Below are 144179 nucleotides of genomic sequence, written 5' to 3' on the forward strand. Positions count from 1 at the left end.
TTTAATTGAGTTGTTGGAACAGTACAACTGTAAAAAGTTTATTTAAAAGCAAGAAATGAGTGAAATTAACAATTGATTTTAAGGGATTTTAAGATTATGAAAAAAGTAGAGAAAAATCCATAAATACTTTATTCTCAGTATGTATAGGAAAGACAAAATATTATATTGCAGAGCTAAATGTTTCATGAACTGGGATATATAATCAAACAATGATAGTCACTCTTACTGTTTCTTTTTCCCCACACATGACTTTAACGGTAATTCCATTGGAGAGTTTGGTATTTCGATGGTGCATAATCACTGAAATCAAAGTGAATATTTGGTTTCAGTGGTGTGTTGATGAACACAGCAGTGGTTTTCATTTTTATCTCTGTTCCAGAAAGAATTTTTTATCTATGTTCTTTATCAAATCTTTGCTTATAGAACGCTTTCCTGTGAATCAAATATTTTTGAGGGAAAGAAAAAAAGATTTGTTTACTAACTGTAACCTAAGTATAGAACACAAAATTCCCGAACACAATGTATACATGATTACATTTATTCATTTCTACCGTTTAATAAAAGTGAAAATAGGTTTATGCACTGTAAGTCATTTTAGAGTCAGTGTACTTTATATTGTCCATCATAAATATAATTTTTTTCATTAAATTTTCTAGAGAATTTGTTGTTTAAGTTATTAATTCGAACAAACCTTGTTTTTTTATTTTGTATTATATTAGTTGACTCTGTATACCATGTCTGCACAGTATATTGGATTTATATAGCCATTTTATGAAATCTGATAATTTACAGTAGTTTCACACTATTTGCAAAAACAATGATGCCAAAGAGGAATTTCAGTGATGTGATTTCATACCTTATTTTTAAAATCTTATAAAGATACACATTAATAAAAATCCATTAAATGATAAAACAAAAGACAACCATGTTTAATATTCCCTTTAGAATGAAAAAAGGGTGTCTCTATAATCGTATCGATTTAATAGACTTTTCACTTTTGGTTCAGTGTAAACAACTATTGAAGTGACATTAGTTAATGTGCACATAAATAGCTAACAAAATACTTGGGTAAAAGTAACAGGTACAAAAAAGCAACTGCTTTACTTAGAAGATTGTGTGATCATTAAAAGTGTATTAAAAATTATCTAAATGTAAAGCATAAATTTAATTATTGCAGAACAATCACAATGCTAATGAATAGAGTAACAGTTTGAAATTTAGTGTTACTGGTTTATTACATATATATATATAATGCTATGTGATATATATATATATGTGTATATATATATATATATCTGTCTATCTGTATATACTGGAGAACTTATTAAATTTATTATTAAATTATTAACAAGAACAAAACTTTACATCTCGTTTTTACTCTGTAAGCACCTAATAAAGATATCTCATTTATAGATATCATTACTATGATAAATTAGAACTGAAATTAAAGTCAAGATTGAAAACTGAAATTCCAACCAATATTAAACTTTTAATAAAGTGTTATCAATTTAATCACTAGATTAGTATTTGAATAGCAGGATAGTAAATATACTAAATGATGTCCATCAGATTGCCTAATCATTGATACAGTCAAGAAAGACTACCGTTGTCTTAAGATACCTAGTATACTAGAAGTATGCTCTCACCTGGTTTTGAGTGAGTAGTCTATTATGTAGGTGAAGGAAACACAAGTATGGAAGTAGAGCACTGAATGATGGCACGAGACAGTCGATAAAAAATGTGGAATCAAGCCAGGTTCCGTTCTGAGTCTCTGGGCTCAATACTGCAAGAGAGACTCCAGGAGTCCCGCCTGGCAAGTTGAGTTCAGGCCGCTGGTCCTCCAGGACGCTCTGGAGTTCAGTGAGGGTCACAGCAGCAGAGCAGGTCACACACCGAGGCCAGTGACTGAGCCTGGGTCTCCACGTGCCAAGATGCTCTCAGGAGGAATGGCAGCGGAGGACAGCCTGCTTGGCCTGCTGTGACAGCGTGTGGTGATGGGGCTGCCCTGCGGGCTGCCTCGTGGAGGACTGACAGCCGCTGAGCCAGCCTGAGCGCGTGCCTGGCGGGCCTACACCTGCTTCTGGTCAAGCAGGACTGGCTCTACTATCCACATTTGCTACCTGGAACCGCTGGAGCCGAGACATGCTCGCAATATTCGTGGACCTGGACGTCCTGTCCCCAGATGAGAGTCGGTGCGGTTCCAAAACCGGAAGGCCCAACTCAGAGGGTTGTGAAGGAGAAAGAACTCAGCTTTATCCACTTCTTCAGGTAATTTTATGCACTTCTGGTAATGAAGAATTCTACATTAACCAAGATGTATGCCTAGGAACTGTATTTTGGGAAACCATTTAAAAGAAATATTTTTCAGTGTACAGATATTTATGTAAAACCTCATTAGTTAACACTGTGCTTTACATTGGATTATCCCTATAAATATTAAATACTCAGTTATTAGGCCATTTTTATCTTAATAATATCATACCTGTGTACTTAATACAATGGAATTATATTCAATTGAAATATATACATGGAACTTTTAATGCCATCAGAACATTCTGATTATATAGTGTTCATTAGGAAACTTAGAATTTGTAATTACATGATGCCAAAAATATGGCACATATTTATAGACGTGAATATATGATCAAATATATTACATATTCTCCATTTAATATTAAATGATCATAAAGTTAATAAATTCTTATTTATCTAATTATATTGCAATGTAATGAGGCCATTTTATTTTTCAAATGACTCCAAAGTGTGCATTGGAACTTTCATAAGAAATGTTAATATTTAAATTGACGTTTTTTTCCCCTTCTTCTGCCTTCCCCACTCCTGTTCAAGCCCTTGTTTCTTAGTCTAGTTGTGTAGGACGCAGCTCCCTGGCCCAGGTAGCCAGCTCACAGCAGCTCAAGATGACCTCCCGCTGCTCACGGGACAGCTGTTGTTCACAATCTTAGCTGTAGAGGGCGCAGCTCACTGGCCCATGTGGAAATGGAACCTGCGACCTTGCCGTTAGAAGCTCCGCACTCCAACCACCTGAGCCACTGAGCTGGCTCTAAATTGACTTCTTTATAAATAAAATCAATACATTTTTAACAAACACACACATAAAAATGTAAAATATGTTAAGGTAATTTAGAGTGAGAGAAAGCTCAAAAATATTGTTTCAATCATTTATTCCAATTAAAATGTCAGTGCCTTCATTTTACAAATTCATTTTAAATATTAAACATCTAAACTGTATAATTTATCATCTTACATGCATTATCATCTTACAACACATCTTACATGTGTTGTAACTTCAACATTTCAGTGATGAGTTACTTAAAGGTGTGTATGTATATTATATGTATGTGTATGTACAGATATGTACAAACACATACACATATAAATAATACACACATAATTTTAGAGATAAACATTAAATCATTTTTTCAATTATTGCATGACAATTCCTTCTTGGAAACAAATAAAGCACAATTTCCATTTCTTTCTGATCTAAATAGGTGAAAATGATAGGAAAATCAATAAAGAGAATTGTAAGGTCAGGATGAAAAACATTCCCAGTTCAGATCTTAATTTCAGGAACAATTTGCTGTGACATCTGTGTAGTCTCTTCATGGAAGTTTAGCAGATCTGACAGCTAATTAATTATAAAGCAAGATTAGAGACTGGACAGAAGTGCTGGCAGAGGAGAATTCATCTTTTGTGTCATCATGTTTCAGTATATTCGTTTTCTTAGGCCTGAAACACATACCCCTAGTAAATCACTGTTTATCTTTAAGCTCAAAAAGGAAATTGAACATGACATGAACAATTACCAAGATATTTCAGAGAAATGCAATCTCAAAAAAGAAAGATAAAAACAAATTAGAACTATGTGACATCGAGATTTCCCTGTGTTTTTGGTCTAAATTATATTCAGTGTCTCAAATGATTTTATTTTAAAATCATAAGACAGAAATATAAAAATCATCACTATAAACAAAGTTCATATAAAGCAATCATGAATTAAATATAGATACAAAAATCATAGATTATAATTTAAAAATGCAAAGTTCAAGGTAACATTATTATAAATTACATAAGAAAACTTTGCTGATAAAAAATGATCAAGAAGCTCAAGAATACTAACATTATAAATGCAAAAAAACTACGCCTGCACATACTATTTTCAAACTGTAGAATATCAAAGATAGAGAAAAAATCCTGCAAGAAGCTGTGTGTGTGTATGTGTGAGTGTGTGTAATCTTGCATCAAAAATTTATACAGAGAAGCAATAGTCCCAAAACAGACAACACAGTGTTAGAAGAATAAAGTTGGAGTGACATTATCAACTTAAAGACCTATAAAGCTCCAATAGTTAAGACACTGTGTGGTTTGTCAAAAGGATAGACACATAGAGTGATGAAACATAATAGCTCAGGAATAGACCCACACAAATATAGTCAACTCATCTTTAACAAAGGAACAAAGGGAATACAATGAAGAAAATATAATCTTTTTAACAAATTGTTCTGGAACAACTGGACATTCATGTGTAAAAAAAAATTTAATCTAGACATAGACTTTATATCCTTCAGAAAAATTAACTGAAAGTATATCATTGACTTACATGTAAAATGCAAAACTATAAAACTCTTAGATAACATAGAAAATCTAGATGACTTTGGGTTTGGCAATGTTTTAGATACAACATCAAAAGGCACAGTGTATGAAAGAATGAATTTAAAATCTGGAATTTATCTTAAAAATTTCCGATCTGTGAAACTTACTATAAAGTTAATGAAAAAACAAGCCACAGACTGGCAGAAGTATTTGCAAAAGACATATCTGATTAAAGACAGTTACCCAAACATACAAAGAATTCTTAAAACTCAACAGTAAGAAAACAAACAACCTGATTAAAATGTGTGCAAAATATCTTTACAGATACCTCCCAAAAGACGACTTACGGTTGGCTAAATAAGTATATGAGAAAATGCTCACCATTATGTGTCATTAGGGAATTGTTAATTAAAACAATGAGATGCCGATACACATTTATTAGAATGGCCAAAATTTGGAACACTGACAACACCAAATGCTTATGAGAATGTGGAGAGACAAAAACACTCAGTCATTAGGGAGAGAATGTAAAATGGTACAGCCCGTTTGAAAAACAGTTTGGCAGCTTCTAACAAAACTATACTCATCATACAATCCATCAGTTTCATTCCTTGGTCTTTTCCAAAGGAGTTTAAAACTTAATTTCACACACTAGCCTGCACACGGATGTTAATAGCAGCCTTATTTATAATCACTGAAACTTGGAAGCAACCAAGATATCCTTTAGAAGGTCAATGGATAAATAAACTGCAGTACATCCAGACAATGGAATATTATTCAGCACTAAAAAGAAATGAATTATCAAGCCAAGAACGTACATGGAGGAATCTTAAATGCTTATCACTAAGTGAAAGAAAAACCAACCTGAAAGTGTTCCATGCTATATGATTCCAATTATAATATACGACATTCTGGAAAGGGCTATAAAGACAATATCAGTGGTTTCCAGGGGTTAGGAAGAAGAGAGGGATGAATAGGTAAAGCACAGATTTTAAGGGCTGTGAAACTATGCTGTATATTATTATAACATTAAATACATGTCATAATAAATTTTTCCAAATGCATAGAATGTACAATACAAAAGGAAACAGTAATGTGACCTGTGGACTTTGGGTGGTGTATCACTCTGATGGGAAATGTTTATAGTGAGAGAGTCAATACATGTGTGGGTCATAGTTGTATGAAAACTCTCAGTGCTGTCCACTCAATATTGTTGTGAAACAAAAATTGCTGTTGAAAAAAGTCAAGTTTAAGTAAATAAATAAATGAATAAATGAATGAATGTTGATTTTTATCTCCATTTAGCTGAAAGAAAAGTGAATGGTTAAAATAACACCACATCTAACGAAATTGGTTCTACTTTGGAATGGCTATTTCCAGTAAAATAGCAGAGTTTCATGTTTAGAATAACATGTTCCCTGAAATCAGAAAGACTTGGGATATAATTCTGACCTTGTAACTTAAGGTGTATCTCCTTCTTTAAGCACCTGCTTCCTCAAAATAATTAAAAATATATCTAACCAGTCTTTCTTTGCAACGGGTTTGCTGCCAGAACACATGTGTAGTGAAAACCACCACTAAATCTAACCCAAAATGGGAAAGGAAAAGATGCGCATCAATATCGTCGTCATTGGACACGTAAATTCCAGCCATGTGTTCGGTCATCTGATTTAGTAATGGGAGGAGATCAACAAAAGAACCATCAAAAAATCTGAGAAGGAGGCTGCTGAGATGGAAAAGGGTTCCTTCCAGCATGCTTGGGGCTTGGATAAACTGAAAGCTGAATGTGAGCATGGCGTCACCACTGACATCTCCCTGTGGAAATCCGAGACCATCAAGGATTATGTGACCATCACTGGTGCCCCAAGACACAGAGACTTTTTCAAAAACATGATTAGAGGCACATCCCAGGCTGGCTGTGCTGTCCTGATTGTTGCTGCTGCGGTGGGTGAATGTGAAGCTGGTCTCTCCGAGAACTGGCAGACCCGTGAGCATGCCCTTCTGGCTTTCACACTGGGTGTGCAACAACTAGCTGTGGGTGTTAACAAAATGGATTCCACTGAGCCACCCTACAGCCAGACACACAAGGATATCATTAAGGAAGTCAGCACCTACGTTAACTACATTGGCTACAACCCTGACACATTAACATTTGTGCCAGTTTCTGGTTGGGATGCTAACATGCTGGAGCCAAGTGCTAACATGCCTTGGTTCAAGGGATGGAAAGTCACCCATAAAGATGGCAGTGCTAGTGGAACCACGCTGCTTGAAGCTCTGGATTTCTTCTGCCACCAACTCGTCCAACTGACAAGAGTTTGTGTCTGTCTCTCCAGATGTCTACAAAATTGGTGGCACTGGTAATGTCCCTGTAAGCAGAGTGGAGACTGGTGTTCTCAAACCCGGCATGGTGGTCACCTTTGCTCCAATCAATGTTACAACTGAAGTAAAGCCTGTGGCAATGCACCGTGACGCTTTGAGTGAAGCTCTTCCTGGGGACATCGTGGGCTTCAATGTCAAGAATGTGTGTGTCAGAGATGTTTGCCGTGGCAATGTGTCTGGTGACAGCAAACATGACCTACCAATGGAGGCAGCTGGCTTCACTGCTCAGGTAGTTCTCCTGAACCATCCAGGCCAAAACAGTGCAGGATACGCACCTGTGCTCGATTGTCACACAGCTCAAATTGCTTGCAAATTTGCTGAGCTGATTTAATCATCGTTCAGGGAAAAAGCTGGAAGATGGCCCCAAGTTTTTGAAATCTGGTGATGCTGTCATCATTGACATGGTTCCGGCAAGCCAATGTGTGTTGAGAGCTTTTCTGCCAACCCTCCTCTGGGCCGTTTTGCTGTTCGTGACATGAGACAGACAGTTGCTGTGGGTGTCATCAAAGCAGCTGGAGCTTGCAAAGTCACCAAGTCTGCCCAGAAAGCTCAGAAGGCTAAATGAATATTATCCCCAATACCTGCCACCCTGGTCTTAACCAGTGGTGGAAGAATGATCTCAGAACTGTTTGTCTCAATTGGCCATTTAAGTTTAATAATAAAAGACCGGTTAATGATTACAATGCACCATAAAATCTTCAGAAGGAAAGGAGAATGTTTTGTGGACCATTTTTTTGTGTGGCAGTTTTGAACTTATTACTTTTTAAAAGCAGTACTTTTTAATGGAAACAACTTGACCAAAAATCTATCACAGAATTGTGAGACCCATTAAAACAAAGTTTAATGAGAAAAAATTATCTAATCAGATTACAAGAATATAAAATACTTTGTACAATGTAGCAAACTGTGCTACTTCCACGAAGCAACCTATCAAAAGCATTAGGAAGAAGGAAGGAATGAATAGGCAGAGCATAGATTTTAAGGGCAGTGAAACATTGCATCAATTTTGAATCAGCAGATAATTTTTCTCAAGTACTGGGAATCTTAGCCAGCAGATTGCAAACATGTGAGTATCTTCTGACTAACTCTAGTTATTATAATTTGGGTTATCGTATAGTTGCAACTATTAATTCCATAGCATTGAGAAAGGATGTCTTTTTCATGGTTTTCAAATCTAAAAGTTTTTAAAGTTGGATTTTTAGGAAGTATGGGATTTTGTGGCCAAGGGGTTATTTTCTCTCAAAGTTTAAAAACAAAAATAGCCCTGATGACATGAAGTCTTAGTTTTCTTTATGGAATTATGTCTGCATATTTGTTGTTTTGAGATAATGTCTACAGATTCTCCCCTCTGTTCCTTTTGTTTAAGTTCAGTGTCAATATGTGTTGCTGATTTTAATGACACAAGCCACTTACATCTGAACTATATATGTAATTTGGACCAGTCCCATGACCTCTCTGGGCTTGATTAATATTACATATTAAAATTAACAATGAAAGTCTAGATTCTGAGTTACATTGTGTACAATAAATTAATTATTCTATGTGTATTGTTGTTTTGTTTGTCAGCTTTGTTACCTAACTGAAAGCTTTATAGAATATTGTATCTCAGTGTAATCAATTGTGAACACCTTTTCCTAGAATACAGTGATGGAAGGAAATGTAAAACTTATCTAAATCAAGGATTCGGGAGCAGCAAGTTTACTTGGAAGATGACTCCAAGAAGCAAAAAAAAAAGAGAATGGTGCAAGTAAGACAGAGAAAGCATAAAAGTAAAATAGTTTGTTAAGCTGGTCATCACTGTGAAAAGATAGGCTATCCTTGCTGCAGACCATCTGGTTAACTGTGTAGAATGTACATTAGACTTGTTTTATGAGAGAACAAGTAGCCTGGAGAATTTATCTACCACCCGTATGCTCCATTGCTAATGGTTCCTTCTGGAGTTGTCAATTCTCCCGTACTTTTGAAGTGCACCTGTGTTTCAGCAGAGAAGCTTTTCACAGCTTTGGAAAAAGCAGCGAGACACCAGGGTCCAGGCTTGATGTGGAACTCTGGGGCAAATGTAGGGGACTGTTACCTCAGCGCTAACAATGTGGCAGGCATTATTCAAGTGCCTTAGAGTCAATTTTACCTTATTCACTCAATGAGAAACATACAAACATCATCCCCATTATACAGATGAAGAAACTGAAGTACACATTGACTGACACATAGCCAGTATCACATCGCTACTAAGTGACTAAATCAGAGTTTCACCACTAGCAGTCAGACTCTGGACCTTGCATTATCAGAAACCAGACAAACATTTAGGACTGTTTAAAAATACATATTTAATATCACTGCTTAGAAGCTGTTTTTTCCCCAAAATCAACACCACTGAAAAATTGTTGAACCTCAGGTAATCTGATATGCATAGTCCATGATGTCTCACATTGTCAACTTCAGGTCCTTATGAGAATCACAAAATTGTGTAGGTCAACGCACAAGAGAACAATTTACTATAGCAGTTTGCCAATAAGGAAAAATAAAATTTAAATTAAAACTCGGTAGCAGAAAACCATTATCCCAAACTATTTTGCTTAGTTGTTTTCTTACTGCTATTCTTTGTTTCTTTATTTTAGCCTGCTTAGTTAAAATGTCCCTAGTATGTTCTTGTCATCACAATGCTCTCTTATTTATTTTGATACTCTACTGTAAGTTTTATTTCACTGGTGGTTACTGTCTTATCCCTATCAAACATAAAAAAAATATGTTTTTTATGTTTTATAACCTTTATTTTTCAAATTTTATTGAGGTATAATTGACATAAAACATACCAGTTTAAGATGCACAACATATTGATTTATGTATATTGTGAAATGATCAGCACAATAAATTTAGTTAACATTTATCCCCTCACATACTTAATTTTTTCTATTAATATATAAAATTATGATTCACACAAAATTAAACATATTCTTACACAAAATGTTATGTGCGTACATCATCATCAGAGCAAAATTTAGAATGCTTATCCTGAAAACAATCTCCCACGGAGTCCTGACTTTTCATGAGTTAGTCGAGAGTATCAAAATCATTGTTCTAATTGTATCACTTTTATTTTAATGATTCTTATACAAAAATTTCACATAAATTTCAAGGCACATCATAACCTATTTCAACTTTGAATAAACATGGCAGCAGATCCATTTCTTTTTTTTTTCTATACTTTTCTGAATTCCTTGTTCTGATTAAATTTCCATTTGATCAGATACATCGCTATAAGTTTTTTTTCTCCTTCAGTTATCATTCATAGTTATCCTCTAGTGACTTTTACAAAATAGTAAAACAAAAAACAAGTTTTGTTTTGGTTGTTGTTTTGGGTTTTTTGTTTGGTTTTGCTCTAAAAGAAGACAGCACAACTGTTATGTGGTTGGGCAGAGGGTTCTTAACGGTAGATATTTTTCTCCATAGAGCTGCACTTCTGCTGGCTTCCTGTTGCACATGGGAGACCCAACATCATACTATAATTGTCTTTGCCCCATAAGTAAACTATGCTTTCTCTCTGTAAGCTTGTATTATTTTTTCTTTATCCTTTAAATTGAGGGATTTTTTCACCAAAAAATATATATTAAGCTTTATTGAGGTATAATTGATATATAAACAAATATACATATTTATTCTATACATTTTGATGAGTTTGTACATGTGCATACATCTGTATACTATCACCAAAATCAAGGTAGTAATCATATCCATAACTGCCAACATTTTCCCTATTTCTTTTGTGTGTATGTGTGTGTATGTGTGTTTGTTTTTGTTTGTCTCATTGTGGTAAGAACACAATACAAAATCTATCCTCTTTACATATTTTAACATACACAGCACCATATTATAACTACAGGTACTGTGTTATACAGCAGAAGAAATTTCTAGAATTTATTCATTTTACACAAGTGAAACTTTATACCCATTGAACAACACTCCCTTATCTCCCCTCTTCCTCTGTCCTTCGGAACCACCATTCTATTCCCTGCCTCTATAAGTTTGACTATTTTAGATACCGCATAGAAGTGGAATCACGCAGTATTTGTCTTACTGTGACTGGCTTGTATCACTAAATAAAAAGTTCTTTAGGTTGATCTATGTCAAAAATGATAGATGTCCTTTTTAGGGTCTGAATGTTTCATTGTATGTGTATACTACATTTTCTTTATCTGTTTATTTGTCAATGCGCACTTGGGTTGTTTCTATATCTTGGTTATTGTGAATAATACTGCAATGAACATGAGCATGCAGATATCTCTTCATGATTTCATTCTTCAGGATAAATACACAAACATGGGATTGCTGGATCACATGGTAGTTCTATTTATTGAATTTTTTTGAAGAACCTCCATACTGTATTTCACAATGGGTACACCAATTTAATATCCACCAACAATGAGTAAGTGTTCCAGCATCTCCATGTTCTTGTTAATATTTGTTATCTTTTGTTTTTTGATAATAGAAATACTATTAGGTATAACATGTTATCTCTTTGTGATTTTGATTTTCATTTGCATTTCTCTGATGATTGGTGATGTTGAGCACTATTTCGTATACCTGGTAGTCATTTGTATGTCTTCTTTGGTGCAATGTCTATTTAAGTCATTTGCCTTTTTTTTTTAATTTATTGGGGTGACAATTGTTAGTAAAATTACATAGATTTCAGGTGTAGAATTCTGCATTACATCATCTATAAATCCCATTGTGTGTTCACCACCCGGAGTCAGTTCTCCTTCCATCACCATATATTTGATCCCCATTTGCCCATTTTTTAATTGGTTTATTTGTATGTTTTTTGATACTGAGTTGCAGGAGATTCTTATCTATTTTGGATATTAACTTCTTATCAAACAGATGATTTACAGATATTTTCTCCCATCCCATAAGATGCCTTTCCACTATGTTATTGTGTTTTGTAAAGAATCACACCAGTTAATATCCAAAATATATAAAGAACTCATATAACTCATTAATAAAAAACTGAGCAATCCAATTAAAAAATGGGCAGAACCAAATTGATTTTTTTTCAGAAAATATTTACAAATAGTCAATAACTACATAAAAGTATGCCCAAGTCACTAACCATTAGGGAGATGAAAATAAAATCCACAATGAAATATTACCACACAACTTTTAGAATGGCTATCATCAAAGACAAGAGATAACAAATGTTGGCGAGGATGTGGAAAAAAGGGAACCTTTGTGCACTGTTGGTGGGAATATAAATTCCCACCAGTGTGGAGGTTCCTCAAAAAAATTAAAAATGCCTGCACTCCCATGTTTATAACAGCCTTATTTACAATAGCCAAGATAAGGAAACAATCTAAGTGTCTGTCAACGGATGACTGGATAAAGAAGATGTGATACATACACACATACACACACACACACACACACACAAGAATATTATTCAGCCATGAGAAAGATGGAAATCCTGCCATTTGTGACAACATGGATGGATTTTGAAGGCATTATGTTAGGTGAAATAAGTCAGACAGAGAATCACAAATACTGTATTGTATCACTTATATGTGAAATCTAAAACACTCAATCTTGTAGAAATAGAGAATAGAATTATAGTCACCAGGGGCTTGGGGATGGGGGATATGGGGATATATTTCAAAGAGTACAAACTTCCAGTTAGAAGATGAGTAAATTCTGGGGTACTACTGTACAGAGTGGTTATTATAGTTAATTATGCTGTATTATATACTTGAAAGTTGCTAAGATTGATTAAATGTTCTCACCACAAAGAGAAACGGTAATTATGTGACATGGTGGAGGTTTATGGCAGTATGTAAGTGTATCAAATCAACATATATTTCTTAAACTTACACAATGTTATATGTCATTATATCTCAAAAACTGGAAAAATATTTCTGGAAAGATAACTAAGACTAGTCAACAAGTTTGCTTCTGGAAATTATCATGAAAATCTAGGGTGAAAAGTGATTAGTTTTTATTTATTATTTATATGCATAAATTAACTGTTAAAATAATAGTAACAGCAAAACATATCCAATGTAAAACTTTAAAATAATTCTTACAAAGTGAAATATCATTTTAATCAAATTAAAATATTCACTTTGAAAAAACAAGTTTCTCTATTCCTCTTTGTGATATTAATTTTATTTGTTTTCATTTACTAAGTTTGGTGTCTTTTCCAAGATATTTTTTTCTAGCATTTTGAAATGGTCCATTTTTTCATATTGTAGGTGACAGAGACTCTTTGACCTCTGAATCGTCTGAGCTTGGTCTAGACCTTAGTTTAGATCCCTTCCTTGCTAGGTTTGCATTGCCTGTTGTAGCAAGAATCCTGTTAAGTCAGTTCAGTGAGAATCTCCCCATCCTTGATAACTGATTATTCTGGCCTGTCTTCAGCAAGAATCCATTTAAGCATAGTTGACAAGACGCCCCCTACCCTTGATGTCACTTGGTAATTTCCCATCCCCTAACCCCCCCGCCCCCATTCTGTTTTGGCTATAAATCTCCACTTGTCCTTGCTGTAGTCAGAGTTGAATCTGATTTCTCTCCTTTAAGGTGAGTCTTGACACCTGTCTCAATAGTCCTCAATAGTTCTTTACCATTTTAACAAGTGCAAGGCTTTTATTTCTTTAACATAGGCCACCTTAATGTGCCTTCCAAGTCTCTTACACTGACACTCACATTTACCATCAATTTTCTTATAAACTTACTGTATGAAACATTCCACTTGGTCTTGTACAACTTCAGTGTTGATCACTCTGTCAGCTTCAAATATACAGATTATGGTTTTAAGATAGTCTATTTATCGTTTGGAAAGGTTTTTTTATTTTGGGTAACAGGAAAATAGAAACCGGTTGAGAGTCCTTCATTTCTGTATTTTGTAAGTCAGGAGCCAAACACTTGGCAAACAATTACAATCTACTCAATTGATGAAATATCTGGAGCGAGGCAGTGAGGTGTGTGAACGGAGAGGAGCTTCCACTCCCTGATCGCTCCAGCTACAAGCAGCGATTTCCTACATTTTGTAAAGACCAGGTAACATTCACCCTGCGATTGCAAACACGTTGACATTTTCAAACTTGAAAAATGTGGGTGCTCTACAAAGGCTCACTGCCAATTAGCAATGGGTGCATCGTTGCTCATTTTAAATGAGAAAATATATGTAAATCTGTTAGAACTATGCCTGGCACTCAACAAATGTTAGCTATTATTTCTGTTATTAAGTAAGTCTACACACTCCTGTCAATCAGGCTTCATCTGGGAGTTGAATAATCATCAGTCTTCAACACAGCTGATTAGAAGTGCATTTCATCTAGATTTCAGAATTTACATTTTAAAGACATCCTCCAGGCAGAACCAGTGTCTTCTTTATTGGTGTATTATTCTAGACAAGGAGGTATGAAGGAAAGGGCAGGTAAAAATCTATGCCACCTTCTTCCTACAATTTTCCTTCTTTTTTTCTCTTAAGAATTTTTAAATTGAATATTGCATGCAGACAGAAAGATGTACATGTCACAAACTTATATGTTGATGAATTTTTAGAAATCTCTACTGAAAATAAGAAATATAACATTACCATCACCACAGAAGTCTCCCTCAACCTTCCTAGGCATTATAGCTCACCAACGATTACCATTATTCTCACCTCTATCCCCAAATATTTGTATGGTTTTTATTTTGTTTTTAACTTTATATAAATGAATCCAGTATTTTTTGGTCTGGATTTGTTGTTGTTGTTAATATATTAGTGATGCTATTCTTTATCCACATACATCATTTATTTACATTTCTATACAATGTTAGTTTTTTAAGAATATGTCCCAATCTATTTGTCTATTTTCCTGTCAAATTTCTTTCAATATCAGCTACTGCAGATTATATTGCTATGAATACACTGCTCTTCTCTTTGGTGCAAGTATATACTTACTTCTGTTGGTTACATCTCTAGAAGGGGTTTGCTTGGTAATAGAGAAGGCATATATTTAACCCTAATAAATGTCATCGGTCTTGCAAAGTACCAGTTTCATGTTACCTGCCCTACAGCAATACACAAGGACTACCATTGTTCCACATCCTTGCCAAACCTCATTAAGTTCAATTCTTTTTCGTTAGGTATATTCCAGCAGATGTGTAGTTACCTCCCTTTGCTGTTGAAGGAGTTCAGAACATGCTATCCCAAAATATGCTTGCATATTGACTATTTTGAGTTAAAGGCACTTGAAAAACAGCAGATGCATGAAGAACACTCTGACCTTCCTTCTTTGTCTTCAAAGCAAGAGATGAAATTCCCATGTGGAAGATGTCCTCCCTATACCAGAAGAAAGGTGACATTCTTATCACCAGCTGGAAATGGAGAAAATTCTGTACAAACAGTCCTTGTTAAAATACTTCATATTTTCCTTTATACTTCTCACAGAGTTTAGCGACTTTTTTCACTATTTCCCCTCTTTATTAAATCTGGTATAAGGGCATTTGGATTTTGCCACTACTTTGGGTCTTCATTCATTATGGGGTTCCTGTGTCACATAAAACTTGCATTAAGTAAATTTTATGCATTATCTCCTGTTGATCTGTTTTATGTCAATTTAATAATTAAACCCAGGCCAAAAAAAAAAATAAAAAATCCTAAGAGGGTAGAGGTGAAAATTTGCCTCCCTATCTTGTTTTAATATTTTCATTTTTTACTGGTCAATTGCAAATGCTTTTTTGGCCATTTTGAGTTGACTTTTTTCTGATTTATTTTAAGAGTTCCTTTTATTGTTAATATGTAAGAAAAATGATGCTCCAATAAGATTCTAAAATTAAGTTGAAGTTATCACTGTCTGTCAAGGGCTTACTGTACTATTCATGTGCAGGTTCGGGGACTTGTCCAAGCAAAAACATTGAAAGGGCTAGAGCAAAAAGAACACATATCCCAAATGAGGCAAGATTCTAAATGCAAGTCTCTGTTCACAAGGTGGACTGTCAATTCTTTGTGATTGATTGGACATGTTCCATTTTCATATCACAGATGTTTGGAAATCTGGTTTCAAACAAGTCTGATACGAGTTGCGTAAGAGCCAGCAGGCCTGAAATTCCTTAGGGAGCTTCATGTTGCTGAAGCTTAGCAGAGTTCTTGTTATCATTATATTCTGGATACAAAAACTTTGCCAGTTATTGTTTTGTTACTATTATCACCATTCTGAATTGCTTTTTCACACTGCTAAAGATTTTTATTTGTTTGTTTTAACAAAACACTTTAATTTTCATGTAGCCCAAATTCACAAATTCACAGCTTTTTTCTTACTGATTAAGACATTCTCAGGCATTTTTATTTAGTGCTGATTAAAAAATTCTTCCAAACTCATAGTCAAGAGAATTTTCTATATTTTATTTTCTCATTTGGATTGGCAGTCCCCCTAGAGTTGATTTTTTAAGGGGTGAGATAGGACAATGTGTCCATTTGGAAATCTGCTGGACCCGGCACCCATTACTGAAAAGAATGAAATCCCTCAGTGTTCTGCAATGCCACAGTTGTCAAGAATTAATTATCCTTCCATTTGTCAGTCTTTTTCTGAAGTGTTCAGTCCATATTTTTTCTCTTTGTCTATTATGGTCTCAAAATCAAACTCTTCCAAATTGTAGCTTTATAATTCCTTAAAATATGATGATGCAAATCCTAATGTATTAGCAGACTTTGTATAGAGCTATAAGATGTGTTAAAGAGTGTGAAAATCTCTAAATTGGCACAATGTGTTCAAATTCCATTGCACTTTAACAGGCATAATTTTATTTTATTTGTCACAGTAGCACCCTGGTGGATGCCTGCCTTCCTACCCATTTTTCACAGCAATTATGAAGCTCTGATATAGTTAACCAGCAGGATTTTCCCCTGATCCTGTCTGATTTCATCAATTGTAATTCAGGAACATGATCTCCTATAAGAAGGAACTAATTGTTTGACTGAAAAATAAAACCCAATTTTAAACTATGTAAAGAGCTTTTGAGAAATTTCTATTAGAGTATGACCTTAAATCTTCCCAGTAAGCCAGAGAACTTATATTTTGTGCATCATTTATCTCATTGTGATTTTTTCATTTTATTTATTTGGTTTTACGTATATTTCTTCATTATTATACAATTGCTCCCACATCCCACATGATGTTAAGCTTCTTTAATTGGGGATTATGCTGGGAAGTGAAAGTATATAAGCACATGGCTTTCTGAAATCAGAAATACCTATATTCAAATCTCAGTACTATCAGTAGATATGTAACCTTGTGGAAATTGAAACTGCATTTATATAATGGAACCAAAATACCATAGTTATCTCTGAATTCCCAAAAACCAAAATGCATTTTTCTTATGGTGAAAACTCAACCGATGTTTATTAAAGATTGAGTTGTTATGGAATTGTCATTAAGAGCTGTGAGACAGTTTCTATTAAATCCCTCAAGGGGGTATTTAAGGTGTTACCTTTATAAGAGGAGACTACAGCAAAGCTTAGAGAATATTTAGAGAGTGCCATTAAATCTCAGAGATGCACTCTCAAGCACAACCTGAAATGAACTGTAATGTCATGGATTCATTCCCAGTTAACAAATAAAACTGAGGCATGGAAATCCTTAGCTATTTGGAATGATTTATTTTTGTTAACTTCATTAACTTATAGGCAGAGCTTTGCAATCCTCCAGTGAGATAAATAGGTTAACACCATTTAACACAAGGCACTTGGAAAAGAAGTAAAGGTCCTGATCCCCTTCCACGGCAACATTTACACCATTCTGCTATGTGGATAGAAGATTTTCACTGTGTACACCTTGGAAATGAAAGGCTTATGGTACTTAGGTTTAAGTCTTCCTCTGGACCATGTGTGCATATGGCTTCATCTCTCCAATCCCAGGAGAGCTGTAGGAATAAGGTAAGTAGGACCCAGAATATCAGGTTAACAGAGCAGATTTCATGCCAGTGCAGCAAATCTTATTCTGAGATTTGGCATATACACTTGCAGTCACTGTCCGTATTGCTCAAACTCCATTATCTCTGTCTTTCTAAGTTGTACACATTTTTCTAATGTTCATTGTTCATCCTTGAGAAGATGGGTCAAAGGAAGTTTCTCACCTTGCTTCATTTACTGTTAAGAATTAGAGGAAAAGAGATCATCTAAGTATGTTTAGCACAACTATTGTATAGCAGTTGGAGAGATCTGTTTAATGAATTAAAACTATACTTCTGTCTAGGTCATCTTGACCAACATAACATTATTTTTGATTCAGGACCCATAATGAGTCAAAATATATACTTGCTGTAAGAATGCTAAACAATAAAAAAAACTTTGGTTCTTCTCTTACTAAAAAACTAAACAAATAAACTTTAAACAAAAATATTTTACACTCTCAAAGTTCCTTAAAACCATCCTTTATTTGAGGCATCTTTGAGTTACTTACATGAGGTGTGATCAAACAATACAGTGAATGCTGCTTCTGAGTGTCATCCAATGGAAAGGCAGGGATCTTCAATATGGAAAGCGGCTCATCAAACCTTAGTAACAGTGTGTGACAAGTTTCAACTTGTTCAGTGCACTCAGTCAGGTGTGAGCCCCGGCTGAGAGAAGTGTGCTGTGAATCAACCTCCATTATGACAAAACTCTGTGTTACACATCTCTTCTGGTATGGCAATTTCTGTCAAATAATAACATTGTGGTGTGTCACCATCCACCTCATTTACTGGATTTGGCATCATGAGACTTTTGGCTCTTCCCCAAAGTCAAAATGACCATGAAAGGTAAACGTTTTGAATCAATTCAGGACATGGAGGCAGCCATGACAACACAACTAAAGATACTCTCAAAAGAGGACTTCCAGAACTGCTTCAGAAAGTGGCAAGAATGATGGGATAAGTGTGTTGAAAGTGAGGATGAGTATTTTGAGGGGTATTAATGTCAGTGTGTCTTTTACTGTGATGATTTTCTTTAAACATTCATTTTTATATCACACCTGTGTCAGCCTAAATGTTTCCTACGCAGCATTCAGCCATTGTGTTTTATTTAAAATTTTGTACATCATATTTTATTGAGAATAAAGAACCAAAAATATGCACAAATAACAGAATAGATACAGTCTATTCTCATACTAGCCAAATTAACTTTGCCTAAGATTATCCTCCCACTTGGAAAAGTATAATACTTAAATAAACATGACAAGGTTGAGTTTAACATAACCAAGAAATTGTTGCTCCCAAATTCTACAGCCCTTCCTTATTTCTTCATAATTCCTTTGATCTTTCTTGTGAGATTTTCCTTGTGTAAAATTCTGGCAAATGGCTCAGAGACCGTCAAACAGATGTCAAGTTTTTACAGTTTTCTGTTGACTGCTGTTAAGAGGAATAGTGTAGTTTGCAATGTAGAACCATGTCTATAGTTGTGAACACTTGGATACATCTTTTATTTATATTTAAGCAAAGGTGGAAACATACCTTCTAGTGTTAAGTAAAATTTAAAAAATCATTTATACTTTAACATATACCTCTTGTGAAGATATTGAAAATGTAAAGATGTGGAAACTAAAAATTCAGTTACTTGCTAAAAATAATTTCTTTGATTCAATTAATTTCAATAATTTCCAATGTTGCTTTGAGCCACTTAGAGTCAGTAGAGCTTATATAACTTAAAAGAAAATGCAAACTTTAAAGAATGAGCTTTAAAATTAAACAAAAATTTGTGCCATCGGCTTTACCTGATACTATCATATGACCTGAACATTCTAGCCATGTAAAGTATATTATGAGATTAAATGCCTATGATAAACATACCCTTATTCTGAAATAAATTAAGCATTATTTTTCTTAGTTTTTTAGTGTAACACATATCTTTAATATGAAAGCAAATACTCCTTGTGCTTGCTTTTAGATTATTAATCTTTTTTATTCTCTGTTGAATTGTTTTATTTTAATGTATATTTAATGTATATTATATATATATATATATATATATATATATATATATATATATATATATATATATAACCTGCACATTTAGATTTCCAATATCTTTCTTTTCTTACAGATATAAGCCAAATATGTTAAATATGCCCCTCAGAAATGTAAAGATAATTTTGCTTCTATTTCTTTGCAATGACCTCTGCTCATAGGTAGATAAATAATTGCTGACTTCACTGTTTGAGTTCTGACAGTCAAAGTATAAATCCTTGTGAGAATATTTGCTTTAAGAGGGAACAAAATCTTCTTTTCTTGGAATATTCTCTGTTGGTAAGATTCATGTTGTTTTTCTCTTTTTGTGAACTTTTTATAGTTCATCACATCTTTCAAGTTACTTCTTTTTTGAAGATTTGTTTTTCTGAAAATATTCCCTGAACCATAATTCATTACTTGACACCACCTCAGGTGTAATTGAAATTATGTTAACTCTAACCATATTAGAAAACTTCTGTTTTTCTGCTACCTTTCACCAGCAACTGCATGGTTACTTTTTCTGTGGCTTTACTTTATATACAATTTCCATAGGAAAATTGAAATTTGTGTTCTACTATCCATGTTTTAAAAACACGAGTTTTCTTTTGTTCTTAGGCATCTCAATTTTACTGAAAATAGCATGTGGAAATCCATCATCCTATAACTCTCCTTCCACCTTAACTACTATATGAGCAGATCTATTTTGGCATTTTTGGAATCTATTCTATATTGATCACACTATAATGTGAATTTTATTTGAAAATGTTGTGCTAATTCAGTTTGGTAATGTTTTATTATTACCCTGATTTACTCAATCATGTTTCCTTATAGTTTGTAATGTTAAGTTCATTATCATTGATATTGTGGTGTGTCTAACTTTGGTCTCTACTCTCACAATCCCTTACTTTTTGCACAGATATGTCATTGTAATAATAATCTTTATTTTTATAAGTCTTTTTAATGGATATGATATTCTTCGTTATAAACTTCTTAAATGTATTCACATTACTCTGTTATGTTTGAAACAGTGATCAGAGTGATCTCTTTATTTCTATATTCAGTGTATATTTGTTAAAGACTGATTACTTAGTGGAGCTACCTGGGAAGTTACATTGACTTATTTATGTTTTTTTTCACATTCTTGTTAGGATACTAATTAATGAAATTATTTCTTCATTTCAAATGCATATGTTGAGAACTATGATTAGCACTAGGAAAACATAATCATTGCCTTAATATACCTGACAGTTTTGCTTTGAAGACACCTGATCTCTCTGAAGCTATCAACTTCAGAGCCATGGGATAATACTTATATTTCTTTGAAATATACAAAAATTGGTTTCCTTTTTATATAGCACATTTTCTATAGTTATTGAAAACTCTAACATGATGTAACTTTTCGTAAAGTTTTTGCTTTCATCTTAACTTCAGTTGGCAATTTCTTCCTGAAGAGAATTGCATCTAGGCAATTATTCAATTATATTTTGCCTCCAACCTGAGACAATTGTCTCCAACCTGAAACAATTATGATAAGAGCAATTGTATATTCCAGGCAATTTTTATTTAACAGAAGCTTATAGATTATGTCTGCATAGTTGAAGACAAATTTATCATATTATTCTTTCTCCTCATCTGTGCAAACTATGGAACAATTTTGTGGCTTTCTCTTTCTTTCTTATTTTCTTTCTTTCTTCCTTCCTTTCTTTCTATTTTCTTTCTTTCTTTTTTTCTTTCTTTCTCTCTTACATTTATTGGGGTGACATTGATTAATAAAGTTATATAGGCTTCAAGTTTACAACTCTATAATACATCATCTATATATCGCATTGTGTGTTCACCTCCCAAAGTCAAATCTCCTTCCAACCTCCTTACGCTCTTCTCCACATATACCTTTTTAAATAATATAATAATAACCAAAACACACAGTTTTAATGTCATTTGGATAAAATTCAACTCATATAAAAGTGTAAAACTTCAAGAACAACAAAGGCAGTGTTTTATACAGAAGAATAAGGAGGGAGAATTGCTAAAGCAACACTAGTGGCAAAGCATAGCAAACAAACCATTGTGTATTTATGCATGGGTAAAAGCAATATTTATGATCAGAACAGAAAACCCAGAAATTGATGCATGGTGATCAGGATAATTATTATATTATAGAGGTGACATTACAAATCACTATGCAAAGCTCTGCTATCTAAAAACAAACCAAAAAAAAAAAAACCCACATTTTTTAAAAAATGAAGAATAACTCAACTTCCATATTAAAGATAACATATTCAAGATATTAATCTAGTATCATACACAACATGAAATTTTCCTGACTTAAAAGTCTAAATGTGAAAACTGCATTTTGATGCATTTCTATTCCAATACCTCATCAGATTTGTTACTGGTTGCTGGATATCTAAACATAGTGCTCACCCACTCAGGAAAAGTCCATAAGAAAACTTTAATCAGCTACTACCTATTGTCACTCATGTCCTAGTTGGAGACGGGGAGCTAATATACATTAAAAAAACAGTTTTTCTTATGCATAATTAGGCATTTGAAATTAGCAAATGCAAAAAAAAAATTACATTTTAAATTTACTTCTATAAACAATGCACGTACATGATAAAAATGTTCAAACTCTACAGAAAGTAGAAAAATTTAAGTTATTAAAAAAAATCCTCCCCTAAAGCATCCACTAATGATACCTTCTGACTTAATTTAGTACTAACAAGACCTTAGTAGACAAAATAATGCCCCCGCTCAAAGACTTCCATGCTTTAATTTCCAGAATCCGTGATCTTGTTAATTTACAGGAAAAGAGGAATTGGGTTGCAGATGCAATTAAGGGTGTGAATCAGTTTACCTGAGATGATGAGATTATTCTTGATTATTTGGGTGGTCTCGATATAATCCCAGGAGTCCTTGCAAGTGGAAAAGGAAGGAGAGAGAGAGAGAGATGCAGAGGAATGGCAGCATGAGAAATTGATCTACTTTTGCTGGTTTTGAATATGGAGGAAGAAGACTTCAAGCCAAAAAATACAGGTGGATTCTTAAAGCTAAAAAAAGGCAATGGAACTGAATCTCTCCTAGAGCCTCCAGAAAAATACAGCACTGCTGACACCTTGATTTTAGTCCAGTGAGACCCATTTGGAATTCTCACCTCCTGAATTATGAGGTAATAACATACTTGTGTGGCTTTAAGCCATTTTTTATATAATTTTTGGTAATTTGTTACAGCAAGAATAGGAGAGTAATCCAGTATGTTAATAAAAAGTTTGTTTTATTTACACGATCAGAACTCCATGGGGAATAAGCAATTCACCTTACCTGGAGTTCCCTGAAGTTGTGCAGTACAACTTGGGAAATGACATGTCATGGTGGCGAATGTCCTGCATGCCACTATTTTTGCTAACATGGTAGAGGTATTCCTATATCAGCATGTATAGAGCTTTCTTCCTCACAGATGATGCACAGTATTCTGTTTTATGATTGTACCACAATGTCACTGTACTTTAACCATAAATTAAAGCCACAGAACTAGAAAGCCTTTCTGTTATCTTTATCTATAAACAAGAGAACATTCATTTAACATATATTGAGGCATATTTCAGCTGTTCCCAGTATTCATTACTGCAAATAACACAATTACATCCTTTATGCAATATGTTGACTTACTTTGAAAAGTCTACGTGTAGGCTAAATTGCTAGGTTACAGGATACAGCCTTCATTTCAAAGATATAGCCAAATGACCCTGTGCCAGACATTGTAAAAATCATCCTACTTTTTTTTTTTAATTTAGTCCCAACAGTATCCCATGAAATATAGGTACTTTGGTTTTCATTACACACCAAAGGAAACTAAACCTAAAATATATTAAGTAATTTTAATATGTCCTAAGAGTTTCAACAAAGTTAACAGCTCTTAAACATAGTGCCCTTTAAGGATGTGGCACTTTTGCATCTAACATTTTCAATTTTAAAAACTCAGTTAAATGTCAAAGCAACTTGAACATATAATTTAATCAATAACTGGTATTGACTTAGTGTGTTTAAATTATTTTCAGGTAATTATGGGCAAATTTTAAAACATAACAAAGGCCATTGAACACAGTGGTACAATACTTTTAATGTTATTTTTGTCAGTGCAAAGAAAATTAGTAACGAAGTGGTTTTTGATAGAGATTGTTATAACTAGATGTATATTGTATATAGAATATTTATATGTTACATTTTAGTCAAGGAATATTACATAGAATAACATAAATATCTATGTGTATAAAAACATTTTTTCACAGTCTAAAATGTCTGTCCATTGGGCTCTGATAATACCACAAACTCTTTAAATAATTTCATTTTTACTTTTATTTATGTTAGTGCAATTAAGGTGACTTTTGCCTTTTTAAAATTCTCTTACATTAGAACAAAACAGTTTAACCCATTCACTACTAAATATTGAGATTCATTTGTAATGAGTATTTTATAACACGAATAGAGAAATGAATAACATATAGGTAATGTTATTGAGTGTTTTATAATGGACCAAATTACAGTGGCACCGTTATAGTCTCTAGAAGTCACTTATTCACGTCAAAACTAGTTTTACAGATTTATCTTTAAATTTTAGTTGAAAATATGGCTCATAAACATTTACATCTAAATGAATCATGAACCATAAACATAAATGTCTACCTTCTTTTTATGTAAAGTTATCACATATATTGGAAACTCCTAATGGTGCAGTTCATTAAACAATGGTGGGAGATGATGGAAAGCAGAGGCCATAATTCTTTTTTCTTTCAATATGTACACAAAGCTTTTTGAGTTTTATTTTCCTTACATTGGAGATTCATCTTAACATGCACATATGTTAAAACAATACCAGGGACTCTAACTGTTCCGAGCACACATTAGACATGCACAGGTGCTGAAAATTCCTATTTAAAAAATGGAAATTGCAGTGGGAAATGGAGAAATCACACACACACGTATAGTGGGGTGGTCATTTAGCCTGCTTCCCCCAAATTTGAATCTAAACTTAATTCACACTTTGATTACAATGTGCTGCTCTGACACCTGGGTGTGCTGAGCAGCCTCAGGCCTTCCCTGAAAGGTCGTCAGTTCCTACTGCCTGACAACGTGACTCTGAGCAAAGGGAAGGTGCTCCCCTGAAAGATTCCAGCCTCGAAGAATGTGAGCAAAATCCGCTGGGGACAGCTGAGTCTCCTCTTCCTTTTGAGGCTTTGCTCATAAGTGGCACATCTCAGAGGCAGGCTAGGGCCATGTCACTGACCTCTGCAGATGGCTGGTCAATTTGGGAGCAGTTGTTTGAATGTGTTTTCCCTTTGATTCCTGTGTTCAGAGATGACCCCTCTCCCCACAAGTCTTCAAGAAAGAGGTGAAGTCCCTAGACTTAGGGGGAGTCACTGGTCTAAGGCCAGAGATCTAAGAGTTATTTAAATACACTCCCTTCCAGCTCTAATGTTTGAGTAGCTCCAATTCTGGGGAGTGCTGAAGGTTCTTCTCTCTCCCAATTGGAACTGGTAAAAAGACAATTGAGGGGTGGGGGATTAGCTACTGAGAAAGGTCCTGGGTCATTTGTCCACCTCCCCAGGGCAGGCCCTGGCAGACTGTGAAGACAAAAATGTCACTAGGGCAGGAGTCTGTAGTCCCAAGCCCTGAGTACTGCCAGGGACCTGCTTGAGGCCTAAAGCACAGGAAAGGGAAACAAGTGAAGTAGGAAGAGGGAGAGAGGAGGAAGCGCTGCCTGTGGTGGGAATTTAGGAAGAGCCACTGAGAACAGCCACAGGAGCGACTCGTGGCATCTGCCACAGACCAGTAACCCCTGAGCTAGGTAAGGGGAGATGGAGCACTGCTTAGGTCTGTGCTCCTGGAACTGCTGGCATCCCAGCCCTGTTCCTAGCCCCCCGCTGCAGGGCACAGGGAAGGAGCTTGCACTGGGGGACAAGACTCAGTGGCTCATTAATACGAGAAAAAACCAGGGGCCTTCATCTACTCGTCTCAGTGGACTTTTCAGATAGCACTGTACTTTGGCTGGGAGACCTGAGAGCCTATAATTCCTCAGCTGTAGACTTTCAGAAGAGGGGTGTTATAGGAGGAGCTGTGACTGGTTAGGGGGTAGATGGAGGGAATGGGAAAGGAATCCTGCCTTTGTCCCCTACAGATATCACCCAGTCTGCCATGTCCTCTTCTTATACTTTTGTTCTTGGAAGACCTCAAATTATTCTGGGATGCCACAAAGCTGTTGACCTTCATAGCTCAAAAGAGTGACATTAAGGATATTCACTTCCTCTTAAATACCTTCTACTGCCCAGAGAGGGAATGGTGGGATTCTAAAAAAAGAGTGGGGGCAGATCAAAGTTTGTGGGTCAGTTCACTTTTTCTACATTTGGACTGCAAACCAGATGTAATATCTTCGTCATTACTAAAGGAAGAGAAAGAAAACTTGTGTAAACTAAGATAAAAAGCTTTTAATCGTTTGAACGTCTAAAGAATTAGATGGTGAAACCTAAGGTTTGGAAGATAGTGCAGACAATCACCTTTTAAAAAATCTAAAATCCACCAAACCACAGCTCAAATGTTCTGCCCCAATCAGCAAAACTGTCAGAAACACAAAAAGAGCATTTGGAACCAGTTCTACCTCTCAAAAGGTAAACAATATACAAAACAAAACAAAACAAAAATCCCAACAACTTACTATTGAAGAAGTTATCAGTAGATACCTGGTAGCTCATCTTTCACTGATAAGCTTATGTTACTTACAGGGTTCATACGTATTATGGCGACATGGTCAGCACACCTAGTGCAGGAAGCCAACCCGAGGCTGTGGAAGCCGGCAGAGGACAGCCTGCCAAGCTTCCGAGCGAGTGACTGGGCCTTTCTAGGAACAGATCCAAGTTTTCATTCTCGATTAGGAGGTGGGGAAATCAATTCCAAAGATTATTCCTATATAATTCTTTCCTAAGTCAGATTTGATTGTTCCATGAGCCACTTGGTTCCACATTCTTCCCCAAGTTACTTCGTGGTCTTACTGCTGCTGCTCAGAGCTACGTATGGCCCTTTCGTGGGGCCAGGGCATCTGTTTTATCTTCCCAATGTTTAAGAAAATTAGCCCTCATATCCTTGAATTAGATAAGCAGCCTCGCATAACAGTTGAGAACAAGGACTCGGGAACTAGACAACCTAGTTCTGCACTCTGGTTATGTTGTGTGACCTTGGACAAATTACTGAAACTTTTTGTGCTTTGGTTTCCTTGTATGTAAAATGGAGATGATAATAGGACCCACCCTCTAAAGCTATTCTTAGGATTCAATGTTAATATTTGTTTAACACACAATAGTGCCTGACACCTAGTAAGCACAACACATCTGCTTACTTAATAAATTACTTCCAACTTATTTAAGAGACATTATGGACTGAATTGTGTCTTTCCCAAAATTCACATGTTGACACCTGTTGGGCAGAAACAATATGCACCCATTGTCAATGTCAGAGTTGGACTCCAACTCCATGGAGGATAGCAATGATTATCACAATGCCAGCCACCAGAAATAGAAGTCCAAACACTTGTCCACTGCATCTTGGCATCGGAGTTGCCAAGGAAAACACAACAGTCAAACACTTGGTGGAACAATGTTATACTCACATAAAGAGGGGACAGGGCAAAATCAATTCCTATCAATTCATTCCGTTGGTCCCCGAGACTAGCAGATTTCCCCAGCAGGTGACACAGGGCAATTGGCCTACTAGCATCCCTCTTATGCTGCAGCCGAAGGACCCTCTTTTGTCTCCCATGGAGTTAGAAATACTAAATGCTGGAGGTGAGCCAGAACAAACCAGAACAAAGGAGCACACAGAGTCTGAAATAGAGAAAGATATTCCCACACAAGATGATAGGCCCGAAACAGGTTGTGTGTGCTCTTTAGCTCTAAGGAAGTATTCTAGGTCCAAGGCCCCTTCTTATGCGGCTGCGTGCATGCTCGTGATCTGCCTTTCCCAGCAAAGCCCCAATCTCTGATGTGACTGAAGGAGACAGGGCCTTAAGGGAGGTAATTAAGAGATCATAAAATTAAGGGATCAGGCTCTAATCCAGCAGGCCTGACATCCTTATAAGAAGAGGAAGAGACACCAGGGGTGTGAGTGCACAATAAAAATGACACAGGTAGGAGGCAGCCATCAGCAAGCCAAGGAGAGAGGTTTCAGGAGAAACCAAATCTATAAACAAATTGATCTTGGACTTCCAGCTTCCACAACTGCCAGAAAATAAATTTCTGTTGTTTAAGCCTTCCACTGTGTAGTATTTTGCTATGGTAGCACTAGCAAACTAGTATACTAGCCATCTTAAGAATCATAAAAAGATAGTCCCCTACTCCCCTCTCCCTTCATATATAACATTTTAGTGGTGCTTCTTTACACCAACTCACACATTGAGGACACTTTTCTTTCTTTTAAGGAATATGTGACATTTTCATTGCCTTTTCATTTGGAAATAAATTTTCAACAAGAAATATAGAAATATATTAGATAATATTTGCTATACTATATTAAGTTTGTTATCAAGGTTTGGATTATGATATCTTTTAACTCAGAAACCACAATTTTCTAATTTTGTCATTTCACAAATTAGCACAATTACTAACAAATAATAACTGCATAAATATATATGTGGTGAAACCCTAAAAAAGCTAATTGGTATGGAAAAAAGATGGCTCATGTTTTATAAGATGTGATTTCATACCCAAGGTATTTTGAATGGCCTACCTTCAAATATAAATCTTGGAATAAAGTGTATGATTCGAATTAATGTAAATAAAAACTATTTAATGGTATTCCTTAAAAAGACATCTAAATGATTCCACAAAAGGAAAATAATAAAATATCAATTTCAGGTTCAAAGTTATGACTGAATTTTAAATAAATAAATTGGTGTACCACTGATATATTTAACATCGAACAAATCTGTTTTCTAAATGTGATGACAAAGTAGTCAAATTTTATGTATGTAATAAAATAAATTTTAAGAAGAACTAAAATTTAAAAGATAAATTGTTACAGAGTTACTAAAGAAAGTAACTAAGTCAATAACTGAATTATTCTGAAAATGTTGCTACTTATATTTAGAATGCAAGGAATTTCTTAAGTCCTAAACTGCACTTAAAATGGAAATGTTTAATATATTTTGATTGTAATTATTTCCTTAATATACATACTGTCAGGTCTAAATGAATTTTTTTTTTTTAGTAGAAGTTTTGTTGTTTTTAAATAAATACGTTCAATTTATAGCTATCTCATCACTATCATGCTCTCAATCAATATTGTACAAAAATTTGCAGCAGGGGTGAAGTGGTATATATTTTATAGTTTTAAAATTTTGAAAATAAATAGAACATTATTTGTTTATTTAATAGGTTTATTAATGTGGTTGCATGTTTTCAGTACTTAATAAAAAGGTCTGAGGATACAGAAGAAAGTCAGAATTCCTTGTTTTTGTTACTCTCTATCTAGAATTTCTAAAGTATTAATACATGAAAATATTAAAATGCCTGGAGTTTTGCTATAATTATTTTAGGTATATTCTGCAGAAATTCTAATCCTGACATTGACTTACCTAGGACACAAAAAGTGTCATATTTTCTTTTTACTTTGTGTACTGAAGATTTATAGTTGGCTTAGTTTCTTACAGCTCCACAGAGACTGAAAAATGTGATAAAAGAGATACGCTGTGTCAGCTCAGGAAAAAAGAATAAAATATGGAAATGAAGATTTAAAGTGTCTCATAAGACAGGAGAGAATAGAAAAGGAAGATAACTGTATTCATGAAAGAAGCAAAAGAAGGGAATCAAGAAAAAAAAAAAAGGCAAATTTTTTGACCAGTAAGGAGAGAATAAAAAGGGAAAAGTAAAAAAAAAAGTAAAAGTAATTTCATGTTCTAAACTTTTGCAATCACATTTTAGTTTAAAAAACTTTAACTGACATATTTCTTATAGAATTCTTATCCTAAAAGCATAGAGTATATCAGTCTTTTTGAAGTACTGTGGTACTTATCAGCATTTAACCTAGACTCTAATTTTTGGTGAAAATATTAAAAGTACACTTAAGGTGATGTGGACATTTATACAAAATATTCTCAGTAATGATTATTCATCTCTTGATATCCATTGATAGTAAAATTTTGAGTGATTTCAATTTCTTTCTTTGTACATGTATTTTTTCGTGTCAAATCCTTCAAAATGAGCACATTTAACATTTCAGTCATGGTTCAAAGCAGAAAATCAAAAATTTTAAGCAGGAAACATGTCTTTATTCCCTAAGCATATAACATCTTTCCAAGGTCAGAAGGAATAGGTTTAGGTTGGGGTTTCAAATATGTCCCTCTAAGCAACAGAAAATGGACTCATCAGACACATACTACTTCTGAGGCAACTGATATAATTGTGTGGCCCAACCTCAGAGTTATGGGCAAAGGATCAGAAAATGAGAATGAAGAAGGCTTTGCTGTTACCAAAACGGATTCTCACCAAAAGAGGTCAGAGAATTTCAGCAATAGGTTTTAGTAGTACTCATTTGTCCTCAATAACTGTCACAATCTAGTAAAACCTTGATACACTGTAACCTAGGAAGTGTAATAGATGTTCACATTTACTACCACCAGTACATATAAAATAAGAGGTGAAAAGATATATTATATATATATATATATATATATATATATATATATAATATATATATATATATATATTATATATACATATAGCATTTTGCTTGATATATGTGTATGTGTATATATATATACATATATATACATATATATATATATATATATATGTATATATATATATCAAGCAAGAAAGACAATATGGATAGTGTCTTAAGTCTCCTTGGCTGCCATAACAAAATGCCATTGATCAGGTGGCTTAAACATCAGCAATTTATTTTCTCACAGTCCTGAAGGCAGGAAGTATGCAATCAGGGGTGCCAACATGGTTGGTTTCCAATGAGAGCTCCCTTCTTCACTTGTAGATAGTCACCATCTTGCTGCGTATTCACATGGCAGAGTAAGAGAGAAAGCAAGTCTGGTATCTCTTCTTATAAGGGCATTAACTCCATCATGAGGGCCCCAGACTCATAAACTTCTCCAAAGTCTAATTCCCTCCTAAAAGCTCAATACCCAAATAGCATTGGGGATCTGGGCTTCAACGTATGAATTTTGGGGAGACACGATTCAGTTCATAGCATCTAGAAACTAAGACTCCTAAACTCTCTATTTTTAATATTTTGAGGGACCGCATACTGTTTTCCATAACTGCTGTACCATTTTACATTCCACCAGTAGTGTTCAAGAGTTCCAATTACTCCACATCCTCAACATTTGGGTATAAGTATATATTATAATAGCCATCTTAACAGGTGTGAGGTGCTATCTCATTGCCATTTTGACTTACATTTTTCTGATAATTAATAATGTTCAGTATGTTTTCCTATACCTGTTTTAATCCAGCAATCCCACTTCTGGGTATATATCAAACCAGGATCTGGAAGAGACATCTGCTCTCCCATGTTCATTGTGGTATTATTCATAGTAGCCAAGATATGGAAACAACTCAAGTGCTCATCAACAGATGAATAAAGAAAAAGAGTTATATACTTACTGAACCTTAAGAAAGAATGAAATCCTGCTATTTATCGCAATATGGATTAACTTGAAGGATATTATGCTAAGCAAAATTAGCCAGTCACGGAAGGAAAAATGCATTCTTCCACTTAAATGAAGTCAAAATAGTTAAAATAGTCAAACTCATAGAAGACAATACAATGGTGGTTGCCATGAGTTGGAACGGTGGGGAAAATGGGGAATAGCTGTTCAGTGGGTACAAAGCTTAAGTTACACTAGATGAGTAAGTTGTAGAGATCTGCTTATACAACACATCGTGCGTATAGTTTTAAAAAAATGGTATTTTACATTTCAAAATTTCTTAAGAAGGTAGACCTCATGTTAAGTGATTTTACCACACACAAAAAGAGACACAAGGAAACCAGGCAATGTTAGATATGTCTATTGCTTTGATTGTGGTGATGGGATTATAGGTGTTTGTCTATGTCCAAACTCATCAAATTGTATACACTAAATATGTGCAATTCTTTGTTTATCATCATATTTCAATAAAGCTGTTATAAAACAAAACAAAAAAGAAAACTTAAACTGTCAATGTCCAGTGTTTTATGAAAAGGAATAAAATGGTTTATGAGTGGGTTACTAGTTGTGAAAAAATGCCATGCCTATCTCCATTCCTTTGCTACATGGACTCTACATTTTTTGGAAGGCCATTCTAGTATTCTAGATGCTACTGGAAGCTGGGACACTGAGCAAAAGCAATATAATACAATCCATGCTCATCAGCCCATTGCTTCTCTCTTACTGAAATTCAGTCACTTGTTCTCATAAACCAGAGTTTTAATTCTGCAGTGCTCCACTTTTAGCTGGTGTCAGCTTATCATGCAGAACCTCTGTTACACAAACTAAAATGTTGTTTTCCTCCGTTAACGGATCATAGAAAACCCCTCATGAGACTATGGTGATAGGACGAGGGTGAGAAGCAATGTAGCAGGAGTAGGGAGTAGGTTTCGTAACCAACTACTGAATCTACTCTGAAAATGACTCATGCCAAAACTCTTAGCATCTGACTATAAGCCCTATCTCTGGTAGTACACAGTGGCATTATATTTCACAAAGACAAGCATGATTTTGGAGTCAGTGACCAGGTACACGTGTACATTTTACCATTAAATGTCTGGTGTTCCATATTCATTTAGTGTCATCTACATATAAGACTGGGTTTTAGTTAAACAACTAAACAAACTGAACTACTCTTGGCTGTTCTCAGTAGTATATTGCAAGCCATATTGATTAAGTTGCCCTGATCTAACCTATTATTTTCTTCCTTATCCTTCACTTAGAATACATTTCCAAATAAATTGCTCAGATTTCTTTGCCATTATGAATGGTGAAAATAATGTAATATTTGTCATCTAGTGTATTTAACTTGATCTTACTTTTACTTGTCCCCTGGGGTGAACTGCTATCAGAATCTACTTATCTGCCTAGAGGCTGTGAGGTAGTAGGAGTGTTGTTGTAATGGGAGTTGGTATTTTATTCCAAGGCAATAGTCTCAGGTGAGTGATTAAAATGTTTCCCCCAAAGCATGAACAGCAATCAGGAGAGGCTCAGGGGTTAGGAATACACAGAAGTAATATCTAGATAAATCCACCTAAATGACCCACTCCAATCCTGAAGCTCCACTCCTTCCCAATCAATGTTCCAGCCTTCAGGTAAGAGAACAGCAAACGTATTAATTCAATAATAGGATAAATCTCTGCATCTGATTTTTGCTTTTATTGGTGCTAGCACTACTAAGTATATAAAATTTGTACGTGGATCTGTGAATTAAAAGGATGGAGCTTGTACCTATCTTTCTTTAACCGTTTGAATATTGTCGGAAGTAGCTGGCCCATCTCCGAGTTCTTACATTCCTTCTCTTCACCATGATACTTTCTTGTAGCCGTTACTCTATTCACAGAAGCCATGTCTTCCTTAGTACTTTTTTCCCACTGATTTCCATGGACTATACAACTGTCATCGTCCAAATGTAGCTGCCAGGTAAATGCATATCCAAGCAGGTCAGATAAACAAAACAAAACAAAACAAAATACAGATTTCCATCCTTGAGCAGCTGTTTTTATATCCATTTCTGTCATCAGCCAAATCAAGTACAGGAAACAGGAAACAGAAACGACTCTACAGAGATGGTTTTAAATAGGTACTGTCACAAACCATAATGGATACCAGTGAGGAATAACTCCCAGATACCACAGCACTTTCCTACTACTTCTGAGAATTAGAGCCAGGCTTCAAGAATACACCCCTGAAAATGAAATTAAAGAAATAAAAATTCAGAATCAAAAAGCTGCCACTACTGATGCCACAGCTCTCTTAACACAATGCAAACTGGATGAAGAGACCTGAATGATGGCTACAGAAAGTCTTGAAATGGTTACGACCCTCTTTGCCACCAAAAAGTACAAAAATAACCAGTATATTGGTCTCTGCTTAGTTTTTATCTTCCAAACCTTATGCACACGTTCCTAATTTGTGGATTCATTTTTTTTTTTAATCCAGAATCAAAGCTGCAAAGGAATAGGAAAAGTAAAAGGTAGATTTCCAACTTCTCTAAGAAAGGAAAGAGGAATGGAAATTGAGAAAGACAATCCACCATATCTACCTCACAGTTCAAGAATAACATTTCATATTAAATGCAAACAAGTAAACAATCAAAAATGCAGACAACCACATTTTCCAAAAACTCATTAAAATTAAACTATTTTAATAATTGCAGTTTTCAAAAATGATTAAATAAATAATAATAACAATGATTTAGAGATTTAGTTTCATATGTATTTACTTTGCACTGCAAGAAACTAGTCCAATGAATAAAGTCCTTGAACTTTGAATTTAGAATCATATTTTAACAATTAGGCTTCTGACATACATTCCCATGTCTTCTCTTCTGCATTATCTGTTTACATTTTATTCTTCATCACTGTTCTTCAGCTCTGAGCATCGTTTGTTGTTTGTTTATTTATATTTAAGATACAAGGCTATTTCTTCTGCAGTCACAAAGAGAAAAGATATTGGGTTAAATCCAACATATAGTCAAGTCCACTTTCAGAAGAATGATAGGTTTTTATATTCAATCACAAATGACTTTTATGCCATCAAGTTTACCTGTAAATTCACTTAAAAAGTACAAAAAACAATAGTATTACATATTTCACACTTGGGCCTTAAAATTTTTCCCATGAATTTCATTTCTAGTTATTTATCCAAGAGAAATAAAAACTGTACCACAAAAAAATCTTTAAATAAGAATTTTCATAGCAGCTGTTTTTCTAATAGGCAAAACCTATAAGTAACCAAAAATAGGTGTCCATCTATTCAACGCAATTCCTATCAAACTACCAATGACGTTTTTCACAGAAATAGAACATATAATCCTAAAATTTATATGGGACCATAAAAGACCCTGGATAGACTCAGCAATCTTGAGAAATAAGAACAAAGTGGGAGGTATAACAATAGCTGACATCAAATTATACTACAAGGCTACAGTAATCAAAACAGCATGGTACTGGCATGAAAACAGACACATATTCAATGGAACAGAATAGAGAGTCCAGAAATAAATCCATGCCTATATGGCCATTTAATCTACAACAATGGAACCAAAAATGTACGGTGGGGTAAAGACAGTCTATTCAATAAATGGTGCTGGGAAACCTGGACAGACACATGCAAAAAAATAAAGCTGGACCACCTTCTTACACCATATACAAAAATAAATTCAAAATGGCTTAAAGACTTAACTGTAAGATCTGAAACCACAAAATACCTAGAAGAAAATATAGGAAGAAACTTCACAGACATTACCCGGAGTAAGATTTTTACTGGTATATCCCCTCGCGTGAGGGAAGTAAGAGAAAAAATAAACATGTGGGATTACATCAAACTAAAAAGTTTTTTCACAGCAAAGAAAACCATCAATAAAATAAAAAGGGATCCTACTGAATGGGAAAAGATAGTTGCCAATGATATATCTGATAAGGGGTTAATATCACAAATCTATAAAAAACTCACTCAACTCAACTCCAAAAAAACAAACAACCCAGTTAAAAAAATGGGCAGAGGACATGAAGAGACATTTTTCTAAAAAGGACATTCAGATGGCAAACAGACATATAAAGAAATGCTCAACCTCACTAACCATCAGAGAAATGCAAATAAAAACCACAATGAGATACCACCTCACCCCAGTCAAAATGGCTATCATCAACAAATCAACAAACAACAAGTCCTGCCGCGGATGTGGAGAAAAGGGAACCCTTGTGCACTGTTGGTGGGATTGCAGATTGGTGCAGCCACTATGGAAAACAGTATGGAGGTATCTCAAAAATCTGAAAATGGAACTACCTTATGATCCAGCAATTCCACTCCTAGGTATCTATCCGGAGAAATCCAAAACTCCAATTCAAAAATCTTTATGCACTCCTATGTTTATTGCAGCACTATACACAATAGCCAAGACATGGAAACAACCAAAATGCCCATAGGTAGATGACTGGATTAAGAAACTGTGGTGCATTTATACAATGGAGTATTACACAGCCATAAAGAAGAAAGAAATCTTACCATTTGCAACAACATGGATGGACCTAGAGAACATTATGCTAAGTGAAATAAGTCAGACAGAGAAAGACAAATACCATATGATCTCACTTATATGTGGAATCTAGAAAAAAGAATCAGTGAATGAACTAATCAGAAACAGTTTTGGAGACAAAGAGGAAAAACTGAGGGTTGCTAGATGGGTGGGGGTGGGGAAAAGGGGAAGGTGAGGGGATTAGAAAACAATCAGTAACCACAAGATGGCCACGGGGTTTTGAAAATTAATCTGAGGAACGTAATCAATAATGTTGTAAAGATTTTGTAGGGTCTCCAATGGACACGTGTCCCATTTGGGAGACCACCTCATGGGTGACGTAGATGTCTGATCACTGCACTGTACACCTGAAGCTGAACGATAATGAATGTCAACTATAATTTTATATATACATATATATGTGTATATATATATGTATGTATATACTCACAAGAAGTGGAGTACAGCATTAGGAATAGAGACAGTGGAAATGTAATGGCTCTGTGCGATGTCAGAGGGATAGTGGATGGGGGAGGGGGGTTCACACAGTGTGAGGGATATAAATGATAAACGTCTAAGTATTACTTTGTCTTGTGCACCTGAAACTAATTAAAAAAAAAAAAGTTCTATGGGCTATCATAAAAAAAAAAAAAAAAAACATAGGTGTCCATCAACAGAGGAATTTATAACCTGTGGCACATTATTAACATAGAATACTACTCAGCAATAAAAAGGAACAAAACATTGCTAGATGCAACAATATGGATGCAGAGATATTGCTGAAAGCTATTTTTGTGAGAAATAGTAGTGGCATACAAGAAAGCAGAGACTATCTAATTCCATTACTATGAAGTCGAGAGCAGACAATACAAATCTATGAAGACAGAAATCATACCTGGGAGTCGGTGGTACAGAGAATCGACTTAAAGGGACATAAACGATCAATCAAAATTCTACTCCTTGCTAAGGATGTATGTTACGTGGCTGTATGCATTTTTTTTCAAAACTCACTGGCTTATCTATGCATTTTATCATATCTATTTTATACCTCATTTAAATAAATTATTGAAAAAAAGACAACAGCATAGAAGTTATGAAAATAAATAGTACCTACCGATATTAGATTAGATTTTGGTACTAACCTGAAATTAATCCTTGGAGATTTCATTGGCCATTGTCAAAGGGACTAGCAAGATTGCAAATTGAATTGTGATTTATTGCTTCTTCATTCCTGTCAGGTGATATCACTTCTTAGATGGAAGTCCTTGTCTAAGGATAAGAGAGTAGACACTCTCCATGTATACAAATAAATCCACACAGATGCTATTTCATTAGCATTATGCTTTTCTATATTCAGAATGTTCAGGAAATTAAATACTGAAAAGATTTATAAATGATGATTTATTTGAACCATTAAAATGACAGAATTACCTAGAAAAGCTATGAGGTGACCTTTCTGTTTAAAACCTGTCTTATATAATAAGATTATATACTCATCAGTTTCTTCACATAGTCTGTCCACTCAGTTGGTGTAATCTGAAAATAATTTATAACAGCACTCTTGTAATTTATCTTATCATTGTGTTTCATTGGTTTTCAATTTTATATTATAATTATAGCATCCCATTAAATATTAAATTTCTAAGTAACTCCTAGCACTAATCAAATGTTATCGCTATCAAGATACTAATTATTGAATGTATTAGTTTAAATGTAATTGGTTGATTCATAAACATAGATGTGTGCCAGTCTGACTACTGAGAGATGCAATTTGTGTTATTTTATAAACGTTGTTTGAAATGTTGAAATAAACCAGTTGTGTTTTGCTTACGATACCTAGAAGCCAACAACAAGTTTTTTAGACTTCGTTATAAGGCAGATAAACTTATAGATGGAAATCTGCTGTATTTTAAGTGGTTTATTAAGCCCACCACTAGACTGAAAATTGAAAATAGCATCAGTGAGCAACCCCTGAAGTAAAATGATCTGAAATCCATGATACCAAAAGTTAACAGGTTTCTGTTGTCAATAAATGCATAACAAAGACATGGGAGGATAAACTGATAGCAGTAGAGGTAAACTATAGGACAATTTGTTCTCATGAGCACTTGGTTTAACATTTTACCATCTTACAAAGAAAGTGATCATATGTCAATTTCTAGGAGAATTCATAAGACATTACTTTGGTCTCTTAAAACATACAATTATATAAGTTGTTTCTTTGTCATTCTTATTTTTATTTTTGCCTATAAATAGTGTTTTATCTAGAGTGAGATCAATACACAATAGAGAGATTAAAACTCTTACTTTTATCTGCTTTTTCAAGTTATCCCTGTTGGCAGTTGTATTGTAATTTGTTTCCAGTTTGTACCTAGAATTTTTATTGAAGAATGAAGTTAAAAAAAAAAAAACAAACTACACACACACACACACACACACACACACACACAAACATTGAGGCACTGATGAAAGTACACATCCATATGCATGTTTTCAGATATGTATCAGTTTGTATGCTGAGGAGGGACTTATTTTTCTATGCATGAAAAATACATTCGGATACTTATTATTGCTGAGGAGTAGTGGAGTCCATTATTTATAAAGAGCCACAATGCTTTCTTAACGAGCAAGAACAAAGCCCTCATTACCTTTCTCCTGAAATCTGTATTTCTTTAACCATGTGAAAGTGAACCACACTGTTCAGTAGAGCAATGAGTCCCCTGATGTGAAATCATGATATAACAACAAATGAAACTTGTGGACTAGATCCTGCAGAAACACAGTAACACTTGTGAACATGAATCTCCACCTGTGATATGGTTGACACTGGAGTCTAACATAGCCCAAACTTCCTCTGGGAGTTTTTAAGCTTAAATAGCAACTAGGTTGAAATGTCAGGCCAGGTTTTATAGGAAACATGATCATTCCACTATATGGCTGGTGGGAACAATGTTTTTCTTTCCCTTACACTTTGAAAGACTATAGACCTGGTGGTTATTTACAGTAGTTGTTTGTGACTTGAAGAGACCGCTGCAGCCTCATTGCCTGAATGAGAAACAGTGTGTGCTAGAGGTGACAGAAGTGGCAGTGCCACCAGAGAAGGATTTCTTGAGATGTCAGGTCAGCTGTCTCCAAGTCAGGTGACACATCACAAGATTAAATGTCTGAGCAATCATGACTCATTTTTAAAACAGCAGTCAGAATTCAGGTGTCTTTTTGCGTAGTCATAGGAAGGGGAAAGCCAGGTAGGAGAGGAGAATATGACAGGAAAATTGAGACTGAAAACCGTCTGTAAACATACTTTGGAGCTCAAACTGGTGTAGAATACATCCATTACTGATAAATTAATGGGAGCTCCCTAAGTTCCTACAGTATGTATTCAATGCTCGTAACCTATCTTCTCCAACACATGGCTAGGTGGGTTCTGATGTTTTTCATAATTCAAAACACCTATTGATTACAGAGCATTGTACACTTTTACATACTTGACAATCAAGTTTGCTGAGTTTAACAAAGAGCAAACAAAAACTAAATGAAGGTAAGCTGTCTTTCTAGATCAGAACCATTACTAGAATATAAAGTGATAATAATACTCACCACTGGTTACAGAAGAAATCACAGAAGTCTCTGTCCTACAACGAAGAAAAATAAAGGTGTTAAACATGATTTTTAAAAGTTAACCTCAAAGTCACTGGAAATGAATAAGCCGTTACACTTAATTAGGAAAAAAACCCTTGCCATAAAATGCCTATCTTCTTTTAGCTACAAGATATGTGTGCTAATTAACCATCAAAGTACAGCCTGAAGGAAATTTGGTACAGTGATTTGTTAAAGTAAAAGTGGAATTTGAAATGACCTGTCAGTTCTAATTGAGTTACGACACAATCCCCAGGATGAAGGTTTCTTGAAAATAGCAGCTCAAATTTAAAAGAAATCTTTAAACAAGATAATAAAATTGACTGCTGAGTAGCTTTATGTATTATATAAACAGAATATGCAAAATATTTTCAAGAATTTTATTTTTCTAAGTTATTGTGATCAAGAGGATTTTTTTTTTTTTTCAGGAAAGTCATCATGAATTAACGGTAGATAATGGAATAATGTAGGCTAAAGAGAGAGTCATCTGAAGACTCTCTCTTTCCATCAAGGAGCAAATAAGTTGGAGTCCTTCTGATACAAAGCATCACTGATGGGTTTCTGACCTCAATACATATGTACCTCAATATATACCTTTGTATATATAATTCAACGCATAAATATTATTTTGTGCTCAGGCTTATCCTGAGTGATATATTGAGGAATTAAAAGAAAAGAATATAAGGTGTTGTCCATTCAAGAAAATTGTATTCTTCTTAGGAAAAAGCACCTTACACATATAAATCATTTGCTAATGATGAAAAAATACGTAATGGATTTGCATTGATGATTAGAATTGTTAGAGAAGGGTAGAGTTTTCGGTGATTTTGTAGTCAATTTTAGACAAAGCATGAATGAGACCCAGAAAGATGAAAATTATTCAAATACCAGAAGAGTGTGCCATATGTGAAATAGTGGATAAAAACATTCACCATAAAGGAGAAAATGAGTCAAACTTCTGAAATAACTCTCTTGCCTTCAATGAACACTTTTAATTAAGAAAAATAAGAAATAACTTTTAAAAGCCTATTTTGAAAGTTTTTAAAACCAATCTCGCAACTTCTACTGGGGAAAGTTTCTTAAAATGTGCATGTATATAAAATAGCAATAATTTCATTTGCAACCTTCCTTGATTATAGTTTAACCCTTTTGCCACAACAGTCAGATATATCTGAATGAATAATCTTGACATTTTCTACATAAAATCATGTTGTTTATACACAAAGCAGCTCAAATTGCTATTTTTAAATGCATAAAATAGTCAAAATATCAACTTTTTGTTTTTTTGTGTATTTTTGACACATTTTGAAAGAAAACACACCTTGAAATCAGTTAACACAGTGGAAGAGTTAAAGCTAAATACTGAACAGAGTCTCCAATATGGACCTTAATTAACCTCATCTCCTAGTACTTATATTCCTCTATAGTCCTCTCCTATGTCCAAAAGGATAGATCGGTGTAATCAAGAGCATTGCAAAAATGTCCACGTGTGCTAAGACCATGTAGTCAAAGGCTTTAATGGCCACCTGTGCTCTAAGGAATTACTCTGGGGATATCAGGAGGACACTCAAGCAGCCTTATGGCGAGGTCCACGTGATGTGGAATTATGATCATGTGCCCACAGCCACTGAGGAACAGGGGCTTCCTCTTAACAGCCATATATGAAAATCTTATTGGAAGTGGATTCTCTAGACTAGTCAAGCCCTCAGTTGAGTGCAGGCCCAGCGATATCTAGACTGTAATCTCCTAAGATACCCTGAACTAGTACCACCCAGCTAAGTCACTCCCAAATAACTCAAAAATGGTGATATAGTAAATGTTGTTTAAACTGCTAAACTCTGGAGTAGTTTGTCATGCAGCTGTAGGTAATAAATAAATTAAAAAAGCATTAATTTTAAACATTAGTGGCAAATAAATGCAAAAAGGAAATAAGAAAGTACCAACTCTCTATGTCTAGTCTACTAAATATTACAAATACTTTCTGGTAATCGATGACTTTTTTCCTCTTTAAAATATTTATTCTAAGGGCTAATGAATTTAGACAAGTACATATTTACATATGTACATAAGAATATATACCTTAAATTATCTGTCTTTTCCCATTAACACAAATGATTCCCTTGTTTAGATTCAGTGAAGAAATTAAATAAGGAGTTATTAAGAAAAGTTATCTAATATCAAATTCAGAGACAACCATGATCCGTTATTAATACGGTCAGCATATTCCTAGAGCTCCTGAGTCACTCCTTTATGCCATCTTGTCTATTTTGGCTAAGTTAAGGTTTGATGATCTTAGGTAAATGCTAACTGATGCTTTAAACAACTCCAATACTGAACTAGCTTAATTGTCACCTTTAGAAAAATATGAATATTCTTTATTCTGAGACAGAAAAATGTGCAGCTTGAGCAGGTGGTGAAATTCTGGAGGATATGAAAATATGCTTAACTCAGAAACTATTTTACTTATTAAAATCCTTCTTCACTGACATTTATTGTAATTTCATCAGAATATCTGCAGTGCTGACAAGTTTTAAATAGGCATGGAATCTGCTATTAGAGGGTTAGAAATTCTGAATAGAAAATTAAAACACTGCAAGTTTTACAAGGAGTTTTCATGTTTTACTTCAAAGTCTTACTCATTTCATCCACCTGATTCTTAGCTGTGAGGGAGGAGAGCTGCATTCAATTATACATTAGTTTTGATTATGTGCTTTTACATAGAAAGATAATAATAATAGAAATAAAATAATCTGTGCCCCTCCCCCCCAATATGGAGAGGACAGAGATTCTTCCTGGTCTGCAGAGATAAATAAATATATTGTTTTCCCTAAGAAAGATTAAGATAGTATCGACATCCCTTTTTCTACTTCACAGCTTCTCACATTCCATATCAAAGTAGGCTTAGTTATTATTTTTTTGAGTGGGCTAAGTTACATTCCTCTAAGTTACTTCATTCATATCCTTTCTATATGTAATACTAGAGGTATCTAATATTTTAGAATCTACAATATTCCATCTTGCAAGTGTAAGAATGAAAATTAATGGCAGGAAATTACTCCTAATCCATCCTTTTCTAACCTTAAATACTTAGCTCCAAGAGGTTCTGGGTTATGTGCCCGGTTACATAAAAGTACATAAATTTAACAATTAATGCTCAAGTATAATGGATACACTTATGCCTCTAGCCACTTACAGGCATGAAAAATAATTGGTGTATGTATGTTTAATATACCTTTAAATGAGATATATTTGTGAGTAGATGAGTTATTATATATACATCTCATTTGGAATTTGGTACACATTTCAAACTTTCAGTTTATGTGGGTATTGTCGATAAATGCACATAAAATAAAGTAGAAGACATAATACCAGGGGTGCCAAAAAATGTATACACATTTTAAGAGATGTTATCTTTGCTCAAGCAGTAGTTGCTGCTTGAAGTGTCTGGACGCTGATTGTAACCACTTTGAGCACCTCTTGTAATTGCAGGAGTCAAATGTGACTTCTATTCATCTTTTGTTATCAATGTACATTGAGTATTACAATTAATACATTTTTTCCTTTCTTAAAATGTGTATACATTTTGGGGGCACCCTTTTAATATGTGGCTGTAATAGTTTTTATAGAGGATTAAAGAATATAAGCAATATTAAGTTAATTATCAAGTACATTCAAATTTTCTCTTAACAAATATCTTGGATTAAGTTAGCATCAATGGATTGGACTAAGAGAAAAATGCAGACCTCATGTTCATGCAATAATCATAGAAAAACAGCTGATCGAATCAAGCCATTGGCCTCCTGACACATAAGGTAAGTAGACCTTGAAAAGAAAATGTAAATTACACTGAAAAACAATAGAATTTAATCAGAGATGAAAATATTATGAAAATCAAATCATAAATTTTAAAGTACTACATACTATTTACATTCTTGCTTAGTATATCATTTTTGGTTAAGCTGTCATGTAGTTGTAATTTAATGTAATTGTATTCCTAAAATAATTAGAAAAGGTATGCAAGTTTCTTAAAGTTTTAGTGTATATTCAGTATATGTATTTGTATTGTTCAACAAGAAATCCAGAAACTGGCATCAATAGAAATGAAATATAGACTCATCTAAGCTCTCAAAATGAATATGAGTACCATCTATTTGATTATAGTTTAAAAAGAAAAAGAAATGCATGAGGGATCAATATGCATGATATACTTTAAATACAAATGATCACAGGGGCTAATGAATTGCTTTACTGGTTACATTTATACTAAATAATGGGATGAAATGCCACCTCACTTAAACTGATCAGTTCACAGAATATTTAGAAAGCAAATGTTCATACGTTATAATGTTTTCACATAGTTAAGAAGGTAGAAAATGAGAATACTAAACTTTTAACAATTGAAAAAATATCAGGCATTATTGAAGGGCAATTTCATCCCATAAAGCTAGTTAGAATTATAAGGGGAGACAGAGGAGAAAAAATGCTATCAGTAAATAAATAATACTATAATAGGTTCCAAACTCAAAGATGTCTTAAATATTCTAAACCATCATTCAATTACATGATATATTAGCAATATGAAAAAGTAACCTAATTACTTTTGCATTTTGTCTCAGTACCAATTTTATTTCAGAAAAAGAATGTTGAAAACTAGAATTTGGGACTGAGATTTCAGGATAATTGGTATTTATTACAATGCAATTGATATAAAATGATAAAGCGTTAGACAATTTTACATCTGCATTACTTTTAGAAATTAAAAGGGAAAGGTTACCACTTACAATGCTATTGAAGTTTTAGTATTTGTCATAATTAGAAAGTAAATATAAATTTAAAGATTATTTTAATTCTAACGAGTTGAAATACTGCTGATGTATTCCATAAGGCACGATTTTTTGTAATTTTTACTTAAGTATTTTTTAGTTTCCAGTTTATTTTTACAGAAAAGGAAATAAAGCAAAGAACAATAAAATTTATAACTTTACTGATACATAATATTGCACATTTTTCAGAAGAACAAAGCACATTCTATCTATGATGATGTAAATGATCCTTCTATCGTATTCAAGATTGGCAATTTTATTTGAAGAAAACTATTTTTAGGTCATGTTGTTTCTCAAGAACACAGGAATATCTTCTCTATGATCTAAACTAATCTCTGGGCATTACATCTGGAAAATAATGATGTGAATGATACACCCTTGTTGTATGATACACTAAGATATTTATCAAGGAAAAGTATAAAATGGTAGAATACTTCATTTAGAAAGCATCATAACACAAATTAGAATATATTTCTATTCTAATTCATGGCTGAGTTTAGAGAGACTAATTGTCCCATAATTGGAAGAGGGCTATCTATCCACTGTTAGAAAAATCTCTGGTAATCAAGAGGATATTATAATACAAATCCAGTGTCCAAAAAGTTAGGTTCATCATTTAAATTGAACTAAAATCAGCCTCTAGATAACTTCAAAATTTAGTCTTAATAATTCTTTCTAGAAGAATACTATGTCTACTACCTCTGCACATCTTTTCTTTTAATAGTTGAGTGTCCTCATCTTTCTTCATTAAATGTACTATCTTATGAATTCTTTTAAAAGGACAAGATTTCTGAGCTCCTTCACCTTGTTTTCATGTTTAACATTATTCTAGTTTGTAAATATTTTTAAAATGAGCTATGTAAAAATGTTTATTTTACCTAAGAAGATTTTAATATATGCCTATATGCTTTGTAGGTGGACTTTATACATCAGATATGGCAACCCAAAATTGTCTTAAATTTTGTTCATTCACAGTCATTTGGAAGTTAATATATTGATATACTAAGTCACTCAATAACCCATACCACAATCTTGGCTGTGGAACCTGAAACAATCCTAAGGTTGTTTCCAGCCCCTGTCACCATGGTCCATCCGGGGACCCATCCAGTAACAATGCAGCAGCCTTCCCCAGGGCCTGGTGGAAGTCACACCTATTACACAACAGGTAATAGGACTGCTGTCTGAAGACCCAAATGTGGACCCTGAAGTGAACACTTGTCCCAATGCTACCCTCCAGAACAAAGTACTGGAGGGAGTCCCATTCACCCAGGAGCCAGACAGGATCCACACTCAACCAAGACCCTGGAAACAAGCCTGCCAACTGCAGATCCAACTGCAGACTCAGCAACAGCCTAGTAACCAACTCTAACTCAGCAAGACTGCAATTCTAAAGGTAATTCCACCAACCTGGGGAACAGATAGAAGAAGGTCTTCATCTGCTAAAAGCAGCTTGTAAGGACTGAAAGAAGTGTTCACTACTTCAAATGGGCAGGCACCACACAGGCTACGTGGCTTATAGAGAGCCAGGAAAATATGATACCATGAAAGGAAACAAATAAAATTCCACTAACTGAACCCAAATATCTGGAGATCTACAATTTGTCTGACAAACAATTCCAAATAATCATCTTAAAGAACTGAATGAAATGCAAGAGAACACAGACAACTAAATGGAATCAGGAAAACAATACATGAACAAAATGAGAAGTTTAATAAACAGAAACCATAAAAAAGCAAAGAAATACATATTAACTTCCAGTAAAGATGGCAGAATACATATCTTGCTGTACTTGCCTCCTCTCATGACCACATCAAAATTACAACTAATCTACAGAACAACCATCATTGAGAATTGCCTGAAGTCTAATTAAACAGAAGTCCTATCATTAAGGACATACAGAAAAGGCCATGTCGGACTGGTAGGAGGGGTGGAGATGTGGAATAAGCTGGCCCCACATCCATGTATGGGGGTTAAAAATTGGAAAGGATATCTTGACTTCAGAGGTGCCCTGACCAGCAAGGGGTCCCAGCCCCACACCAGGCTCTCTACTCCAGGGTTCCAGTGCCAGGGGAAGAAGTCCCCATAAATTCTGACTGTGAAAACCAGCAAAGATTGTAGCTGGGGCACATGTCTCCTCTTAAAGGGCCTGCATACAGACTTACTTTGTGACAGACTCACTCGCTCCGCACTCCAGTACTAGGGCAGCAGCTTGAAAGGTGCTAGAGACATAGCGGGAGGAGCTGAATTGTCTGGCTTCAGGGTAAGGGCTGGAGGAGCAGCTTTCTCCCAGACAGAAGTGCTAGCAAAATCCATTGCTCCTTGGTTGAGCCTTCCCTACATCCAGCCTGGATACACAGGCAAGTACCATTCCTGAGTCTCCATCAATGTGGCTAACACTGTTCACCTCATCCTGGTAATTCCCTGAGACCCCACTGCATCCAACTTGTAGTCACACCCAAGTGCTTCTTGTGACTTTTCCATACAAATTGTCTACCTTGGCTCATGCTCTGGACTTTACAACAATCTCTCAAAGGCTCACAAACCTCAAAAAAAAAAGCATCTGGCCTTGGCATGCCCCACATGACTTACTAAGCAGCCCGAGCCTGGCACTAGTGGCTGCCAGACTTGGTTCACAGCTTAGCCTCTTCCAGGTACCTGTAATCCCAGGACAAGTGACAACCATCTGCAGATCACTTTGTAGTTCATACTAAATGGGCCCAGGCAGGGCACAAGCAGCAGGTGACCTTGCAGCAGAGCCTTTCCCACGAGGCCTCAGAAACAACAAACCCAGTGGCCAGCTTCAGACTACACAAGAGCATCACTCAACCACCTCCACAAACGGCACACACAAAGGGCAGACTGTGCAGGCACCAGAGACACACTGAAGGTGAGTGAGTCTCTGCACAATAACTACTCCACTTAAGTCATGGACAATTCTCACTGTCCTGAGGGTCAATCCCTCCTATTGATGTGCCCACAGCAATCAAGGCTCAACTGCAACAAGAGGGCACACGCAACACATACAAGGGACACACCTACCAAACAGGGCTCAGGTGACTGGGGAGACTATGCCACTGGGTCCCTTAAGACACTTACAACATTAGGCCACTCGACCAATCAGCAGACATAGCAGTTCTACTTAATACATACAAACACAGGGAGGTATCCAAAATAAGGGAGACAAAGAAACCTATCCCAAATGAAAGAAAACAGAACTCCAAATAAAGAACTAAACAAAATGCAGACAAGCAAACTACCAGCTAAAGTGTTCCAAACACTGGTTATAACTATGCTCAATGATTTCAGGAAGAACTCCACAAAGAAACAAGAAACATAAAAATGGAGACAGAAAACATAAAAAAAGAACCAGTAAGCAATGAAGAATATAATAACTGAAATGAAGAATACATTAGAGGAAATCAACAGATCAGATGCAGCAGAGGATCAAATCAGCAATTTAAAAGATAAAGTAGCAGAAAATACCCAACAAAACAGAAAAAAAAAATCCAAAAAAGTGAAGATAATTTAAGGGACATTTGAGACAACATCAAGCATAGTAATATTTATATCATATGTCTACCAGAAGGAGAAGCAAGAGAGCAAGTTGTTAAAAACCTATTTGAGAAAGTTATGACTGAAAACTTCCCTAACTTGGTGAAGGAAATAGACACCCAAACCCAGGAAGAACTGAGTCCTAAACAAGATGAACCCAAAGAGGCCAATACTAAGACACAGCATAATTAAAATGCCAAATTTTAAAAACAAAGAGAGCATCTTAAAAGCAGCAAGAGAAAAGCAGTTAGTTACCTATCAGGGAGCTCCCATAAGACTGTCAGCTGATTTCTCAACAGACACTTTGCAGGCCAGAAAGGAGTAGCACAAAATATTAAAAGTGATGGAAAACAAGGACCTATGACCAAGATTATTCTACCTAGTAAAGCTAACATTTAGAATTAAAGGACAGCTAAAGAGCTTCCCAGACAAGAAAATGTAAAGGAGTTCATTACCACCAAATCAGTATCACAAGAAATGTAAAAGGACTTCTTTAAGAAAAAGAAGATGAAAATATATGTCAAAAATCTGAATAATAAAATGGCAATAACTATATACCTATCAACAATTACTTTAAATGCTCCAATCAAAAGACATAGAGTGTAGATGGGATGGGTTCTGGGGGATGGGTGAGAGAGGTAAACGGATTAGGAAGTACAAATTGGTAGTCACAAAATAGTCATTGGGATGTGAAATACAGTAGGAGTATATAATCAGTAATGTTGCAAAGACTATGTAGGGTGTCAGATAGGTACTGCACTTATCAGTGGGATCACTTCATAGATTACTATATTTTGCAGTGTATAATGTGTCCCCATGTATAATGCACACCAACATTTTTATTTGTTTACATTTAGGTACTTGCTTTTTGTATTATAAAGGAATTTCAGCATATGCTTTCTAACATATTATGGTACAAGAAATTTTATGTAACAAATAATTACAAAACTCAAGAACAGATACAAGGTACAAGATATTTTATGTACTGGTAACAAATTTATGATATTCATTCATCATAGAAGGCCAAAAACTCTTCGTTGTTGCAAGTTTGTGGTAAGTTCAACAAAACTGATTATCATATTCCAGGGTATTATTTTATATGCAGATATCATTACTGATTTCTAGAATTATGCTTTTAAGTCATCAGCATAAATAAAAGAATTAAAAATTTTATATGGATATGGAATTCGTACTACCAATGTATAAGGCACCTCCTTATTTTTGCCTCACAAATTTGGGCAAAAAAGTGTGCATTATACACAGCAAAATATGATACATAAATGCCTTATCACCAGGCACTATACACCTGAAAATAATATAAAATAATATTTAATATCAACTATAATTATGTGTGTGCATGCGTGTGTGTGTGTGTAGTCACAGAATGTAAAGTACAGCAAAGGGAATATGGTCAATAGTATTGTAATAACTAGGTACAATGTCAAACAGGTAGACTTGATGGGGTTTTCACTTTGTGAGGACTCCAAATGTCTAATCCTTATGTTGTTTTATACAACTAAAACTAATATAGAAAAAGACATACATAAGTAGGCTGAATGAATAAGAAGACCCTTACATATGCTGCCTACAAGAGACACAATTCAGATAAAAACACACAGAGACTGAAAGTAAAGGAATGGAAAAAGATATTTCATGAAAATGGAAACAAAAAATAAATAGATCAAAAAGCTGGCATAGCAATACTTACATCAGACAAAATAGACTGTAAAACAGGCTACAATAGGATCAAAGAAGGACCCAGTAATTCCATTTCCGGGTATTTATTTAAAGAAACCCAAAACACTAATTCTAAAAGACACATGAATCCATTTGTTCACTGCAGCATTATTTACAATAGCCAAGATATGGACAAAACCTAAGTATCCATCAATAGATGAATGGATAAAGAAAAAGTGATACATATACACAATGGAACATAACTCAGCCATAAAAAAATAACGACATCTTGCCATCTGCAATATTATAGATGGATCTAGAGGGTAATGTGCTGAGTGAAATAAGTCAGACAAAGACAAATACCATATGATTTCACTTATACTTGTAATCTAAAAAACAAAATAAACATACAAATAAAACAGAAATAAATTCATAGATACAGAGAACATTTGATGGTTGCCAGATAGGAGGGGGATTGAAACGATGGACGAAAAGAGGGCAGAGATTAAGAAGTACAGATTGGTAATTACAAAATAGTCATGGAGATGTAAAGTATAGCTAGTATAGGGAATATAATCAGTAATATTTAATAATTATGCACTGTGTCAGATGGGTACTAAATTTATTGGGGTCATCACTTTGTAAGTTATATAAAATGTTTAATCACTATGTTGTACACATAAAACTAATATAATAGTGTACATCAACTGTAATTGTAAAATAAAAAATTCTTTAAAAAAAGACAATCTGGAGCTAAACAATACAGTGACAGAACTGTAAAATTTAATAGAGAACTTCAAGGACAGACCTTATTATGCAGAAAAACGAACCAACAAACAAAGATAATTTGAGATTAGCCATTACAGGGAAAAAAACAAAAATAATAAAAAGTAGTGAAGAAAGACTATGTGAATTATTCGATAGCAAAAAGCAATAAATAATTCAGTTTGATTCTTTTATCACATTCCACATTCTATCGTGATGTCCCCAACATCCTACATATTTTTTTTAATTTGCATACATTAGGGCTGTAAAGTTCTATGCATTCTTGACAAATGCTTCATACCTTCTTTTCACCATGATACTATCATACAGAATCGTTTTGCTGTCCTAAAAATGCCCTGTGCTTCTGGTATTCATTTTCCCTCCAATAACACTCCCACCAAAATCCTTGGCAAATATTACTTTTTTTTTTTTTTTTTTTTTTTGCCTTTTACAGATTGCCAAATAATTGGAAACATACAGCATGTAGCCTTTTAAGACTGGCTTTATTCACTTACCAATGTGCATCTATTTAAGTTCATCTTTGTGTGTGTGTGTGTGTGTGTGTGTGTGTGTGGTTTGCAGCTATTTTTGTTTTTAATCAATTCCATTCAACAGATGTGCCAGTTTTTGTATACATTTACCTGTTGAAGGTTGATTCCAGTTTTGGTAATTGTGAATTATGAATAAAGCTACTATATACATTTTCATGCATGTTTTATGTGGTTATAAGTTTTAAAACCAGTTGAGTAAATATTTAAGAGTATGATTACAGGTCATATGGTTAGACTTGTATATAAGTTCCCTATGGTTGATATAACAATTTGCACAAAGTTGGAATCTAAAAACATCAAAAACTTATACACTCACAGTACTGGAGACCAGAATTCTAAAGCTATGAACATATTTGGTTTCTTCTGGAAGTTCTGAGATCTGTTTCATTCCACTCTGCTAACTTCTGGTGGTTGCTGGCAAATCTTGCCACGTTTTGGTTTGCCAAACTATATATGGATGTTAATTAGACTTACTGTGATCAACTGGAATGTGATACATCACCCCAATTTCTGCCTCCATCTTCACATACATAAAGGGGTGGGGTCTTCCCCTTTAGGTATCTCTATGTCTTTTTCTTGTGTGTTTCTTATAAAAGCACTCATAGTTGGATGTAGGATCCACCCTAAATCCAGGATAGGCTCATCTCCAGATCTTTAACTTAATATATCTGCAAAGGACCTTTTTCTAATGAGGTCAGATTCTCAGGAACAAAGGGTTAAGACTTGGAGATATGCCTTCTCCTCCTGTACCATATATTAAATATGCTATTTTAAAATTATTAAATTTATTGAGGTGACATTGGTTAGTAAAATTATATAGGTTTCAATAGTACAATTCTATAATAAATCATATATATATATATATATATATATATATATATATATATATATATATATATATCACATTGTATGTTCACCACCCATAGTCAGTTCTCTTCCCATCACTGTATGTCATCCCATTTGCAAAATGCATTCACCTCCTCCAAAAGTTCCAAAAATTCTCAAAAAATTACAGCATTAACTCTTAAGTCCAAAATCTTATATAAATAGTATCAGTTGAAAAATCCTGAGTCTCATTTGCTACACTACCTTAAATCATATAAATCAGGTATGGGTGATACTCTGGGTATAATCTGTCCTGAGACAAAATTTCTCTTCATCAATGGATCTCAGAAACTAATTAAAAAATTACCTGCTTTTACAAAAGTGGGGCTGTACCACAATAAACCTTTCTATTCCTATTCCAAGAGGGAGAATGTGGATATTTTGTTCCTAGTGTATGAGGAGGCATAAAGCAAAGTAGTTGAGGGAAAGGACAAAGGAGTAAGAGGGCAGACGAGAAAGTCAAACAACAACAAACCAAAACAGACAACTAGTTGAAATTGGGACATGACTGAGCTCATTGTGGCGAATAATTGCACCTTACTATTAAATAAAGCTCAAAGCAATCTAGTCAGAACTGTAATGAAACTAAATATGCCTGGCTATATTTTCTACAGTAATACGTTTTTAAGAATGATTATATCAATGAAAACCTAAGTTCAATATATATAGTAGCACAAGCAGATCTGGAGGCATGCAATTTCATTGAAGCTTGTATGTAACCTTCAATGTCTACTTACTTAAAGATGTCGAATGGAATCATTTAATGCTAAATCCACCCACAAAGAACTGGTCAACAGCTTCCTGAGTGTTGTACATTTTTAGGTGAACATCTTTTTTTCAAGATTAGAAAAGTTTTAAATGATCTCATTTTTAATGGATTAAATATGTATGGATGTTAACTAGACTTAGCGGGATAATTTTGTAATATGTACAAATATCAAATCATTATGTTGTACACGTGAAACTAACATGTTCAATTACACCTCGATAGAGAAAAAGAGTAGGATTGAAGTAGAAGTTGGCTGGTTAAAATGGAGGAAAATCTCGAAATAAATTAAGGTTATCCTTTATATATATATATATATGAAGAACGGAAAAAAAAACAGGTGTCCATTTAATAAGAATAACACCTTGCCCATCAAACAAGAACAGTTGTCTTCTGTAATTAGTAGAGTACAAGAATGCACATGTGACATTCAAACACATCATCCTAAAACTGGGAGCTAAATTGTATAATATCCTTATAAGAAGCTCACGTTTTCTGTATTCCTTTTTATCCTTACAACCTTTTTGTGGTTATTATTTTTTTCTTGTACAAGCTGTATCAGAACCATTGGAAAATAAACAACTTCTCTAAGAAAAGATGATCACTGACAATTAATACAATTGGTCATTATTATATTTTCCTATAATTTTACCAACGAAATTGCTTTAACTTTTATAGTCATATATACATATATATGACTATAAAAGTTAAAGAAAATTTAGTCTACTTAAAGTTAAATTAAAGTCCATATATATGTATGTATGTATATACATAGTATATGACAACTTGGCATTGCCAATATGTACACAGGTACTTGATGATGCACATTTTTAGAATGTATAATCAGAATCAAATGTATGGAAAAATGTAACTTTTTTTGCCTTTTTTTTTCATGTTTAAAACTTTCTCAAAGTATGTAAAATAAAGTTTGAAGTTGATATTAACATTCTTCCCTATAAATTTCAATAATGGTAAAGAAAACAAACTATCCTGGTTTAAAATAAAACAAAATCAGTAACATAATAGGAAAACTGCTAATACTATTTCTCCATCTGAATGGTTTTTACAAAGAAAACTGACATATCCAGAGATAAATTTCCTTGATTTAGATTGGGTAAAAAAGGAAAGCAAATTATTTTGATATATTTTGATCCTCTGATTTTTTTCTCCTTTGTAAGTTTCTCTGACACTAATGTGTTGTGTATGGTTTTTCTCCTTCCACTGCTCATTGTACTTGGAAAGAATCAGTGGCTTTCCATTATTTTGTGACAGCAGAGGAGAGAGGTATTCACAGATTATTGTTTTGTCCACTGGTTCCTTACTGTAGCTTTTATGGAGTGTCTGGTTTGAGTAAAAGCTGAGGCAGACATGTCCTTTCCTGGATGAGAGCCATGTCACTGCTGCTAATGTTCTTGGCTGCTTTAACTCCTGATCTGGTCATTCTCTTGTCTTGCTTAGGGCCCAGTAACCTTTCATGAAAGCTTATGCAGCATCTTTGATCTTTCCCCCAAGCCCTCGAAGCCTCTTTGTATTCTCTCTACAGTCCCTGGTCCAGGATTTCTATGCTACATCCACAGCTGTGGGGTCACTTCACCTCCTGCTAGGGTTGGTGGCGGTAACTTATGACATTTCAATGTTACGGATGGGCTTTTAATTAGGCTAACCTCTATAATCATCAAACAGATGAAAGAAAGCTTATGTGCTGATGCACTACCAGCAAGATCATTGAAGTTTGGGGCTATTAAATAATCCCGTTCTCTGCACATTCACTCTGTTTTTCTCTCTTTTCTTGCTAAGACCGCCCCATGTCAGTGCAAGGCCTCTCCACTGAGAAGTTTTCTCCCAGGGTCCCAAAGGAAAAGAAGGGCAGTAAGCTTTTCTTGGCATTTGCCTCCACCTATCAACCTATCAACATATCAAATACCTCCCCAGATTTATCAGCAGAGCAGGATCTTAAACTTAATGCTTTTCTCTTCTACCCCAGACTCTTTTATTCTTGATAGTCTTCCTTCTACCACCGAGTCGTCAGCAAAATTCTTAACACAAGTCTTTGAATTTCATTCTACACTGTGAAATAGTTTGTAATCTGGTCATCTAGATTTCACCCTTGATATTTTAATACATGATAAAGGATACATTTATTTTTGTTTTACTAAAAACAACAACAACCAAAAAAAAAAAAACCAAAACAAACAAAAATGAACAACAAAAAAACAGGTTTCCCAGACTATTGTATTGCTACTAAATTAAGAATCCAAATTTTATATCTTTCTTTATTTCTATTATAAGAGTTCTAACTTCTCACCATCACTCCCCCACTCTTGGAGGGGCACACTTCATTGTGTAGATAGATAGAAACTTTGACCGAACAGAATGTTATCAACAACAACAAAACTGTAAAAAGGGAGAAATGCATTCACATATTTCATATTAATAATTTTTACCTCTTTTACATATACAAGGTCGGACAATTAAGTTTGAGAACTCATCCTACAAAAAGTTTTACATACTTCATTGCTGAATATCACTACGGTCACCCTTGGGAAGCTATGCACTGACACCAGTGCCTAGTCCACCCTTCAAAGTGATTATGGAACTCTTTTTCTGGAATGACCATCAGAGCTGTCAACACATTACCCTTGATGTCCTGAATGTTATCAAAATGTCTTCTTTTCAATATTTCTTTTATCTTTGGGTAAATAAAGAAGTCATTGGAGGCCAGATCAGGTGAATAGGGAGGGTGTTCCAATACAGTTATTTGTTTACTGGCTAAAAACTTCCTCACAGACAGTGCGTGTGAGTCGGTGCATTGTTGTGATGCAAGAGAAATGACTTGTTGGTGAAAAGTTCAGGTCGTCTAACTTTGTCATGCAATGTTTTCAGCACTTTCAAGTAGTAAACTGGGTTAACTGTTTGTCCACTTGGTACAAATTAATAGTGAATAATCCGTCCAATATCAAAAAAGTTAGCAATATCACTGCAACAAGTTCACGGACTTAATTTTCAGACCTCATATATATTTAGGAGGTTGAGATATCACAGGGTAGAATTCAGACTTGACAAACAAACCTGAGGTATCACAAACTGGGTTGTAGACTTGACAAATGAGTGTAACCATTTTGTAAATGTATGAAACAACTTCATTGACATGAGGGAAGAAGATGCCAATCTAAGTAACTTTGGAAATGAATAGCATCTATAAGATGTAAGACTAACGAAAAAATGAACTGAACATAAGCACTGTATTACAGTTGACAAAATTCTTCCCGTGTGCATGGGTTAAGAATTCTGAAAACACTATTCATGTGTATTGGAACTGGACAATTGAGTAAAAGAATCAGATGACTGTGGCCAGTTTTGCCATTATTGGAGTCTGAGGATACGGACCAAGAAGGGGATAAACCATAAATGATGCATGTGCTAAAAGATGAGTTCAAGTCATCATGATGAATTCATGTTTAATGTATTATCAATACAGGTGGAGATACATACACACATATTCTGTAGATAGGTGATAGACAGATAATAAATACCTTCATGGGTTTGTGTACACACATATTTTTGTTTTTCATTACAGTTGAGAGGACATAGAACCAATGTCCTGCAGTCATAATAAGCACATGTATTTTCCAGATCTTGGTTTCTAATATCTTTCTTCAATTAAAGAAGCCACGCCTGCTTGAAAACATAGCTGATTCTCAGAATGGACTAACAAATATACAAGATGAGCCTGGGGCAATTATAATACCAGAAAATGAGAACACGGTTAAAACCAGAATACACACACACAATGATGAGATATATAAAAAGGACACAGGATCCAACTTAAAGAACTTCCTATTATCAAAGCTTGAACAGTCAATCAAAGAAAAAGTAGGATAGAATGGGATATATTGGATTATAAACGAAAATGTAAATTGGTACCTCTAAGTCCATAATTATATAAATAAATGATAGAATGAATAAATGTTGAGGGGAAAGATAATTATATTTTGCAAAAGAATTATAACTAATTTATGTAGATACTCCACCCTCATAATGGTGATGCTTAATTCCCCACTCCTTAAATGTGACTTGTGCATAGTGACTTTCTTCCAAAGACAACAGTATAGAAAAGGGGAAAAAATAACTTTACTGTGTTGCAACTTGGCCTGTACTTAGTCAGTTGATCGAGGTTAACTTCAACAGTGATTACATGTTAATACTATGAACCCTGCATATGATGAAGTGAAAATTATACTGTATTTCTGTGATCTCCCTCTCAAAAATCCCAGTCTAATCATGAGAAAAACAGAAAAAAAAAAATTGAGAGGGAGAGCCTACAGAATATCCAAGTAGCATTCCTCAAAGCTGTCAATATCATCAAAAACAAGGAATGTCTGCGAAAATGTCACCGTCAATAGGAGCGCTGGGAGACATAAGAATTAAATGTGACATGGTATTTTGGATGGGACCCTGGAATATAACGAACAACATTAAGTTAAAAACAGGAAATCCAATTAAAATATGGACTTTAGTTAATAATAATAATGTATTAACATTGGTTTATTTATTGTGTCAAATATACTACACTAATATAAAATCTTAATAATAAGGGATACTGGGTATATGTATGTGGGACTCTATATGTATTCACAAGTTTTCAATAAATCTAACTCAATTCAAAAATAAAATATTTTTAAATTAAATAACAAAAAAATACAAAACACACCTTAGCTTCTCCTTTTGGACAGAGCTACTGAACACATATGACTCTCACTCCTGAAACTGGATTAAAACCAAAATGTAAAAATAGATAAAAATCAATTTATAACAGCAAATTTCTTCCAATGATAAATTAGATGGAGCACAATTACTGGCTGAAATTCATAGAAAGCTACTGTCTAAGGTAAGCTCTGCAGGTGTGCAACAGAAGTTGTATTACAGTTCATACACTGACACCCTAAAGTGCTCTTGGCTCAGATTTATTAAGTATAAAACTATGCAAGGCTAAAAATTAGGATTGAAAACAGAGTCCACCTCCAATCCCTTTGTTCCTCTCATTCATTATGCAGAATTGAGGTCGTTAGCATTTACATCAAGGAAACATAGCAACTCATTCTTCTTTAGTGCAATTGATTGAAGAATGTGGAGAAAGCTGACATTCTAGTGTGGATTGATTTCCTAGAAAAAAATCCTTCTCAGTATGGCATTTGGAAAATCCACTTCCTTACAGAAGCCTCTCAGCTAAACTATCAAATTGAAGTCTAGGAATCAACATATCCCATTCTATAAAGCATTGAGCTCTTGGTAAATTTGTGACCTATAGTAGCGATTAATGACTATTATAAATCTTTAGCTTTATTGTCTGGCTTTCAAGGGCCTAATGATAAAACTGCAATTTGTGGCCTTCTTGTGGTTAAATGTGGCCCCTCTAACTAGTTCTAATCAATGAGCACCACTTTCAGGTGGGAGCATTTAACTGTTGACAAAAGAGCCTCTAGTGCTGTTTCTTTCTGCTATGATGACCAGTAAAAATTCCAAATAGTGACTGCTGTGCCAATGTAAGTCCCAAAGTGAGGGCAATTTAAAGCACAACATAGATCCAAACCACAGACAAAAATACAACACAAACAAGAAACACTATTTTGTGTCAAGCCACTAAAATTAATTTATTCCTATTAATGCACCATTAGAAAAAATGATCTAGAAACAATCCAACTGATCAGAGAGCACAGGAATGCACCCAACTACCATTTCTTCTTTCTTTTCTTTTCTTAAATATAAATATCAATGATAATAATTAGATAGCTGTAAGGAAACAAAATCAAAGGGTTAGAGGGTAAGAGGGAGGTGTGTGGTAGATGAGGATAAAGGGGATCCAATATATGGTGATGGAAAGAGAACTGACTCTGGATGGTGAACACACAATGTGAGATATAGATGACATATTACAGAATTGTACACCTGGAATCTATGTAACTTTACTAACAATTGTCACCCCAATAAACTTTAATTAAAAAAAAAGAAAAATCAAAGGAAGATAATTTCAAAAATAAAGAACATATGTGATAATAAGCCTTGTAAGAAATAATGACAAAAATAATACAAATAAAAACCTTGACAAATATAATGAATTACATCCTTAAAATAACAAAACTGATCCTGTAAAAAGAATATAGAGAACACAAAAGAGCCTTTGGAGATTGAAACTATGATCACGACCGACAACAAAAAATATTGGAAACCCTGAAATCATATTCAGATAATCTTACAGCCTGTATAGCAAACATGGCAAAAAAATTAAAAATATGAGAGGAAGGTTAAGAGACAGACAGGATCAGTCTACATTTGAGCATTATAATATTATGGAGAAATCTCAGACAGAATATATTTTTACATTAAAATTGCACTTCAAATTTTAGTGTTTTACGCTTTTCAATTTTAACAACTTTTATCTTGTTCCACACTGTTTTTTGACATTGGGAGATTTTTCTTTATTGTTTTATTATTAATAATATATATCCACTTGGTTTAGAACACCTTTCCCATGTTTCCAAAACGTGAGCAAGCTTGTCCTCCATGAAATCAAACATTAAAAACCCAAGATTATTTTTTTCTTTCTTTAACTATTTGGAAATGATGCCAAGTTTGTTTGTTTGTTAAATAGAGAAATGTAAAAATAAAGGAAGAAAATTTAAAAAAATATCTTGTTCTTTTTAAATCACTAAATTAACATTACACAAAACCTACTTGACTAATAAAATTTATCAAATATATTGATTTGGCAAATTCAAAACAAAGGCTTTTTTTATAGGAATTAATATATGTACCTGAGCAACGAACCCAAAACAATCACATTTCTATTATTTTTATCTAAATTAAATCCTTTATGCTTAAATGAGTAGCTGCATTTTCCACATGTGAATTATCTCTTAGAATGTTATGCCTGATATGAATTCTACTTCTAGAAATCAGGAAAATGGTGACATAATAGTGACCATAATGCAGATGCTGCGCTGTATGCATTTTAATATTGAAAGACATATTTACCTGTCATTTGTAGCTATGCTATCTTTCCATCCTCCTGTCTCTTTAATACGAGTCTTGGCAGGTACTAGAAGGCTCATTGAGATTTCCTGTGGTTTATGACCCAAGTTGACAACTGTGACTTCTTCTTTGTAGCATTCTGATGGTTATGTCATATAAGAATCACCTTTTATCACTTCAAAAGCTGCTGACATGGAGCACCCGTTTGATGGATGACCTGAGTTCCGCTATTCCCCTCAGAGGAAAGCAGCAAGTTCTACAGGAAATTTTTGGAGGAAGATACATTGAGGTACAGAAAGAGAAAGTAATGTGCGTTATATGTAGACTGACAAAATAATTTGCTTACAGTTCCAAGTTGGCACAGCTGAGAACAGCAGTAAAGGAAAAAAAAAAAGTCTTGTCAATACTTAAATAGCTGATCATATAACCAACTTGACAAGCCATTTGTAAGTGCAAATTATGAAGCAGAACTGTAAGCTGTGAGGGCCATTCTGCCCCCACTTACACTTTTTACATTTCAGGTTTACATAGTAACACAAAATAAAGGAAGTTAAATCATGTGCTTCTTTCATTGCTTTATACCAGTGATTCTGAAAGTGTGGTCTGCAGAAATGGCATTAGTGGTGAGAACTTGTTAGAAGTACAAAGTTTCAGACCTCACTCCAGATCTATTGAAACTCTAGGTGGGGCTCAGCAGGCTGTTTTAACAATCCCCCCAGGTGATTCTGATGCAAAATCAAATTTAAGACCACTACTTTCTACAATCAACATTTACTCTCTTTAAATTCCCAAACATGTAATAGCCATGTGAACACATCTTTAATTTTCTTAAAGGCTTTGTATAATATAATTAATTCATCAGAAGAGAAAATAACACTGGCAAAATTAAATTAATCCAACCCTATTGTATGTACATACACAAACATACACATATGATATGCAGTACTTCTAGGGACTGTTTTAGCAATATAGTTATTATATTAGAAAGATGATCATAGAGTCACATATTGGAAAATTACTTAGAAAATGCATACCATGCTTAAAGTAGATTAACTCTCTATAATCAAGTCGATAAAATGAGTTACATATGTTTATCCAATTTGCAATTTAGCTTTCCTGGTAATAGAAAATTTACCACTTTGTAAGACAGTGCAGTCAATTGGTAGCCAATGCTCCTGTGATGGGATTGAATAAAAAAGCCAGCCTCATTTCAAAACACAAGCAGAGCTTTCAAGGCATCTTGAGAAATGTGGAAGGAATGGGACCTAGATAAAGACAAATTCCACAGAAGCAGAAACATTCTTAGGTGAACAGAGAATCACCAGCAAACATTTTCCCTTAAGGCATTTGATGATTCTGGGTGGAAAATACTAGTCCTCAGGTAAAGAAAGATCAATGGAGCTTTTGGTGGTTCTTGCAAAAAACTGGAAACTGCAAGTGCCTGAAATGTATGGTCTGTTTTCCCACTGGATAATGCTAAGTTCTGAGCAATGTAGATAATGGGAATCTTGGCTAGAAGGTTCTACAAGACAAGGTAAAAATTTCTGCAGTTTCAGTGTTCAGTAAACAAATTCTGATTAAATTGGGGAACCATAAGGGGAGCAGGATAGGAAGAGAGCTTTCCTCAAACACAATACTGCCTTTCTAGTATTACTGAGTTTTCTTTAGGAAAACAGAAAACAGTCTTGGAACATTAAGAAGAAAAAGATTTCACATAGTGAATTAGATGCTTATAATACTGTTGCAAGAGCTGGAGAAATAAAGGATAGAAACACACCTGCTATTGCTAAGAAAATTAGAAGGTGTGGAATTTTAGGAGTTGCCCCTGAAAATCCCTGCTGAGTATAGCACAAAAATGTGTAACTCCCAGGAAAACAAGGCAGAGGCTGCTGGCAAAACCTTCTGCCATGTATCAAAGCCCATTTGCTTGATTACTACTGCGGGAACTATAATGGTTTCTCCTTATCCCCTGCATTCCACATTATACATATATTTCTTGTTGGTAAGTCCCAAACTGTAAACATGCTTGCAAAACTGCCTTGAAAATTTAGTGTCTAGGCTTCCAGGCCCTGTGATACTGGGGAGAGCCTAGAAAGGAACAAGAATAATGTTAAAATGTCAAGACTGTTACTATCTATCTCTTGCGCTGGTTTTTATTCTTATTCATCCTCCTAAGCCAGTTATATAGCATCATACTTCTGCCTAATTATGTGTAATTATCCTTTTTACAAATGAAGACACACTCATCTTTTCTCCAAAGAGGAAAGGCACATAGTTCTACTCATCAGTATATCACCTAGCCATCCCTATAACTTGTATCCACTTCTGGATGATGCAGATACTGTGTAATCTATTAATGACCAAATAAATACCTGATAGTAAATTACATATAATTTATATAAAATTAAATATACGCATCTATTTACAGCCATCACTAATACTCTGAAATATTAGAGATAGAGGACTGAAGGATTAATGAACACCAATATGTACATAACAAACCAAAGAAAACTATGCATATTTGCTACAGACCTCATTTCTATAATCGTTTATGAGGTATTTATACCTCCTACTACTTGTAACTTGTCCTACTCATTCCACATTCCCGTTCTTCTCAACCAGAAACACCTAGATGCATTTATTTACCTGGCAGGGCAATCCAAATTCATTTTTGAATAGTATGAGTAAGCCCTTGATGGCTCCGCTTGTGTTTTGGTTTGCCAATCATTTTTACTACTTGACAGGGAGAAATAGCTCCTGAGAATGGATGTATGGAAAGTGAATTTTGGGGGACTTCTCTATCATCCTCATCCCTGGTAGCACCTACCCTTCAGGAGATTGAGAGGCTTGTGAAGTACCAAGAGACCAGTGGTCTTCCCGATCATGGAATCCTACTGCTTTGACTTCAGAAAGGTCTAGCTGCTGTTGGATGAGGACTGACCAATTGTCCAGTGGGACTCAGGAAGAAATGTCCTCCTCTTCCCCATCTACTAAGCTGCCCTGTCTTGAGAGCACCCAATTAAAGGTATTGGAAGTTTTTTCTTTGTTTGTTTGTTTGTTTGTTTGTTTGTTTAATACAATTATTTGCAGCTTTGCATATTTCAAGATATTGCTCATACATAATTGTTGGAGAACATGGAAAGATCATAACCATTCCACTTTCTTTTTTGTTGTTGTTTTTTTGAAGCATTTAGAAAGTACTTCCCTAATTCTTAGTGACTCTGTGCCTCATCAACATAAAAAAATTAGTCCATCTGCTCATGTATTTCTTAACTTTGGTGACCTAGAATGGTAGACACACTCAAGCAGCACCCAGTGGGCTGACAGAGTAGTTAGTGCTTACACGTTTTAAATCCACATTCTCTACAACTAGTTTCCAATGTGACTGTACCCTCAAGGAGAGCTATCTCTGTACTCTACTTTCCACCTGAATTCCTTCAGATCTCAAGGCTTTGTTTATGTCTCCAGCTGCTGGGGGGTCAGTAGCAGGATTAATTGGAGCTAGTAATGGGTGAAAAGGAAATCATATAGATGTTGACATTGTACTGAAACAGTTTTGTATCGTAATTGAGTCATTCAAGTATCTATATATTTTGAATATTCATTGAAAATAAAATAAAATAAATAATATCCAAGTAATTCACTACCTTTAAAATGTTTCTGATAATTCAGTGTAGAAAATTAGCCATACAGTGATTTAAAAAAAAAAAAAAAACACCTTACTTATTTTAATATAATTCAAAATATTCTTTAGCTGGATATACTGTGATTTTTAAAATCTGTAAATCTTTTTAGTAATAACTAAATATAATTTTCTTAAAGCAAGACATTAACGAAATGTAACTTTCTTAAATCAAGAAGTTATGCTCTATAACTTCTTTCTATGCTGGATCTCAAAATAAATTATTATAAAATACAGAAATATAGATAAACATGAACTTAATGTTTTATACCATCAAAATTATTTTACCCTATAATAAAAAGTAGTATATTATAATTTAAGAAATTTCAATCTTAGCATAACTGATAACTTCACAATTAAATATATTGGTCCAATGAATAAAATAATGGTAGGAAACCAATTTAAGAAAAGCTAAACTTCAAGTTAAGTATGATAGCTTTTTCATTTAAATGTTAATGTACGTCATTAAAATTAAAAGTGCTTAGTATTAAAAATGATCTGCACTCTGATAATGGGACAATTATTACAATTATATATTTTATTGCTGTAGATGCAATGTTATCTTCCAAGTGAATGGGAAGAGAATATCTTTGTTAAAAAAAAAAATGTGCCTTTATTGAATGTCTTTTTTTTTCTTCTTCTTCTTCAAAATACTCTTGCTTGATAAGAAAAAGACTTTTTGTTCTGTGTATGGAGTGAATGTCTAGTTCTCAATGGAAACAGCCTCAACTCAGCTTGCTAAAGAAGGCATCAAGAAAGGGTGGGGATGGGAGAGAAGGTGAGGGGATTAGAAAGTACAAATTAGTAGCCACAATATTGCCGTGGGAATATGAAAGACAGTTTGGGGAATATAATCAATAATGTTGTAAAGATTTTGTAGGGTGTCAGATGGGCATTTGTCTTATTCTGGAGACCACTTCATGGACTGTGTCGATGCCTGACCACTGCACTGTATATCTGAAGCTGAATAAGATTGAATGTCAACTATAATTTAATATATCTATATAGTCATGGATGTGAAGTACAACATAGGGAATAGAGTCCATGGAATTGTAACAGCTATATACGGTGTCAGAGCGGTAGTTCCGTGTTTCCCGAAAATAAGACCTAGCTGGACTATCAGCTCTAATGCGTCTTTTGAAGCAAAAATTAATATAAGACCTGGTCTTATTTTACTATAATATAAGATAAGGTATAATAATATAATATAATATAATATAATATAATATAATATAACATAATATAACATAATATAACATAATATAACATAATATAACATAATATAACATAATATAATATAATATAATATAATATAATATAATATAATATAATATAATATAATATAATATATACTGGGTATAATATAATAAATACCAGGTATAATGTAATACAATACCAGGTCTTATATTAATTTTTGCTCCAAAAGACGCATCAGAGCTGATTGTTGAGCTAGGTATTATTTTCAGGGAAACACGGAAGATTGGGGAGGAGAGTTATCACTTTGAGAGGGGTGTAAATGTCTAACTGTTACATTGTTTTGTACACCTGAAACTAATAAGTGAATGAATGAATGAATGAATGAATGAATGAATAAAGGCATCAGAGCCTAAGGTGGGTGATAGGTAGAAATTAAAAGGGAAAAGGACTGCGTAACAGTTTGGATGGAGACTGAGGACAAAATACAAGCAAAACTACGATTACCAGTTTCTACTGAAAAGCTGTGTTCCATGTACTGTAAGCTCCCCTGTGAACCTCCACCCCTAATCTTTGGAATTTCTTCCCAATTAAAGTATGGCTTTCAAGATAGTATTTCTTTTGAAAGATTGTGTGCAGGCTAGGTTTCCTGTCGAGCATGCATCAGATTTTAACAAAGGCTGTCCACTGTATATCTGAATAATGCCCTTTTTTTTTTTTTTAGAAAAGTATAAAATTACAACACTTCAAAACCAATAAGAATTACATAAATGAGTATAAATAACTAGACTTTTGATATCTAAGAGGAAGAGGGAAGATTGAGCATTAGCACAGATAAAAGAGGTTCAATCCAATAATGAGATATCCATTCATGTCCCAAGCACATGTTATATCTCTTTAATGTTAGAAGATTAACTGACAGTTGGGGGAATTTAATTGCTCTTGAAATCAAAAGAACTGGGTTCAAATCCTGAATATATACCAGCTCTGTGACTTTATAAAAGTATACAATGTGCTAATATATTGTATGGACTCAATAGATTTCAGTTATTGTTATTTTCCTAGTTAATAAAAATGTGTGAAGGTCGTTTTAAGGAAATTAAAATGATTGTAAAAAATGATACATAGCATTAAAATTAAGTGTATCATAATGCAAATCTAACAAAGCTCTGTTTTGCTAAACATTTATTTTGATCTATTTCTAAAAAATGTGTTAGCAGAAACTTCAATAGCTGTACTAGTTGCAAGTTGCATCAGTACTAATAGTATTAATAATAAAATTATTTCTTATTCAACAAAATTTATCATTATAATATTGGTCAAAGAAAATTATTTTTTCTAATTCAGATTGGTCTTTCCCTAAGATAGTCTGATTTGGTGAACTGCACTTTCTAAAGAATCGATTAACATCTTCAGTGTAAAACTGTAAAACAAATACTCTCCGATGAAGTAGGTTGACTTAATCCATTCTCAGCTCCTTTCCTTGGCTATGATTACAGTCTCAGCATCAAGCAACAGTCTGGGCTCTCTGCCACAATGTGCTCTCAGGACCCAAGAAGTTGCCAAGTAGTTTGTTCACAGTTCAGAGTCACAAAGTGCAGTCTTGCAGCTTTTGTTCAAAAAATATCCCTGAAAAGAACATCCTAACTTTTCTCTTATTTTCTTTCATCTCTTGCTTTTTAAAGATGTGTCCTCGTTAAATATTGAGTAGAAAAAGAAGAATATATATGAGGTCTGGCAATTAAATTCGCGAACTTGTTGCAATGATGTTCCTAATCTTTTTTGGATATCAGAGAGATTATTCATTATGAATTTGTACCAATCGAACAAACAGTTAACCAAGTTTACTATTTGGAAGTGCTGAAAAGGCTGCGTGGAAAAGTTAGATGACCTAAACTTTTCGCTCACAACTCATGACTCTCACATCACAAGAATGCACCAGCTCACAGGGCACTGTCTGTGAGGGAAGTTTTAGCCAGTAAACAAGTAACTGTGTTAGAACACCCTCCTTACTCACCTGATCTGGCCCCCAGTGACTTCTTTCTTTACCCAAAGATAAAGGAAATATTGAAAGGAAGACGTTTTGACGACATTCAAGACATCAAGGGTAATATGATGACAGCTCTGATGGCCATTCCAGAAAAAGAGCTCCAAAATTGCTTTGCAGGTGCTGGCATTGGTGCATAGCTTTCCAAGGGGAGTACTTCAAATGTGACTCTAGTGACATTCAGCAATGAGGTATGTAGCACTTTTCCTAGGATGAGTTCGCAAACGTAATTGTCAGACATCATATATAAACAACATGTAGGATATAAAAAACAACGAGTGAACACATGCAAAGTTCTTAGCACAGTGCTCGCTGAACAGTAAATGCTGAGAAGGGTGACTATGATTAACAATTAAAACAATTCTTAGGTGTAGTATTTTCAAACTTATAAAATAAGTTAGAAATATAAAGTGAAACACATACATTTGAACTTCCTCTATCTTATTCATTCTGCTCCATTCTCAAAGGAAATTGTTATCCTGAAGTCAGTATGATTTATCCATATGCGATTTTTATGTTGAAAAAGTTGATTTTAACATTCTGTTCATGTTTTATTAAATCTATACTAAAACAAATATTAGTTCATAAAAAGGAATAATCTTGAGGCATAGATAAAAATTTGATCATAGCTCTCAATAGTAATAATAATAGTAGAAGTATTAGGATAGATAGCATTTGTTATACGCATATATCGTCTATGTTTCAGTTACTTCTAGGTACTTTAACATATTTACTTCTCACAACAATTTTGTGATGTAAGTTCTATTATTGTGCCCATTTTACAGATACGGTAAAAAAAACCAGAGACATTAAATACCTTGGCAAAAACAGAGTCTTAAATGGAACCCTGGAGTTCTGATATCAGAGCCTCTGTTCTAATCACTACTCCAAACTGTTTTTCAAAAAAATAATAGAGACATTTTTATCAGTTGTTTTTTACTATCTACTCCTTAATACTATGTTCCATGATTCTGATGGAAATTTTTAAAAAACATTGATTTTGAGATGCCACTAATTATCAATCTTAATTTGTTACTACTACATCTCCCCTCAAATTTTTGTAGTTGTCAGAAGGTAGTCACACATCCTCCCAAGAAACAGGAGCCCTCAGTTAGGCATTGTGTCAACTTCTTTTGCAAAATTAATAATATTTTTTTTTTATTTTGTCTGTATCTTTTCCCTTGGTTCTTACCTGAGAAGTACCCCTAATCCTCTCCAAAAATAAGTTTTTAATTAGGCTCAGGATTAAATCAGCTCACAGATTTTAGGGAAATTCTTCTCCAAGAATCGTCTACCCAGCCTTTCACTCAGGTCTTCTGCTCGTTTTAGAAGCAAAATCCTCTCTTGAGATTATTATGCTAAGCGAAATACGTCAGACAGAAAAAGTAGAGAATCATAAGATTTCAGTGATATGTGGGATATAAAACAGAAAGCAACAAGTGAACAAGACAAGCAAATAAAGAATAAAAAACTCACAGACACAGACAATAGTTTAGTGATTACCAGAGGGTAAAGGGGGAGGGGGTGGTAGATGAGGGTAAAGGGGATCAAATATATGGTGACGGAAGGAGAACTGACTCTGTATATCTGTATATCTATATATCACAATGTGATATATAGATGATGTATTACAGAATTATACACCTGAAACCTGTGTAACTTTACTAACAATTTTCACCCCAATAAACTTTAATTAAATTTTAAAAAGCCCTCTCATGGTCACGTGACTATAGACTTGCCATTCTTTTTCTCTAGTCAAGATTCTTGAAAGAAATAGATATTTTCTTTTTCTTTTGTTCATTAAATTGTTCTTGGCCATGTAACTGCTTTAAAACTGACATGATGACAATTACCTAAATTATTTTATAAGAATTTGGTAACCAACCAAATACACACTACCTATTTAATTAATTTTACCTTATTTCTCAAACACCAACCTAGGGTTGTTACATTTTAAACATTTTACAAATATTAACTCAAGCATTCTTCATAATAAACTTATGAGGTATAAATATTACCATTCCCATTTATAAATGAGGAGACACAGAGGAATTAAGTAACGTATTTAAGGTCACACAGCTAGCAAATGGCAGAACTAGTATTTGAATGCAATCATCTAATTCCACAGTATCAACATCTACTTTCAGTTGGCTCTGAAAACTCAGCATTTGGTCATTCATTTTATATTAGTTTGATAATATTTTAAATATAATCAATAAAAAATAAAGATAAACTTGAATACCCTCTTACTCGTACTTCCTTCCACATCTCCCAAGGATAAGTAAACCCTCTCCTGAATATGGCATTTGCCATTCCTTGCATGGTTTTATATTATTACCAGTTATGTAAGTATCTTTAATAGATCATTTAAGTAAATAATGTTATATTTTGCAATTTATTTTTTTAATACCGTGCTTCCCAAAAATAAGACCTAACTGGACAATCAGCTCTAATGCGCTTTTTGGAGCAAAAATTAATATATGACCCGGTCTTATTTTACTATAAGATTATATAATATGAGAACAGGTCTTATATTAATTTTTGCTCCAAAAGACGCATTAGAGTTGATTGTCCAGCTAGGTCTCATTTTTGGGGAAACACGATATGTTTTCATGATTTATACATTAAGACTCATATTTTTCTAATATATTCCTTTTCACTGCTATGTAATTTCAGTAGTACCATAACTTATTTTTCTATTTTACTACATAATTTAATGCATTGTACCAATAGTTTATATTATTATCAAAACACCATGCTACAGTAAACATTCTTCTACACTTCTCCTTACACATATGTAATGAATTATCTTAGGATGCATAGGGAGACGTGAAATTGCTGGATCAAACAGAATACATTGTTTATTTAAAAGGTATTGTTAAAATGATTTAGAAATGGCAATACCACAATATGCTCTTGACAGCAGAGTCTGCATCATTTTTGCCAAGATTTGATATTGTCAGACCCTTTACTTTTTATAAGGGTATTGGGTATAAAATGCAGAACTTTAATGTGCTTCCACAACTATTTACAAGTTTGAACATTGTTTTTGTGGGTTTATAGGCCACATGTGGTCTTTTTTCCTGTGAAATTCTTCTTCATGACTTTTGGCAATTATTCTCCTAGCTTTTTTGTCTTTTCACCAGTTGAAAATTATATGCAAAATATATTTAGCAAATAAATGCATATAATAATTTATTTGGCTTGCAAATAACCTCTGGTTGCTTTCCAGTTTATTTCCCATTTATTCTCAGTATGGTGTTTTAAAATAAATATGATACTTTTAATATTAATACTCGCAAAATCACCAACTTTTGTTTTTTTAATGATATGACAGTTAAAAATATTTTCCTACCCCATGTTGTTGCAGATGGCAAAATTTCATTCCTTTATTATGGCTGAGTAATATTTCATTGTATATATGTATCACCTCTTCTTTGTCCATTCATCCATTGATGGACACATAGATTGCCACTATATCTTGGCTATTGTAAATAATGATGCAATGAACGTATGGATGCACACATCCCATCAAAGTAGCGTTTTTGGGTGTCTTCAGATAAATACCCAGAAGTGTAATTACTGGGTCCTTCTATGTCTCTTGCTATAGCCTTTGTTTTAAAGTCTACTCTGTCTAAGTATTACTACCCCAACTCTTTTTTGTTGTTTCCATTTCCATTTTCATGAAATATCTTTTTCCATCCCTTTACTTTCAGTCTCTCTGTGTATTTCAGTCTGAAGGGAGTGTCTTGTAGGCAGCATATGTGAGTGTCTTGTTTTGCTCTCCATTTGGCCACCCTATGTCTTTTCACTGGAACATCTAATCCATTTACATTTAAAGTAATTATTGATACATATGTCGTTATTGCCATTTTATTATTCAGAATTTTTATCTTTTCTTCTCCTCCTCCTCTTCCTCCTCCTCCTCCTCCTCCACCTCCTCCTCCTCCTCCTTCTTGTAGTCCCTTTAACATTTCTTGTAATACTGATTTGGTGGTGATAAATTCCTTTACCATTTTCCTGTCTGGGAAGCTCTTTAGCTGTCTTCAATTCTAAATGATAGCTTTGCTGGGTACAGTAATCTTGATTGAAGGTCTTTGCAGTCCATCACTGAATATTTTGTGCCAATCTATTCTGGTCTGCCAAGTTTTTGTTGAGAAATCAACTAACAGTCTTATGGGAACTGCCTTATAAGTAAGTAACTGCTTTTGTCTTGCTGCTTTTAAGAATCTCTCTTTCTCTTTATTGTTTAACATTTTAATTATGATGTGCGTTGGTGTGAGTCTTTTTGGGTTCAACATGGATGGTCCAAGGGTTATTGTGCTTAGTGGAGTAAGTCAGACAGAGAAAGACAACTGTCACATGAGTTCACTTATATGTGGAACCTAGAGATCAGGATAAATTAACAAATAAAACAGAAACAAGCTATGGATACAAAGAGCATTTTAATGGTTGCTTGATGGGGTTGGGGTTGAGAGGAAGGTTGAAGGGGGAGGGGATTAAGAAGTACAAATTGGTAGTTACAAAAGAGTCATGGGCATGTAGAGTATAGCATGGGGAATATAGTCAGTAGATTGGATTAACTATGAATGGTGACAGATGGGTACTGGATTCATTAGGGTGATCACTAAGTAAGATATATATATTTAAAATCACTGTGTTGTATACCTAATATAATATTGTATGTCAACTGTAACTGAAAATAAAATAAATAATAAAAAATATTTTCCTATCCCAGATGTATAATATATAGAGCTTTCTATAAGTTCTCCTTTGATTAAATTTTGACTTTCCACATTAACTAATTTTTTTCATGATAAAAGAGTAGTAAATTAATTTTTCTGTAGATACAATAATTTGCCTCAGCACCACTACCAAATACATCTATCACTTTTCAAAGATATATTGTGTTCCAAGCCTAACAAATTTTATAGGCAATCATCAAAATACTCTGTGGTGGTCTTTGTCATTATTCAAATTCTATGGTGTCCTTGTCTGTTAAGCCCAGAATTATAGTTCCTTGCCCCAAAGAAGTCAGACTTGGCCTGTGGTACCCTTGAACATTGATAAATGTGAAGATGTGGTGTATGTCACTTTTTAGCAAAATCCATATAAGATCTAGCTCCTGAGGCTGCCATATGTTTTTTTCCTCTGCCACAAGGTTATTCTGTCCACCATAAATAAATTTTTGTTGTTGTAAATTTCAGCGATAGGGAGGATGATTATTTAGCATAAAAGCTCAATTTGATAAATTGTCTGTGGTCTTTCATGTCTCTAGCTTAGAATGAACTGTCTGCTTTGCTTAGAGGCAATTTTTACGTGGGCTTTCCAACACTACTCTAATTTATATATCAAATAATGCATTAGGTCTTCTGATATGATTTGATAGTTGTCTGTTTTATTTTAACCTTCTGATACAATTACAATAGAATATACAGAGGGTGCCAAAAAAATGTATACACATTTTAAGAAAGGAAAAACTATTAAAATATATTGTAATACTCAATATATACCTACAGCAAAAGATGAAGACAAGTCACGCTTCAATTCTGCAATTAACAAGAGGTGCTCAAAGTGGTTACCATCAGCATCCAGACACTTCTGATTACAGCAAACTACTGCTTGAGCAACGTTGACCAAAGTGCCTACTTGTATACATTTTTTTGGCACCCCCCAAATATAGTAGATTATAGACTATGGTTAACTTATCTATTTACTCCTTTTAAGTCTCTTCAGAGAAGGATATTTCATGAATACACATTAGTAATTTTTGTTCTGTTTAGCATAAATATAACACTCAATATGTTTTTGTTGAAATAATAAAGATATAAACTAGTAAAATAAAGATAGAATGAATCTTACATATGTTTCTCCCTACTGAGGTTAAGAGATATTGACTAGTTCTCCTAAGGCTATGGAGAAGTAGGAAAGAGGCATACACTTGAATTTTAATCTATTATCAAATCTTGTGTTTTTTTTTTTACTCCAGTACTTTCAGCTGTAGATTTGGTCAACAGTCTATGAAATATTAATCCCTGAAAATACCAAACTTTCTTCTAGAGTAAGTATAGTCAGTCACTAAGGAGCATGTAGAACTTGTGGTTAATTTCTTTGTCAGTGTATACAGATATGGAGAAGCTCCTATGACCGTAAATATATGAAAACAACTCTTGGCTATGAACTCAAACCCAGCCCAGAAAATATTAATTGTTATCAGCAATGAAATCAAGGAGCAGTTTATACCCATTATGTTGTGACCATCTTTTAACCTGAGTCTACTGATGGACAGCAAATGAAAAATACTCAGTGTGGTCCATGAAAGTTTATTTCCCATCCCCTTCTCTGTTCTTTAAATGTCAATAGCACTTATCCTGTTTAACATTATATGAATTATTCTATTTCTAATGTCAAAATCAGTCCCCATCCTACATTATTTTTAATTTTAAGCAAATGACTTAAAGATCCTTACTTTTGTATTCTCACTGACATCACCTTAAGGCAACTTCCACTTTGTCTTTAAAGTTGTATCTCTGCTTCCAAGTCATCCATTTCTCTTCAACAAATTAATGTTCTGCAAATATCACTGCCAATTGGTCCCCAAACCATTGATCATTTACTACAAATAACTTAAAACAAATTGTTATAAACTATGTATAAGTAAAATTTACAGTCATTCTGAAGGAAAATCAGTAGAGATTGGATCAACCTAGTATACTTACCATATGATTCACATGATTTCTCCTAGAAGGAAATATATGAAGTAAAACTCTCAGACATTACCTTTAGTAATATTTTTACTGATTTATCTCCCCAGGCAAGAAAAACAAAAGAAATAATACACAAATGGGACTACATCAAACTAAAAAGTTTTTTCACAGCAAAGGAAACTATCAACAAAATGAAAAGACATGCTATTAAAGGGAAGAAGATATTTGCCCATGATACATCTCATAAGGGGTTAATAGCCAAAATTTATTTAAAAAACTCATACAACTCAACACCAAGAAAACAAACAATCCAATTTAAAAATGGGCAGAGGACCTGAATAGACAGTTCTCCAAAGAGGACATACAGATGACCAATACACATATGAAAAGATTTTCAACATCATTAATCATCAGGGAAATGCAAATAAAAACCACAATTAGATACTGCTGTGAGAATTGAGAATGCATTTCATCAATAAATCAGAAACAAGTATTGGCGAGGATGTGGAGAAAAGGGAATACTTGTACTCTGTTGGTGAAATTGCAAATTGGTGTAGCCACCATGGAAAACAGTACGGAGGTTCCTCAAAAAATTAAAAACAGAACTAACTTAAGACCTAGCAATTCCACTTCTGAATATTTACCCAAACACCCCTATGTTTATTGCAGCACAAAATGCCCATCAATATACAATTGGATAAAGAAACTGTGGTACATTTATATAATTGAGTATTTACTCTGCCATAAAAAAGAATGAAATCATACCATTTGTAACAACATGGATGGACCTATAGGATATTATGCTAAGTGAAATAAGTCAGATTGAGAAAGGCAAATACCATATGATCTCACTTATATGTGGAATCTAAAGAACAATAAATGAACAAACAAAACAAATAAACTCATATATACAGAGAATAAACTGATGGTTGAGAGATGGGAGAAGATTGGGGGAAAGGGTAAGGAAGGTGAAGGGATTATGAAATACAAACTGATAGTCACAAAATACTCATGGGGATGTTATATACATAATTGGAAATTCAGTCAATAATGTAAAACTATGTATGGTTTTACAACATTGTATACTCTATACATATGTATACTCTAGTACCTAAGTCAGATAGGTACTAGACTTAATCGGGGGGATAACTTATTAAATAATATAAATGCCTAAGCATGTGCTTGTACACCTGAAACTAATATAAAATAATATTGAATGTCAATTATAATTAAAGAAATATATATATATATATATAGTCAAGGGATGTAAAGCACAGCATAGGGAATATAATCAATATTGTATTAGTTATGTATGGTATCATATGGATAGTAGATTAGTTGAGATTATCACTTTGTGAGGTGTGTAAATGTCTAATCATTATGTTGTTTTGTAAACCAGAAATTAATAATAATAAATTAAATGAAATGAAAAAAAATTAAAAAAACAAAATCACTATTGTATAAACTGACCTTCCGTTGTGTAGAACAACCAAATATCATAATATGCTGTTTACAAAGACTGAATCACATAAAATTACATAAAAATATTCAAATAAAAGAATAAATTTGTACAAATCAAAGATAAATCAAATAAATTAGGGCAGTAATTTCATATCTGACAAAATTGAATTCTAGACAAATGTAGGAGAATATATACTGTAGAAAAGTAACAATAGAAAAACATATTTAACCATCAAAAATATATATACATAACACTAAAGTATTTCATTGTTAGCAATAATTAATAAAATTGCAAAAAGTGACAGATGAATAAAAAATTGTAGTTTTGGATCTTTATCATCTTACTGACAGTAGTTGAAAGATAGGGGGGTAAAGAAGATATAAAGATTTAAATGCTGCTAATAACAATATAATAAAAAAATCAAATATGTAAAAAATGGATATATTCTAAGAAATATAGAAATGATCAGAATTAATTAAGAAAATAAGCTTGAATAATAAATATTTTAAAATACTATAAATCTTTTATTGTAGTCTAAATAATTTCACAATTTCTACAAAATAATAAAAATTTTTTGGCACTCATCAAACATCCATTCCTCACTTAATATTCTCCAGAGAACCGTGATTTTTTTCCAACCTCCATTCTTCATCCATAGGAATTAATGTGCTTCAGGGAAGCTGACCACTCTCATTGACTCAGAAGGATTCCTGATTAGTCAAAATGTAATCCTTGCCAAGAACTAGTTCAAAAATTAGCATTTAAATCAACATGTAAAAATAAGACATGATGATAAGTTTGCTTGTAATTAGTAGGAAATGTTCCCTTTCTCTTAACAGAAAGCTTTATCACAAAAACTATGTTTCTTGATACTAAATACAGTTATGAATCTGCAACCATTTCAATAAGATAGTGGCTTTGAAGAAAATATATGGAAGAGAACTGAAACAAGGTAATTCCAGGGTATAATCAGGTCAAACATCAAGACTCACCCTTTGTCCAGTTTACACTAGTTGGAGATGATATGTTTTCATATTTAAGTAATTTCAGTTAGAAAGTCTTAACTACTGCCCTGTATTGATTCTTTCCAAATTCAAAATCAGTTATCTCATGCCAACTTTACTAAAATGGCCCGTAAACTACATCCATGCACTCTTCTGCACCTTGGAGATGTCTAGCAGTTTAATCAGGTAAAGGGACATCGCCAAACCACACTGGTGCTCAGAGTGGCTGTTGTGAATACATTAAAATCCTTCCTCTCTTTGACTTGTGGCCCATTATAAACAGCTCTAATGGAGCCAGGAATAATGCAAGCTGACAAAAACCTCTTTCAAAGTCAGTGCTAAATCCTATTCCCCTTATTCAACATTTTAATTTAAAGCAACTTCTTTTCCTCTCAGTTACAATTACAAGACTTTTCTCTAATAGTATACTGCATTCTTATAATGTACTTTAACTTTTCTGAGCTGTTTCCTTGACTTTCTAAAGGTCGATCTGTTGTATTTGCCTATATCCCCAAAACACAAATTCACAATGAATAATAATACCTGATTGTATTAATGAATGAATGAATGATATTGTGACTGTTAAAATATTTCTGTTCTTAGGAAATTTGCAGTTTAGCATTGTAGAGTTGGTTATATAAAATGAATCACTGTAACATCGCTGCCAAGGCAATTGTCAAGTGAACACAAAGAGGACAATTATGCTCTTGGTAAGCAACATAAGTGTCTCAAGGACTTATTGAAACATTTTGTAAGCACAATATCACAATGACATCCATGGCTGGGAAAAGATCAACACATGCATCAAATAGAATGAGATGAGCTGATGTCTTTGAATAAAATGAGTGCATACAGGGAAGTTAAAAAATAGAAATGCCATTAGATTATGTAGGCAGCTGTCAATGAAAGCACTGTAGAAGAAATTTCTCATTAGACATTGATCACTTCACCAACACATACACACGTGTAAGCAGTATCCACTAATTCAAAGCAAATTGTACTAAGTGTTCACTAACATTATGGCCTTTTGGTGCTAGAAAAATACTCTACTTGGTTTAAATCATATAGATTCAGTAGTGAACATTACCTGAATTCTATAGCTAATTCTGCTATGTCCCTTCCTTTTCTCTTGTTAAACTTGTATGTTTTACTCTTAAAAACTTTTGGGATAAACAAAATAATAATGATCCTCACCTTAAAGCTTAATTAGGGGAAGAATAAAGCTGGGAAAACTTGTACCTAGACAATTCAGTGCCTTGACAATGGGAACATTCTCTTAACTGTCATTCAATCAATGAGACTGAGGAATCCTCAGAGATGTCAGCCTGCCACCATCTCTTCTTCATGTTATTAATGAGAAAAACATGATTTCATTACATTCTGTCAAGAATAATTTCTTTAAAAATTGGAGAATCCTGATATCCTATTAAACTAATTAAATATTAAAGAATGAATTGTTCAGAGGACACTGCCATATCTGTACTTGAGATCAATCATTGTATACAGATTGACTTATAGGATATATAGATGAGATTGTTTTATAATGGAGGAGAGAATAACACATAATAATATTGTGTACATTATTGACATTTAATTGCAACTAGATTGATTTAAGATATATGAAGAACACATGTCATTAATAGAAAAAACGCAAATCTCTTCTGTTGAAGGATTTAAAATACATAAACAAAAGATAAAAATTTTATTTTTATTGGATAAGAAGGCTCTATGTTGAAAATAGTTCATTGAACTTAAAATATATTAATAGGATTCAGTCAGACTCTCAATAGTATTTTGTGAAATATTGCAAAGTGTATGAAAAAATCAAACTAGCTTGCAAAGGCATACGTATTGTATTAGACAGCATGATGTATATTAAGTTATATATTAATTAATCTAGTACAGTCAGCATGATTGATGGGCAGATCAGAGGGATTGGAAGTAGTCTTAAAACAGATTCAAGTACTTATAAAATGTGTACATAATACATGTGGCATTTCAAATACATGGACAAAGGTTTGTTTCCACATGAATCATAAAAGAATAAGTTAGCAATGCAGAAAGATGGGAGGGAGAGACGTTGTCCCCTGCTTTCTGCTCCTGACCGTATAAAAGCAAAGTTCTGTACTTTGGAGTAGCACATGACTTCAGGGCATACTCCCAATACAGTGTTGGCTGTCCTTTCTGGAAATATACATATATATATTATATATATATATATATATATATATATATATATATATATATATATATATATACACACACACACACACACATATATAAATATATATATATATATATTTATATAAATATATATTTATATTCTCTCTCTCTTCTTTCCTTTTTTTTTTTTTTTTGGTATTCTGAGCATTGTCCTAACTTTCTTGCCAGCTGAATTATATGTTTAAATAAATTTATCTAACATTTTTAAGTATTTTGTATCAGAAGATGGTAGATAGAAATATTTCATATATTTTGCCTCATATCCTAGAAGCCATAAAATAAAAACAGCATCCAGAGAGAGTTTCTTTTAACTGACACCTATATCTTTGATAAAATCAGTGGAGGAAAGCAAATTATTATCCTGAGACTCACCTCTGATTTTGAACATTTATTGAAATTCCGTAAGTTACATCACTGAGGCTGATTTGCAGGAATGAATAAAGAAAAGTAGAGAATGTAGTTTAGCGCTTTTAAGTAATTTATGGTTCACAAATAGTGATACAACAAACACACAAATTTAATTGGTTTTCCCTATTTGGAAACAGATGTTTTAATTCACATTTACTGTTTCTTTTTAAAGTAACTTAAAATACAACTAATCTTTTGTTTTTCTTCAGTAGCATGTAAATGTTACATTATGTTTCACAACAGTAAAAGATGAGACAAATAATTCAATTTACAATTCTAAATAAGAATTCTTAGCCTAGAATTTATTTTCTCTTAATTCTGTACATAAAGTAAAGGTAAATTTTGATTTAATTATGTTATTTATAATAATTAGTAGTTTTATTAAAGATATTAAATAGGTATATGCAAGTAAGCTTAAGAAAGTATTGAAATTAATTAATCATAGAAAATATTATTCTCAGATATTAAAATACCACCAATACCTGTAGTCACCACTACATATTTATATTTTACATGAAAAGAGACATCTGTTTTTACTTCCAGTTATCCACTTGTTACCTAGACAAGATTTAGAGTAGTCAAATGCCTAGTTGAAGATAACTGAGTGAATTCATATTTGAGCCTAGACTCTAACTCAGGTGTTCCCAAAACCTATGTCCTTGCAACTATAAATATATGGTTAATAACATGCCTGAGAGGAAATCAAGAGTAACACTTATATATTAAAAATATTGTCTAAACTCTAAGCAACTTAAAGTGAAACTTCTCAACTGTTTCTTTTGGGCATATTATTACATCTCAAAATAAAAATGCTATTTGGATTGTAAAATAAAAAATCTAACCCAGTTACACACACTGTAAACAAAGCAAAGGTGGTGACTTGCTAACTCCTCCTCTTCGACAGAAGAATGCACCTGCTCACCTGATCATGGAACTTATTTTTAAAATTTGATAATAAATTAAATCCTAAAGACATCAACAGATTTAAAAAATTGCACACACATGCTTAGGATGGTTGTTATTAAAAGGAAGTAAACTGTATAATATCAACTCCATAAACAGTTCTTGAATAAATAATCGTAGTAGTAGCCCCAAAATAGTAATGTTTTAAGTTCCACTTATTTTAGAATTGTATCATTTCTAAAAATTATTTACACTTGTATTTCTCCTAGTGTTTTCAGGAATCATTGAGTCAGTTATGTTTTCTCAAACTTAAAATTTCAGTTTATAGCATTATTAATTAGTGTTATTGTAATTTTTGTATAAAATAATTACATTAAATATAAAAAGTAAAAGATCACATAAATAGATAGCAGTTTTTCAAAAAGGACACATGAAGCATTAAAATATTGAATTATGTTTATTCATGGCCTATACAAAAGTGATCATCTATAACACATAATATTAAAAACATCAAAGAAATTAATATACTAACTAGTTAATAATTAAATACATGCTATTTCTAAAATAGCAGGAATATATAAAATAGAAGTAAAGAGTTAATTAGATAGTCACATTATGAAGTAATTTTAAAATAAATGAACATAAGTAAGGAGTTTGGAGTGTTAAGTAACTTACAGTATTGGGTTTTATGCATATAAAGGGCATGTTATTTTTATCCTATGAGAAAAAGGTATACAGTTTGCCTTCCTTTTAGTGCCCTCTTATGGACTTCTAGTTCTATGTATCCTGATTCAGGACTATATGTCTTTATATTTCATTGAGTAAACATTTTTCAAATGGCAAATATAGAACATATTTTTATACATTAACTTATACTTACTTAGCTTTATGCATTATAATACTGGACTGATTAATTTGAATATTCTTCAAGTATTACGATATGACCTTTTGTATTGTAATTTAGAAATATATTGATTTAGAATTCATTATATAAACTAAGGTAAATACGAGTTATAATGCCAATATTATGATAAAATAAAGCAACGTAACATTATTTCCGATAGATTTTTTAAAGAAAAGTAGAATTGCTCACAGAATGTAATGGTTGATGGTTGTCTGCAGACTATGAAGCTCTAGGTGGTACTGAAACATTCCATTTCCTTTTATTCACTTGCGATAAAAGTGCATGACAACTGCTTTCATGAAGGTGAACAATGGACTAATATTTTAATCCTCACTCTAAAAGAAGGATTGATCACAGAGAAAAGTAACTTCAATTATTTTCTAAAAAAATAAAAGTTGAAGGAAATTGTAGTACTTATAGAATGGTCATGTCCAACACAGTGACATTTCATTCAACATACATCATTCTTAAAAAAATAAAATAAAATAAATTGACAAGCTTTTATGCTCCACATATCCTTAGAGTCCTCTCAATTACAAAAGGAAGACTGTTACTATTGATTTTTTTGTAGAAGAGTAATCCCATATCTTTCAGAGCTTAGTCATTATAGATGACAAAAGGATATGAGGAATGACAACAAGATGCCTTATTTTCAATGTATTTTTCTTCTCTGAATGAAAGTTTTTCAGAATCATTGCTAGTACAATGTAGTACCTGGGGAAACTAAAATAATAAATTCAAAAATAGCCAACACGTTCCTAAGTTCAAAATATATTCTCTCTTCTGATTCTCTCAAATACATGTGAAATAGAAAAGGCAAACGTAGATAAATGAGAACACCACATTTTAGATATTTACATAGCAGCATTGAATTTTGTTAGAACTATATTTTTTTTTACTGTATCACATACATATTCTTTCTCATGTGCCCCTTATATGTGAGGTTAAGCTAATATCATGATAAAATATTTATTAATGATTTCATCCATAATTGACTTATTTTTATATTAAATTTGCATTGGATGTTATAGAATAATAGAATATATATATATATATATATATATATATATATATATATATATATATATATATATATATATATCTGTCCATGGTTCCTGGCACAGAGCTCCTAAAACCCTTGTAATTTCCTATGTGGAACACTAAGAGCATCTTTTGTTCTAACATTTCATGTTTGACCATGTTTCCTGACACAGAGTTCTTAAATCCTTGGAATTTCCTGGACAATAGCTGGGTTTTTTTGTTCTAATGAGGTGACTCTTGGAAGGTTCCTAAACAAAACTGGTCACCAGAAAGACCAAGGCATAATAAGAAGCTTGGAATTTCTGGTCCCAATTCCAGTCCTCCAGAGTGGAGAGAGGGGTTGAAGATAGTTAATGATCAACCACGCCTATGTGATGAAGCCTCTGTAAAAATTCCCAAAGAATTGGAGAGCTTCCAGGTTGCTGAATGCATCCATGTACTGGGAGGGTGACATACCCTAAATCCCCGGGGACAGAACCTCCTATACTCAGTATCCTCCCAGGCCTCCCTGTATGTATCTTTTAATCAGGCTGTCCATTTATACCCTTTATCATATCTTGTGTTTTATATTAAACTGGTAAAGGTAAGTGTTTTCATGGAGTCTGTCAGCTATTTTAGTAAATAATCAAATCCATAAGGAGAAAAATCATAGGAACTTCAGATAGGTAGCCTCGTTGGACAGAAGTTGTGGGGAATCTGTGGACCTACTAACTGTAATTGGCATCTGAAATACAGGCCAGTTTTGCAGGACTGAGCTCTTAATCTGTGAGATCTGATGCTGACTCCAGGTGAGTAGTGTCAGAATTAAGTTAAACTGCAAGACACCCAGCTGGTGTCACAAAGAATTGCTTGGTGTGGGAAAACACCACACAGGTATGATGTCAGAAGTGTTGTGAGTGTTGTAATAGTGTGAGAGTACAGAAGAGAACCACAGGAGAAGTGGGTTTTTCTTATAAATGTGGTTAAGAAAGATTAAATAATTCCATACAATGAAAAAAACTGAAAATTCAAAATCTGTGTTAAAGTAAAAAATGTATCTATCCCCTCTGTTTCTCTAAACCTCACCTTCTCAAAACTATCTTTTACTGTACTACTCAGATTAAGTTCTCCCATCTCGAGGGTCCCATATTAACTTATTTTCATTTATTTTATGTCAGATTATATGGTGTTCACAAAATTATGGAAACAAACTGCTCCTTGGTTTTAGCAGGCTTCTTTGTTACTTACACATTTAATCTTTCAACCAAAACTGTAAGCTCTTTGACATTAGAATCAGCTTCAATTATTATTTGTATGTCCTAGAGCATATACTTCAAGTAAGTACATAATAGTTAATAGGAGGAAAACAAATTAAAAAAAAAAAAAAAGACAGGTGATACGTAGATTGACAGAAAAATAGAATGAAAGGAAACTGATTAATACCAGTTTTTAGGCCAGAAATTTCATGAGAAGAGGCATATAGGGTTCTCCCTGGAGTGAGGTAATCTGTGTGAATGATGAGTTAGTCAAGATTCTCTAATAGGGTCCCTGTAACAGAGATCACTATCAATAGATAAGAATGAGGGCAAGGAGAAAAGCTTATTCATTATTTGGCTCCCTGTATTTATCAAAATAAGCTATAGGCACATGAAAGGTTTTTCTTTTCTGATTATTTAATAGAAAAATTACACTATAACTTAATCACAAATTTTCTTCATCCTAAAATTTTTAAAGAAAAATCCTCAAACACACACACACACACACACACACACACACACACAAACAACTCATAGACACAGACAATAGTTTAGTGGTTACCAGAGGGGAAGGGGAAAAGCGAATGGTAGAACTGACTCTGGGTGGTGAACACACAACGCAATACAGATGATATTGCGTTAGATGATGTGTTATAGATGATGATGTATTATAGGAATGTATGTGCACTTGAGACCTGTAAAAGTTTACTAACCAATGTCACCCCAATAAATTTAATAAATAAAAAGAAAGATCATCATTTAGCTTTATGAATTACCACATATAATCCACATAAAAGTTACAGAATGTATAGCATACGAGTATGTGTAATATCTTGAGGTATGTGGGAAAGGAAAAGTGTTAGAGGCATACCAAATGTTATTCAAATAGTATATAACAATACTATGAGTATGTTTTTTGTATTATTTGCATTCAAGCTAATAGTTAATAGGAAAAAATCAGCAAAAATATTAGTTCTTAACTGACATTAATATTTATAAGGGCATTTTCATTTGCTTTATGTGATATGAATTCTAAAATATCCTAGCATCATCCTCATAAATTTAGAAATATGGGAATTAACGTTCAAAGAGATGTTTCAAATGGTCAGGAATGGAGACAATGTACTGAAAACATTTTATTATATATTTTTATTCTTTTCTCTTTTTTCTTTATAACTTGTGAAATAGTTTCTTGGCATTAAAATGTGATTGTGGATTTCTGGTTTTAGCTCCAACATGTAAAATTCTTTGAGTTGTCTTTCCATCACTCCAAGAAAATAGCTGAACAAACTGAAAAACAGTGACTTTATTATACCTATCAGAGAACTGAGGTCAGTGGACAAACTACTACCTGGACTCCATAGAGACTGATAAATACAGTGAATAACAATCTATATCAGCTCACCTGGAACAGAAACTTCTGGAGTCATAAACTGGCTTCAACTAAGTCACTTCAACTACCATGTTTCCCCAAAAATAAGACTTAGCTGGACCATCCGCTCTAATGCATCTTTTGGAGCAAAAATTAATATAAGACCTGGTCTTATATTGTATTATATTATATAAGACCAGTTATTATATTATATTATATTATACCTGGTCTTATATTATATTAAAATAAGTCTGGGTCTTATATTATTTTTTGCTCAAAAAGATGCATTAGAACTGATGGTCAGCCTAGGTCTTATTTTCCGGGAGATATGGTAGTTGCTCGAGACTCAGTGTGTGAGAATGAGAAACTCCTGGGGTTCTTGTCAAAATGTTTCTGGATTGTACCTCCAGGAATCCCACCAGGTTCTCATGTTTAGAAAGAAAGAAAGAGAGAGAGAAAGAGAGAGAGAGAGAGAGAGAGAGAGAGAGAGAGAGAGAGAGAGAGAGAGAGAGAGAGAAAGGAAGGAAAGAAGGAAGGAAGGAAGGAAGGAAGGAAGGAAGGAAGGAAGGAAGGAAGGAAGGAAGATAATTGTCCTCACATTGGTTTAGAGGAAGAGGAAAAGCAAAATATTCCCAGAGCATTCTCCACAACAAAGGCCAACACTCCAAGGGAAACTACTTTACTAGAAAGATTTATCAGAGAAAGAGCCATTATCTCATTCCAGTGCCCTTTGGCCTTTCTGTCTTATGTGTGTGTGTGTAGGGGGTGAGACAGAGGTGGCTAAGAGACACTTGTGAGAGTCACAGCTCAGGATCACAGGCCCACTAAAAGATTAAGATATAATCATCCAATTATAGAACACTTTCCCTCCCACCCACCCTTCCATCATCCACTTCAACAGGGTTAGAGTACAATAACAGAGAAAGATTGGCAAAAAATAAACTCTATTTAAGTTCTTAGGAAAATATAAAGAAAATGGCAGAGGAGGGGTAAGAACACTAGAGAAAACTGAAGCCTCTTACACCTAGAACTACAGCAAACATTAATCAAAATGAGTACCGAAAAAGAAAAGAAAGAAAGAAAAATCTACATTTTGGCATATCTATTCAGAACGCAGGAAAACAAAAAGAAAATCTCAAAAGAAGTCTAAGTGAAAAACGACACTTTAGCTGGGAAGAACCAGGATAGGGATTACATCACATTCCTATTCACAAATCATGCAAACAAGAGAGTAGAATGACATATTTAAAGTATTCAAAGAAAAAGAAAAACCCACCAACCTAGAATTCCTTATCCAGTGAAATTATACTTCAGAAGTGAAGGAGAAATAAAGGTGGTTGTTGGACAAACACAACCTAAGAAGTTTGTTGACAGAAGATCTGGCTTCCAAGAAGCATTAAACATTTTTCATTCAATGAAAATTATAATAATCAAAACGTTAGATCTACATAAAAAGAGGTCAGAAAAGGAATACATGAAAGTAAATAAAATATTTTCTTTTTCTTATTCCTAGTTCCTACTAGGTAACTGTTTGTCTAAAATAATGCTAACAATGTTAGAATGTTGACAATATGCAGAAAAGTGAATTGAATGACAGCAGTGTTACAGTGGGAAGGAGTAAGGAATTGGAAACTTTCCCATAAAAAGTATGTGTCTTGCCGCTTATACTGTTATTTGTAAGTGGACTTAGGTAAGTTATAAATAAATATTGCAAACTCTACTGTAACTAATATTTTTAAAAGAAGTATAATTGATATAGTAATAGACTAGAGAAAATTGACTAATATAAAATGCTCACTTAAAGCCCTGAAGTCAGAAAAAATGAGGAAGATTTAAAAACAGAAGAAACAAAGAACAAGTGCAAAATATAGATGACAGTTACAAATATGGTAAATATTTGTTTAACTATATTAATAATCACTTTAAATGTGAATGATATAATAAATAAAAGTGAATGAATAACTGACATATGCAGCAACATGGATGAACCTCAAAAACGTGGTAAGTGAAAGAAGTCAGATCAAAGACTTCATTCATGGAAATTCCCACTAATATAAATGCAGTGAAAATAAAACTTATTGGCATGTTTTCACAAGTGACATTTTCTCAAAATTTTCCCATAAGTGCTATTTAAACTTTCAGATAAAGTTCTCTGTTCATTCCTTTGCAAATCTTCAGAGAATTGGTTATGCCATTCTCTGCAATTACTAAAAATTGTTCAATAGCTTCTGGATTTCAGAAATAAGAAAATCCTCCATTTTTCCCCCCTTAAAATTCGCTGAATATCTAACAATTTGCTGAATGAAACATCTCTGAAAAGTATTCTCAGGTAGCAATAAGTAAATGAGGAATTTTCATACTTTAATACTTTAATACTTAACCAAACTAAACTCTATGCATAAGTGAGTAAGTATACCACTAATTGACAACATGCCAGTGAAATCAGCAATGTAATTTTTAAATATTCTGCAAATATGCCAATATGTAATTTTAACACAGAGTCAAAGAACATGGTCATATAAAGACCAGAAGATTCCAAGGCATCTGTTTGTTTAGCAAGTAAAGTGACGAGTAGTTGAACTGCTTAGTATTTCTGAAGGGAAAATCACTTTACGCAATCCTGAACATAGATAAGAGCAATACAGTGTAGGTGAGAAAAAGGGAATCAGATAAATGCCTGAGTGTCCCTAGAGAGAATATTAGCACCATAGATTATCTCCTTTTGAGAGAAGAATATCGGGGTGAGAAGGTCATAGTGATCAAGCCCCATCAGGTGACTCACTATTAAATTCAATACCCTTTGCAGTCTTCTTATCGACTTCTCAAATCTCCATTAAGGAAATGTCTCGAGGGAGAGAGAGAGACAAGTAAACCACCAGGAAAGTGACTTGAAATAAAGCCAGCTCCAGGAATAAATGTCCGGTTGCCAATGAATCTGAAACTAAAACAGCTATACAATAAAAGCAGGATTAGTGTTGTTTAAATCACCATAAATGCAAATTTAAAAGTCTTGGCTTTCCTGTTAGGAAACCAAATCACCACTTGATGTTGGAAATCTTACTAGTAACATATAAAGTGTAGACATTTGGAATAGTTAAATTCTACCTGAAGATCCAGTCTCTTGTTTAGGGGGTAAAATCATGCATTGTGTTCTTAGAAACATAGAACTCTCTAATAAATTATTACAAATAAGGGCAGACCATTTCTTATGCCTTTTGTTTTTTCATATGATCCTTCCCTATCTAAAATGGGTCTGAAATAATTGGAACTTCTGGATGAATCTCTGTGTGTGTCTCTCTTTGTGTCTCTCTTATATAAAAGGCATACAAATTTAATATCCATGAAAAGGTGTGTGTGAGAGAAAGACGTTTCAAACAGTCACAATCTCATTGACACTAATTTATTTATTTACAATAGTACAAATAGCCTAGTGATGGAAAAATAATCCAGATAGTTTCCCAACCTATTTTTTTTTTTTTTATTTTGCAACATGTTAAATCTCTAAATTTTATTTGGAAATACGTAAGCACCCTACTCATGGTCTGGATGACACATTATTCACATTTTCAATGTCATGCAACATCTGTAAATTCAAAAACATTCTAATGTTCTACAAAACAAAATAACTCTACATTGTTCTATTCTAGCTCATCTCCATTGGAAAGATTATAGAGTACTACACATAACTCTTAAATGGGAGAAAAAGTTTTGGGTTTTGATTATTTTGTGCAGTTAAGAGTTATCGTCATATATTCTGAAATCTAAAATTTGGTACATTTATATCATTATAATAAAAGTGTATAATTTGGATATTGATGCATTATTTAATAGCAGCTTAATTTCTAAAGGCAGCCACTACTTAATAAGCTCAATAGACTCTACATGAATCTAAGAAACTGCTGTACTAAAATCTGACCAGCTGTCAGTAGAGGTAAAGGTGTCTCACGATTCTATAACTTCATGATTTTTTGAAAGATATATGGTGTGTAGCTCTTGATTCTCTAACTTTTCCACTGCTCACTCTACCTGATTGCTTATATGATGATTCGTCATCTATAATTATACTTCATGTGTATGTAGTAATCCAATTATGAACATTTTGATATAATATTTTGAGATCCTGATTTCCTATTTGAGGAAATAGTGGTAAATATAGGGACTTGTAATGAGATAACATTTTGGTAATAATTTTAAACAATGAAATCAATACAACAGTGTGAATAAAATATTTATAATTACGGGAAAATGTGAGTGACTTACATCCATAATTTTGAGCAAAAGCTAGATTAAAATACTACATCATGTATGGTTTCATCTTTATAGAAAAAAATATCTGTGCTGTTAGATGTTAGAGTAGTATTTATGTTGTAGTCTTGTGAATTCTGCTGAGGACACACCTGTGAGCACTGCAGGCTTGGAGCTCCTGTTGGTACAGGGGTCCTAGTAGTGAAGTTGACAGAACACAGAAGAGCGAGCCTCGAAAGAGGCACCACCTTGGCTCTTCTCAGCTCCAGCTTTTGACTTAAAGCGGTTTACAAAGCTGTCTCCTTCCCATGAAGCTGTTCTGCCTGTCCTGGGCAGAGGTTAGTGTCATTCCCCTCAGGCTTACTCATTCTTCTGTCTGCTGCCACCACCTTTTGCCACAGCTTTCACTCCAAGTTATTGGTACGATTCTGACTCTTTTTATGAAGGTGAGTTACAAATGTCTGGAGGTATGTTCAGAGGTCAAAATTCAGAGCTCTACATCTATGATGCATGCTCTTATGTGCATGTATATTTGATAAAGTTAAAAATTCAAGTAACCAACAATAAATCTATTAAATGACTTACAAGACCTCAACACCAAAAACTGCAAATCATTACTGGAAGACGTGAAAATAAGGGGGGATTATATAATGATCGTGGTTTGGAAGACTGAATACATAATGGAAAGATGCCAATTCTCTCCAAATTGACATTCTACCCAATAAAAATCTTAACAGATTTTTCTATTGAAAGTGACAGGCTAATTTTAAGATTTGTGTAGAAATGCAAATGTCTGGGGATAGTCAAAGCAACAAAACAAACACTCCTAGATATTAGAAGAGTATAATAATAAAAAGTATGAATTTGACACAAGAGTATAAAAATAGACAATGGAACAGAGATTCCAGAGAAAAGTATAAGCACATACTTAGTCTTGAGATCAATGCTAACAGCAATTCAGAAAAAAATTATAGTTTTGTAAATAACAAAAATAATTTCAAAAAAAAAACAGTCTTTCTTTTTCCATTCCATAAGCACATAACTTAAAATATCATCATTTAAAATAAAATTGTCTAACACACTATGAAAAAAATGTAATACATTATAACTATATGAAAACATACTTTGATTAAATGCTCAATTTTCATTAATTTTGTACTGAGGTTAGTTTCTAATGCAGACTTAAATTATTCCAGTATTTTTAAAAATAGTTTTTCAGTTCTATAGAGGAAACATAATTCTGTTTTCCATTCAAAATAACCAAGATTATGACTTTAAATTCTTTGCTGAATTTAGAAAAAGTAACTTTAATTTGATGAGATAAGCAAAGGATAAAAATAAATATATGAGGCTAATGTATTACTTATTTGAAACTCTAGTATATCTAAAGCTTATAATTTCAAGGAAGTATCATAGATCATATAACAAATCACTCTCTGAGCAGTTATTTTTTCAATGTATATTTATGTAGAAAACCTGGGAATTTCTCTATCCCAAGTGTCCTCAATGCTACTTAATGCTACTTTTAAACCCTCAATTACCAAAACATATGTGTTGCATTAAAGAAAGATTATATTACTGAGTACTTTCTTATGCCTTCAGATATGAACAAGATAAAATTGATGTTTGTGTCAAGTTTTGTTTTGAAGCCGACTGAGAAAGTCTTTTCAGCAAAAATGATCTTATTTCTAGTGGGGCTTATTTCTAGTGGGGCTTAAATTATCTAGTGATAATTTATGACAATTATCTGGTGATAATTTGTGACAATTTTCAAACTTCTAACTGAATCAAATTTCTGTATTTAATTTTTTTCCAACGAGCCAGCTATTTGTTTTCTTCTTCAATAAATTTGTTATTTTCAGTGCTTTCATTGTAACCTGTTTTGGATATTTAATTTAAAGAGGAACTACTGAAATGTGGAACCAGCATAACTACATTATCAGCATTAAAGAGCTTATTGTTCTTAATTTATGGCTGGTAGGATGATATCTGTAAAATAGAAAGAATAAATGATTTCACTAATCTATATTTTAAAAATAAAGTTAGATGCCAATTATATATTTATATGTACTAAGAGGTTTTTGTCATAAATAAGATACTAAAAGATGTTATAGTTACCTCCCCCTATTTCATCCCTAAATTGATAGAAATTTCCAAGTGTATTTATTTATGATATTTATGTTTTTCTTATGGTCTCTTCCAAACCAGACACCTGAAAAGAGCTGATTTGTCTGCAAGATGCCTAAGATAGTAGTAATTGACCAGAAATGGTACCCTCTCATCCCTTATAAAGCAGAAATGTTTATCACATCCTGGGTAAAGAAGTAATATATGAAATGCTGTAGAGTTTTTGAAAAAATTCTGATATATAGGGTAATAAGTTTCATACCATATATACAAAGGCATGGGGAAGGGGAGAGGTGGAACAAAAAAAGAAAGAGGGGGACTAAATGTTCATGCGTACAAATCATAAAAGAACTTGATGTGCCATTCTAAGAAATGTAGACATCTTCTACAGGCAGCAGAGACCTATATAAGATCTCTACTGCAGAAACAAATTGACCAGATTACAATTTTTGAATGATAATTTGAGTTGTAAAAAATGGAAGTCAATTCATCGCAAAGGAATTTGTGTCCTAGAAGCCAGCTCATTACTGTCTGTGTACCCTTTTCACCTATTTTTTTTCCAGGAAATGACTATGTAATATAATTTTCAATCTAGAATCCCTACAAAAATCCCTAAACCTATTTGAGTTTCCAAGAATCTGTAAATAATTATTTATCAACTCAATATGCCTAAATATAATTTAAATGCTTAAGTCTCCAACGAAATTGATTCCATGTATAAAGTATATCCAAAGGGCATTTCCAACATTTGACACATCCCCTTGAAAGCATTTTGTACCATCTTCCTACATCATCCCAATATTGACTCCCACTTTTACAGAATTCTACACATAAGCTGAACTAATTCTCTTTATTCCCCACATAAAGTGGAATAAAATGTTCATGTATTTTCCTAGCAAAATGTAGTAGTTGGCTCTTCTGTGCCTCAGCAATGATATACTATAACTGTCTAATCTTGGCAATGTTTGTAAATCAGCTGCTATAAAAACATACAACTGCAAAAAGTTTTAAAAGAAAAGCAGTGACGTGATATCTGGCCCTGTATACTTCAGTGTGGCTAAAAGTTTTCGCAATAGATGTTGCATAATAGGCTAAAAATAGAAACAGCCTAGTATAATAACCTTGAATATCATAATTAGTACCATTGTTTTAGAAGAGAGTTATACATATACATTTGGTGCACTTGCCAAAGGTATTTTGGCAATGGAAGTCTAGTTGCAAGAATCATGCTAAAGGCCAGAAAAAGATGCTTTCTTTTTTATTTCATATGAAAAATAATACATTATGTCAATCTTTTTTGATATTCAGTAATGCAGACCTCATTTCAAAGCTCAGCTAAAGGTCCTTATGCTTTCATCAAATAGTTGCATCTAATAAAGTTTAAATTTATACTTTAAAGGTAATATTACCTGCTATAACTCCTTGAGTTTCCAAGTGATAACTAAACAACTGTGACAAACAAAATCTGGATAGTCCTGTAAAGTTGTGATTTGTTTTTTTTTTGGTTGTTTGTTTTTTGTAAAATATACATAATATAAAATTTACAATATAACTACATTTAAGTATACAATTAATGGCATTAAGTACCTTCACATTGTTGTGCAATAATCATCACTATCTCTAAAATACTTTTCATCATTCTAACTGAAATTCTGTACCCATTAAATAATTCCACATTCCTCCCTTACCTCAGCCCCTGGTAACCACAGCTCTACTTCTATACCTATTCATTTGATTATTTTAGGTACCTTATGTAAGTGCAATCATACAATATTTGCCCTTTTGTGACTGGCTTATTTCCCTTGGCGTAATGTCTTTAAGATCTTCAATGTGATAGAAAGAAGGAAAATTTCATTCATTTTTAAGGCTGAATAATACCCCATTGTATGGATAAACTATATTGAATTTACCCATTTATTAATTGATAGGAATTTGGGTTGTTTCCACCTTTTGGCTATTGTGAACAATGCTGCTATGAACATAGGTATACAAATATCTGTTTGACTCTCAGCTTTCAATGCTTTTGGGTTTATACGAAGAAGTGGAATTGCTGAATCATATGGGAATTCTATGTTTATTTTTTTCAGTTACCATATTGCTTTCCTCAATGGCTGTACTATTTTACATTCTCATAAGCAAAAAACATGTTTTCCAGTTTATCCACATTCTGGTCAACCTTTGTTATTTGTTGTTGCTGTTTTATAGTGGCCAATTAATGAATGTTTAAGTGGTATCTCATTTTGGCTGCCTCAAAGTTTTTAATAGATTTATTTTCCTAAAACCAAAGCAATCATATAGGTAACAAATATTTCTACAAAAGGCCATTTAACAAACCGCAATGGTTCAAAAGACTAGTTTTCTATGAGATACCAGTCTAGGCCTGTCATGTCATCACTTCTTGTAATCTCAATATAATACTGTTTTATGGAAGTCTGGGGATTAATATAAAAAAAAATAAAGAAAGGCACTTTATTTTTCCTAACTTGGTTAATATTTCTTCAAAAGAGAATATTTTATCATCAGTATTTCCCTACATATTAACATTTGTGAAATAAATACTGTAGATATTATCATGTGATTATCTGTTTAATATATATTCTACCTTATATGTAAGCACATGTAAGTGAGGTACCAAAGTCAGGGAGATAAATGATATACAGGGAAACCATCAAATAACAAAAATAGCCTTCTATGGTCCAGAGAAGGAACATAAATGTTGTCTAGATGATTTCTAGGAGTGTCTTCCCTACTCAATATGACATACTATATGTTATATTGCATAAAACATCTGGGTTATATAATAATAGCATGTAATAGGAAGTAACATATACAATCTAGTGTATATCGAAATATGAGAACAAAATGTTTTGCAACAGGTTCATAGATATGTAATATATCATTATTTGTTTTGAAAAAGAATGCTAGGAAACCAATAAATGCGAAGTATTTAGCAAGGTAGCTTTTTAATGGAAAACTCATGCACCTAAACAATATTGTTGCAAAAGTAAGTCTAAAATTTAACATAGTGCTTAAAACAACTGTTGTACTTCTCCATGAAAGACTCCATTAAAGGACATGAAGGACAATACAACAGGCTTATTGGGATACACAGAGACTTATGAAAGAGATACAGATCAAAGAAATCTGGAGTATATGTTATACTGATTTATACTGACTTTTGAGTCCTAAGATATTCTTTCAATTTTTAGTTTCTAGATTAATCAGCATGAAACACAGATTAATCTTTTTATTACAGTAAGTCTGATTCATAATTTTAAATTTAAAACAGACATAGAGAACATGATTTGGAGCAGAAATTGTTTTAAATCTTGGACTGTAGTCTTTGAAAGTCATTCATTTAAAAAGCTCAGATATTATTCACTTCCAAATTCATTAAAATTTGATGAGTTCATTTTGTCTACAAGGAAATAAATACAATTATATAGGTACAATTTATACAAAGTATTGGTCTATGGACATTTTCTGACCATAGAACAACTTTCCCAATAAGACAAACAACTTACACGATTGCAATGGAAATTCTTCAAACAATACCACTTAGTAAATCAGAGTAGGAAGAAACCAATAGAGTTTCTTATATGTTATCCTGTACTCCCATTGTCAGTCAATATGAAATAATATGGGACAGATTAAACCTCTTACCGGAAATAACTGAATATCCAGACAGAATATGTGAAACAACAATTTTCAAGACATTGAAACAAAGGACACCGATCCCTAAGAGCCAGTAACATGGTGAACTTTATGATTACCTGGCCATACTACCTTGAGTTTCCAAATGGCAGTGCAGGGGGTGGGGGCAATCTAGACTAAGAAAGCAGACTTCCTCAATTAAGAAGATAGAGTTGCAATTTCAGGAGATGAAGGTAGCTAGAATTTGTGGGGCAATGTATCAGAAAGGAGAGAGCCTCCCAGAGAGAAAACTCTGGAGATCTGCAGAAGGTCTCCCTCAAGTACTCAACAGCATATGGGCTTGGGAAAACCAACATTGGGGAAAGAACTATCAGAAAGGATTAAAAGTAATAGTAGCTAGTACTCACAAAGGCTGAGAATAATGCCTATTTCCAGTAGACTGGACTGGAAAACCTTATAAATCAATGAGCACTTGGTAGAGTACTCAGAGGAGTCTTACTTATTTGTGAAGAATAAGATTTAGACTAAACACAAATTTTATCCTACCTGACAAATCTTAAAAGGAACTAACTCCTTCCAAGTATATCTAATGCATCCCAGAACAAAGCTCAAAAAATATTTATAGGATTACAAAAATATCCAGCATTCAAGAAGTTAAAATAAACATTGTCTGTAATATAAAATAAAATCACCAGATTACTGAGAGTGATCCAAGATGGGAGAGTAGATAAACACTGTGCCTGTGTCCCTCCATGAACACATTAAAATTACAACTAAATTATAGACAATCAACCTGGAGAACCATCTGTAGTCTAGCCAAACTGAAGTCCTGTGACTAAAAATATAAAGAAGACACATCAAGACTGATAGGAAGGGCAGAGACACAGAATGAGCCCCAAACCTCCATGTGAAGGTTGACAATCAGGAGGGATATCTTGGCCATAGAGCTTCCACCAAGAGTTGCAAGGAACCCCAACCTCCCACACCAGGCGCCCCAGCCTGGAGTACTGGTACAGGGAAGAAGATCTCCAACAACATCTTGCTGTGAAAAACAGTGGGGATTCCTACATTCCAGGTGGGATAAAAGGCTGCGAGAAACCCAAACATCCTTTTAGACAGCTCACACACAGATTCACTTCTTCATAGGCATTCACCAGCAGAGGACAGTGACTGGGCTGGCATCTGAGACGTAAGTGTGGGGCAGACTGAGGTGTGTGGCTTCAGGGGGTGGAGCAGAGGACAGTCAGTATGGTCCATATGTAAATTCCTTCTTCCATGCAGCCAGCAGGTGGCCGCCATTTTTAATATGTTGAGCCCTCCCCCACGTTGGCTGAATCTGAATCTGATTGGTCAGGTGAGCTCTAGGACACCAACCTGCTGACTTACTGGGACCTCACCCCACCCAACTCCCTCAACACTGGAGGCACTCTCTCCGCAAAGAGTCAGCCCCACCTGCATTGCACTCTTTCCTGAAAAACAATCAGAATTGGGCATGCCCCTGGCAGGCAGCTAAGGGTTCAGTGTGCTCTGAGACTTTTGCTGAGTAGCTCCAGGCTCAATACTGGCACCAAACCAGAATTAACATTAAATTAGTGACCACAACTCTTCCCACTCTAGTGACTTCTTGAGACCCTGCCTCACCCAACTTGCATACTTACTGAGTCTCTAATAACAGCCCAACCTTAAGGGAGCTGGCAGGTGGCAGCAGGCCTCAGGGTGTCCGGGCTTTTTGTGGAGCTACCCCAGGCCTGGTATTGGTGGTAGACGTCCTTCATAGTTCATAGTTCATAGTGTGGCCTCTCCCAGGAGCCTCCAGGTTTAGCACAGGCAGTAAATAAACATGGATCACTTTGTAGCTCCTACCAGGTAGTACCCAAACAGTCACAGGCAGTGGATAACCCTAGCCTGAACCAGAGCCCCTCTCATGAGGCCTCAGAACCAACATACGTGGAGCTTCCATAAGATTGTTAGATGATTTCCCTCAAAACACTTAATAGGCCATAAGTGATTGTCACAAAATATTCAAAGTTATGAAAAGCAAGGACCTACAACTAAGGCTACTCTACCCAGCAAGGCTATCATTTAAAATCAAAGGACAGGGGCAGACAGGTGGCTCAGTTGGTTAGAGCGCGAGCTCTAGGCAACGGGGCTGCTGGTTCGAGTCCCACATGGGCCAGCGAGCTGCACCCTCTGCAACTAGAATGATGTCAATGAACTGCCGCTCAGCTCCCGGGTGGCCAGATGGCCAGATGGCACAGTTTGTTGGAGCGCGGGCTCTCAACCACAAGGTTGCTGGTTTGTCTCCTCGACTTCTGCAAGGGATGGTGGGCTGTGTCCCCTACAACTAACAACAGCAACTGGACCTGGAGCTGAGCTGTGCCCTCCACAACTAAGATTGAAAGGACAACAACTTGACTTGGAAAAGTCCTGGAAGTACACACTGTTCCCCAATAAAGTCCTGTTCCCCTTCCCCAATACAATCTTTAAAAAATAATGATAATAAATAAAATAAAATAAAAGGACAGATAAAGAGCTTCTCAGACAAGAAAAAGCTAAAGGAGTTCATTACCACCAAACCATTATTACAAGGAATCTTAGAGGGACTTTTTTAAGACAAAAAAAAAACATTAAAATCAAAAATTATGAATAATAAAATGACAATAGCTACCAGGTCTGACAATTAATTTCACAAACTTGTTGCAGTGATGTTGATAACCTTTTTTTGATATCAGGAGGATTATTCATAATGAATTTGTATCAACTGGACAAACAGTTAACCAAGTTTACTATTTAGAAGTACTGAAAAGGCAGTGTGAAAAAGTTAGATGACCTGAACTTTTTACCAACAATTCATGGTTCTTGCATCATGACAATGCACTAGCTCACAAGGCCCTGTCTGTGAGAGAGTTTTTAGCTAGTAAACAAATAGCTGTATTGGAACACCCTCCCTATCACCTGACCTAACCCCCAATGACTTATTTCTTTACCCCAAAACAAAGGAAATATTGAAAGGAAGGCATTTTGATACATTCAGGACATCAGGGGTAATACAATGATGGCTCTGATGGCCATTCCAGAAAAAGAGTTCCAAAATTGCTTTGAAGGGTGGACTAGGTGCTGACATCAGTGCATAGCATTCCAACGGGAGTACTTTGAAGGTAACTGTAGTGATATTCAGCAATGAGGTATGTAGCACTTTTTCTAAGGTGAGTTCGTGAACTTAATTGTCCAACCTCATATATATATATATATATCAATAATTACTTCAGTGTAAATGGATTAAGTGCTCGAATCAAAAGACATACAGTGGCTGAATGGATAAGAAAACAAAATTCTTATACATAATGCCTACAAGAGACTCAGATTTTCAGATTGAAAAACATATACAGACAGAAAGTAAAGGGATGGAAAAAGATATTTCATGAAAATGGAAATGGAAAACAAAACAAAAAAAAGCTGAGGTAGCAGTGCTATTACCAGACAAAATAGACTTTAAAACAAACGCTATTACACACACACAAAAAAAAAAACAACAACAACCACAAAAAAAAAAACAAAGAAGGACCCAATAATCCCACTTCGGTGTATTTATCCAAAGACCCAAAATGCCACTTCAAAGGCACATGTGTTCATTGCGGCATTGTTTACAATGGCCAAGATGTGGAGGCAGCCTGGGTGTCCATCAATGGATAAAGAAGTGGTACATATATGCAATGGAATATTGCTCGGCCATGGACGGTAATGTGTTCTTGCCATCTGCAGCATCATGAATGGACATGGAGGGTACTGTGCTAAGTGGAGTGTCAAATGGAGAAAGAGAGATGCAATGTGATTTCATTTATATGTGGAATCTAAGAATAAAATTAACAACAACAACAAAAAAAATAACAGAAACAAGCTCCTAGATACAGAGAACATTTTGATGGTTGCCAGGTGGGAGGGGGGTTGGAGGTGTGGGTGAGAAAAGAGTAAGGAATTATGAAGTACAATTTGGTTGTTACAAAGAAGTTATGGGGATGTAGGTACAGCATAAGAAATATTGTCAATAATATTTTAATAACTAAATATGGTGTAAGATTTGTTGGAGTGATAGATGAGAAGGGGTCGGGAGGCAGGGTGAAAAAGGTAAATGGATTAAGAAGTACAAATTGGGAGTTACACAATAGTCACAGGGATGTAAAATAAAGCATAGGGAATATAGTCAATGATATGGTAAGAACTATGGATAGGGCAAGGTGGGAACTAGACAAGTCAGAGGGATCTCTTCTTAAATTATATAAATGTCTATTCATGATGCCATACACCTGACAGTATAAAATAATATTGAATGTCAACTATAATTGAAAAATTTTAAAGGGGGGGGGCAGGTGAAGGGGAATAAGAGGCCCAAATTTTCAGGTATAAAATAAATAAGTCATGGGGATGTAATGTACAGCATGGGGAATATAGTCAATAATATTGTAATAGCACGGTTCAGTGTCAGATGGTTGCTGGACTTATGGTGATCACTTCTTTAGGTATATAAATGTTGAATAGCTATGGTGTACCCCTGAAACTAATATAATATTGTATGTTAGCTGTATTTTAATAAAAATTAAAAATATATATAAATAAAAAGCATGTGGTAGATACAAATAAATAAATAAAATTATCAGATTAGCAAAGAAGCAGGAGAATATTACCCATAATGAGTAGAAAAACAATTAACCAAAATGCTCCAACAATTATCATAGATGTTAGGATAGCAAATGAGATTTAAATCAGCTATTATGACTGTATTTTATATACTGAAAAACATTGGTGCATAGAAGATATAAATATGAAGCAAATTGAGGTTGTAAGATGAAAACTACAATGTATGTGTTAAAAACACACCAGATGGTATTAATGGTAGTTAGGACACAGAAATGGAGACCCTAAAATAAAATACAAGAAGAAAAAGACAAAAAGAATTAATAGAGTTTCAATTAACTGACAGAAAACTTGAAGCAACCTAATATATGTGTAATAGGAAGCCCCAAACATGATGAGGTGGAGGAACTAAAATAATATTTGTAGAAATTTTGACTGGAAACTTTCTAAGTGATAAAAATTATAAACTGATGGGTACAATAAGATTAATACATTTCAGGCACAAGAAACAAGACATATTGAATCACATTAATAAAAGAAGCAAGTGACAGAGTCATAACAATAGCTGAGGGGTTGGGGGCATATTACATACAGAAGATTAAGCGCAACAGCAGTTTTCTCATTGGAAATAATGCAAATGAGAAACAGTGGAGCAAAATCCTTAAAACAATAGAAACACTGACACCTATATACTATAAATAGAAACAAATTGTTTTCAAAAGCAAAAAACGAAGAAAGATTGTTTCAAATATATAAACGGTAAAATGATTAATAACTAATGGACTCACACTACAAGAAATGTTAAAAGATATTCTTCTGCAGAAGGAAATGATGAGATGAAAATATGGATCTTCACAAAGGGACGAAGAGTCACAGACAATATTCTGCTTCACATCAGAATAATATAATTACATAATAGCCAGAAACCCACAGTAGTTATTGACAGGAATCCATCAAATTCTTTATTTATAAATAAAAACTAACAACCGAACCTCACATTAATTTTGAGTATATTATGCCATTAGGGAAAAGGATTAAGATAAAAAGCAGATTGTTTGATTTGAAGGTAAAAAGGAGATATAAGCAAACTGAAAATAAAAGATTTTTCAACATTAAATATATGTGGTTAAATTACAAAATGAAACTGGTTTACTAAATAATATAGTTTCATTAATATTAATTTATTATTTATATTATTTATTGAACATATGTTTTATTAATATTAACAACAATACTTTATTAATATAGGTTTAATAAATAACATAGGCAGATAGTTATAAGGATAAGGATTAAGGGAGAATAATGTGCACATATTTTAATCCAAGAACATTTGTGTGAACATTCAAATGTTAATTTTGGATATAAAGGAACATGTAAAGTTTGCCACTTACACACTTCATATTAAGAAAAATAGATACTAATTAAGGAAATATTTCACAAAGTAACAACATAAAACAGCAAATATCAGAAGAAAGAAACACTGATAGCTAATATAACTATTGATTTCGTGTTCTTTGAACATTTCCTCTTATTAAACCTGAGACAATTACATTAATTCACTTATTTTTCTATTGGTTCCATTATACTAGTAATACATAATTCCATGGATAACACTGATTTTATAAATATAACCAGTAAACACCACTAGTAAAGACATAATATCTAGCAAAGTAAAGCATAGGGAATATAGTTAATAATATGGTAATAGCTATGTATAGCGTTAGTTGAGTACTACACTAGTCAGGGGAATAACTTCTTAAATTATACAAATGTCTAACCACTACCTGAAATTAATATAAGGTAATATTGAATGTTAATTGCAGTTGAAAAATTAAAAGGGGGGGAATGGTGAAGGAGAATAAGAGGTTCAAATTTCCAGGTATGAAATAAATAAGTTATAGGGATGTAACATACAGCATGGGGAATATAGTCAATAATATTGTGATAGCGTGGTACGGCGTCAGGTGGTTGCTGGACTTATCATGGAGGTCACTTCTTTAAGCATATAAATGTTGAACAACTATGTTATACACCTGAAACACATATAATGTTAGCTATATATTTTAATAAAAATCTTTAACATAAATAAAAAAGACAAATATCTAGAATCAAGTAACTGTCAAATTGGAGACCTGGAGGATTTCAGAACTGAGTGTGAGAATCATAAACACTAGTGATAATTTAAAAAATGGGATGAGGTAGATGGTAAAAAAGTAGAGAAAAGTTGAGAAAATTCTGTACAGTATCAGACATTTACTGAAAAAAAATCAGTTCCTAGAAGTGAAACACATTAAAATATCAACTAAAATCCTTCAACTTTCTTAGTTAGGTGGCAACATACCTCTTTTCATGATGAATTCTTCTCTCTCTAAACATTATAATAGTCCTCTTTATCTCATGTATGTGGGCTTGCTTTAAAATCTATTTAGTTTGGTATTGCTATTGTTAAATCATCTTCATGTAGCTTAATATTTGTCTGGTATCCTCTTCCTACTCCTTTCCATCCCTTTGCTTTTACATCTTTTGTGTCACTATGTTTTAGGATTTTTAAATACAGCGTTTAGCTGAAATTTAATAATATATTTTAATGGCAAAAACATACAAGTATGTGAGTCAACAAAATCTCAAATTAATTCATATTTATATCTTCTTCTCCACTTCCCTCCCATCTATATTCCAAGTCAATTTTCTACAATTTGTTCCTGCTCTATATTTATCTGATGCCTTCAGACCAATTAGTAATGTTGGGAAAACAGTCCTCACCACCATGAAATCTGTAAGATTGTTGCACAGTGTTTTTAGCAGGAAAAAAAATGAATGAAAATAATTCTACACTCTAGTACAAGTGTAACAATATGGATCAAATTAAAAAACATATTTATACATTTTTATGTTATTTCTTTGTAGATTGAGAATTTAAATTGGGTTTTAAGATTAGTCATTTAGAGTTACTTTAATTCTGCTGTGTAGAATTTTAAAAACATATTTTAATCAGTTTCCTAATTTTGGACAACTCTGAACAGTCCTTTCATACAGGTTGAATTTAAGGGAACTATCATAGTGGCTCAAAATGAGTTAATAATCCATGTTAGGTCATTAAATCTTATATGCAGATAATTATAGATTTATAGGTAGGCAAGCACAGTCTACAATTTTTAAGTGTACAAATATATTTGCTTTGCAAATATTTTAACAAATATATTTTTACTTACCAGATATATTAGTAACAAAAATATAAATCCAATAGTTATTGGAGTTCCTAAAACATACTTCTCAATATTAAAGGAAAGTTTGCTTTCATTGTTAACCCATAGATTTTGACAATTACCACATCTTCACTGTGTTACTTGAATGTTATTGTTCCTCATATTCCATTTCTTGATTCTAGGCTAGGCCTAACGTGCTAAAGACCATTCTTCCAGAAATCTGTTGACTAGGGTCTGGTATGGCTAAACTCAAGTACTTATATGACCCTCTTTATTTATCTCTCTTTCCTTCAGGCATAGTTTAGGTGACAGCTGTTTACTGCTGATCCCTTGGCAATTTGAATATACTATACCACTGACTTTTTGCATGTATGTGGCTGATGTGAAGTATACTGTGTGTGTAAGTCTCATTTTTTTCTAGGTAGTTTGCAAGTTCTTTTTGTATCTTTTAAGTTTTTAAGATTTATTTTCTCTTTTTGTAATTTAGGATTTTCAAAATAATTTATCTACGTGTGTTATATCTGAAGACTGTTTTCTTTTGTCACTTCTAGAATATGTTATGCCATTATATCTTTGAAAAACAATTCCCCCAAACTTTCTCTATTTTTTTTATTCCTCATGAGGTTTAAGTGTTTATTATGCTTTCACTTCAGCAAGTATTATTTCCTGTGAAATATAATATTCACATTGTAAGGTTTTTGAAATTACATGAGTGGATGATGCATAAATTATATGAAGAATGAGAGTTAAAGCAAGGACAAAACGAGAAGGAGCAGCAACATTTAACAATGGGAAGAGTAAGGGTGTGATATTATGATTTATAATAAGAAATATATATTCAATCTTCATCCAGTTTCTGGCACAGAGCTCCTAAAACCCTTAGGATTTCCTAAGTGAGGAAAGCAAAAAATGAAATACGTCTTTTTGTTATGTTATTGAAGTGACCTTTGGAAAGACAGGTAACTTAAGTATGGGGAATGGTTGCTAGGGGAGCCAAATTTGTGATAAGACTAGACCTTCTAGGAATGGAGAAGAGCTGGAGATTGAGTTCAGTCACCAACGGCCAGTGATTTAATCAATCATGCCTATGTAATGAAGCCTCCATAAAAATCCAATAGGAAAGGATTCAGAAAAATTCTGGTGTGTGACCATGTGGAGATGTAGGGAGAGTGGCAAGCCTAAAGAGGGCATGGAAGCTCCTAGACCTTTCCCCATACCTTACCCTATGCGTCTCTTCCATCCGGCTGTTGCTGAGCTATATACTTTTATTAATAAGCCAGTAATCTAGTAAGTAAAATGTTTCTCTAAGTTCTGTGAGCTGCTCTAGCAAATTAATGGAACCTGAGAAGAATGTTATGGTGACCTCCTTTCCAAAGACAGGTGGTCAGAAACACAGGTGACAGTGATGACGTGAACTTGAGATTGGTATCTGAATTGGGGAGGGGAGGCCGTCCTGTGGGACTTAGTCCTTAACATGTGGGATCTGATGCTGTCTCAAGGTACGTAGTGTCAGAATTGAGTTGAATTATAGGATATCCAGCTGGTGTCAAAGAATTGCTTGGTGGTGTGGGGATCCATCCCCCATCATTGTAACTGATGATCAAAATTATTAAAGGGGAGCTCATAAAGCAATAGCTCGAGAATTAGGATGAAAATCAGAATGAGTAGTATTCGTAAAACTGAAAAATAAGATTGTTATTGAAGGAATAAAATTTTACTTAAAAGGCTAATTCAAATGTAGTGTGAATGGGAAAGGATGTATAGGATTTAGAAGCAAGGCAGTATTTTGAATCTTGACAAGAGCAATGTTAGTGGAATATTTGCAAACATATGGCAGTTCAATAAGAAGATGGTGAGAATAAAATAAATAATGCAGATAGATAATGTGAACAACCATTCAAGCATTCTGCTATGTCTGGCTGAAATTAGGAGAGAGATTATTATGGTGCAAAATTCAGAAAGATTTTCTATCATTGTTATCATTGGAATATAAAGTTGATTTGAATGTGTATAAATACTAATAGGAGCAACCTATAAAGAGGAAGAGTTCAAAGTCCCAGGAAAGACACAGACAATGAATTAGTTGTGTTATAAAATGGGTTCCTCCATAAAGCAGCCTCTAAAATGAAACTTGGCATGCAGGAGGTTTATTAAGGAGTACCCATGGGATAGACACCTGTGGAAGAGAGACAAATTGGGCAGAGGGTGACATCATCTATGATACAAATCCAACAGCAGCCTCAAGCAACTTCACCAGGAGCTCTGTAATGGCTTTTCACAATGGTCACAAATTAGGCTAAAATGGCAGGCCATCATACTCCTGCACTGATCAGTTATTAGATGTGACCTGGCCTGGAAAGTGGAACTGAGGCTGTCACTAAAGGTCCAGTAGCAGCTGAAGGCTGTCTGCCAACAACAATTGCAGTAACTAGGTTCTATAAAGGCAAGAGAGGCTGTTTATCCTAAATACAGATAAAATAAAAGCTTTGGATAGGTCAAGAGAAAACTTTTCCAGTAACACCAAAACCAGCCTTGTGAATGGCGTGGAAAAACATAACTCGTTTTTGGGTATATACCTCATACAAACAAACTGGAGGCAAATCCCTAATGGCTAGACAGATGATTAGGAAATAATAATTTGGGAAGAAATGGTAATCTGAAGTTCAAAACAGAGGGGAGGCGTTTGGCATCAAGTGAAGACTGGAAGGCCAATCAGGTTAGGTGATCAAGCAATAAGAGGATCAAATGTAGATTAGCAACCCTGGAAAGACTATGGAGAATGTCAGAGAAACTTGACCACTAAACATGAGATGGGGAAATGGGTAACTGCATTCATTTCGAGGGCTTTAAGTGCTAGAGACTACGCTAAGTGTTTTATGAGGAGCAACGTAGCACAGTGGTTAAGAGTAAGGGTACTGGAGCCAGAGATCCACTGCTAGCAATCCCATATTGCTACATGCAGTTTGGTGACCTCAAACAACTTATATAGACTTTCTGGGTATTAATTTGCTTTTCTGTGAAATGGAGTTGAAAATAACATTAGTAAATTTATTTGGATTGCAGCAGGATTTCATAAAAGTTAATATGCATGCCTTGTCAATGGAGAGGTGATTGATGCTATCATCACAATAATCATGTGAAGGAAAGCAGAAACCCCAACCCTCAACCATGGGGTGAGGCACAGGGAAAGCAAACAAACCATCAAACAAACAAAATAAAACAAAACATCTCACTTATTGACAGTAAGAGAGAAGACAAAACTTGGAATTGAATAAGGGAAAGTTTAATGCTGAGCCATTAAGTTTTAACCTAAATTTCCTATAATGAACCTCTAATTGGCAAGATGAGTTCCAGAATGTGAACTAGGTTTCAAATATATATGTGGATTTGGGTTGACTAATTGCAAAAAAACAGAAAACTATTTCACAGCTAATTATAAGTGGTAAGACTAACACTTAACAAGCACTTGATAGATGCTAGTCATTGTTAAAAGCACTTTATGTATATTATTTCATTTCATTCTCACAGACATTATGTGAATTAATTATTTTTAAAGAGATACATAGAACATTTAATTAAGTAAGGGAAATTTTGACAATGATAACTGGTAACAATTATTATACTCTAGCAGAAATCAGTCACTGGATGTGAGCTGGCTAAGAAAGGAGTGTATATTATGATAATATAATAATTTAATGACACAATTTGAATTCAAATAGAGGTTTGCCTCATTTTAAAATCTGTATGTACTGTTATAAGTTGTGTTGCATGTGTGTTCATATCACTGCAGGTAGCTTCATGTAACTAGAAAGGGGGACATATCTAAAATGAAGGAGAAATAAGAAGATAAATAAGGACAGGAACGTGATTTTACTGACCCCTCAAAAATAATTAACTTACATACATTAAGCCATATGTAGAGGTATTATTGTACCAGTTATGAGAAATAAAAATAAGCTTGGCATATTTTCTGGTTTATTTGTCTTCATTTCCACTGTGTTTTCCCGAAAATAAGACCTAACTGGACAATCAGCTCTAATGTGTCTTTTGGAGCAAAAATTAATATAAGACCTGGTATTATATTATATTATATTAAAGACGGTCTTATTTTAATATAATTTTTGCTCCAAAAGACACATTAGAGCTGATGGTCCAGCTAGGTCTTATTTTCGGGGAAACAAGGCATTAAATGTTAATAAACTATGTTGTGTTTATATGCTTCTCTCAAAGTTTCTTCTGCCTTCCTCACTAGAAAGAAACAGTGGGAAATTTCCACTGGCTTAAACCTCCACCTGCAGAGTGCAGGATCGTGGCTTTCTAGGAAGTCCACTCAGAGCATGTGTGGGACTTTGTAGAGGGTGTTTGTGTATGTGCCCCATTTGAGTGGACCTTGATATAATTGCTATTATTACAACTTTTTCTACTGCGCGTGGTTACAGCTCTGTAGAGCATAAAATAAAGCTAGTGTCACTTCTTCACTAGGCACCTTCGTGCTGGCAGACTGCCTGGCTTCACAGGGCCACCTAGTCTCCTTCACTCTTATCTCTGCACAGTCACTCTCCTGTTTTGTTGTACAGCACAGTTCCCACTTGGGCTGTTGGTGACAGTCCACTAAAGGTCAGTTTGAGGGGGTGGGATGGACACCCTTTTACCTTCAGCTTTGTACTTTATTAGAGGATTACCAAAGTATATCAACATGTGCCCCAGTTCTTTATGGATTACATGGAGGACTCTCTTGCCTTAATATCTAAATGGACACCTAAGGTCCTGACCCTGGAAATGACTAGTGTGACAGACAATATGCTCTATGTCAAATTATAGCTTCTGATAATGAGTAAGGGTTCACACTGGGTTAAACCTGTTATACCGGGATCCTTCTCTCAGAACAATGTGTCACCTCAGTCTTTATACCTCAAAGGGTCTGAGTCCCAAATCTCCCAGATATAACAAGAAATATGTCCGAATCCCAATGTCTGATATGTCTGTGCTTGTGTGTGTGCATATGTATAGAGTATAGTTATCTCTTTTCTGATACTCTTTTAATGAGAATAAAGAGATGCCTTGATGTGGTTAAATTATAGAGATTCAACACTGCTATAAGACTTCACCAGTCAAAAGTCATTTAAATTCTCCTGCATTTAGAATAGAGATTATAATTAGCAGTACATTTTGGGTATTGGCCTCCTTAATGCCATAGTCACAGATATCCTGCCAGAATGTGGGTGGCTTGATTGGAGCCATTCATTGGCTTGCTCCATCTACACCCTGTAGAGCAATTTAGTTCCTCCAATAACCATTCTCTACTGCTAAAAGCAACAATGTGTCATACAAAGTAAATTCATATATAAAACATCTGCTTATATCAACAAATCCTTAATTTGATTCAACACAAGAAATTTCTAATAAATCTGAATTGAAATCTTCTGATGGAGAGATAATTTGATCTATCTTAAGAAGAAAATATTACCAAAGATTTCATAAATGATATGTGTACTAGCATCACAAAGTAGCAGTGCTAATTGAAGTTTTTATACAAGCTGCTTTTTCATCCACTTTAGGAGAAAAAAAAAAAAAAACAACAACTTCCGTCCAGATCTAATGCATAAGGATTTCCCATGGAAGTCAGTCAGTGAATAATTTATTTTCTTAGCCAACTCATAAAGCTCAAATTGTTATTGTGAGAGATTTTGCAGTCAAGATGGCGGAGTAGATGAACACTGTGCTCACCTCTTGTCAGGATCACATCGATACCAACAAAACTACAGAACAACGATTATTGATAATCACCTGAAGTCTAGCTGAAACAAAGCACTATAACTAAGGTCATACAAAAGAAGCCACCTTGAGACTGTTGGGAGGGGTGGAGATGTGGAGCAGGCTGGTCCCATACCTGAGTGTGACCATTAAAACTCGGAAAGAATATCTTGGCTGTGGTGGTCCCCCCCAGAGGAGCGAAGGGTCCCAGCCCTACCCAGGCTCCCCAGGCCAGGGTTCCAGTGCCAGGAAGAGAAGTCCCCATAACTTCTGGCTGTGAAAACCAGCGGAGATTGTGGCTGAGTGAGATGAGGGCAGCCAGAGTCCCAGGTGCTCTTCTTAAAGGGACCATGCCTGGATTTATTCACGGACAGACTCACTTACTCTGAGCTTCAGCACTGGGGCAGCAGATTGAAAGGTGCCAGTGACATATGGGCAGGAACTGTATTGTCTATCTTCAGGGTGAGGGCTGCAGGGGCATTTTCTCCTGGAGGGGGAAGCTGGTGAAAGCCATTGTTTCTTTGTTGAATGCTCCCCCATCCCTGTGTGTAGACACCATATCTGAGTCTCCATCAAACTGTCTATCACCTTTAATCTGCCCCGCCCCAGAAATTCTCTGAGACCACGACCCATCCAACTTTTGGGCACACCCAAGTCACTTCTTGTGATTTTCTGTACAAACCACCTGTATTACCTCAAGTGGCAAACTTTCCTAAAATCTCTTAAAGGGTCACAAAACCCAAACAAGCAGCATCACCCTTCGGCATGTCCCATATCTCTGGCTGAGCAGTCCTAAGGCAGGCACTACCAACAACTAGCCTGGGTACATGGATTGGCCTCTTCCAGGCATTTCCAAGCCCTGTGTGGATGGTGGCCATCTATGGATTGTTTTGTGGTTCATACCAGGTGGCCCCAGGCAAGGCACATGTTACAGTCAAACTTGGCATGCCTAGTGGCCAGCTTCACACAAATCTGGAGCATCATCCATCTGTCTCCAAGGATGACACACCCAAAGGGCAGACTGGGCAATAACCAGAGACCCACTACTACAAACCTTATTCTGTAGGGTCAGCCCTTGAACCACATCTTCTTCACTGTAATCACTGCCACTCTTTTTTTTATTATTATTTAAATTTATTGGGGTGACAATTGTTATTAAAATTACATAGATTTCAGGTGTGCAATTCTATATCACATCATCTATAAATTACATTGTGTGTTCACCACCCAGAGTCAGTTCTCCTTCCATCAACGTATATTTGATCCCCCTTACCCTCATCTCCCACCCCCCAACCCCCTTACCCTCTGGTAACCGCTAAATTACGTTCCCCAGATTAATTTTCAAACCCCGTGGCCATCCTGTGGTCACCGACTGCCCTTCAATCCCTTCACCCGCCCCACCCCTCGCCCATCACTGCCACTCTTCACAAGCAATCAGCCCAAGGGTCAATCCCTCCCATTTACATGCAAACAGAAACCAAGGCTCGACTACAACAGGAGGGCATATAAAACCCATATAAGGGACATACCTGGAGCATGTGGCTCTGGACACCAGGAAAACTGCACCACTGGGTTTTAGAGGACACCTACTACATAAGGCCACTCTCCTAAGACCAGGAGGCATGGCAGCCCTAATACATACAAACAAACACAGGGAGGCAGCCAAAATGGAGAGACAAAGAAACATGTCCCAAATAAAAAAAATAAAAAAAATAAAAAGAACAAAGCTCTAGAAAAAGAACTAAAGAAAATGAAGACAAGCAATCTATCAGATGCAGAGTTCCAAACATTGGTTACAAGGATGCTCAGTGATCTTAGGGAGAATTTCAATAAAGAGATAGAAAACACAAAAAAGGAGACAGAAAACATAAAAAAGACCCAGTCAGAAATAAAGACTGCAATAATGGAAAGGAAGACTACATTAGCGAGAATAAACAGTAGATTAGATGAAACCGAAGATCAAATCAGCAATTTAAAAGATAAGGTAGCAGAAAACACCTAATCAGAAAAGTAAAAAGAAAAAAGAATCTTTCAAAAAAAGTGAGGAAAGTTTAAGGGGCCTCTACGACAACATCAAGTGTACTAATATTTGCATCATAGGGATACCAGAAGGAAAAAAGAGAGAGAAAAGAATTGAAAACCTATCTGAAGAAATAATGATGGAAAACTTCCCTAACCTGGTGAAGGAAATAGACATACAAGCACAGGAAGTGCTAAGAGTCCCAAACAAGATGAAACCAAAGAGATACACACCAAGACACATCATAATTAAAATGCCAAAGGTTAAATACGAAGAGAGAATCTTAAAAGCAGCAAGAAAAAAATAGTTAGTTTCCTACAAGGGAGATCCCATAAGATTGTCAGCTGATTTCTCAACAGAATGTTTACAGGCCAGAAGTGATTGGCAGGAAATATTCAAAGTGATGAAAGCAAAGGCCTACAGCCAATATTACTCTACCCACCAAAGCTATCATTTAGAATTGAAGGACAGAGAAAAAGCTTCCCAGACAAGAAAAAACTAAAAGAGTTCACCACCAAATCAGGAATCTTAGAGGGATTTCTTTAAGATGGAAAAATAAAAATCAAAAATGTGAATAATAAAATGGTAATAACTGCATATCTGTCAACAATTATTTTAAATATAAATGAATCAAATGCTGCAATAAAGATATAAGGTGGCTAAATGGATAAGAAAATGAGACCCTTACATGTGCTGCCTGTAAGAGACTCACTTCAGATCAAAAGGCACACACAGACTGAAAGTAAAGTGATGTGAAAAAGATATTTCATGAAAAGAAAGAAAGAAAGCAAGAAAGCAGGAAAGCAGGAAAGCAAGGAAGGAAGGAAGGAAGGAAGGAAGGAAGGAAGGAAGGAAGGAAGGAAGGAAGGAAGGAAGGAAGAAAGAAAGAAAGAAAAAGAAAAAGAGAAAGAAATCTTAGGTAGTAATACTTATACTAGACAGAATAGACTTTAAAATAAAAGCTATAACAAGAGACAAAGAGGGATCCAATAATCCCACTTCAGGGTATTTATCTGAGGAAACCCAAAATGCTACTTTAAGGGGACATGTGCATTCATATGTTCATTGCAGCATTGTTTACCATGGCCAAGATGTGGAGGCAGACTGGGTATCCATCAATGGATGAATGGGTAAAGAGTATGTGAGATATATATATATATGAAACTAATAAAAAATATATATATATATATATATATATATATCTCACATACTCTTTACCCATTATATATATATATATAATGGGTTATTGCTTAGCCATGGATGGGAATGGGTGTTTGCCATTGGTTGTGGAATGGATGTATCTGGAGGGTGTTGTGCTGAGTGGTGTATGTCAGACAGTGAAAGACAGATGCAATGGGATTTTGCTTATATCTGGAATCTAAAGAACAAAATAATGCAAACAAAAGAGAAACAAGCTTCTAGATACCAAGAATATTTGATGGTTACAAGATGATAGGGGCATTGGGGGTAATTGGAAAAGGGGAAGGGATTAAGAAGTATAAATTGGTTATTATACAGTTGTCATGGGAATGTAGGGTATAGCATAAGGAAAATAGTAAATAATATTGTAATAACTAAGTGTGGTGTGAGATGGGTACTAAATATATGGGCGTGATAGATAAGAGGCGCTTGGGGGATGGGGTGAAGATGGTGAGGGATTAAGAAGTACAAATTGTTAGTTGCAAAATAGTCATAAGGATGTAAAGCATATAGAATACAGTCAGTAATATAGTAATAACTATGTATAGTGCCACATGGGTAGGTACCAGACGAGTCAGCAAGATCACTTCTTAAATTATATAAATGTCTAACTATTAAGCTGCACACCTGAAATTAATATAAAATAATATTGAATGTAAAAATAAGTGTAAAATATATATAAAATTTAAAAATTAAACATAAAAAGTGATTATAATTTGTAAATTATTGGGATTTACCCATCTCTTTTTGTGTTCATGCCTGAGTTCAATTGTTTAGATTTGAGGACTTAGCTGTTAACTTATCATCCATTTGAACATGAATGCGTCAGTTAAAATTTTTAATTTTATACTTCTTTTACCCTTCATTTTCTCATATCATAAAATTAACTAACACCATCATTATTATATGTAAAGTATATGTCACTCTACTAAGACCTTAGTAGCAATGCACACTGGTCTATATACTAAAGTAATCTTGATAATTTATTAGCTTAAAGTGCTTCAGAGGTACAATTACCATAAGTAATTTAATCTTTATTTAGTAAATGGATTTCAAAAGGAGATAATTGTGTAAAAAGAATGTGTATATTGAGTTCTTCAATGAGATTCAAAGGATAGCATCTCTTTTTTATTAATTAAAGTTTATTGGGGTGACAATGGTTAATAAAGTTACATAGGTTTCAAGTGTATGATTCTGTAAGAATCAGTAACATTGAAGATAGAAATCTGGAAATGACACAGATGGAAGAAGAGAGAGACTTGAGACTTAAAAGAAATAAAAGAACTCTACAAGAACTTTCTGGCTCCATTAGAAAGAGCAACATAAGAATAATGGGCATACCAGAAGGAGAAGAAAGGGAGAACAGAACAGAGTGTATATTCAAACAGAGAATATATGCAAATAGTCGATGAGAACTTCCCAAACTTGTGGAAAAAACTGAATTGTCAAATCCAAGAAGCAAATAGAATACCTAATTACCTCAATCCCAACAGGCCTTTTCCAAGGCACGTTGGATTGAAGCTGTCAAAAATTAAAAACAGAGAAAGAATCCTCAAGGCAGCCAGGGAAAAGAAGATGGTAACCTACAAAGGAAAGTCCATTAGATTATCATCAGATTTTTCAGCAGAAATTCTACAAGCCAGACAGGAGTGGAATCAAATATTCAAACTATTGAAAGAGAAATTATGAGCCAAGTAGTGGCTGTGTGCGATGTCAGAGGGGTAGTGGATGGGGAGAGGGGGTTGTCACCGTGTGAGGGATATAAATGATAAATGTCTAACTATTACATTGTTTTGTGCACCTGAAACTAATAAAAAATGTTAAAAAAATAATATATCCAGCAAAGATATCCTTTAGATATGAAGGAGGAATAAAGACCTTTCCAGATATTCAGAAACTGAGGCAATTTTCTAACACATGACCTGCATGTCATGCGGGGTGTCATGTGGGATCTCTGGTCCTGCTCCCCACGTAAGAACACAGGATATGGTGAGGCCAAAAAGGAACACCCACGGAGCCATAGATAGGGGAGACATACCACTATATTCTCGCTGGCGGCTGATTTGGAGACACAGGAAGCAGGAGCCACACTATCCGCAACCTGCCATCCACTTCTCTTTGCCAAACAACCTCACTTGCTAGCTGCAATCCACCATGCTAACTGCAATCTGCACTTGCTAGCTCAGCCACCATCTTCTTGCTAGCCCCCATTTTCTGTTAGTGTAGCCACGGCAGTTATATTAGTGTCCAGTGGTTCATTGGTTACAGCTGACGGCCAACTAGCCACAACTGATGGACATCCAATCACAGTTGATGGCCATTTACTACCTGAGCCAGCACCTGTCCATGTGAGGCCAGAGCCTGGAAACTGCACTCCTGGATGTCCCCACACTGCACTATAAGAAATACTGAAGGAGGCTATTTGACCTGGAACAAAAAAGCAAAAGAATACGAACCACGGGTAGTATTATGGACAGAAGCAGGAAATGGCTACCCCCACACTAAATAGGATACTATAGGATACACTAAATAGGATGCTTGAACATAACATCTCTTCTACACTAGATCTGAAAAAAATTAAAAACAATGCAAAGGAATGGTAGAAAGAGATCAACATATATAGTGTTATTTATACTAAATCTTTGGTTAGATGCAGTAGGAGTTCTAATACTGAACTCCAGAAACAAGCTGACGCAGCCATCCAGTTACAGGCCGCACCAATTAGGGCAGGCTTCCCAAGATAAGAAATTGAAAAGATGAAGAAGCAGCTCTGTGGATTAAGTCCAGTGATTTGTTTTTTTCAGATTTAACAACTAGTTATGTCATTCTACTGTGGAATGAATAACGAAGTTAAAAGATGTCATAGTTGTGCTTAGAGAAAGTACCTTATCTTGATAACTGAAGTAGAAAAGGGCATTCTTCTAAAAATTTGGCTCCTGAGTCATGTGTTTCTCTTTAAGAAAATAAAAATCACGATAAAGAATCACAACATTCATCATACTGAAGTTTCTCTCTTGATTATTTCATAATCTAATTACATGCAATATTACTGAAATTCCTTAAAAAATTGGTCAAATAAGTAATCATTTCTCAAAATCTCTTTATGTCCTCCTAAAGTCTGAATTGATTAAAAATGCACAACTTTAATAATTATATTATTTTTATATTATTAAGAGCCAACACTTACATTTTTTAATCTTGCAAACTATGTTAACTTATAGATAGAAACTAGAATTGCTGCAGTGGGGATAGCATTAGCATCCATCCCATAGAGAAAGGGTAGAGGTCATCCATACAAATTACTTAAACAATGTAAGCTACATAATTAGTGATCTTTAAATATTTTCCATAATTGTTATAATGATTATAATGGCTATTAATGGGTTGCCTTTGGCATCTATTAACTTAAAAAGAGAATACAGATTATTACAATATGACATAGCACTAGAGAGCATAAATACTTTTTTGTTGTTATTCTGTGAATTCTCAATTATTCATTCAAAAATAGAGAATTGTTTAGGAAGTATTTATATGTTTCTTAAAATATGTTCTTGCAAATGAATCTATTTGCTCTTTTCTGTCATACAACTCAGCATATTTGACAAACCTGTTTTATAGCTGTCTTCTTCAGGATGCCGTAAGTTCCATGAAAACTTCATCATCCCTATGGCCCTGCATTATATAGTGCAGGACAATGAGATGTAGCTAATAATTACTTGTTAAATAATATTTACTGAATATTTACTGAAAATATTAATACAATTTAATTTTCTTTAGTTGTATTAAGACTAATAGGTTATCTGAATCAAGGTGCGATCCTTTTGATGATCCTATGCATTTATTAAATCTGTGAAATGTAAGCCTTGGTTAGAAATGCAGATATATGTAAGAGCATGACCAGAGAGGTCTGAGTCCTGGGAGAAAACTCCCTTCAGAGACTGCAATGCACTCACTATCTGCATCAATTCAGGTATGGGGAGGGTAGTTTACTCCTGAGACGCCTGCCAGGTAAAGCCTGTCTAATTGCCTATGGTCAGGCCTAAAAAAAATCACAGGTAGGTTTTGGACTCCTTGCGGAATTCCTTGCCCACCAGTGCTGTATTTAAATTTGCATTCTCCTAATAACTAATAAGGCTGATTGCTTCTTTATATATTCATTCATTGGTAAAATATATAAGTTCCTCTTTGAAGTCTTCATTAAAGCATTTGGCTTATTTTGTCATCCTCTCTATGATATCTTAACTCTGCCAAGTTTGTAAAGATATTTTACGGTGCATTCTTGTAGAAGATATATACTTCCAGCTTTCAGGTAAATGTCAAAGATCAGTCCCAAATTGTGTGTTCTTTGCTTTTACATATGAATATCCCACTGCATCAGAACAATTTGTTGAAAACACATCCTTTCTCCATTAAGTGGATTTGATGATTAAAAAAAGAAATCCTTTGGCTCTATAAATGTGTGTCTATTTCTGGACATTTTATTTGGTTCAATTGATCTGCTTATCAATCACCATGTCAATACCACAATAAGTCTTGATTATGAATTGGTGTGTTTCTCAAAATGTTTAAAATATTTCTTCAAAATTATTTTGGCTATTTTAGGTTCTCTGAATTTCCACGTGAATTTTAGAATCATTTTGTCAACTTATAAAAACAATTATTCTGGAAATTTATTAGGATTTGTGTTAACTAATAATTTCTGGGATAATTGATATTGTAACAAAACTGAATTGTTGAATTCATACACATTATATAAATCTCAATTTGTCTGTCATCTTGACTTCCATCACAGTTTTGTACGTATTACTATAGAGCTCTTATACTTAGTTTGTTACATATGTCCATAAATGTTTCATATTTTTCAGTATTTTTGTAAATGATATCTTCATTTTATAGTTGTTTGTTTATAATAAACAGACTTACAATGAATTTTAGATAGTGATATTATAACAAGAGAAGTTACCAGATAAATTCCAGTGGTATTTTTGTATATCTCTTAGGCTTTCATGTGTAGAATATTACCTTCACTGTGAGTAAAACTGTTTTATTTCTTCTTTTGTAAACTGTATACATTTTATTTTCTTTCTTTCCACTGTTGAACTTTGCTAGGATCTCAAACTTAATGCTAAATCAGACAGGATGAAAGTAAAAGTCCTTACCTTATTCTCAAACATATGGGAAGAGCTTTCATGTTTTTACCAACAAGAGCATAAAAACTATGTTAACTGTAAAATTTACATAACTGACTTTTGTAGAATGAGAATATTTTCTTCCACTTTGCTTCAAACCCATTTATAACTATTTTATTTTGAGGATTACCTTTCGAAAGCCAGAAATATTCAAATATTTTGGCCAAACAAGGGCATGTAGGATGAAGTAGGAATCTGAGGGGAGTACATAAAAATAATACAAATGGTAAAACAAAGAATAGCTACCATGGAACATCGACTCTTTTCTTAAGAGAATGTCTGTACATCCAATATAGAAAACAGACACACTGCCACAAAACTGCCTTTTAGCATCTCTGCAACCAGGGTTTGTATTTTTGATATCATGTTTTTAATCAGATGGCTACTTAGATTCTTTGCATAACTGTTCCGACACGTTTTCTTAAGTAAAATATGGTACTTAGAATTGTGACAAATAAATGGAAAAAGAATATATGCAAATCTTCAATTCATCCACTGGCACAAGCAACATTTCAATTTTTTAATTGCTCTAGTAGTGATGTTTCAGATGTTGAAGATCGTAATCATGATTATCATGAAGATGGTGATGACGGCAAATAATAATTCTTAAACACTGGATACACAGTTGTGTTTACTGCCCATGGTAGACGGACACAGGAGAACTACTGAACCTAATAGAAGGCATAAATAACTACTTAAAAATAAAATATAGTACCCTCGCAGGAAAGTCGCAGCAAGATCCAAGCTACCTTCCATACAAGATGTCTCATGGTAAAAATAACGGACATTTTAAAACAACAACATAAAATTTGAGTTGACAATGAAAACTGCTTAAAAGTTCCTGTAATTTTTCTCTACAGTTATGTAAACTGCCAGTCCTCCCAATCTAGTCTTTTTTATTCTAGTTGTTCATTTTTTTCCTGTCTCATTCTAAATAGGAAATTTATTACACACAATATTTCAAATTGAAATGATTTAAATTGGGAGAACAAGGAAGAAAAAGTAAAATAAGTTGACTAAAGTTTGTATACATGTGCATGAACTGAAGTTCTGCACTTTTAGTGGAAAAGGTCCATTTTTAGTTAAAGCTATCAGTTAAAAGCCAAATAATTATGTAGTTTAATGACTACACAAAATAAAACACAAACATTTTTATTTATTTTTTTTAGAAACCCTTGAAAAGCATTCAAAAACCTAGGTGATAGCTAACAGAGAAAGTGCTAATTATGTAAGATGAGCTTATGTTATAATGTTCTTACATTACAATAATCATAGCAGTATGTTTGGAATGTCTAGGTAAGGTGTTCACACTACACCAAAGCAGAGTTGGGATAAAAAATTCTATAGGGTCCTTCGTGATAAAATTCAACTCTATGATTCTTTTTGGTTTTATAAAAATTAAGCATACTTGATTATCTCCTTATTCCTTTGAAATTTTCCTCATGCATCTCCTACTATAGATCCAATTCAAAATCAGTATGTACACTTTTTCCTCAAGCAATAACTCCTTTTTATCAAGGATGACTTTCTGTTTTTCAGAGAACACCAATCAATTTATACTTTTAACAAAAACAAATCATTATTTACACAATGTAATATTTTTTTTTTCCTGAGGAATGGATGTAAGGAAATAGTTGTTCATCCTATCTATGATAAAATTCACCAATGCTTACGATTTGAAAAAAAAAAAAAAAAGACAAATTTTTGAGCTAACTTTACTGTTTGAAAATTAATGCTAACAAGTATTCAGGAAAGATACTTAATTGAAAGAAAATACTTTATGAAACTATGTCCGCTATGTAGGTAAGAAGTGACAAATAATGCAGTTATTGAGTTATTTTTCAATAAAAATCTATGTTATTGGTATGTGGTATGTGAATTAACAATTAGCATGATTGGTGAGAGAACCAGTAAAAATGATGCCTAGAAAATATTTTCCAGAATGCCTCTGTTCTTTTGTGTGTGAATTAATAATTTTTCTTTTTGAAATGCAGACTTTGACAATTTAACTGTCCATTTGTCATTCCTGAAGGATTCTGACTGATAAGTTCTTCCTGTAAACTTGATTACTTAGCAATGCTGAACTTGCAAAATATAAACAAACTCTAAATGTTTTCTCAAATGTGCATCCACAGCATTGCTGTCTTTACAAATTCAGGTTGTCTAAAGCCTTTTTACTACTCTACTGCGTACTTGACCATTCCAACGCTATGTAATATGAAGACTGAAACGAATGCTCATAAGTTCTCTTTGTTTCATGCATAAAATAATGGCATTGGTGGCGACAATAGAGTAGTTACTAAAGGCAGTATTAACTGAGAACTGGATATCAGATAAAGTGCATAGAAGTTAGTTATATCTCAGAAACAAAATCTCTTAACTTCCGTTTCAATATTGATGTTTAGTTTTTTAGTGTATGTAAAGAGTATGAAAGGAATGTTTTCAGAAAGGACTTTAACAGAAGAGAAAGCAAATTCTTATTTTGGTAGCATATATTTCACCATTGTTAAAGAGATAAGTCACTTTCAAGGATACACTTCAGCAATAACCAAGTTAAAATTAAAATGTTGTCTCAGAAATGGCAATAAAGTAACTCTATAATTATTTCTTGAAAGAAAAAACAATACATCCTAGAAAGAAGAATTTCTCCTACAAAGATTCAAACTGTATGGGTATTAAATGTTTATATTTGAATTATGCAATTTCAAAATAAAGTGATATCACATACATTCCATATGTTTTCATACTTCCATATTTCATCTGATGCATCATGCTTCCATGAATCCATGCAAATGATATGATAGTTTAGCCAAACTCAACTTGGAGATACTACCAGAGTGCAAATTGAAGTAAGATGGCAGAAATGGGAACACAAAAACGGAAGTAGGGCTGTGCTCCTAGAAGTGACAAATGACATGGCCACTAGCCAGCCTGTGGAGCCACTTCTGCTGCTGCTGTTGCTGCCCTGTCGGGTCTGATCCCCTACGGTTAGGCTGGCTCTCCTGCAGTAAAGAAGTTCAACCACACACAGGTAGCTGGACAACCAACAGTGGGCAGAGCTGAGAAAACAGACAACCTCTGAGAAGATCTGTTACCCCTCAAGCTTCATGAACATAGTGCAGTCAATGTGCCACCATTCCCACAAGAGCCTGATGATGTGCTTCCAGGGGCAGCGTGGCATCAATGCCAGAGGAAGCACAGGGTAAGAGCTTTGACATTTCTCACTCAGAATATGCAAGAAGCATCAGCTCAGCTCTAAGACTTTCTCTTGGGGAAGATGCTGGATGCATGTGGAGATGCCAAACATCCAGAAACAGAAGAAACAACTCATTTAATGGTTTTGGACGGTGAACTAAGCTCACAGAACTTCAGGAGTCAGCTTTCAGGGGCTTTAATCAAAAATAGATACCACAAAGAAAGAAATGGGTGAAGCTGGAAATACAGTAGACCAGAGCAAAGATCAATTTGCAGCAGTCATGTGAAACTATACAGCCAAAGAAGGGCAGTGTAACATTCTTCAGTTCATTATTAGAAGCCCAAGCAGATTACTAAAGAAAAGCATTAGTCGCCTTAGGAAGGACCCTCCCTGAAATGTGAGTTGATTAAGACAAGTGGGTGGGAATCAGCTTTGGGACCCCTTTGAAAGAATCCTTGAGGCCATTCCAGTTTAAGCCTATGACATGCTGCTCCTGGAGACCAACATGGAGAGGATGTTTTTTTAGCTGGGGCTGGGGACTCCAGTTTCAAAAACTGAGAGTTGATTTAGACCGTCCTGCTTCTCACCTGCCTACATTCTATTCAGACCCCTGTGTAACAGCAGTTACTTTAAAGTCCTAATTAAAGGAATTGCCTGAAATTTTGATGACTTTTTTAACTGTGTGAATAATGGACACAAGTTGCAAGTGTGCAGGATTTAGACAAAATATCTTCAAGATTTAAGGAAAATATGTCAGAAGTCTGTTAATTTTATGTACACGTATTTAATCAAGTTACTGTGGAGTTTGCTCATACCAGCAGCATTAATAAAATGCTCCCAGAAACACTGCAATCATTTCAGTTTCTAAGACGTTATGGGTCAAAAATGAAGGAATGCTTGCTGAAATGACTGTAGCTGCGTCCATTCATGTGGTTAGTGATTGAATGGATCATCCAACATGTCGAATGATTCTTCCTTAAAAAGGTGAATTTGATGTATCAGTGGCATTTGTACCTCTCCCCACCCAAATCCCAATCACTCATCCCACCTGGAAATGGCTCTAACTCAGGACCCTGGAGAAGTGGCCTGCCAACACTGTGGTCATGAAAGGAGATTTGGTTAAGAAGGAGAACTTTAAATGTGAAGCTGATTGTTTTATAGGGTAGCACTCTAAAAAAACACATATCCCCTGACTTTCAGCTGCCGGTCCCACCTCCCGGTCACATCACCTTGGTTTCAGTGCACCCTCCCAGAGGACCCTGCCAGAGCTCGAGGGCTGAAAGGAAGACAAAGGATAAGAGTATCCCAAACGTTGTGGACACACTGGAGCAGGTGCTGGGCCCAGGCTACAGTAAACCTTCGAGTCCTTCGAAACCCAAAGACTTGTATCTGTAGCTGATATGACCAGGAAGAAACTGGAGTCAGATAACTATTCGTCAAAACGAGGCTCAGGCTAGATCCTATTAGATTTCTGTTGGCATGGCTCACAATTCCTCTGGTCTTAGCATTCATACTTGGCTCCGAACTCTTAAAAATCCTGCTCCAGTATCCCTGAAACCAGGAAAACTACCCGTTGGCCATCTGAGGACCAGACTTGTCCAGGAATATCTTAGCATTCACCCAGTCTCTCACTAAAGACATTTGTCAGAGGTCTTCCTTGCACTCATCACACAGGATAGGCTCTAGACCTGCCCTCCACTGCCTCCCAGCTCTCTGTACCCTGGAGGTACTCCGGCAGCCTTTTTCCTATATGAATTCACACCCTCCCACTGACACAGCCCCAACCTAGGCTAGCCTCTAATACATACCAAACTGGGTAGCCAGGGGCCTCCCAAGCCCATGGCATTGCCCAGTGAGCATGGACTTCTCACGCTTCTCCCGAGAGTCCAATGCCCCCATACTCCACCCAAAGAGGATAATCTAAGACTGCTAGCTTCTTAGACACAAGATGTGAATAACCTGGTGACTGTGCAGTTATACAGTGGAACTTTATGAGGACTAAGACCAGAACCCAAGCCAAGATACTGACCAAACGTGCCCCCACCCCCTCATTTTCCTGGTGATTTTTCAGCCAGGGGTGACAGACAATCTCACCAACACAGCACTGACAGCTTTCAAAATAGTAATGGATATATGACCTGCCATATTATGTAAGAACTGAAGTTATAATATATAGTGACACCAATTCTAGGTTTTCCGACCCACTTGGCAGCATCTTTCAGAAATGCACTCATATTCAGCAAGCAAAGATTGCCCAGATGCATTTTGCTGTTAATGGACAATGATCCAGAGAGTACAGCCTCGTGGAGAAAGCCATCTCCTAGCCCTTGACCTCTTCCATCCTGATGAGTGGCAAAAGGGCAGTCAACCATTTAGCTTTACAGAACAAACAGTGAAAAGCTTTCATTAGTGGGAAAAAGAACATCTTACAGTGCAAGACTTTGCCTTTTGCCCAGCTGGAGGAGAAAGTGGAAGTTGGCACATAAACTGAATGACCTGTGCCTTGAAAAAGGTGATTTTCTTTAAATAGGAAAGAAAGCATGTCAAAGCAAAAACAAAACAAAATATCTAGACTGGAAAGAGTATTTTTACTGCGATGTGTATAGGGAACTTTAGTCATGTCTGTTAATGCAGGTTGTACCAGTAGCAATTTGAAATGAATAAGAAGGAATGTGTTAAACGTTTATGTGATGAAATACATTAATTGTAAATCCCCAACTTCTAGCTCCTTGGAGTTTTATTCTTATACATTAGAAAGGAGTTTCCTGTCCTTCACTCTTGCTGCAAAACAATTTTGTATTAAGTATGGGCTATTTCTCCCCGAATCTCCTCAAACCATAACTACTGGTGTTGACTTGGCCTTCATTTGTTGGTCATTAGTTAGAAGCAAGGAAAAACAACCAAATCAGCAATTATTGACTCTTCTGGGTCAATTTCTGCACAAATTGTGGTTTATCTTCCTGGGCCATTTCCTTTAGAGGTTGTGGGTCAGAATTCTAATTGTCATATCTGATCGCCAGATGCCATTGTTCATTTGTGTATTCAGTTTCTCAGGTGTGTTTTTTTTGTTTGTTTGTTTGTTTTGTTTTTTAATCACGCTGTCACTTGTGAGAAGTTGACCAATTGAAAAAAGGCTAGACCTAGATCTTCACTGCTTGAGAATTATGTACTGGTGTCCTTATGCAACTGTATGAGAAGCTCTTCTTAGCCTTATTGTTGTTGTATCATCAGGGTAATCATGTCATGTATAAACATGACAAGAGAGCAGCTGCCCAGAAGCATTTAAGATTCTGGCTAGAGAGTAATGGAACAGCACAATTACTACTACACCAAAAACAATAATTAATAGTCCATGCAAGATGCTTTGGAATCAGGAACCCAAACTTCCCAACCAAGGCCAAATTTCATAGGCCATGAGGATCGCACATAAACATCCAAGTAGCTTCTTCCTTAAGACAATATATAGCCTGTTCTGCTTTGCTTGCTTCATTCATCCAAATACAGCAAGAAGTATCAGCAATGGCACAGACATCACCATGTCTACTAGCCAACAAGAAATTGAGAGCAGTGTAAATGTCTATGTCACTAGTCATGTCAACGAGTTCAGACTGACCTATACGCCACCTAGGACACCGGTGATAGCTTTGACAACTTCTGTCAGAAATACTAGATGTTTGTTTCAATCTTTTCTGTTTGTATGATTAGCACCAGTGGGGACACCGCTTCATACTAAAAAAAAAAAAAAAAAAAAAAAAGAATCAGTGATTTTGAAGAATAGAATGTTTGAATAATCAAGAGTGGCCTTGTTTTGGACATTGTGCCTGGGTTAGAATTTCCAGACTTGGTTATTTATAGAATTAGGGTCTCCGTGTACAGACAACTCTTTAAATGCATTCTTAAATTTCATGAGCTATTTTTCTGAGGCAAACAAATTCAGGAACCCTGGCTGCAAATAAATCTGCTAGGGGCACTTAGAAGTGCATGAAAAAAAAAAGTTGTTCAAAACACAAAGTCAGAATCAAAGCCTTACATTAGCTTGGTTACATATTTGGATCTCTATCAATCTCTTCAGGTGGCAACTATTTGGCTTATTTCCCTAAGAAGATTATTGAATTCAAATTTAGAATTACCTATAAATAGATGTGTAATGATTTTTTTTTCTTTTTCTAAGAGGGAATAATATCAGCAAAATCAAATTTATTTACGGTCATGTGTCCATATAGTAACAAGTGGAAATACTATTCAGTTGTAATCCCCTAAAGTATTTAATGAGAGAATCGGCCAGAAATGCTTATAGCGGGGTTTCTGATGATGGATGGCATATTCAGTAGTAGGTGAAATTGAGGGCAGTAACTATGTTTGGGCTAATCTAAAAATTGTGTTAGATTTTGTATGTTTTGATTTTTAAAACATAATAAAGGTAAAAGAAAGAGGAAAAGGGCCATTTTAAATACAAAACAAACAAATAAAAAAACACAAAAAACAGGGGTCTATAAAAAAATGAGAAGAAGAATGATCCTAAGCAAGAAAATAAGAAACAAAACAAGACTTAGACATAGGTCCAGGTTTGATGTCTTGAATGGAAGTGGTGCACTATATGACATCATCTGCTTATCCTGAAGGTCTTGGAACACCTGTGTACTTGGGAAGATGAGCTGTTCCTCTATGACATCTAAGAATCCTCACTTTGAGGTCCCCTATTGAGGTGTCCTTCCAATTATGTGTAATTCTGAATTACTTCTTCAGTTGTGAAATCGAAACCCAAGGATTGACTCCCTGAAACTTGCTGGTATTGTTGTTAATGATCTGATAAAGCTGCTTCCAAGAAGGTTCAAGAGTAGTTTTCTCTGTGATGTTTTTTTTTTTTTTTTTTTTTTTTTCCAATAAATGGATTATCCTTGTTCAAGATCATAAGGAGGGAAGGCAATCTCAACTTATTGGTGATGGGTCAGGATACAGTACAGGAGTCCTTTGCAGTATTTTTACCTCACATGCATGTAGCAGGGCCCAGGCTAGCATAAAAGATTTTAAAATCTCTAAATGCATAGACATTTTAGTTATCACTTCATGGAAGATAATCAAATGTCTGTGAATGAGTGAACTCTATGGCCCTTTGGGTTAATCGGAGTGACTTTGGCCAAAGGAATTCAAGGTTTTCTGAAAGTTTTACTCATTTTAATTTAAGGATGCCATTTGCGTCTTTCAACCTTTCCAGAAAATTATGGGTGGTTAAGACAGTGTGATTTTTGAATAAAGGGTATCAGCTCTCAGAGTTCTTTTATAATTATTTCCATAAAGAGTATGCCTTGATCACATGATACAAATGTTGGAATGCCCTAAGTTGGAACATAAAATCAAACAGTATTCTAGTGACTATTAGGGCTGCAAGTTTTTAGCAAAATGAATTTTCAACTCATTCTAAAAATAGACACGTAATAGCTAAAACATAGTTAAAGCCCACAGAGGGTGCAAATTGGGTACAATCCACTTCACATTGCTCAAACATTCCTGGAGTGTTTGTTTCTGGCTATATCACATTTTACAGTATGCCAGAATTATGTTGTTGACAGGTGATACATGACCAATTTGTCTATATCATGATGAGTACTTTCATAGAGAAATATTTCTAATATTTACTAGAACTCATCTGGTACTGCTAAGAGGCTGACTTAAGAGTTCCAGAGATTTTTCAGAAAAGGGTACAATGTGAGAATGAGAAACTACAGGCCTCAGTCTTGAGGGGTGCTACTCTATTATAAAGGGACTCCAGTCTTTTGTGAATTTTCTTTTGAGAATCCCATCAGATTCTCAAAGTGAGAATTTGAGAAAGATCTCTAATGGCATTAGAAGACAAAGGGAAAAAGTAACCACTCTGAAACAAACAGAGACTTAACAATAACAAAGGCCTATATGCCAAGGGAAATAACTTCACCAGAGTGCAATTCTGAAACTATATTCCATCTAGGGGAAGAGAATTTCTCCTTGTTTCAGCCTCTCCAGTCTTCCTGGAGGGAAGAAAAAAAAATTTTTTTTTTTTCCATCAGGGGACAGAACATTAAAGAAACAGACTGGTAATTCTGCTGTTAGAGAAAGGAGTAGAGCATGAAGAAAAAAAAAAAAATGAAAGCATTAGAGAAGGGACAGAAGCACTGTGACAGCCACCTGAGACGCAGGGCCATTAAAAGATGGATATTAAATTTAAACTTTACAGAAATGTTCCTCTTAACACCTTACCCACTCCAACAGGGTTCCAGTTTAATTATAGTAGATTACATCTAAGGGGTTATAAGACAAAGAATCTCTCCAAGAGCAGCATGTAGGAAAGCCTCGAAGCCAATGAAAGAAACAAAAACAAAATACGCTAGAGGAATAAGTTAAAGCCTCTTGTACATAAAGCTAAAATAAACATTAGACACATTAACCATTAAATAACACAACTCAAGCACTAGCCAAATTAGCATACGTTCTTACTAAAGATTTATGTACCTTGGTTCTATTATTTAGTACTGAGGTAGATGAAAGGCAGGGCTGGCTGTGGAACAAGAAACTGAGACTGAAACATAGTATCAGACCGTAAGGTGGGATGGACAGTTAGAAGTTTGTGAGCTGGTTTAAACCAGCTAAATCCAACAAGGCAGCAGACTTCATCTGAGAGTGACAAAAAAACTCATTATATGCTCAATAGAGTAGCATGCTAAATGGCACACTCCAAACCACCATTGTCGGAAACAGAATGACCTTAAAAGGACACAAAATGGCTGATGGAGCCCTTCTGTGAATTCTCCAAACTTTTCTGAGAAACCCTGAATATTCTTCCTACAAATTAGAATGTACAGCCCCTAATTAAAAGGACATATGGTTCAAACCCCAGCAGGAGCGGTGCTGCTCTGACTATGGAATAGCCTGCCTCTTGCCTTTTCTATGCTTCAGTAAACTTGTCCTTGCTTTAGTTGCACTTCAGCTAGTGCTAGAATTCTTTCCTGTGAGCTGCCAAGAACTCACTGGTTGAGGGGACTTCTCTGGGCCTGCGGGGGGTAGAGGCGTCACCTAGCCTACTGCAACGTACAAATTGTCCAGCTTTCAATAAAACATTTAAAAGCATGCCAAAGGCAACAAAAAATACAGTCTGAAAAGACAAAGCAAGCATCAGAACAACATTTAGATATGAAATAGATACTGGGATTGTGAGAAAAGAATTTAAAAATAACTATAATTAATATGGTAAGGGCTCTACTGAAGAGAGAAGACATCATGCAAGAATGGGTGGGCAATGTAAAGAGAAAGATGGAAAGCTATAAAAAATAATTAGGCAATGTTCACTCAATGAAATAATATTTTTAAAGACAACGCTAGAAATCAAATAGTAATAGAAATGAAGAATGACTTTAATGAACTCATTGGTAGACTCAACATGGCCAAAAAGAATCAGTGAAGCATAAGAAAGATCAATCGAAACTTTACAGACCAAAATGCAAAGAGAGAGAGAAAAGAAAAAGAATGATTTAAATAACAACAAAAGAAAAAAGAACATCCAAGAACTGCTCAACAATATCAAAAGATGTAACAACATCTAAGTAGAATACAAGAAGTAGAAAATGGAGCAGAAAAATGTTAAGAGAAATAATGGCCAAGAGCAGAAAAATGTTAAAAGAAATAATGGCCAAAAGCAGAAAAATGTTAAAAGAAATAATGGCCACGCCACCCACCCAGGGAGATAAGAGTATATCAATTCTTACGATAAATACCAAAAAAACTCATATATAGACACGTTATATTCAAACTGCAGAAAAACATATACAAAGAGATGGCCAGGGAGGGCATGATGACACCTTCCTTGTAGAGGAAAAGGATAAAAATTACAGTGGAATTCTTGCACAAACTATCCAAGCAATGAAGAGTGTTAAGTACGTAATGTGTTGAATAAAAAAAGAAGAAACAAACTAGAACTTCATCTCCAGGAAATTATCCTTCAGAAGCGAAAGAGAAATAAAATTATTCTTATGAATAAAAACTGAGGGAATTCATCACTAGCAGACCTGCCCTGCAAGATATGTTAAAAGAAGTTCTTCAGGGAGAAGGAAAATTTCTGACACTGGATCTACATAAAGGAAGAGCACTAGAAAAGGAATAAATAAAGAGGGAAAAAAATCTTATTTTTAAATGTTTTGAAAGATAACCCTTTGTAAAATAATAATAGTATACAAGTACTGGGTGATTATGGCATGTGGATAAGTAAACGGAGTGAAAGCAATGGCAGAAAAGGAAGGAAGGGTGGGAAGGGTGGAAATACTCTAAGGTACTTGGCACTACATGTGTAGCAGCACAGTAAGGGCACATTTAACAGTAGAGGGTTATTCAAAAAAACTTAGATTGTTTTGAAATATACAATATAAACTCTAGTGCTACCATTAAATATTTTCAAAAATAGATATAAATGATATGCTAAAAGAGGAGAGAAACGGGGATCATATTAAATAGTTAAAACAAGGGGAGGCAGAAAAAGGGAGAGGGAGAAATAACAAAAAATGGAATTCATAGAAAACAGATATAAATATAATAGATATTATTCCAACTATAGTATCTTCAAATAGGAATATTCTAAATACACCAATTGAAAAACAGATGCCAACATGAATAAATAAAATAAGACCTAACTAATGTTACAAGAGAAAAACCCACTTTAAATTTAAACAGATAGATGAGTCAAAGGGAAGAGAATGATGTACTATGAAATACTATAAAAATAACACCAAAGTATCTTTCTATTCAAAATGCATTTAATATTTACTTTAAGTTTTAATGGTACAATAAAAACTCCTCTTTTATTGTTATAGAAGGCACATTCTGAAACCATAATTCCTACATAGCAAATTTATGTAATTTTATTACTATTGAACAGTTGTCTTGGGGTTTTGTACATTTAATTAAAATATTTGGAAACTGATTAAAGACAGTTATCACTGTTAGTAGTTGTGCCATACTTTGGAAAAACTTACTACATTAATAATTACTTCAGCTTTCATTTAAAGATTAAAAGATACTGAATACTGCTTAAGACGATGTTTTAAGGAATATTAAATTACTTTTAGATTTATCTCACAAGTTAATTCTTCTAGGGGTATTTTGATTTAACAATGAAGATGATATTACAAGAAATTTGAAAAGGCAACGGAAACCTGTTTCTAATAAACTCAAAAAAGCTGTATGAACAATTCATTGAATACTACTGTTCATATTCTATGTTGATATATTTTAAATCAATTTTATGCTAATGACAGATTATATGCCTAGGGCAAGGTATAATGTTGTTTTATTCAAATGGTGAATTAAAATGCACAGAGGAGAAATAATCTTTTTCAATTTTAGAGACTGGTTCCATAAAAGAGGTTTTTGAGAAAACGTGACGGACAACAAAGTAACTTGCATTGAAATTGTTTCTCTATTTTTGAATCTTTACATCTTTATTCATTTTTATATATCTTTGTGTAATCAATTACAATTATATTACTAGGTTATATTGATTGATCAATTATAACACCCAAGCATTGTATGAAGTGCTGAATATAGATTTTTCCATTTTAAAATTTAAGTCATAATTAACATACCGTATAATTCACACTATTAATTGCCTTGTTCTGTGAATCTTTACAAATGTATACAGTCTTAGAGCTACTGCTGAAAATCAGGATATGAAAAGTACATCATTCCCCAAATTTTCTTAGGTCTTTTTGCAGTCAACCTCTCCACTTTCCTCCAGACTCTGGTAATCATTTACCTGTTATATGTTCCTCAAGTTTGCCTTTGAATGAAAGTCATATAAATGATATCATGTGACTTTCTGAGTTTGGATTCCTTCACTTAGCAAAATGTATTTGAGATTCATCTGTATTATCACTTGTAGCCATAGTTCATCCCTTATTGTGGAAGGATAGTATTCTATTATTGGGATTTGGATGTTTCATAATTTATTTCACAATTGAGGAACATGTTGCTGATTCCAGTTTGTAGTAATTGTGAATAAAGAAAGTCTCCATACACATTCATGTACAGGTTTGTGCAAACATAGGTTTTCATATTACTTGGTCAAATTTCTGGAAGTGTTGTTATTGGGTCATTTGATGAACGTATGTTTAACTCTATCAGTAACTGCTGAACTGTTACTAGAAGAATGTACAATTTTGCATTTCCCCAGAAATATGAGAGTTCCAATTGTCCCGTATCTTTTACCAGTATTAGTATTCCCTGTATTTTTAAAGACATTCTAATCAGTGCATTTTAGTTTGCATTTCATTAACAAGTAATGATGTTGAGTATCTTTTAATATGATTACTTGCCAGGTATATTTCTTCTCTGATAAAGTATCTGATCAATTTTTCAATTGGGTTTGTTGTTTACTTTTTATTGCATTTTGAGTATTCTTTATATATTCTGTATACAAATTCTTTATAAAATAGGTCATTTACAAATATTTTCTCCCTTTCTGTGTTTCAATTTGCATTTTCTTAAAATTTTTAATTTCAGTGAAGTCCAACTTATCAATTGTATACTTTTATGGATCATACTTTAATTAAATGAATGTCACGCAAAATTTCTCACAGTTTTTCTAGAAATTTTTATAGCTTTAGCTCTTATCTTTAGGTCTACAATACAATATGAATTAATTTGAAAATATATTTATTGGTGAGTGTGTTTATGGGGTGTCGATCCAGAAATATATCATTAGTCAATTTGCTGTACAATATTATAAAGTGCGACAAAAATTTTCTATGGTATTATCAGTAAATTTCACTGATTTTTAAAGTTAGTGAAATTTGATCTTGCATGTTTTTTAAAAGTATATTTAAATTAAAATAATAAATGTAATTATAAACATATATATTATATAAGTAGTTGAATTCAAGAAGAATCAACTGAAAATGTGGTTCCCATTAAATATGTGTATCAAAGTTTCAACATGGCAGATATAGTGATGTTTTTAATGCAAATTATTGGACACTATATTTCAATTTTTGAAGAACACATTAGCATAGAAATAAATGCCTATCCCAAAGTTAAATTCTGTATAATTGTAGTCTTCCGGAAATTCACCAGGATGGTTAAACCTATATATGGCACATATATTTGATGACTGAAAATGTTCTAAAGTAGGATATCATAGCTAAAAGCATCATTATATTTTTTTAAATATGCACTCATTTTCTTATTTGAATTTATTAAAACATAGAAACAAGTTAGCAATAATTTGTCTCAACGAAGCCCACAAAATTATTTTAGTAAGATTTTTGTTTCGTTTTTGCTGCACATGAAATATCTCCCATTAACTGTCCATGAGGAAAATTATTGCCAAATAAACATTGTATCAGGGATATTATATGTGGAAAGTAACAAATAAAAAGCAATAACAGATGGGGATTATATAAAGTATTTTACATTTGCTTTTGACATTTTTACTTAAATGGTTACTTTTAGTAAGATGAATATGAATTTGCATACTCACAGCAAATAACTTTATGAAATTATATTTATCCTTCAGTTATCCAACTAAATGATAAAACATCCTTTTTCTTTCAAAAGATCTCAGTGCTATTCTCTAACACACATATTTATTATAATGATAAAGAGATTTATATAACACCTCGGCTATCAGGGATGTCTCCGGAGTTCACCAGCAGTTTTATAAATGTCAACTCCTGAGTATTACATGTAAAAGTGCAGCAGAGCAGTAAAGCATCGAACTGCCCTTTTGGCAATCACTGCAGTAGTATATTTAAAGGTCAGATGTACATGATTATTTTACCTGAGCCACTTTGTTGGGAAGAGAGGGGCTGAGTCACTTATGACTTTTTCAGATTTTCCTTTATGGTTCAAAACTTAAAGGAAAGAAACCTGGAAAGAAGAAGTGAAAAATCCAGATATGTAAAATGCAAAACAAACTATTTATTGGAAGGCTATAGGTTAGACACATGGGTTCTTGGTGTTAAAAATTGGGGATGATATAAACAGTATATACTTAATTAAAGTACAAATGTGATATAACTTTTTAAGCAATATAGATTTATCCTAAATAAATTGTGAAAATAACAATATAAGTAATTGTTCCATATTTTATCCTATGTCTATATATTTTATACATACATCGTAACTTGTACTTTCTATTTTTACTTTGGATAGGATTCTATCTAACTAATTTCAACTTCATCAGTTTTGTAAACTTGCTCCAATTCTCCCTCAAAAAACTCCTGGAGGTGCATTTTGAGACTCACTTCACTATGAAAATATTATTCTTTCAGATTATCACGTATAAATGACACATAAATCCATTAGTCATCCATTTGCATATATAGTATCCTGACTTCATATTGTAGTAAAATAGTTTCATATCAATTTTCAAATGTCCCCGAAAAACAAGGATATTATAACCTATTAATATTTCTTACTTTACATTATCCACATTAGAACTACATGACTATAACCTGACATCAAAATTCAGGACCCAGGATAGGCAGACAAGTAGGGGCATATCCCCACATATTTATAAGAATCGTCATAGGTAGAGCTAAATTTTATTCTGGAATCTATTAGAGAGACCACATCATATATTTCTTTTCTTTAAATATTCTGTTCACAAAAAAGTCTAAATGCAAGTCAAAAATACTATCTCTCGAGAAATTTAACAAAAATGAGGTAGTTATTCAACACCATGATATCTACTCAAATATATTAGAGCACAATATTTATAGATTAATTAAATACTTTCTACCTTTCAAACAATTAGCTATTGATGTATTCAATTTGCACTTCACCATTATTTCTAAATATTATTATGCAATATTCATACATATCTTCAATATTTATGAAAAGTTAGATTAAAGCTTAATCTAAAAATAACCTACTAAGAATTTAAATCTAGAAGGGGGTGCAGATTGAAACTACCAATGTTTATTAAAAGTGAAGATTTCTTGTGAGACACTTTTCTTTTAAAATTAAATCCAAAAAAGACACAGTTTCAGGATGGCAGAATAAAAACTTCCAAAATTAGCTTCTCCATGAAAGTAATAAAATCATTGTTAAATACATCAAAATATATTAGTAATCAAAAATGTTATCATAAAGAAAAATCCAAGCTCAGATAGTTTTACTTATGAGTTTTAATAAATGTTTAAAGAATTAGCACTTATTTTTCACAAACCAATTCACAAACCAATTCAAAACTTAGAAGAACTTCTTCTCAACTCATTCTGTGAAATCAGTATTATCAGAATATCAAATTCAGACAGATATTAATGAAAACTACAAGCAAATGTCCTTTACAAATTAGATCTCAATATTCAATAAAAGACTAGCAAATTGAATTGAGCAACATATATAAAGGATAAGACATCATAACCTAATGGTATGGTATACACTATAACCAAGTATATCTCAGGAATGCTGGGTTGGTTTAATATACAAAAATCAATTACTGTAATATGTCATGTAGAGAAGAAATGGAAAAACATATGGTCAACTCAAAAGACACAGAAAAAAGCATTTGACAAAAATCAAAAAACCCTGTCATGATAAAAACACTTAAAATGATGAAAGGTAGCTAGGAAAAATCCCTACTTATACTTACTAGTGCTTTCCTCTTAAAGTCAGAGACAAGACAATAATGTCCACTCTCCCCACTATTATTCAACAATGTCCTGGAGGTTCTAGATTGAACAACCAGGCAAGAAAGTGAAATAAAAGAGAACAAGATTAAAAACAAAAAACTAAAATTATATCTATTTACAAATGACATAAGCTTATATGTAGAAATTTCTAAGGAATCCACACACAAAAAAAGTATGGAAACTAATAAAGAGTTAAACAAAGTTGCAGAACACAAGTCCTTAGACAAAAATCCATTGTATTTCTATACACTAGCCATGAGCCATCTGAAATACATTTATGAAAGCAATTCCATCATAACGACTTCATTATGTTTAATTAAATTTAACAGGGTAACATTGGTTAATGATATTATATAAGTTTCAGGTGTACAATTCTATAATACATCATATGTATGATATGCAGTTATTGTGTGCTCACCTCCCAAAGTCTAGTCTTCTTCCATCACCATATACTTGACCCCTTTTACCCTCTTCATTCTCCCCCTGCTGCCCTCATCTAGAGAAATAACAAGTGTTGGAGAAGATATGGAGTAAAAGGAACTCTCATACACTGTTGGTGGGAATGTAAATTGGTGTGGCCTTTATAGAAAACAGTATAGAGTTTCCTCAAAAAATTAAGAATAGAGCTACATTATAACTCAGCAATACCTCTTCATGGTATATACCCCCAAAATTTGAAAACACTTATTCATAAAGATGTATGTACTTTGGCATTCATTGTAGCATTATTCACAATAGTTAACACACGGAATCAACCTAAGTGTCTTCAACATATGATGACTCTGAAACTCCACAAATGATTTGAATATCCAAATTCCATAGGTTTCACATAACAGCTGGAATTCTCATGTTTTCCAATTATAACGTCAGAAGTCATTACATAATTCTTTTTGAATTTTAATAAAATTATTCAATTACTAACAAGAAAAGCTCCAAAGGTTAATATATAAGAATAGTCATAGTTTTAATAACACTAACATTTTGACATATTTTAGTATGTCTTTTAAATAAAAAGCAGTTACCTAAAACTGGAACCTAAAAGGTTAAAACTCTCATCCTTTCAGTTTCCTCCCTTCTCATATTATATACATGTTGCCGGTATAATTCCACCCACACGCCTATTCATTTTTTTCAATCTCCACTAAATAAAGAAACCAATGGGAAAAAATGTGTTTAGGGGTAATTACTCAAAATCTTTATAAACAGAGGCAAAAATTAAGAGCCTTACTATAATTTAACATATTTAGAAAGACATTAAATATCTATAGGAATTGCTGTAAGACTTAGAATGCTGTGGCAAAAGAATATGTCTTATCCGGAATTTGGTGCATTTATTTCAGAAATAATTTGAATGAAATATCAGAAAACCCAATTAACAATAGCTTATAAATCAATATTATTTATTTTCTTTATAAAATAAAATTAAAAGTGATACTTTCTAACTTTGTTTCAGATATTCGATCAGACCCCTTGAATCTTTCTGCCTAATATATATTCAGTTAATTTTTCACATGTGCTTTATAAAATGTGACTTTTTAATAATGTTCAATTCTTCTACATTTTGTTGATTATCTGCCCTTCCGTTAGTTTCTGAGAAATAGAAATTATACCAATTCTGCATTATTTTATCCAAAGTTGTCTAACTGTGGAGGTTTGTCTGGGAGTTTGCCTATAATTATGCTTGTAAAGAGCATATACAGCAGCTGGATTTTGTACTTTAGTTAACATATGTTTTATCCAAACTGAGACTTTCTATATTAATGCATGATTTTCAAATATCTCTGTTGCTTTCTTGTCACTAACATTGTTTCGCTGATAAAAACAGGGAATAGGATCCTATACTGTATTTTTTTATTCTTTCTAAAATTTTCTTTATTCTTCTTTTCTATTACTCCTTTGGACTGATTCAAACACAATTTCTGTCACTTATAACACAAACAAATACAGAGAGAGAGAGAGAGAGAGAGAGAGAGAGAGAGAGAGAGAGAGAGACATACATAGAATGATGAATAGATGGGGAGTTAAAGTAAGCATCCTGACTGTTCAGCTGGGGTCTCTCAGTTTGGAAATATTTATATAAATTTACCTCAAACCACAACTTCTCTGTTTACTTTTTCATTCTTTGTTCTTCTGCTCACCTCTTTCTGTGCATACCCCTTGATTGCACTCCACAACAGCTGAACTCAAGTACCATCTTTTCATTTTAATTTACACACACGCTCACACACACACACACACACACACACACACACACACACTACATCACATCTAAGGATTTAATGAGTTAGTAATTATCCTGAAGACTTGGAAGTCTACTTAGTCATAAAATGTTCACATTGGATAATATTTGGTGAAAGCAGATCGTTGAGCTACTTTCACATTATCATAATTGTTTAATAATTTTCTTCTGCTTTAATTTGATGGTACACCTGAGCACCAGGGCTTGAAATGTGTTTTCTTGTATAACACAGAAATTTCATTCCAGAATGTCTTCTAAACATGGTTGACTACTTTTATCACTCTGTACAGCTGTAGAATTGTTTTGATATAGTTTCAAGAAGAATACTAAAATGTTCCAGTTATCATCTGGAATTTTCATTATCTAAAACTCCATGTTTTCAGATTTCTAAGCAAAGCAAGTGTCTTGTGATGAAATGGTATTATACATTTGTGCTTTTTCAAGTCTATCGGAAACTAGTAACTAACCCCTAAGAGCTCTAGACTAATTAATATTTTTAAGGTTGTAAATTATTAGTATAAGCCTCGATTACTTTAGAGTAATTGCTCTACTTGACACGTCAAGTCTATTTCCTTAGCAAAATAAATTACAAATGTATATATGTACATAAGTAAGCATAAAATCTAGAAAATTAGGTAGCTCAGGCAATTCTTGACTTACGCAAAATAAGAATAAGATTTGAGATTTTACTTAAATATATTTTTAATCTGAGTTCAATTGTCTTATTAAAAGCAGAATAGCCTGCTTTCATGATATTCAAAGTGGTAATTAACAAAGAAAAGACATATTGTTTAGTCTTAAACATAACATTCAATCCTAACCTAAGAGGCAAAAGTAACTGTGAGTCCTTGAGTTTCTGCAATGAATATATAAACTGTCATTCATAATATAGAATAACATGGGGTGGTAGAATACTTCAATATTTCATTCAATGATTAATATATTCCTAATTATTATAAAGAAGTTATCATATTAGAAGTCTCAGAATTACACTGAATTTTGTATTTAGAAAGTATGGGGTAATCCATAGAAATCAGTATGTCTTTTACTTTTTCTACTATAATCATTTTTAAAGCTCATGAATTAGTTTCTGACTAATCAATGGTTCCAATTTATTTGTAAGTGGACCATTATTAGATACATCAAAATATCTGGTTTTCAACTAAACCATTGCAATCTTTACACATTGAACATCTACTTGACTATATGTTATTTCTGGGTGATCATATTAGTAATGTAAATATTATAGAACTCTACTGCAAATTAATTTATCTAAATCAAGCAATTTTTTTTTTTTTTTTTTTTTGGTTGTACAATAGAGACATCATGTTTGCTTTCTGGAAATTTCACTGACTTTTGACACAATGGCCGAGCTTTGTGGTAACATGAAGGATGCCAAACTTCAAAGCTAAATGGAAGACATTTTCTGACAAGGCAAATGTTCAGTTCTGAGTCTCCTGATGCTCTCTGACGCAGGCAGCATTCCAAGCGAACCCAACAGGAAGAGGTAAAATCTTCTTTACTGCATAACCCTGAGCTTGGTTGTGGGTCTACCGCTTCACCTCCCATTCTCAAGGTAGAGGAAGGGTTCTTGCTCTGTCAGCCACTGTTTAACCAGTGCGTGCTGAGACGTGCTTCTTTACTTGAGGGCTTCCAGACTCCAGTCCAGCCACTTTGCTCTCCGGGTCACATGTAGTCCTGAAGCATGTACGAGTAATGGAAAGCCAAGGTTCAAGAATTAAAAATGGAGTCAGTCACAATCCTGAGTGCTGTGAGGAAGGCAACACGGCATTTAAACCAAAGATTAATAAAAACAATGTCTACACAGTTCTTGGCAGGGCTGAAGATGAAATTAAAATTGCAACTCTGAAAGGGGTTCATCAACACCCAGGGAGTGGGCTGCCTGCCTGGAGTGGGGGCTGACAAGGAAATCCAATCTACTGAGGGTCTATACATGGTAACTAGAAAAAAACATGATAGAACAAAACTCATCAATTTTTCTTTTGAAAATGGCTCTTAAGGGAGAGCTTGAGGTTAGAGTCCTTTTCCCATGGTCTTGCCTATTCAGCCATCCAGAGCTTGAAGGTCCTGTCATATGAGCAAGTGGCTATGAGCTGTCCGTCAGCAGAAATGTCTAAGCCCATAACTTTGCCTTCATGGCCAGCCAGAGTCTTCAGTGGGGACCAGCCTGGGTGGGTCCAAATCTTGGCTGTGTTATCATAGGCACCAGTGAGCAAGAAATTCCCATGGATAGGCTCAAACTTGACACCAGTCACTAAGTTCTGATGGGCGGGGATGGTATAGACACAGCGCCGCTGTCGAAGGTCCCACACTTTGCAGGTGTTGTCACCACTGCCAGTTGCGATGTGGTAGCCATTGGGAGAGAAATTAACTCCATAGATTTCCTTCAGGTGCCCTTCTAGGAACATGATACAACGTCCTGTGCGCAGGTCCCAAACTCGACCAAATGCATCCAGGCCCCCAGTGCCAGCCAAAGAACCATCTTGATGGAAGGCAATGTCATACACACCCATGCTGTGGCCTTCCTGATGCAGGATCTCCTCTTGAGCTTCCAAATCCCATAAGCGCCACGAGCGGTCATAGCAGGTGGTACCCAAGAAACGTCCTGATGGATGCCACATTACACGGGCCACACGTACTGTATGTGTATGGCCTTCAATATCTGCCACTGGTTCGTCACTGTCAAGGCTCCAAAGCTTCACAGAACCATCAGCAGCACAAGAAGCCAGATTTACATCTTTTTGGTCCAAGGAGACAGTGGATTTTGGATGAAATACAATTGCTCCTACGTTTGTGTTATGTCCTCGAAGAGTGTGAAGGAGGTTGCAATCAGGAATAGACCAGAGCTTGCAAAGCCCACTCCAACAAGCTGTGGCCAGCATTTTGGAACTGGGACTGAAATGACAGTAGGAGATAGGCCGATCATCCCCAATCTGACTGCAGAAATTATTCAAAGACCGGAGAGATTTGTGCAGCTCTTGCACCTGGGAGGTCCTGGTTGTCTCAGGAATCTCTTTATGGAGACGGGCCTCTTCCAAGCGTTTCATTGCCCTGGGCAGTGAAAAATTAGCAATCCACAGTCTAGCAACCTTCAGGCTATTTGGTCCTTCATGGTACCAGGTTTGATGATACTCTTCTTTGGACTTCTTAGATTTCTCATCATCTTTTTTGGTCTTTTTTAAGGCATCAGTACCGACCACTGAGAGGATATTTCTTAACCTTTCTCTTCTTTCAGCAGGACCCTCTCCAAAAAGTGTGATGGGCTCTCCCAAGGCTCTAAGGCAAGCCTTGACCTCTGAGTCGTCCGTGGAAACATTGATTTGCCGGGCTCGCTTCCTTCTCTCAAACTCAGCTAACACTTCCGCCTGTCGCTCACTGATGTGCTCTTCAATTTCAAACACTTCTCCAGAGGTTATGTTGATATTTCCTGCTTCAATTCCTGCTTTAAGTCCTTCTTTTCCCAAAATCCCAGACTCTCCTTTGGCCAGACGTTCCCTCTCCTTCTCTTCCAAACTTCCATAATAGATGTGCGGTTTTTTCACCAGAGGCGCGACTAGGTCATCAGGTGCCTTAGTTTTGGCTGCCGTGGAGGTAGCTCGTGAGGAAGACATGCTGGGCTCCGGAGCCGCGAAGTCCCAGCGAAAGCTGCAATCGACGTTTCAGACAATCCAACGCGCGCCCAGCAAAGCGGAACTGTGTCAAGCAATTTTTTTTAACTTTCACAACTTAACCAAAAGACTTCTTTATAGTCACAAAGCAGAAATTGGCTGTGGAAATAATGACAAAATAAATAGTAAATGCAAGGAAGGTTTATACAAACTTTGGAGTCAATCATATGTACAAAAGAATGCCTAGATTATTGAATGCCTTTGTACAATGTTTACAAAATGCTGCAGCTTTGTAAACATTGTACACAATGTATACATTGTACAATGTAAACGATACAATGCAGTACCTATTTATTGAGCAAACTAATAAATAGATATTTACTTTGACATTATAACATAATTCTGAGAGGTGATTATTAATTCTAGTTTTTAGAATTATTTTATTTATTATTTATTTATTATGTGTGTATGTATGTATGTATTTATTCATTCATTCATTAAGGAGGGTGCAGCTCACAGTGGTCCATGGGGGATGGAACTGGCAACCTTGGTGTTATTAGCACCACGCTCTAACCAACTGAGCTAACCGGCCATCCCTAGAATTATTTTAAAGTAAATCCAACTTTAGCATTTGGCTAAAATAAGGCCTGTTACGTGCTTCCCAGGACTACTGTTTAGAATTTTGCTCCAACACTATTGAAAAGCAAAAGCTCTATTTGATGTCCACAAACTTCACCATTTGAACTGTGCCAATATATTTTTCTTAAATGAAAATCTGATTTTTCTGTCCAGTCTAAAATATTTTAATGTCTCCCCATCCAACAGGATGAAATCCAAATGCATTAAGATGAACTACAAGGCTCTTCCTCATCTTTTCCTACTGCATGTCCAGTCTCATCTTGTATCATTTTCATAATAGCCCCCATGCCAATCATATTGGAGTCCTCCAAATTTAATTTATCTCTCCTTACTCTGAATGCCTAATGTAGAAACAACACAAAGTGTAGGAAGATCACACCAAGCAGAACTTCTACATATTTTGATAGCATTAAATAACAAATTATAATGTGTATGTGGTGGCAGGAATAAGAAACACAAATAGAATTGAAACTATTTCTATTTCTAAAACAGGTGATATAGATAATGAGATTTTCATATATGGACTTTAAAATAATTGTGATTAATATGTTCAATAAGATAGGTGATAAGATTCTCTAGTTCATCTGATAACTGAAATTAACATATCAAATGGAAATTATACAACTAAAAATATGATATCTCAAAATAAGAATTTAATAAAAAGGTATAATAAGTAAATTATTCTTGGATGAAATAGTTAATAAACTGAAATATAGGTCATTGACAGATTGAAGCAGGAAAAGAAAAATGGATAAAAACTCAAGAAAGAGTAAAAGAGTCACATGGGGCAAACAATGAAGGCCTCAGAAGAATAAGCGAAAGAGAATGGGAGAAATACAATCCTTGAAGAGATAATTACCAAGAACTTTGAAACACTGAAGATAGTCATCGAGATACAGATTCAAGAATTACTGTGAACATGAATAAAGATAAAAAGACAGAAGAACACACCTGGAAATAATACAGTAAGGCAATCTAAAGGAAAAAAAAGTCAAGTCATCAAGAGATTAAAGACACATTATATTCAAAGGAACAATAAAATTGAAAGTTACATGACCAAATAAATTATTGAATCCACAAAGTAATGGGATGGAATATTTACAGGGCTGAAATAAATTAATAAATGGATAAATGAAATATTTTTAGTAATCCAAAGGAACACAAAAAAGAAATTTTTAAAGGAATACAAGTTAGGTGGTCCAAATAGAAAACAAATAAAAAAGGTGGACACAAAATGAACTATATCAATAATTACACTGACGGAAAATAAATATACATGTAAAATAGTGAAACTGGTAAACTGGATTCGGAAAAAAAAAAAAATCCCTGCTCACAAAATGTATAACAAATATTTTTATACCCAATAGCATAACTTCAAAAGATATAGAGCAAGTTGAAAAAAAAAGTAAAAATCGGAAAAAAAAAAACAAAAACAGAAACGGTAATTTTAAACACATTTCTCTCAATAGATGATAGAAAATTAGAGACAAAATCAGTAAGAATTAAATAGTACTGTTAGCATGACAATTATATAAATGACTTTTCCAATATTAAATCAACCTTGCATACGAGTATGTGAAGTGAACCCCACTAGGAACCTTCTTTATATGTTTCTGGATTGAGTTATTTCTGCCCCTGTGATTTGGACAGTTTATTGATAAAGACATCTGCATGCAGGTTTTCTTTAAAATAGATTTCCAAGTATCCAGATTTTCAATTTTTTTGTCCATTTCTAACACTGTTCACTTGTATTCTTAAGTATTTTTTCTATTTCATACAAAAATGTTTAATTTATTGATGAAAAGTCTTATATATCATTTTTGCCTTTTTGATACCTATAGTATCTTCTTAAGTAACATATCATTTTTTTAATTTAAAATGCAGGCAATGTTAATGTTTTCTTTTTTTCCTGGTAATTATCACTATGTGTTTATAATATAATTGTTTGTCTTTGTAGTAATATAATTGTTTGTCTTTGTAGAGTTTCACTAGGTGCATTTATTTTCTATCTCATTTTTTCTTTTTATTTATTCTTTATTTTACTTTCTTTAAGTTTTTCTCTTTTTTACTACATATTTTGATAGCATTAAATCAAATTGCTTATTCTTCTGAGGTCATTATTAAGAGGAAAATTGAAGCATTGATTTTAGTCTTCATCTTTTCTGCTCTTCTAATATAGGATTATTTTACACATTCCCATTTAAATATCGTTTTAGCATCTTCCCACAAATTTTGACATGTGTTTTTACATCTTTATTCAGTTAATTACATTTTCTGATTCATGCTATAATGTCTTCTTTGATCGATGGAGTTCATAGAGCTGCATTGTTTTCATACAATTAGGTATTTACTCTTTATTTTTTTTAAATGCATTTCTAGGTTAATTTGCTTGTGATCAGAGAATAATCTGAGTAATTTCAGTTATTAAATGTATAGAGAGTTTCTTTTATGGACTAGTATATGGTCATTTTGATATTTTTTCCCTGTACATTTGATAAGAAGGTTAATTTTGTTAGACATAATTACATAATATGCATAATATTTATACAAAATAAAAAAATTGTAAGAAAAATTGTTGGCTAACCTATGTACCTAACTTGGCCTTTTTCCCCCCTCTTCATTCTGTCATAAGAGACCAATTATAAGCATGTCCTAAGGGAAAGATCTCAAGCAACAGCAATGGATGACATAGGGACCTGGTTCATCAATTCATATACCCTAATGGTGGCCATGCTGATGGAGATAAAGGCTACACATGGCACAATACCATAAGCTTCCTTTACCAAGGCTAACCTTGCTAATGTTACTGTTAAACGGCTCTTCTATCAAAAGCAGAGCTCAGCAATGAGCCCTGATATGGCACCATTCTCCAGGGAGACCAGTACCTCCACTGGGCCTTCATCAGGCCCATTTCATCATAAAGGGGATTAAAATTCCTCCTCATGTGGATAGACACATATTCTGTATATGACTTTGTTTTCCTTGCCAGTATTGCTTCTATCCATCATCGTATCTGCCATATTAATAACATCTGACAAGGAACTCATTTCGCAACAAAGTTTGTAACAATTAGCGCCTGGTCTAATTACAAAATGGCTTACTGAAGATTTTGCTATGTAGTCAGTTGGGAGAAAACATCTTTGAAGAGTGGGGGCAATCTTACAGGATGAATCAGAGACCATTATATAGTGATATCTCCCCCATAGCCAGAATATGTGGGCCCAGGAATCAAAAAGGAGAAGTCACTCCTCTCACTATTGAATTCAATTCTTACATATGTTTTGCTCCCCATTCTAGCAAAATTGAACTCTGATGGTCTGGAGTTCTTAATCCCCAAGCTGGATTCTCTCCATCGGATTGGTAGATAAGACTACCACCTGGGCTTTTGAATTTTTTATTCCAGTAAACCAATAGAGAAAAACAAGGGTTAGTCTTCAGGCTCAAGTGATTGATCTCGGCTATCAAGGGAAATTGGGTTACTCCTACACAGTGAAAACATGGGACTATTTCTGAAGCCCATGGAATTCTATGAGGCAACTCTTAGTACTTCCATAGCCAAGAGTTAATGGAAATCTATAGTTAAAACACACAGAAAAGCAATGAGGACGCAATGGCTTTGGGTCAATCCATCAAGTAAAAGAACTGACCATCTGAGGTTCTGGCTGAGAGTAGAGAAATACCAAATGAGTAATAGAAGGAAGCCATAGATAACAATTATAGCCTGTGACTAATTATGAAATCAAGAACTGTGTTTGTCAATTAGATATTTTGCCAATTATATATTTATTTTTGTGTCTATTCTAACCATTTTATTCTTCTCTCTTACGTTTCCTTTGCTTAATGTACAAGTTGTTGGAGATTTAGTCTTTAGATAACACAATAGTCAGTGGAATTGTAATAAATTTGATGCCTGATTAATATAAAAAATGGCTATAATGACTCAGGATTGTGAATTCCCTTGTTAGGGAGAAATAGTGAGAACTTCTTCACTTGTTAGAATGATAGTTGTATCTTATGGTGGAAATATGAAGTGATTTTATTCATGTGCAGAAGTTCGAATGCATGTAGAACTTACAGAAGCTAAATATCCAAATAGGTGGACAGTGTCATTTATCAACTTATTTATTCTCAACTCCAATCCACCTTACGTTGCTTGTTCTAGGGGAAAAAAAGTGGAGCTATAAATACTTTTGCTAGCTGGCACAATGTTAAATTTTGTCAATAGAGGCCAATGAAGGACAGCGATAGAGAATGAGATTTCTCTCCCTTGTTTTGAAGTGATCCTCTCAGGAGACAAGTGATTCCAGTTTTGTTTTGTTTTGCTTTTGCTTCAGCACCTTGCAGCCAGGAGAATATGGCAGCTTCCCTCAGCACCCACTAAAATAGTATTGTCCCAGAGTTGCAAAATACTTTTCTGTGACTGACCTCTCTCAGCATACCCTACTCAGGTTACTTAGTAGCAGTGTCACTGGTGGGCTACTTCCCTATGACAGGCTTCTCCAGGGACCTTCTTAGGCAGCTTAGCAGCAAATTGCCACCACAAGGACACATGACTGTGACAGATACTCCCAACAGTCCAGAGAGGAAATTTCCAATGAGTTCTACCAACATAGAACCTTAGAAAACATCTTTGCTCTCCCTAGAGCTGTAGCTGTGCCCTTTCTAGTTAGATTTGTATTTCAGTCCTCTGGTCTGTGTATGTGCTTTCTCAGTCC

At 34.3% G+C, this 144179-nt stretch overlaps 1 protein-coding gene and 2 pseudogenes across 1 annotated transcript; 2 read left to right on the forward strand and 1 right to left on the reverse strand.

Moving 5' to 3' along the window:
• Positions 1–6207: 6207 nt before the first annotated feature.
• Positions 6208–7558, forward strand: LOC117023753 (elongation factor 1-alpha 1-like; annotated as a pseudogene).
• A 19190-nt stretch (positions 7559–26748) lies between these two features.
• LOC117023213 (rho GTPase-activating protein 17-like) lies at positions 26749–120697 on the forward strand (annotated as a pseudogene).
• A 15811-nt stretch (positions 120698–136508) lies between these two features.
• LOC117022750 (U4/U6 small nuclear ribonucleoprotein Prp4-like) lies at positions 136509–138909 on the reverse strand. The gene has a single exon (XM_033106854.1). The coding sequence runs from the start codon at positions 138826–138828 to the stop codon at positions 137257–137259; it is 1572 nt and encodes a 523-aa protein (XP_032962745.1). The 5' UTR covers positions 138829–138909; the 3' UTR covers positions 136509–137256.
• Positions 138910–144179: the final 5270 nt, after the last annotated feature.

The sequence above is a fragment of the Rhinolophus ferrumequinum genome, chromosome 6, assembly GCF_004115265.2.
Source record: "Rhinolophus ferrumequinum isolate MPI-CBG mRhiFer1 chromosome 6, mRhiFer1_v1.p, whole genome shotgun sequence".
Classification (NCBI taxonomy): Eukaryota; Metazoa; Chordata; class Mammalia; order Chiroptera; family Rhinolophidae; genus Rhinolophus; species Rhinolophus ferrumequinum.

What these genes read in the sequence shown, in the direction of transcription:
- LOC117022750 (XM_033106854.1), bottom strand. Translation starts at nt 138,828, where the DNA reads ATGTCTTCCTCACGAGCTACCTCCACGGCAGCCAAAACTAAGGCACCT.